Genomic DNA, 144,179 nt, shown 5'->3' on the forward strand with positions numbered 1-144,179 from the left:
GAATTAAACTGCAAACACTGAACTCCCAGATCCAGCAGGGATTCAAGAAGGAAACAACACAGGCCAACATGAGGTAATCACCTGGTGATGGCCGAGTCATTAACCCAGTGCTTTTTTCTAGGGGGACACATATAACCCCTAAACATTTTGTGAATCTTTGTACTTTTGTCCATTTTCTGTATTTATATTTCCCGATTTGAACTATAAAATGGTGATTTTCTTGAGTGAAAATGAGAGTACCCCTAAACATTTTTTTAATAGAAAAAAGCACTGCATTAATTTAACAAAAGATGAGCCATCAGGACATTCAGTGCCAGACAACGGATGTGTGCGTGTGTTACCCCTCCTTCAGCTGTGTGTTAGTGGACAGAGAAAAAAAGGGCTTAGGGTTTCAGTTTGGATGATGTAGGGTGGAGGGCAATTGTTTCACTGGGTTAGTGGAGACAAGGAAGAAGGGCGGGGCCTGGGAGGGCCGAAGAGCCTGCTACACCTATGGGAAAAGGAAGAGACCCTCTTGAAGCATAATGCTTTGAACCCTTCCATCTAGACTCAGGTTGTAGACATGTGTAAATAAAACATATATCATAAAGACACCACAGTCTCTGCTGTGCCTCATGGTCCAAAAGGAAACACGGACCCTGGATAAAGCATGCCTGTAACCCCTGGAATCATGCATTGCTCATGGAGACTGGGGTGGCATGTATCTGTACAGTACTGTACAATGCTAATTCTCACTATAAAAAGCTTTACAAGGCACCAAGGATCACATGTTCCAGTGATAAATGCCTCTGAAAGTGCTCTGATCCTCAGAGATAATGCTGTTATGTGCTGTGGGAAGCCTGGCTCATAAATCATTTTCTTTATGATAACGAGAAAGGTATGAGTTTATTCTGAAAACATCTGCACAGTAAAATGAGTGCATTTCCTCTTGCAGCAGAATCTCTTCACATATTGAATGTAGAAAGATAAATCTGGTCCGTTTGTCACTGCTCAACATGTTTTCGGCAATAACTGTAGTTCTCTAAAGCTAGGAGCAGGGAACCTTTTCATTTTGAGGGCTGCATTCCTTGCTGGGCAACATTCTGTAGGCCACATGGCAGTGGTTTGCTAGGAGAAAGGGCAAGGGTGTGTGGCCTGCAGACAGTCCAGAGGGCCAGATAGAGAGGACAGAAGGGCCACATTTGAATCCCTCTGGCTTACATTAAAAAACAAACAAACTACAGAATGTGGATCACTTAAAATGGTAACATGTGCATGCATGCTTTCTCTATGTTTGAAATGAGGACCTTTTTTCAATAGCCCAGCTTGCTGGAAGTTGTGGGGGTTATGGTGACGAAGTGGGTCATTGCCCTCTGCTGCAGTGTAGAGCTTTGGTGTCAATGTTGAGAAAGCAGAAAGGGAACTGGAGACTAGCTTTGATTAAAATGTCCATGCTCCAAAAAGCCAAAAGTCACATTTTAAAGCTGAGTCATCGCAAATTGCTTCCCAAGGTGAGGGAGAGTAAAAGTCATTTGGTTTACATGAGAGAGAATTAAATTACGTGCTTAACTGTGGCTGGGTCATGCCCTCCACACTGTGCTGTTAGGACTCAGTCTACCTGAAATTACTTATAAATATTTATATCTAATTGCATCCTTCAAAACAAGAGAACTACCTGCTTTTCGATCCTACCTTATAAAGAGTTTTGTGCATCTATAACACTTGAATGAAGCTACTAACATGAGTTTGGCCAAACTGTGAGAGGCAGTGAAGGATAGGCGTGCCTGGCGTGCTCTGGTCCATGGGGTCACGAAGAGTCGGACACGACTGAACAACAACAACACTTGAATAAACGTCGTATATATTGTAAGCCTTAGATCAGTGTTTTTCAACCACTGTTCCGCGGCACACTAGATGTTGCCTGGTGTGCCGTGGGAAAAATTGAAAAATTCAAGAGAATTACTTTATATATAGTCAATATAGGCACAGAGTTAAATTTTTTAACATTTTCTAATGGTGGTGTGCCTCGTGATTTTTTTCATGAAACAAGTGTGCCTTTGCCCAAAAAAGGTTGAAAAACACTGCCTTAGATTACAATTCTAAGAGTGGAACCAGCAACTGGCAAGAAGGATTTGATATAGAACAATAACAGCAATTGATGGTGTTTCATTTACATCACCCTCTCTATGATAACAGCTCCAGTTTACTGGATTCATGCTGAACTCGTGGGAATCTGATGAATGACTTTTTGCTAGACTACATTAACCTTGAAGGTTATACTTGCAGTTAGCTACTGAACTCCCAGAAAAGAGCTAATTCATTCATCTCTTCTACTACTACCACCCCCCTTTCTAGTAAGTTATTTGCAAGTAGATAGGGCCACTGGCACCTTATCATGCTGTGACTTTAGTCTTGTCGGCACCATGTGTCAAGTGCAGTGTCAAGGCTTTTTCTTCCTCGTATGCTGCAGCATACCCAGTACTGTCCTGTAATTGATTTATTGTACTCACCGTGCTTTAAACATTAACCTGCAGTTTCTGATGGAGCAGGATTAACAGGCCACTGCACCCAGATGTGCATGAACTAAGCAAAGAGGTGTAGCCAACTCATTAGTCACGAGCTGCATTCTAACTCTCCATGCCCGGAGAGCCTGCTGCTGCACAGGGTGACTGAGTTCACCAAGTACCAACGGATCGCACCTCCAACCAAAATGACATGCAAACTGCATTTGCCTGCAAATATCCCTTGTTAGCTTTGTGCCCCCCCTTGCCTCTTCCCCCTTCTCCCATCTCTTACTCCCACTGCTTAAATTTAGACCATAAGCTCCTCTCTGCTTATATTTGTCATTTATATATAAATAGGAATAAAGACGCAGAAGGAATTATCCAATGCTAGGTGGTAACATCATTATATCCTATAGCCTGGGTGTTGGGATCTGGAATGACAAGAAGGATGGAGTCAATGCTGAGCTGTCAACCTTCCTTTTTTTGCATTGGGAAATGGCCATGGTTGTCAACGTTCCCTTTTTTTGCAATGGGAAACAGCGCTGGAATAAGGGAATTTCCCGCAAAAAAAGGGAAAGTTGACAGCTATGGTCAATGGCAGGGAGTGGGAAGAAATGACTGAAGTGGAGCACCCTCCCCCATCAAGGGAACAACTTGGGACCAGGTGCAGATCTCTAAGCATTTCATGTATCCTCAGACATATCCTAAGGTCTGTCTTGAAATGGCAGCTAAGTGATTTCTGGGTATACTGTCATCACAACCAGGGCCAGCCTGATTGCAGAAACACTTGAAGCAGTTGCTGGGGTGGGGGGGTGGGGGGTGGCTGGTACTATTATAAGTGCCAGTGAAATAACATATGATCTGAGATGTGGGCCATTTGCAACATCACAATTCTTGGATTGAGTGCAGCTGCGGTAGAACAAGAGAGCTATGCCCTTATGTATGTGACACTGAAAAGGATTCTGGGATGGCAAAATGGCTGCAGGGTGCTTAGCTGGATGCAAAGTGGCTAAGACTAACTCAGCTACCGTTTCTCTTTTCTTGATCTTCACTAGACAAGTGTCTATTTTATACACATTGAGTACAGATACTGTTTTCATCTCAGCTTTTCTCTGGTCTGTTCCTCATACCTCCCTCATGAAATCCCTTTCCCCCATCTCTTCAGTTGTCAGATAACTCCCTGTATGGCTGGAATCTGCAGCCAATCAGCCTCTGCTATCACACAGACCAATTAGAATGAATTTACCGGTACCTGACCCATGCCCCCCCATAAATATTCAAAGCAATCCTCCCTCTTTCTCCTCTCCAAACCTGCCGCCAAACAGCTACTGCTAAACAGGCTTGCTATATACAGTAATAGTAAGTTGACAGTCACAGAGCTTCAAAACACAGACATATATGCAGCATTTCCCCACAGCAGGTCTCCTCAGGCAGCACAGTTTACCCTCGGTTCTGTTCAATAAATCATGCCAGATTAAGGAGATACCTTGTAAATAATGTGCATTTAATTGCTTCCCCCTAAAGTGTGCCATAGGGCAGAGGCTGCACGAAGGACTTGACGATGCCTGTCTTCATATTGCTTAACGTCATAAAAGAGAGGGTTGCACAATTCTTGGCAAGACTTTGTAATCTCTTCAGGAAATTGTAGTGTTCACTATGACAACATCCTTAGCTGAAATATGCTAGCATTTTTGCCAAAATTATGACCACAAATTATACGGCTACAGGAAGCAATCCAAGAAGAAAGAAGAGGGTTCCTCCTTTCAGACAGTCCACCCACTTATGGGTCACTGGCTCCGTGACCTTACTGTCTTGGATCACAAAGCAATACATTAGTGTTGTTGAGTTTTGCTCTCTGTGTGTGTGTCAGGGTGGGGAGTTCGGCTGTATGCTTGATTCTCTCCTAATTCCTGGATATTTTTTATTATTTAGTATTTATTACAGTTATTTCCCACCTTTTCTCCAAGGACCTCAAGGCGGTGCACATGGTTCTCTGCCCATTTTATTGCAGCCACCCAGTGAGCTTCATAGCCGAGTGGAGTTTTGAACCCTGGTCTCCCATGTTCTAGTCTTAACCACTATGCCACCCATTTGTCTCCCTCAATAATACTGGCTTAACTTTGCATCTTGGCTCCTCAAAGCCCTCTGCTGACTGAGGTATCATTCGTTTCTTTGGCTTTTTCAGTGACAGAAAGCTCTGAGGGAGGCTGGAGCTCTCCTGGCAGAATGAAAAGATTGTATAATGTATTTTGTGTTTGTTCTCAAAGGAACCTAAGCTGTCTGGAAGGTGCCCTACTATATTATTCAGCAATCTCTTCATCTTTCACCTTGCTGCTGGCTGCCTTATGAAACTTTTACACTATGCATGTTTGACTGACACAGAGATAAGCAGCAACCCACTTTAAAATATAGGCATTTGAAATGCCGTTTGCATTTTGTTTACTCTTTAGGTTTGAAAAGGTTCCCTGTGTAGAGGCACACTCCCTTTTGCCTGGAACACAAAACAACACAGCAACAGAGGTGATTCTCTAGAATTATATACCATATTTGCGCATAGAGGTGTTGCTAGGTATTTAAAAGTTTTGGGGCATAGGCCCATGACACAAATTAAGATGGTGGATGTCTGGGGTCTCACTGGCACTGTGCTTTGCCCCCAGCCACCCTGTAAGGGGGAGGGAAGGTTTAAAAATGGGGAAATAGGGAGATTATTTGGGCTCCACCACTAGCAATGCCCCTTGCAATGACATTCAAAAACACCCCTCACCAAAGGCTGCTTATAAAATTTGGCAACCATGGGATAAGAGGACTCATCGTCTTAAGAACTGGTAACTGGTATAAAAACAGGAATCCGGGGTGGAATCTAGACACATATAAAAATGTTGTGAAAATGCTTTTAAAAAAAAGCTTTGAAAAATATACATCGAATTTGCCATAGCTCACTGCCGCCATCTAGTGTCACATTGGTATAATGCACTTTTGTTGTTCAGTCGTTCAGTCGTGTCCGACTCTTCGTGACCCCATGGACCAGAGCATGCCAGGCACGCCTATCCTTCATTGCCTCTCGCAGTTTGGCCAAACTCATGTTAGTAGCTTCGAGAACACTGTCCAACCATCTCATCCTCTGTCGTCCCCTTCTCCTTGTGCCCTCCATCTTTCCCAACATCAGGGTCTTTTCTAGGGAGTCTTCTCTTCTCATGAGGTGGCCAAAGTACTGGAGCCTCAACTTCAGGATCTGTCCTTCTAGTGAGCACTCAGGGCTGATTTCTTTAAGAATGGATAGGTTTGATCTTCTTGCAGTCCATGGGACTCTCAAGAGTCTCCTCCAGCACCATAATTCAAAAGCATCAATTCTTCGGCGATCAGCCTTCTTGATGGTCCAGCTCTCACTTCCGTACATTACTACTGGGAAAACTATAGCTTTAACTATACGGACATTTGTCGGCAAGGTGATGTCTTTGCTTTTTAAGATGCTGTCTAGGTTTGTCATTGCTTTTCTCCCAAGAAGCAGGCGTCTTCTAATTTCTTGAATGCTGTCACCATCTGCAGTGATCATGGAACCCAAGAAAGTGAAATCTCTCACTGCCTCCATTTCTTCCCCTTCTATTTGCCAGGAGGTGATGGGACCAGTGGCCATGATCTTAGTTTTTTTGATGTTGAGCTTCAGACCATATTTTGCGCTCTCCTCTTTCACCCTCATTAAAAGGTTCTTTAATTCCTCCTTTACCATGCACTTTACAACACATTTAAAACGTTTTATTTGCAGCTGTACAGCTGAGTCCTGGAAACATTTTTCACAATGGCATGAAGGTTAAAAAATCACCTTTGGGACTAGTGCTATTTAATTTGTCCATAAATAAACTGTACAGATTATGGGATGGGTGGCCCTGGGCTCCTTAATACATGGTCTGAAACTTCTGGTTTTACCATTGTTGGCTGGGATAAAGTGACACTGTAGCTGCTCCCATGCCACAAAGGTAATGTGGAACGGAGCCACCCACAGAAAGTCAAACACAAAAAATCTCTAGTAGCCACTTTAATATCAAGATGCTAACAGCATCTTAGACATAATTTCAGCTTGCTTCTGAGTCCAGAGGGCTGGAGCTGCAACACTAAAACATACCTGCTTCCTGCTTTGCAGCCTTTTCCCACCTGACCTAGGAGGGTGGGGCCTTGATTGATTCCAGCTACAAAAGCTGAGGCTGTTGAATAGACTCTTGGGTCGAAGTATTGTTTAGGGGCTTTTGTTTGGGCGGCGGTGGCAGCGTGGAGGGGTTGTTCTTGCTGTTTTTGATTTTTCCTTTTTTTGTATCTTTATTTTAGATCTTATGGTTTACGTGGACATTGTTTAATTTCTTTTTTACCTTTTGATGTTATGTTTATGTTCATTATTTATGTTCATTATTTTTTGTTATGCTTGCAGTTATGTATTTTTTTCATGTTGTAAACTGGTTTTAACTATGGAAAGCTGGCATACAAATAAAATCATGTATGTATTAGCATTCCCCGGCAAACCATACCTTCTTGCCTGATGCTGCCATTTAGCTTGTCTCTATGCCTTTGTCGGGTGATCTGGGTTTGTTGTACTGATGTGAATTTTTCCTGATTGCTGATGCTATGTATTTCTAGCACAACAAACAGCATGTGATAGGGCAAAAGGTTTAGAAAATTCTGGGGGCTATGGAGATTGTCATGGGGCTCGCTATATAATTCTGTTTACAACTTTAGGTGTCAAACTCTCCTAGCTCTTTTCACCTGTTGTGCATTTGCACCACACTGAGCCTGACTGTGAAAGTGCACCTACATTGACAAGGCTGTAAATATTACTGCAGGAAAGATTATTGAAAACCTGGATTTGCATATACAGAATGAGTAATAGCCCTCTGAGAATCAGATATGGAGGAAAATGTATACTGTTTGCCATGGCAAATATCTCTAGCAACATCATGGTGCCTCTGCTTGGTCCTATCAGATGAAGGCAAATAGCAGAATGTTGTCTTCAGCAGCTGAGCTTATTGCCCAACACATCTTTTCACACAGCATTGTGACCTGGGACCTGCTCAATTTTCATGTTTTATCATCACATAATTTCTTAATTAGTGCGTACAATGTGCTCATAATCTATTGATAAAAGAAAGATGCCTCTAATTACCATAAACTGGTGAGTCACACATAACCTTTTAAGATTATTAAAATGAAGGAAAAGGCAGATAAGTGTGCATCACTTTGAAAAGGGGAAAGGGAAAGGGAAAGTTGAGGGGCAAATGTGATCCTCTTTGATTATATTTTATCATCTGGAACTTAATGGGCATGAAGCATATATAAAGGTGAAAGGTAAAGGACCCCTGGACGGTTAAGTCCAGTCAAAGGTGACTATGGGGTGCGGCGCTCATTTCGCTTCAGGTTGAGGGAGCTGGCGTTTGTCCACAGAGAGCTTTCCGGGTCATGTGGCCAGCATGACTAAACTGCTTCGGGCGCAACGGAACACCATGACAAGTGCCAGAGCGCATGGAAACACTGTTTACCTTCCTGCAATAGCAGTACCTATTTACCAGTATCTACTTGCACTAGTGTAATTTTGAATTGCTAGGTTGGCAGAACTTGGGACAGAGCAATGGCAGCTCACACCGTTGCACGGATTTGAACCGCCAACCTTCCAATCGGCAAGCCCCAGAGGCTCAGTGGTTTAGACCACAGTGCCAGCCGCGTCCCTGAAGTATATTTATGGTAGAGACTACAGGAGTTTAGCATTATCCCTTTGCCAAGCCTTGCACTGCACCTCAGCTAATTTCTAAGTGAAGTGCTGTGAGGGGAAAAATAATTAAATAATTAAATATTCCTGGGCATAATAATTATTATGACACACTTTCAATGCATTTTCATACCCATTAGCAATTAGGATTAGTACATTTTCAGGGTAATATGCGGGAATTCAACCCCCAACCCAATTTAATGATTTTTTTTACTTCTTGAGACTACATAAATTTCTGTAATTTACTTGTCTAGACAGCTTCGCTACAGTCTGCTGTCTCCTCAACAATGTATGTTGCCCAGTTGTCTGTCATCTCCCCAGCCTGCAGCAAAAAGTGAATATTTCTCATGGTTTTATTTATTCCAAATTTTCAACAATATTTCCAAATAGGTTAATTTGTATTTCTGTCAGGGCTTTATTGCATGACTCACTATAATTCATCATATTTTCTTTTCTTTCTTTACAATTTATTCTTAGCTCTTGACATCTCACACCTTAAATTCAAAATGGAAGTTGCAGTAAATAGGTGAAGGATCTGCCAATGCAGAAAATATCTTGCTGAATTTGCTCTCAGCTCCTACTAGGTCTCTTGTGTTTCTCGGGCAGCACTCAGGATCCCACCAACCTGAATTCTACTTAACTCTGCTTGTAGATTAGAAGGATATTATTCTGCCATGAAAACATGTGACCTGAACATCCATTGCACATTGTTCTGAGCTGGGTGGGTTGTACCCCTTTACAAATAGGCCAGAGTTAGTTTGAAAATATATTAGTGGAATCATTTCCTCATCCCCTTTTGAGTTCAGAAATGTAAATTTATAATTGTGATCTCTGTTCTTATTTATTGAGAGAACTCAAGCTGAACATACTGTTTTTTAATAACTGCTTTTATTTTTGCAATCTATTTTCCCTTTCTTTTTGTGCTAGGATCAGTTTAGTTCAAACTAGAATGTCTCTGTAGTGTCTCTGGGGTTTGAAATCATATAGAAGAGATGTACATATTTTAAGGGCATTGCACTGTAACTCCACTTCAGTTTATAATTTTAAAGATTTCATGCACATGCTCCATTGCAACCAAAAGGCAGCTAGAGTGTGTATTGCCCTATGATTTTGATTTAGAATAGGTTACTTATTTATTAATTTTAGTACATCTATGTCCCAATGTTCAACTCAGAGTGATGTACATGGGTTCTCGAAGCTACCAACGTGAGTCTTACCCAAACTGTGGGAGGCAGCGGAAGACAGGAGTGCCTGGCGTGCTCTGGTCCATGGATTCACAAAGAGTCAGACACAACTAAACTACTAAACAACAACAACAACAACAACAACAACATCATGGGGTCTGTGGGTGGACCCTCATCTAGGCACAGATCAGGCCTGTGTAGTGTCATCAAAATGGCTCCATCATATGTCTCCGTGTGGATGACCTTCCTGAATGGGCACACTACCCCACGGCTTAAGTAAATTGTCTGGGAGCAGAGATGACAAACTTAATTTCAGACTGTGCTTTATGGAAACACACACCCTCTTCTGGCTAGGAATACATGCTGGTCTTTTTTGGCGTTCAACTTTGGGGGTTTCTTAAAACAGCTCTAGCCGTGGAAACTACTTTGGGACTGTGTGCACCCTCTTGTGGCTGAGGAGAGATCATCTACTTTTACCTTCCTACAGCTCCAGTTTAAGGCAGCCAATCATTTCAACATCAGCTACTGACAGCAGATACCTGGTCAGGTTTCATTTGTTTGTAACTGTACAAATGAGGACTTCAGGGGAATATTTCACAGCCATCATTGTCATTTCTGTGCATCTTTCCTTCCTGTGTTTTGCTATGGCCTCTGTGAAAGCTGTTTTGAATATTTTTGCACATAAGATAGCTGAAACTAGCATCCAGAGATTTGACCACTCATATTTTTGGTGTGACTATCATACACATTTATTTATTCAAACAGTTTTGGCATGGTTTTAAGTTTTAAAAATACATATACCCACTTTCCCCCTCATTTGGATGCCCCATTACCATCTCAAACTCAACCTGTCCAAAACTGATCCACTTCTCTCTCCTCAAAAGCTTTCCCCTCCTTGATTCCTCTTCCTATCCACCAACAACATCCCCTGTTGGTCAGGCATGTAGCCTTGGCTTCATCTTCAATTATTTTATTGACTTTCCTCTCCATACTCTGTGTGTTATCAAGGCAGGTCACTTCTCCCTGTATAAAATTTGTGCCCCATAGTCCCTCCCTCTTTCCACTGTGTACTTCAGATTTCAGATCTGTTGCCAGTGTTATTCTGCAAGGCAGAATGTACACTGAGGACTATTATTATTATTATTATTATTATTATTATTATTATTATTATCATGAGATAATCACTTATTTATCTTTTAAAAAGAAAAGCACAGGGTGACCTACTCTTTCACAGCACAGGCCTACCATTTCAAAAAATATTGCTTTAATATTTTCTTTGAACAGTGTGTGCTCTCCATCTGCATAATCTTAATGCTACAATAGGAGTTCTGTGACATACTGAAGGCCGCACTCTCTCCCAAGGCTGTGGAAGACTCTCCAACCACCTCCATAGTCTCCCCCAAGGCCGTTGAACCTGTGCCTCTGAACGCTCTCCCAAGGTGAGTGCATTGGCAGGTGGGATTTCTGATGCCCCCCAGCTCCTTCTGACACTTCCCCCCACTTCCCCTCCCCTCCCCCCTTTTCCCAGCCAAGCACATAAATATATAAGTTATGCTTACACTACACTGTAGTCTTTTAAGCCAAGCCCCACTGGTTGCAGGGGTGGGAGGGGGAAAACTCAGTCCCAAACCTAGTCAGCTCCACTCCCATGGCCAGAAAAGGGGTGGTGGGGTGGGGGCTTCCTTCCCCTGGAAGCCGCCAGACTGCCTGCACCTCACATCCTCATAAGGAGCAATATCTGCGAAACACAATAAAGCGAACCACAATAAAACAAGGTATACCTGTATTCAAATTTTTAAAAAACCCTTCTCATGGAAGCTGATCTGAAACTGCATGTCAAACAACTGCTATTTCATTTATTTTACTTTTAAAAAATGTCTAGGGCTCTAATCTTAGGTATATATAGAATCACAGCATTGTACAGTTGGAAGGGACCCTGGGGGATCATCTAGTCCAACTCCCATTTCTTATATATGATTTCTTATATATTGTATTGTATTAGAATTTGAATTCCATAGAATACAAAAATAATATTATAAGAAATAAAAGAAGCAATTAAAAAACCATTAAAAACAAATATGAATATTTAACATGATTGATGTGCCATGGAACACCTTGCGGACAACAGTTTGAGAACCCCGATATTACAATGTGGCGCTAAGCAAACATGTAAAGGCTATGAATTCACAAAAAAGGCATCATAGAATCATAGAGTTGGAAGAGACCACAAGGTCCATCCAGTCCAACCCCCTGCCAAGCAGTAAACAACACCAAAGCCTTCCTGACAGATGGCTGTCAAGCCTCTGCTTAAAGACCTCCAAAGAAGGAAACTCCACCACACTAGCAAATTCCACTGCCGAACAGCTCTCACTGTCAGGAAGTTCTTCCTAATGTTTAGGTGGAATCTTCTTTCTTGTAGTTTGAATCCATTGCTCCGTGTCCGCTTCTCTGGAGCAGCAGAAAACAACCTTTCACCCTCCTCTATATGACATCCTTTTATATATTTGAACATGGCTATCATATCACCCTTAACCTTCTCTTCTCCAGGCTAAACATACCCAGCTCCCTAAGCCGTTCCTCATAAGGCATTGTTTCCAGGCCTTTAACCATTTTGGTTTCCCTCTTCTGAACACGTTCCAGCTTGTCAGTATCCTTATTGAACTGTGGTGCCCAGAACTGGACACAGTATTCCAGGTGAGGTCTGACCAGAGTAGAATATAGTGGTACTATTACTTCCCTTGATCTAGACGCTATACTCCTATTAATGCAGCCCAGAATTGCATTGGCTTTTTAGCTGCTGCATCACACTGTTGACTCATGTCAAGTTTGTGGTCTACCAAGACTCCTAGATCCTTTTCACATGTACTGCTCTCAAGCCAGGTGTCACCCATCCTGTATTTGTGCCTTTCATTTTTTTTGCCCAAGTGTAGTACTTTACATTTCTCCTTGTTAAAATTCATCTTGTTTGCTGTGGCCCAGTTGTCTAATCTGTTAAGGTCATATTGAAGTGTGATCCTGTCCTCTGGGGTATTAGCCACCCCTCTCAATTTGGTGTCATCTGCAAACTTGATCATCATTTGTCTTAACCACAGTCATAAAACTGAGAGACTCCCAACTGCAGATAGGATGAGGCATAGAACCTGAATTCCACTTCAAGGAGAAATGGAGATGGACAGGTGGTGGAATTGTTTTCAGAAAACCTCCCAATAGAAAGAAAAAATAGGGAAGAGGTGAAGGATAGAGAGTGACAGGGATTAACACACATTAAATAACAGAAACACAGGGAAAGATGAGATCATGGAATAGATGATTTAGTGGGGGAGACAAATGCACCTCCAAAGTAGATTTTTTTCAAAGCACATGGGGACTTGGCTGATGCAGGTGTCAGAGGATGGAGTGGTTTGTGGACAAGGGCAATGTGTCTATAATTATATACTGTACTGGATGTCTTCACAATGCAGCCAGAAACCTGCCATGTGTGTCAATCACAGGCACTGCTGCCAAAACTTGAGCACAGCATGTCCAAGGGATTATGATATGACACTGGAGCAAAAAGACGGGGGCAGAACCTATTACTAATACTTACAAAGGGGGAAAAAAGAACATTGGAATAGACCTGCTGGATCAGGCCAAAGACCCATCTAGTCCAGCTTCTTGTTCTCAGAGTGGCCAACCAGATGCCCAATGGAAACCCACAAGCTGAACCTGAACACAACACTTGCTGACACCCAGCAACTGCCATTCAGAGGCAGACTGCTTCAGCTATGGGGACTAATAGCCATTGATAGCCTTATGCTCTATGAATATGTCTCATTCAGTTTTAAAGCCATCTAAGTTGGCCATCACAACCTCTTGCTGGAGTGAATTCCACAGGTTAACTATATGTTGTGTGAAGAAGTACTTTCTTTTGTCTGCCTGAAGCTTCCAATATTCCATTTCATTGAATGTCCATGACTTCTGGTGTTCTGGAGGGAAGGGGAAACAAAACATTTTCTCTGTCCATTTTCTTCACACCATACATAATGTTACACACTTCGATCATGTCTCCTCTTACTTGCCTTTTCTCTAAACTAAAAAGTTCTCTAAACTAAAAAGTTCTCTAAACTAAAAACTAAAATGTTGTAACCTTTCCTAACAGTAGAGTTGCTCCTTCACCTTGATCCTTTGGATTGCTGTTTTCTGAATCTTTCCCAATTCTACAATATCCTTTTTGAGGTGGGTTGACCAGAATGGTACAAATTATTCCAACTGTGGTCACACCATAGATCTGTATAATAGCAGTTCTTACTGCAGTTTCATTTTCAATTCCTTTCCTACTGATCCCTAGCATGGAGTTTGCTTTACAGTATTTCACAGCTGTCACATACTGGGTTGACATCTTCACTGAGCTATCTACTATGACCCCAAGGTCTTGCTCCAGGTCAGTCACTGCCAGTTCAGACCCCAGAAGCATATATATGAAATTAAGATGTTTTGTGCTGACTTGCATCACTTTACACCTGTTTACATTGCATTGCACCTGCCATTTTACTGCCTATTCACTCAGTTTGGAGAGATCCTTTTGGACCTTTGCAATTCCTTTTAGTTTTAATCACCCTGAACGATTGGTTATCCTCAGCAAACTACCTCACTGCTCACTCCTAACTCGAGATCATTTGTAAACAAGTTAAAAAGCACATGTCCTCCACTGAACTCCACTTTCTACATCCCACATTAGGAGAATTGTCCATTTATTCCTATACTCTGCTTCCTGTTCCTCAAACAGTTACTGAAAAGCAAGAGGATTTATCATCTTATTCCATTACTTCTAAAGCTACTGTACTCAGAAATCTTTGGTGAGGTACTTTGTTGCAAGTTTTTTTTAAAATCTAAGTACACTGTGTCAACTGGATCACCTCTCTTGTTGACCGTCAAAGAACTCTAAATAGTGAATGAGACAGGATTTACCCTTGCAGAAGTCATGTTGGTCAGGGCTGGCGCAGCCATAAGGTGGGTTTTTCTTCTTCAAGACTTGCTCTTTTATATGCTTGGAAATTCTATCTTTTTTCCACCAAGAACAGATGTAAGGCTAACTTGCCTGCAATTTTCAGGATTCCCCCTTGGATTGCTGATGTTTCCAGTCCTCAGATATGAAGACTAATCTTAGGGACAAAATACATATTTTCGTTAGAAGATCAGCAATTTCACATTTGAGTTATTTAAGAATTATCAAGGGGATGCCAGCCAGATCCAGTGATTTGACAGTCTGAAGACTGACATCACACCCACACCATACATTTAATACACCTATACTCACAACTTTCCCACAAAGGATCATGGAACTGTGGCATGTTAAGTGAGCTGAAAGTTGTTAGGTGACCCACCACAGAGCTGCAGTTCCCAGTTTTGCTCTTTCTAGATAGCATATCTGCAACATTCCTAAAAAAAAAAGCAGCTTCCTTGAAGGTGCAGGAGTCTCTTGTGTCAGTACCCCACACACTGATAGTAGATACACATGGAATGACCAAATGTGCAATGACCAAAATTCTAGCTTTCCAGTTATAATATAAACAATATTTTCAAAGGTGGGCCCATGCATAATGTTTCATGGAACTGAGGTTCAGGTCTGGTGTTTGCAGACAGTTCTTACTTCATAGTAATAGTAATAATAATAATAATAATAATAATAATAATAAATAACATTATTTTTCAGTTTCATGGAAGATTTAAATTAGTTCTTCTGTTCTAAGAGAATACTTAATTCAATGTAGTATGATGTGAGTTAATTGTGAAGCACTGGGTCCTAAAATGTTATTTTTTTCTACGTGAACAATGGCAGGATATAATTCTTCTGAGTCATCCACTAAAATATTCCAATATTTTGACCTTAATTAAAACTGCATGGTGTCTAATTATTGTTTCTGTAAATTTTAATACCAACTACTTAATAAGAACCAAAACAACTAATTAATACCTCTTTTATGTTTTTTCTCTGTTTTCATATGAAACTTTTAAAACAATCTACAAGCAGGCTTCAAATAAATATTTCACATTATCTGTGAAAGCAATGTTAAACCATGGTTTAAAATAAATGTGCAGCATGGGGAAGGACATAAACCAAACTCTGGCCTGTTGTGATGTGCAAACCTGGGACCATGGTTTGTTTCCATGGTTTGTTTGGTGGTGAACCAAAGTTTGTTCTTCATGGCTTTGTTTGGAGGAAATTCAAAATATAAACTTTTAGGAAAGAGCGGCTTCATCCTTATAATGCAACTTTCCCCCTTAATGAAGCTTGGTGGCTCTGTTTGAATAAAGCTCAAGAAAACTAAAGAATTGGTTGAAAGGATGCGTTTCCCCCTTTCCCGTTATTTTCCACCTTAATCCTTTGTTATACTGGCCTTGATCCAGATAAAGAGATGCAAGTGGTGTGTACAACACATTGGATCAGAAATCATACATTAACTGGATGCACATCTCAAGGAAGATGCTGCCTTTCTATGCTGTACATTGGAATGTGCAACTCCCATTCACATCCTTTGGTCTTAGTGGGAAGAACCATCCCCATGGACACAATAGGGTTTACTTTTGAGTAAACAGTCATGCATCTGTCAATAAGACTCAAAAGTAACAGACTTTCTCTGGAAGGAAGAGCAAAGCAAGTGCCGCAAGAGTAATTAGGAAATCCATTTCCTGTTCACTACAATTTTGTGACTTGACAGTTAAGAGGTTTGTTGTTATTATAAGTGGATTTCCCCAGGTTTTCCAAGCAGCTTGCCCTAGAGAATTCAAACTACAACTCCCATAAGTGTTGCCCATTGCATTGCAATTACTGCCCATTGCCCCTGCTCTCTCTGGCCAATGGGAGCTATAATCCCAACAACATATTTGGGTGGTTCCCTTTGAGGAAGGCTGATTGGGCCCACATCATCTTCACAGCCACAGAGAGCCTCTTTGGCATAAAATGCCATCTCTACATTCCAGATAACAAATATCACTGCGATTTGCAGCTGCTGGCCCTTCCTTCCACCACCATTTGCCACCTTTTAAATGTTTCTGCCCTTTTAATTTTGCCACTCCAGGCAGCCACCTAGTAGTCTGCCCCCACATGCAGCCTAGCTACAGCCTCTGGGTGAACCTCAAGGGTAACTAATACCAATACTCCAAACAAAATAGAAAATTCTTTCCAGTAGCACCTTAGAGCAGTGTTTTTCAACCACTGTTCCGTGGCACACTAGTGTGCCGCGAGATGTTGCCTGGTGTGCCGTGGGAAAAATTGAAAAATTCAAGAGAATTACTTTATATATAGTCAATATAGCAGAGTTAAATTTTTTAACATTTTCTAATGGTGGTGTGCCTCGTGATTTTTTTCATGAAACAAGTGTGCCTTTGCCCAAAAAAGGTTGAAAAACACTGCCTTAGAGACCAACTGAGTTTGTTCTTGGTATGAGCTTTCGTGTGCATGCACACTTCTTCAGATACACTGAAACAGAAGTCACCAGATCCTTAAATATAGTGAGGGAGTGGGGAGGGGTATTACTCAGAAGGGTGGTGGGAATGGGTGATACTCCAGTTACAGGTAGGTAGCCCTGTTGGTCTGCCATAGTCAAAACAAAATATAAAATTAAAAAAAAAATCCTTCCAGTAGCACCTTAGAGACCAACTAAGTTTGTTCTTGGTATGAGCTTTCGTGTGCACGCACACTTCTCTAAAACACTTCATTTACACTGAAACACCCAGAGGGTGGCACCTCCTTCTGCCGCGGCGCCGCCTCCTGCTCCCGCCCCAGTCCTGGCAGCGCTTCCTCCGCCTCTGTCAGGGAGCGACGGGAGCGAGTTGGGCCGAGCCGAGCGAGCAGGGCTGAGTGGCCCCATGATTAGGGGATGACTCCCGGGAGCTCGCCGCGGTGAGCTCGGACTTGTCGCCGCCGCCGCCGCCCTGGAGGGGACGTGACCTCCGCCACAATGTTTAGGAGGATTTTGCAGAGGGTAAGAAGAGAGCGGCGGCGGCGGCGGCGGCGGCGAGAGGGCGTTTCTTCCGCCGCTGCAGCAGCCCTTGCCTGCCCGGGCTTAGAGCAGGAGCAGGAGCATGGGGAGGGACAGAGGGAGCCGCACTTCCTGGAGTCTGCCTGAGGAACAGACAGCAGGCGCCTGACCGGGGTCTTTCCTTCCTCACGCACACGCATATAGACACGAGCCCATCCCAGCAGCAGGGAGCCTGGCTGCCCGCTTCCTGGCCCTTGGGGCCGGCTCGCCAGCCGCCGCCGCCGCCGCCGCCACTGGTGCGGCGGCATCTTCCCTTACTTCCCTCTTCTCCAGGCCGTAGCTGCTGGTGCGATTAGGCCCTCCTTCTTCTCTTGCTCATTCATGGCTGGGGAAAGTGGCCCAGACAACTGGCTGAGCCGGGCTTGGAGCAACAGGGGCGTCGGGCGATTCTGCCGCTTGGAGGGGTGGGGGGGGGAGGGGAAGGAGGGGGGCACAAGGCCCACGCCTGTTCCCGTGGGGGGGGATTTGGGGAGGTGGGGGTGCGCTGTTAGGTTTTAGGTCCGTTCCAGAGGGTTGGGGGGCGAGACGAGGGTGGGATAGGGGGCGAGGAAGTTCAGGGCTACTGGGGGGGGGAGGGAAGGAGGGGTGAACTACAGAAGGGGAGCAATGGGGAGTGCGAAGGAAATGGAGTCTCATTTGTCTCCCCCGGCCCCCGCCCCCAATATGTGGGGCCCAGGCAGCTTCTGAAGGGGCTTCGGCCTTCCTACTGCCCATCTGCTTCCAGTTGCCTTAGCAGAGTAGCCTGGTGCTGAAGGCCTCCTGGCACTTGACGGGGTTAATCACGGCTGGTTTCTCCCTCTGACAGGGAGGTGTCTCTGTTGAGGGTGGAAGGCATTACTCACCGACTCTTCCAAGACTCGTGCTATTAAATATTGCAGCAGATTAAATCTCTGTTTGAAGTTGCACATGTTTGCATGCATGTCTTCGGATCTTGCACACTTCCCTGGGGTGGTGGTGGTGGTTGACAGTGTTCTCAGGTACATAAAGTGAGTGGGAAAATAGTGGCAGTGTGTATTCAGTGGCTGACAACTGGTTGGGGCAGCACATGCCATTTGCCACTGACATGGACTGTGAGAGAAGAGAGGAATGAAAAGGGGGAGAATCTAGCAAATCAAACACTGCTGAGTCCTGTGCTTGTAAGTACCGTAGTTAGTAGCAGTTAATGCACAGAGTGCATAGAACATTAGCCTGCTATGGCGGTCAAATAATTCCCAGGGCTAGGGGAACTATTAAAAGCTCCTGACTAAAATATGCATTCAGAAGCCATGGCATCTTCCATGCTCTCTGTCCTGGTCTTTGAAATTATATTCATCTGAAAGCATGGAGACTTCTTACCCCAGAATAAAAAAACACTGACCTAACATTCCTCTCTGTGCTTACCACCCCCCTCTTCCATTATAGGGAGAGTTTTAAAACCAGTGGCAGAATGACTGTGTTGTGCAAACTGAATGGTGCTTAAAGTACTTTTGGGAGGCAGAGGCTCCTACCATTGTGTGATTTATGTATTTGCTTATTTGAGTAGATGGAAGTGTCTCACATTCACATATGGGCCCATGATAAATGAACTTAGCCTTACATAACATGGAACTACTACTGTGACCATTACTTCAGAGTAAGTGCACCATCACCCTTCCTAGTAAAGTCATACCTTGGAAGTTGAATGGAATCAGTTCCGGAAGTCTGTTGACTTCCAAAATGTTCGAAAACCAAAGCGCGGCTTCATATTGGCTGCAGGAAGCCATTCAGAAGCTGTGGAAGCCCCGTCAGACATTCAGCTTCCAAAAATAGTTTGCAAACCGGAACAGTCACTTCCGGGTTTGCGACCTTTGGGAGCCAAAATGTTCGAGAACTAAGCTGTTTGAAAACCAAGATACGACTGTACTCTTGCTGATCACCTTCTTTATCACCACCTTTGATATACGCTTGAATACTGAGATGTGTCAAATATAAGGTACATAATAGTTAGAGGCGATTTCTCACCTGGCAGAGAAGGTCCTATGGCTTCTTAGCAATGTAGACACTCCAGTGACTCATAAATTAGCTCTTTTTGCTTTGGCAGCCAAAAATATCAGAAAGAAGACCTTGGGCAGTAAACTGTAAGGGAGTCGCAGAGATCTAAATGGAGACCATTATTTGTGGCGCAACATCCCTTTTGCTTGTATTTTTTTATTCAGATTTGCCATGGCCAATACAATAAACTTATTTGGATTGGATTGGAGGCACAGAATAGTGGCATTTCTGCGCTTCACATTTATGTGGTGAGAGTTTTCAGGCTCATATCCACAGTAATCTTGGGTAGTGCACAGTTATTTGACTTTCCTGTTCTTCTGTTGACTTGTAAACCCAAGTTAAGGCATACCGTATGTTGAATACCTTGCTAGTCCGTGAACACTGTGTGGCTGTCTTCTATAGCTCTGCCCTTAATCTTGGTCATTTGCTTATATTCAAAACTATCTTGCTGTCATGGGCATAGCAGCTGTCCCCCTAAATCAATCAAAATCAATCCAAATCTGAGGTTCTACCCCTCGAACAAAAGCCTGTCCCCCACCCCCAACAAAAATCCTGGCTACGGCAATGCTTGCTGTCTTGCTAATTATTTCCTTTATCACATAGCTCATGCTATGCTTATGCCAGTTTCGGTCTCTGACTTCACCAGTTAAAGGATCTGTGATGGCAGGGCTTGCAAAAATATCTATGGATAGTACTGAGCTAGATTCATTAATGGTCTGACCTGGATGCTTCCATACTTTCATATACACGGGGGGGGGGGGAGCATTGGTTCAAGGGGCCAAATGCAGCCCCTCAGGACTTTCCCCAGGCTACATCCTTCCCTCACTTTGCTCCACACCCTTCTCCACGCATGCTGGAAAATGTCTTTGAACTGTAACAATACCTCTTGCTTGGCTGGAGAGTTGTACGTATGGAAACCCCTGGCTTTTGCTTGGCTGGACTATACCCTTCTATGAAAAGATAAGAGTAACATCTGTTGTCCCAAGCACTAATAGCATGCACCCAACATATAAAGAAGATTGAACATGAGAGACTTTGGACTGAAATATGAGAGACTTCGGACTGATCATGAGAGACTTTGGACTGCAAATATCTTTGGACTGAAAAAGGTTACTGACCCTGATATGAAATATTTCAGTGCACTAATCAGTAAGAAAGAGAAGGGCTGATGTCTGTTCTGATGTTATGGAAGCAGGAGAAGGGACAAGGAAGGATCTTCTGTAGGTAGAAACTTAGATATTGAAAGTGAACATAATAGAAACAAAGAGTACGGTACTATAATATAGAGGGGGGTTTTCAGTTGTGGATTGACTCATTGAAGACCAAAGGTGATTCTTGCCTCTTCTGTGGATTTACCTGTAAGCTGTTCAGAATGGAGTTGAGTCACTTAGCTCATTGAAAGAGAGTGCTCCAGTCTCTGAATATCTGTCTTATAATGCCAGTGCCATGAAACACTAAAATCATGTGGTGAAAACTGCATCCTAGATGTTCAGTACCCACTTTGAATGCTTAGAAGATTTTTGCATAGTTTGCTGGTAATTAGCCTAGTTGTTTTTGATGAAGGAAGACTTATGTTTCTAGTGTGGATTTGGCGAGATCTTCAAGATGTGTTAAGAGTATCTTTTATCACTAAGAGCCTGTTCTTCTAATGTGTGTACTTTATTGCTCTGGTGCAATTTCTACAAGATTGTTACAGTTTGCAGCTAGCTGTTTCCTTATCTACTTACGATTTCCCAGGTAATGACCAACTTTATATATAACAAGTGAAATAAGAACAAAAAAGGTACCCTCTGATGTGCTGAGCTAAAGGTAGTGAATGCATGGGAGGGCTGGATGAAGCCTGCCAAGCTGCTGCCAGTAGTCTTCCACCTGCTTGCTGAATTGGGTGTGCCTTCTCTTATCTGCAAATGCACCTCTTCTCCCTTTGGCACAGTGCCATTGGTAGGTGCTCAGGAAACAGGAATGAGTACTCCTTCCTCTTTCAGACCAGTAAGATCTTCTTCATAATGGTGCCGAGTCAGAGGAAGAAGAGGTGCCTTTGAAGGTAAACAGATGGGGAGATATCTAATGGGAGGGAGTTCCAAAGGGTAGGTAGAAGGCCCCATGCACATCTGCATAGGTACAACCACTTTGCCTGTGGCCACTGTTGTGCACATGCTGAATGTTGAATGTGGTCCTTGGGCCAAAAAGGTTAATTGCCCCAACTCTGAGATGGCCCAGTCGCCCTCTTGTTGATGGTGACGAAGATTACTGTACTTTTCCTTCTATATGTGATTTCTTTAAAAAGATCAAATAAGTACTGTGTACATTATTGTTGATCAGATTTTCTTTAAAATACGACACTACTGTGTCTGTTACAATGTAGAATGGCTACCATATTTGAAAAATAAAATAAAACCTGCCATGGTAGCTCCATCCAGAGAAGGACAGGTGGAGGATCCATGCATTCACTAGGCCTTAAAAATGTTCAGCTGTTCTGCAAACATTTTTTTTTAAATGCCACTGAACATATTCAGTGTATAGCATATGCACAAATTGCCTGTGTTAAAAAATAAATAAGTTAAGGCAAGATCTATGCTTTAAACACACAGCTGGTGCCACAGTATTTCACTGTGTTGCTTATGGGAAATGCATGAAGCCAAGGCAACATACATGTATCTTTAAACATCCATGGAACTTAGAGAATTATTGGACGATAGATAGTTTTTATTACACACTATCTGACCCGGCCACGCGTTGCTGTGGCTCATTTTGTGAAATGGAAAAGGAAGATGTAAAAGAGAAAGCGCATGCCTCCCCACAGCTTCTCCCGTTGAACTCCCGCCTGCCTCCTTTCCGTATTCCCCCCGTTTTTGCCTGCCTCCCCACAGCTTCTCCCATTGAACTCTCGCCTGGCACCTCTCCATCTCCCCCCCGCTTTCGCCTGCCTCACCACAGCTTCTCCTGTTGAACTCCTGTGGTGTGATTTGTTCACCACCCCTGCACTCTTACTGTTGCTTACTGTTGTATAATTGCAAATGGCGCAGCCTGAGGCAAGGAGTTGTCTTTGTGGCGGCAGTTGAAGCGTGTTCCGGTCACTCCCCTGCCAGCAGCCTATTGGCTGAGCTGACCTCAAGTTCCACTCCCCCTCCCTGTCTGTCTGTTGTTCTATAGTGTGCTGCGTTTTACGTCCACTGGAGGGTGCTTTTTTTGGTACAAAATCACATTTTTATGTTTGATAGGTGTGGTTTTTATTCAATGTAAGTACATAAGATCCTTCCCATATGCCCAAGGAATGTTGTGTCCAAATTTGAACGGAATTGGTCAAGCGGTTACGGAGAAAGGTGGAGGCAAGTGAACACCCAGCTTCACCATTTTTATATACTGTATATAGATTCTACTAATAAGATGAAGGTTCTTATTTTGTGATAGTGCCAGCATGTATGCTTGTTGCTATAGCTCTAGCACTCCTGCTCAGTTTTTACATTTGAATATAGTTGGAGGCACTAGTGTAATTTCCTGTTACTCTAGAACAGAGAATTTAAACAATTCACATGTGCATCTGTCACGAAAGATTTTATAAAGTATGACTGATTTAATATCTATTTATTTCTTGCTATGCAATAAGGAAATATAATATATTACATCTGCCTTTTTGTTTTCAGACTCCGGGCAGAGTTGGATCTCAGAGTTCTGACTCCGATTCATCTGCAGTCCCAGGAAATGCGGTGGATGTCAACAATGAGAGCTCTTCAGAGGTACTGTATTACATTAATACATTACCTTAGATTGAATCTAATACTTAGATTGAACTTAGAATTGTTCTAAACCTTGGATCTGACCTCTTTGGAAAAATTGCCTAGGAATGCTTAGTCCTATTTATTTCAATGTTCAGTGTTTAGTTGCATTGAATATCTTGCAATATTGCATGAAATGTTGTTTTGCGTTGTGTTTGGTTCTCCATTTGGTGAATCCCATATTTTGTATATATTTGCTGTCACAGAAAATCTGAGCACTGCTACCTTTTTGGCATTCAGTTTGCTTACCATGTTTTAAAATATATACAAGCCTAAAAGCAACTGTTTTACAGGGCTTCATCTGTCCAGTGTGCATGAAAATGTGTGTTACTGCCACTGATCTGTCTGAACATTACCATGAGCACGTTGGGATAGCAACAAGAAGATTGGAGCTTCGTGAACTGCCTACTGCCACTGTGGGTCTTGTTTATTTGGTTTCAGTGGCTTGGTTCTGGGATGCTTGGAAAAATAAGTGCTTTTCCTTTCCGGTTGCTCTGATGTGGGCCTCTTCAGCTTTTCTGTATACTTCCTACTCTAGGAGTATACAAGGTGTATCGGTGGTTGTTGGTTTTTTTAGTGGTGGTGGTGTTATACCCATAACAGAAGGCCAGTGCTAGATATTGTATGTCCTGAGGGTGTCTTGTGGTTCCTTCTTTCTGATTTGCAGCTACCTTTTGTGGAATGGTATCAAAGATTGGCATTTACATATTGAAAATAGTTTTGCATGTTTTTATTCCTCATGTAGTTATTTGAACAACTTGATACATTACTTGAATTTTCTCCTGCATATTTCATTGTGAACTTACAGAACAGTATATAAAATCATTTTCCCATTTAAGTATTTGAGGCTTGACAGACTTGTTAACTAGAAATTCTGCTTCTAGGTTTCTGGATATAGAGCTATATTGGGCAGCTTGGTCTGTGCTATGGACCAAGATGGAGATTTTTGCCAGAGCATTTCAAACTTGTAGAAGGCTGGAGTGGTGAAGAATCCACCACCTTCAACGTAGCTCATACATAGGCAGCTGTAGTTTTGCTTGGAGTTTTCTATTGAGAGTTTGTAGGCATCCTAGGAAGGTATGACTACTTGAAGAAAAGTCAGGATTTTTTTTAAATTTTTTTTGGTAGTGTATGTAGTGAAACTTCTCTTAGAAAATGTTACCTCTTATGGTAAAGGGCTGTGATTCCCCCCCCCATCTTTTTAATAAAACACCAATCAATAGTAAAACAATTGCGCCCAGGCACTGTCAGGAGAATCTGGGAATGTGCTCAAGTAGCTTTTGCACTGTGCATTTTAAAAAGGTATTGCTTTCATGTACATTCAACAATTAAAATGTTGCAGAGTAACTCTGCGTACTAGCATTGGCAGATATGGAGGAAGTTTAACTTCTCTCCTGTAGCTTCATTCATACTAGTATGCAGATTTTTTTTTAAAGATGCACAGTAAATGGAGTAGTTAGTCCACCTTTGGTCCTCACCTGTGGCTCCTAGAAGCTGTCAGCATGTGATAGCAGCCACACTTTGGGGAAAGGCTTTGACTGGCCAGCTAAACCAAGTGAGGGTAGCTGATGGGTCTTAAACTCTCATTGAGTTAGGGACTTCCCCTGCATGAAAAGACAGGCTTTGGCGGATTGAGCAGACAAGACTAATAGTGGGGCCAATGGTCAAGAAGGCGGTCTTCAGGTGTTGTAGAGGGAAGTGAGGAGCAGATGGGACTTGTTAACCTGGGAAGATAGTCCATCGAGGGGAAGGAGATCCTAAACCTCTGCTGCCTTGCAGAATATCTTCAGGAGAAGAAAAGGCTAAGGAGTAAACCCAACACAAATCCTAAGAGTACTTGTACACCAAGCTGGTGCCAAATGTATTGCTCTGCTTTCCTTTGGAACACATCAGTGAAGCTGGGTGGGCAGGTCTTGTTGTCTGGGCAGCCCAGGACCCCCATACATACTGCCCAGACTTGCGCTCCAGGGAGGTCACTTTGGTGCTGCTAACATAGCAGTTTGACTTCACCCCTGGAGGTTCACTCCATTTTCTCTTGAGACAGACGGATGCCAACAACAGTAAATGTGAGTGGCTTGATACAAGTGCTAAATCTTATATGTAAGTCCATTTTAGCTTCCCCTTTATTTAGGCATGCCTTTGTTTAAATGTTTGGAAGAAAGCATTAAAAATACATGCTTTTGCTCTGTTTGGGGCTGATGGGTTAATTCTATCAATGCCTAATTCTATCAATCCCACTTATTGGGAGTGCCATATTTACCCCCAAGTGAGATTTATTTTTGTTGCCGTCTCCTTTTGACCAAATGTTGCCATGTAAATCCTAACTAAATACAGTATAGTGTTTTCAAATATTAAGTACTGTTTGCAAAAAATATTTAATATACAGTAAAAGTTTAGTTAACTCTGTCCTAGATAACTACATAATCATTGCCTATCATTTGTGGGATCACCATAGCAACTATGATGTGATCTCTTGAATTTTAGCACATGAATAAAATTGCTAGTTGACAGCATTAAAATGTGTACAAACTTTTAAATTTATAGTCTTCCTATAGTTTAAGTAGATTATGATGCATTGTTTTTATGTTAAATGTGTTTACTATTATTTTAAATCTTGGTCTTTTGCGTGAGAGAGCTGGAGCATTTGTCCAGCCCTAAGTGTATAAAACACGGCAGCCTTAGTTGTGCATTTTAGTTGCTAATGGTTGCCTGGTTGAAAGTTGAGTGATCGGTTTGCAAATAAAATGGAGGATGCTTCCATTTGAATGCTATATCTGCATTTTAGGTACCCATACTTCCTGATTCTGCTTGCATATAAGGGAAATGTACTGTTAGAAGCAGCTCTTAGTGATGAAGAATGCCATGTATACAAGTGTCTTTAACAGCTTTTTGATCACTATTTAAATTTTTTCTCATAGGGTTGGTAAATACTTTTTAAAACATGTTTTTCAACATGTCTGTCTTCAACAATGTTATAATAGTTTGCACCCAACAGCTATTATTTATTTCCTTTGTGAATTGTTTTCTCTGAGGCATATTGAAGTTATGATACATTTACAATATATTACATAAACATTGCATATATAAAAACAATTTTTAAAACTATATATAAAACAATTATATAGAGTAAGTTAAGCTCTACAGCGAATATACAATTTGTTTTAAAGTGGAAGTCATAGGAAGGATACTACCTACCTATTCTTAATGTCCAGTATAAAGAGGTTGGCAGATGGAGGTGGTGCAGGTAGTAATAAGAATTTAATAGCTCAAGGGGAATTGCTGAGCTCATTCCTCATTATTAGTCTAATGATGTTTTATACCAAATGTGTATTTACAGTAGACTTACCTTGTTGGTTTGTGCTGATATGATCTATTCAATCTAGCAGTTATGGTGTGCTTGCAGAATTCATTGTAGGTGCTTCTTGCTCTCTTCTGTAGCATTGTAATGCTCTACATGTGAATTAGAAACTCCAGTATGCAGAGGGAACATTTCATCAAGGAGAATGGGAAATCCACTCATTGGCATGTTTCAAAGATTGAGTCAGCAGTCTGTGCTCATTGGCCTATTTCATAAGTTTCCAACATTGTGTTTCCTGTTTAGAAGTGTTTTCTCTTCACGTGGGGGAAAAAGCATGAAGCTTGCAAAGATAGTCATGTGTGGCAGTTGCCAATAGGGAGCTGCCTTATACTTTGGACAATGGTCCATCTTCCCTCTCTTCCATCCATGCTGCCAGGAAAAGAAGTTTTGCAGCATTTAGTTTCTGCAGATTGCTGGCGTAGCATTATGTATGAACCATAATGGTGATTTAAAATAGACATGTTCATCTTCCTCATGTATGCATTAGCGGTCATGGTTTAAAACAGTCGTTTGTGGATCTTTGGGTCTCATACTTTAGCAGTGTCCCAGGCAACTCCAAAATATGGGACCCCCCACGTCTCGCCTTCCATTCTGCATAATAGTTGCTACACCCCATATGGCGACCCCAAGGCCTCACTCCCATTGTGACCGAACCCATTGTGCTTCCCTAAATCTGCCTCTGCTTCAATCCAGCAGTTATGAAGCTGGCTTATTTAGCTAAGCAGTTTAAATCACTGTCTCTGCTTAATATATAAGGCTAAGCCAAGCGTCTATAAAATGGAAACTAAATGTTCCAGAGGTGTTCCTTCTGGCAATGTGGAAGGGAAGGTGAAGGCAGAGTCTGTGAGCTTGAGTTTTTGTTTGGACTCATTTAACTTCACTCACATAGTTCAGCATTACATACAAATGTGGCCTAGAGGTAAGTTTCCTTAGCTGTGTTTTGGCACAGTGTCTGAATTGGAGTCTGGATCTGAATTCTGCAGAAAGATCCTATGCAGGGGCGTCGCTAGGGGGGGGCGCTGGGGGCGGTACGCCCCCGGGCGACAGGGGCCACAAGCGGTGGGTGGGGGCGACAAGCGGCGGGTGGGGGCGACAAGCGGCGCCCCTCCCGCCACTCCCCAGGCAACGCCGGTCACCCCGGGAGCAGCAGCGCTGCACGGATGGGGTGCTCCCTCGGCCGTGCGCTGTTGCTCCCGGGGCGACAGGAGCGAGCGGCGGCGCATGGGGGTGACAAGCGGCAGCCCCTCCCGCCATTCCCAAGCGCTGCCGCTCCCTCCGTCACCCCAGGAGCAACAGCGCACGGCCGAGGGAGCACCCCGTCCGTGCAGCGCTGCTGCTCCCGGGGTGACCGGCAGCGTGGGGAGTGGCAGGAGGGGCCGGCGCTTGTCAGCCCCACGCGCTGCCGCTGGCTCCGTCCCCCCGGGAGCAGCAGCGCTGCACGGACGGGGTGCTCCCTCGGCCGTGCGCTGTTGCTCCTGGGGCAACGGAGCGAACGGCGGCACGTGGGGGGGACAAGAGGCAGCCCCTCCCACCATTCCCACGCGCTGCCGCTCCATCCGTCACCCTGGGAGCGGCAGCGCACAGCCCGACGACGGAGTGCGCCTGCGCGCGCAGGCGCACTCTGTCATCGGATCGCCGCTTCCACAGCCTCCTTTTGAGCTGGAGAGCTTAAAAGCGAGCTCTTCGGCTTAAAAGAGGGCTGCAGAAGCGGCGCCGGCACCCCCGGAAACGCCCTGGGGGCGGAGCGTCATGACGTCACAATGTGATGTTACGACGCCCCGCCCCCGGGGCGTTTCCTTTGCCGCCCCGGGTACCGCGGAGCCTTACTCCGCCACTGATCCTATGGATCAGTATCATACATGTGTTAAGACAAAGTGTAGACAAACTCAACGACAGAAGTGATATAGGTTTAAAATGTAAGTTAAAAGTGATCCAAAAGTCAAAATGGATAAGTATGGCATGTCTGGCATTGAATTAGCAATTATTTGCTTATCATATTCAAAATTAAAATTTTTGTTTACTACTGCAACTATTGGAGGCTCCTCCATCTCAATTTATAGTTTTCGTTTGACACATATTTATGAGTGGTTTGAAAACTGTATTGTTGAAATGTAGTTTTCTTGTTTCTTTACAGAATATTCTATATTTAGATATGATGATGAATTAGAAGTAGTATGAAAAGCCAGGGAATACTATTAAATATTTGTTTTTTTCTTTATGTTACAGGGATTTATTTGTCCTCTTTGTATGAAGTCTCATGGATCAGCTGAAGAACTTTTTAAGCACTATGAAGCAGTTCATGAATCTGGTATCGATACAAGCCAAGGAAGAGAAACTAACATGTCTCCAAACAGGTATTGAGCAATACTAAGCAGTAATAACTTATCATAATGGCATATTAAGCATTTAGTAATCTGAGCATAGAATAATACATTGAAGCTTGTTAATCTGCAGTAGATAAATGGTTCAGTTAAATGAAAGGATGAAGGCTACCAGTGTTAGAATCTTCAACAGCTTGCATGCTATTCATTGTAGCAGACAAGGTACAATGGGATTTTCTTGTGTCTCGTTTGTAAAAATTTGCTAGGCCTTTGAATTGTTCACCACTTCCTACGATTTTTTCTGTGAATGAACTTTTAGTGTACAATTTTTAATATTGATTTATTTTTATTATGTTTATTGTTGGTTGCTTCAAGACTTTTCTGAAAAGGAACACATAAATAAAATAAGTTGCTGCAGTCGCAAAGATGCTTTTCTCTCTCTATGATATTATATCAAGTGTGCATGCACACGAAAGCTCATACGAAGAACAAACTTAGTTGGTCTCTAAGGTGCTACTGGAAGGAATTTTTTATTTTATTTTGTTTTATCATTGTTGTAGTAATTAATGACTGTTCTGGTTCCCCTTTTTAAATACATTTTTTTTCTTAAAAGATGTTTTCCTAATACTTCATGTAGATAAATGACTGCATGTGCATTTCAAAACTGGATTGCAGTACCAAGTTTATTTAACTAGGAAGTAAGCCCAGCTAAAGCCAGTGTTTTAAGTTTGGGCTGCATGTTAAGGTACTTGTGTCAATAAGTGTAGCATTTCTAAATATGATGGTTAATATGAGGGGGAGCTAATGGAAATATGCTTAACTTGTATCTGGAATTCAGAAGACTAATTGAAAGTAGTTTGTTTGAATATTTCTCAGAGAAATAAATGTTATTTAATTTAACTGCAAAAAATGTTTTTAACACAAGTTCAAACATTATTTGTCTCCTCTTTAACATGGGATGTTTTCAGAGATGATGTAACACTACTACGGCAAGAAGTTCAAGACTTGCAAGCTTCACTTAAGGTTGGAAGTGTGCATTACTTGTGAATGCAGTTCTTTGTTTAAAATTAAAAAGTGCATTAGAAGATTGCCAAACCTGTAAGCTCATAAAATGCTTTTAACTTCCCTTTGCTCAGGAGGAGCGATGGTACTCTGAAGAGCTGAAGAAAGAATTAGAGAAAGTTCAAGGGCAGAGGCAGCAAGTAATTGCTTTAAAAATACTTGAAGCAGGTTTACCACAAGCAGTTTGTTATCATCCTTGAAATGGAAGATTAAAACCTTTTTTGTAAGGCACGTGGCCTGATTCAGTTAGTTCCATAACTCATTTACTGAAGTAGTTTAAGAATATTGCATGTGTATGTGTGTATCATTTAATAGATTTATTTAACCTATACCAAGAATGGGGAACCTGTGGCGCTCCAGACATTGTTGAACTTCAGTGCCCCTGATGGGGAGTTAAAAGTCTAGCAGCATCTGTAAGTTCACCAGTTCCCCAGACCTGAACTATACAGTAGTAGTGTCAACAGTATGACCAGCTACAAAGCTTTCATATTCCTATTCTGGACCTATTTCCCCCCCTTAAGTCTTCTGTCCCTTTCCCTCTCATCTTGTTTTCTTTCCTCCCCATGGCTTCCTTTTCCTCCTACTACCCTTTTCTTCTCTATTTTCTTTCCTCTGTTGATCTTTGCCTTATACCCCTCTTTAATGCAGTTAAAGTCAAAGAAGAATTGCTTAAAGTGTGCTTTTTTAAATGCACTCTTAAAACCTGTGAAACATGTGAAAACCAGATATGCATGTACTGATCAACATCCTATTAGAGAAAAAAAACAGCCCCCTCTATTTTTACTGGGTGATATCCAGCTATGTCATACTTGGCATTAGGACCATTGAAATTAGTGGACTTAGTTACTTAGGTTTATTGATTTCAATCAGCCTACTCTTGAGTATGATGTATTTGATATCACCTACAGATCCTATCTGCATCTGTCTTCATTTCTCTGGTCGCTTTGCCTCTCTCTGGCAGTTTGAGTGCCAGGTGGGATGAGACCATGGAGACTTCATCCTGCAGCTCCGTCCTTTGATCCTAGCAGAAATAATGCATAGTAACCCAACAAATGCAACTATTTTACAATCTTTATTCATTTTAGTTGAGTCCTGTCAAAGTGAATGGAGATAGCATAAAATCATAGCATTATTTATTGTGCTCTTAGTGTAGTGTGTGGACTCATAGAAGCACTTGTATGTACTAAATAATTTGTCTTGGTAACTTACTCAAGTGCAGGATTATTCTTAGTCACAACAACTTGGCATTCTTTTCTCTAGAGGCAGGGGTGTAGCAAGGGGGCGTAGGGGGCGGTCTGCCCCATGTTCCATAATGGAGGGGGCGACAAATTATCAAGGAACAATTACTGCCCTACTAGGGCGGTTCATAAAAACATTAAAAAACTGCTCCATATATAGCTATATAATACTTGGGATTATATAGCTATATATGAAGTTTCATGCATATCGGTTAATATCTTGACCCTCCTCCACCAAAATAGCTGTTTACTTTACCAATGTTATGTATCTGATGTTAGCCACCCTGAGCCCGACTTCGGCCGAGGAGGGCGGGATATAAATAAAAGTTTATTATTATTATTACTTGTTATTATTCCTTTGTAAGAAAATATGAAATAACGTAAAACCATTTTTGCAGGGGGGAATCAATTGGGGGGGGGTGGTGACAAAAAATTTCCCGCACTGGGTACCACCTGACCTTCCTACGCCTCTGGGGGGGGGGACAATTTTTTTTTGCCCCCGGGTACCTGTTTACCTTGCTACGCCCGTCTAGAGATAACTGTTGCATTTGATCAATAAAATGTGCTGAATTTAATCAGTTCATAACTTTTGCAACTTAAGTGTGTGTGGAACTAAATGGCAATATTTTTAAATACCTCTGAAAATTTTCTTTTTTCTTTTTAAGGAGTCTAAACCTGATGGACTGGAAACTGCTGCATCTACAGGTATCATACTTTTTAAAACACAGTTTTGTGGTGGTTAAAGAAATGTAATTGTCAAGAAAATGTTATTGCATAATTCACATATCTCTTGAAGCATCCCACCCCCATAATGTCTGCTTCAAGAAAGTGACTCAACCAGCTGTAGTGCAAATATTCTAAAATTTTGTTCTCTGCTTTTGTCTAGAGCCATTTTTGTACCTCTAGAAAGTCATGCTGGTTCTATGTTTTAATTAGAGGAAAGGAGATTAATTTTCTTGTAAAAGTGTACATGTTCCTGTAGCTTGTTCCCTTTTAGAACAATTTCTTTTTGCTGCAGCTTGTTATAGTTAATGATTTAATAAACCACAATTGCTACCAGGTTAAACCACAATTAACACACAGTTAATTTGATTAATTTGATGATCTATTTGCTCTGGAAATTACTTGTAGTCCTCCACTTTAGTACTTTTAGCCTTTTAGCCTGGGGGTTTCATATGATTTATCAGTATATTTATATATTTGTGTACTTGACTGGTCTTTCTCCAGTATTTTTATCTGTTTTATCTGTATTCTTAGTCACAATGGCCTGTTGGCTACGTGAATAAAGTTTGATTTGATTTGATCTATTTGCTCTGGAAATTACTTGTAGTCCTCCACTTTAGTACTTATGTTAAAATAAGCAGGAAATCCTTATAATCTAAGTGAGTAATGTGGGAAAATAAATTTAAATAACAGTGCTCAAGATTGCTGTGAGTAAATGTGAAACATGCCTGTACTTTGTATGAATATGCAGCATGTCTGCATAGTTGTTTTGCAATATAACTGGAGTTCCTAGAAAATGTACTGATTTCTATAGGATTTGATTATGCTAAGCATCATTTTTATTCACATGTCAAGATTCTATTTAATGTGAAAAAATGTTATTTTTATCAGTATAGGTGTCTGTAAAACATTCCACTTCTGAGATATTCAATAAACATGCTTTCTTTTTAGAATTAGAATCATTAGAACAGCAGCTAGAAGAGAGTCATGTAGAAAACTTTAATATTAAGCAGATGAAAGACTTATTTGAACAGAAAGCAGCACAGTTGGCCACTGAAATTGTGGGTAAGTGTCCATAATTGTTATGCAACACGATGCTTGTTTCAGTTTAAATTAAATGAATGACCTTTTGTGTGACCTTTCTCTTAACGAGATCTTAAAGCCAAATATGATGAAGAAACAAGCCTTCGACAAGCTGCTGAACAGAAAGTGGCCAGTTTGACACAAGAGCTACAAAAAGAGAGAGGTGTATGCGAAGATTTGAAAACAGAGCTGGTAACTTATTATCATGTGATCCTGTTTTACTTGTGCTTAGTCCAGATTGGAAGGGGAGGGCTCCAGCTATTGATAATTTTAACTGCATTTTTAACAAGCTGTTATTGTTCATCTTCGACAGTGATTTTTTAATGTTACAAAACAAGGCCCTGATGTAAGAATCTGTTGTCTTGCTCTAAACTAAAAAGAAAAAACTAATGAAAGAGGGAAAGAGAAATAGTTGTTAGGAAATATGAATTTTGTACTTATCCCCCCCCCCCCCCCCCCGTTTACTAAATTTATCATGGCTTTTTTTTTCAGTCTGTTGCCACATTCAAATTTATGTACGTATGCACAATTAATCAACTACTGTACACAGTGCATTTTCTACCCAGGAAACTATTCCTGAGTACAAAAAGTAACTAGATACAAGTTATTACCCACAGCTGTTGCAAGTTTTAACCTTCATATGACTTTGAATTTCTCTGAGCAGCTCCAGTAGATGTAGTTACACAGTACTGTAGCAACAGGAGTTGAGTGTAAAGACATCCCATGAAGTTAAAACCAACTGTTTGGACCTAAGAATTGAAAGCTGGATTTGCTGTTCTAGAACTGTTCAAATACAGAAATATTGCACATGATGCAGCGACCATGTTGGTTTTAAGCAGATCTAAATCTGGCCAGTGCAGTATAGAATATTTTTTTGTGTGCTGTTAATATCCCCGATCGCAGGTGTCAAGTCAGAAAATTTCTGGCAAACCATATTGAAAATATGCTGCCAGTCTGATTTCCATGAGATGTATCTGCCATTCTTTCATTTTTCTAAAGCTTGAGAGGCCTGGGGTGGAAGACGTTGCTGTTTTAAAGAAGGAATTAGTTCAAGTTCAAATGCTGATGGACAATATGACTTTGGAGCGTGAGAAAGAATCTGAGAAACTGAAAGATGAGTGTAATAATTTGCGAGCAGAATGTTCAACCTCAGAGGTAGAGTATCTAGCAAAAAATATTTCTCATGTAAAAACAAATATTAATCTAGGACTCTTTCTTGAGTTCTTTCTTTACTGTAATATTTTTTTTTTTAAAAAAACCTTTACTAGAATCTGTTATCATTATGAATTCATATCATCTTTGGAAGCCTGCGTGCATTGCTACTTCCAAGTGCATTGCTACTTCCCATTTCACAATACCATTTTTATTCTCATTATTATATGGTGATATCTCTAGGCAGGGCTTTTTTGTGACAGTACCCACTGGTACAGAGTACCGGCATCTCTTTCTCTGCCCTTGGAGCCATTTTCTGCTGGCACCCATGACACTTTAGTCAACATATGAGTACTGGCACCTCATTTTTTTAACCAAAAAAAAATGCACTTAAGATTGTGGTGTTCAGCTATATGAAAATATATAAACAAGTTGCCTGTCTAGATGGTTAGTTTTGCATTTATCATATTGTTTACTCAGTGTTTGTGACATGTTCTTTGTAGTCATCTGTGCTCATCTTCCTCTTGGATTCTAGATACTAAAAATGCTTTATAACTCGATTATATAGAGCAATGGTTCCCAGCAAGTATTGCGCCCCCCTGTTTTTCAGAAGCTAAGCCACGCACCCCCTACTTTTGAAAATTTTAATATCTCTTATGGTAGTTTTAGTTATGTGAATGGTGCCACGGACCCCCTGGGTGGGTTATGTAGACCCCCTGGGGTCTGCAGGCCACCAGTTGGGAACCACTGTTAGAGAGTACGGGTGGGAAGCCTGTGGCTTGTCAGATGTTGTTGGACTCAAACTCTCATTGTCTCTTAGCATTGGCCATGCTGCCAACAATATCTGGAGGGTAACAGGTTCCTTACCCAAAGAGGACTGCTGTTGCTAGATAATGGGCATAAACCAGTATGAAAAAGCAAAACAAATACTCTTTACTCGAAAAATGTAAACTGTAGTGGGACTGGGTCCCTGAATTAAAAAGGTGCTGCCCACGCAGAGTTATCTAAATACTTGCAACTTAATCTTATATATGTTTACTTGGAAGTATGTCCTAATACATCCAGTAGTAAGTGTGCATAGACGTTGCGGCCTGATAGCGCAGCTCTCTATGTTTCCGCTCAGAAGTAAGCCCCATTGAATTCAGTGGTATTTGAATCCAGGAAAGTGTGTACAGAATTGCAGCCTAGCCCTGCTAAAAGTACATCCATGAAATTTATGAAATCTGTGTTTATCGTGGTACTAGCATTTATCATTGCTTTCTTTCACCATTCACCCATCTGTTTTATTTTATTTTTTGCTGCTTTCTCATGGAGATCTTGGAACTTGAGGTAATACTTTTTTTAAAAAAAACAAAAACAAAAACCCCAACCTATCACATTGAGTTCAGTTCTAAAGATCATTTCAATATCTTGTTACATCAGGTGGGAACTTAACTGTGTATCTGTGTACAAATCAAAGACATTTCAATAAACCTTTTGCAAATATTTTTACAATTCAGCAGAACGTTTGGGTAAGTATGCGAACAATGCCACAGAGTGTGATTACAGAGGAAGAAAAACTAAAGGCTGTGGTTATTATGTTATGTCTGTGGAAGCATTGGGGGATGTGGCATGGTTTTCCCCCTTCAGTACCTCAGAGCCCCCCTGCTTAACTCACCTTTTTTACTTAAATAAAATAAACTTGTCCTCCTAAGTTTTAAAAAGTGACTTGGAAATTTGACATGGATCTTCATTTGATATAACATCAGTGGAACAGGAGTCCTATACTCCTAATTATGTCTGAAGGGGGAGAGCGGAACAGCAGTACAGCTGCTGTATCCTGCTGAGTTCAGCCTACGAGTGGAGCTTAAAACACACAGCTAGAAAATACAAAAATGGCATAATAAATCACATTATAGCAGCTAATCCTATACATTATGACAGCTTGGATTAGCATGGCAAGGTCCCTCATGGCCAAGAAATGTAGCTTTATATGAATTTATTGGGAACCTCATTGAGGTGTTAAGTTATAGAAATAAAAGGGCTAGAGCTTATACAAAAAGCATAGTAGCTAGGAAGCTCTACAATCGCTACTGCTTGTCCAAAGACAAGGTGGGGTACCTGACCACTCGCAAAGCTTGTGTTAAAATGTAGACAAACCAATTCCATCTATCACAAGCAGTCTAAACACCTTCAGTTTGTAGATGTACTTTCTTTATAAAACGACAAAAAATGACCATGGAAAGGGACCAGTTGTCCAAAAGTAACCCTGTCTGTAGTGACTGCTTATACTGTTATGTTATGGAAAGCCAGTAATTTCATTGTGAGCTACATCCTGGTAGCTGTTTCGTAGCCATAGTACATGTGAGTGCACACACATGCAAAATAGGTTCATACATGCATACACACCTTTCAACGATACAAGCTGTGTCACCAAATTCTCTCTCGTGTTGATAGCAAACAGGCTTAGTACCTTGGGTTAAGAACTTTGCTTCAGGATGAGAACAGAAATCGCATGGTGGCGGCAGCAGGAGGCCCCATTAGCTAAAGTGGTACCTCAGGTTAAGAACAGTTTCAGGTTAAGAACAGACCTCCAGAACGAATTAAGTTCTTAACCCGAGGTAATAACGTCATGTGGTAAAAGAGTAAGGGACCTGCATTTCATACATAAAAGTTAAACACTGATTTAGTAATCAGTTAGTAAAACCTTTTGAGCTTTATACCATCACATTGCCCCGTATCCATCTATATCAGATAACTGTGAAAAAAAATATGCACACTGCCATCTCCTTTCTGAAAATTTGTTTCTGGTTACCACAATAAAATGGGCAACAAATATGCTCAGTTTCTTGGTGGTATTCTAAACTAATAAAAACTCAGTTTCATTAGAATACCCTCATGGAACACACACACACACACACACACACACAACCAAATATGTGAGTTGTTGTTCTACCTTTTTCTTTTTCAGACTACCATAAATCAGTTAAGAGCTGAACTTGCCAAAGGACCACAGGAGGTTGCAGTATATGTACGGGACCTTCAGAAGCTTCAGACTTCAGTTAATGAATTAACACAGAAAAACCAGGTAAGAATCATAGAGCTATTAACTAGCTATTTGAGAATGTCAATTGATACCATACCTAGCATTTTCAAGTGGTTAGCTAAAATTCTCAATGTTGCATCCTTGGAATTTCAGAGGTGTAGAACTCAGTTGATGAAGCTGGCAGAAGTAAAATAATTCAGTGGTACAGGTGCCCTTTGACTTTCTTTCTGTTATTAAACAGAACACAAGAAAACAGAGACCATGATACTGTCCCTTGCATTTGGTTTTGGGGAGAGGTAAAAGATAGAAATTATGAGTGCATACCCATGTCAGCTTTCCCATACTCCCAAGGTTTGGAAATACATGGCATTGCTGTGATGTTTACAGACAGGAGTAGAGATAGTGAAAAACAGTATGCTCATGTGGGAGCTGTGTGTGCAGATGCTGTAATTTGTGCCTTGGTGGCAGACCTTTCTTGGGCCACCACAACCGTGTAAAATGTTCTTCTATGATGTGGATGTGGCCCTTTTTGCAGCAGCAGCTTCACTTGAGTATTACTCTGCTGTGAGACTTCCAAGGCACTTGTGTGGAAACAAGCACAAACAGGACTTGTAGCATAGATATCAATCACTGAGCAGAGCATACGATGCATGTGTTTTAGACCGAATCATTTGGCCTTGTTGCATACATTGTTTTTATCTCCTCGTAAAAGAATGGTACCGTGATATCAGTCAACGCTTCATAAGAATTTTAGTTGAGAATAACTTCACAGCATAATGGAGTAACCTATACTTTAATTTTGAATTAATCTAATACTGTAGAGTCTGGCAGAAAAGTTGAAAAAGAGAGAGTTGGGTTATACCCAGTTAGAAGAAAGTCTAAATGAAGAATTACTCGGCAAAAAAAATCTGCAAGCAACCCTTAATCAAAAGGACTTGGACTGTCAACAACTTCAGGCAAGGCTGTCTGCATCTGAGGACTCATTACAGAGGTTACAGAAAGAATTGGGTGAAAGGAGAGAAGCAAGTCAGAAGCTTAAGGAAGAATTGTCAGAAGCTGAGACCAAGTACCAACACCTCAAGGCCGAGTTCAAACAGCTACAACAACAAAGGGAGGAAAAAGAACAGCATGGCCTACAACTTCAAAATGAACTAAATCAGGTAAGATGAATGTTTTTCACACAGAAGAAATTTATATATATATATAAATGTATTCATTTTCATTTGTGGAATACAAAATAAAGCATAAATTCACATCTGAGGTAACCCAAATTGGAGGTAAGTGGGGCTTATAGTGGTGGCGGTGGTGGAAGCAAGTTGTGCTTGTTCTGTCGTGTAAGAGCAGGGCAAGCCTGCTTGTGAGCCATACTGAGACTTTTGCCTCAGACAGTGCTATGGGAAGAGGGGAGGGAGCAGACTTGAATGCTGTCACCTGGCCACTCACCTACCCACCCGTTTCCGTTTAGGACTCCAGGAGCACCACTTCAGCTTTGCCATTGCAGCAGAACGGTCAGCAACCCTCCTGCACGGCTCTTTGCCCATGTCAGAATGTCCGGGCAAGGTAGCCTCGAAGATGGCCTGTACTGCTGCTGCTTTGCCAAGGCAAATACTGTTCAAAGTTTAACAGCAGTTAATTTTTAAGTGTAGTGAATGCTTTGGGTCACCTCAGCCAAAATGCCTCACTCTGTAAGGACCCTACATTTCATTGGTAGACTCCGATCCAGCATATCCACTGCCATATTTGCAGATGTGAGAAGAAATAGAGATGTGTGTCATCAGTATATTGATGACAATACTCTCATAATGTCCGGATGATTCAAATTGGTAGTTTCATATAGATGTTGAACAGCATGGGAGATAAAACAAACCCTTGTGGAAGCCCACATTGAAGGCTCTATGGGGCCAATCCCCAGTCACTGCTCTCTGGCTCTCAGATAGGACTGGAAATAGCACAAAGCAGTGCCACTCCAGGATGATACCATGGTCACGGATATCAAAAGTTGCTGAGAGATCAAGGAGAATTAACAGAATCAGACACTCCCTGCAACCAAGGCAGTTTCCATGCCTAAACCAGGTTTATTGCATTTCTGTGTAGAGTAGCTGGTTCCAAATTTGCATCTATAAATATAAAGTAGCATATAGACATTTTATACAAATCTGTACCTTTTTAGTGGTGTGCGAATTCTTCTTAGGGAGGAAAAAACAACCTCTAACCCACCAGGGAGAAAAGCGTGTTTGCCATTTTCGATAAGAACCTGTTTTGGTTTTCTAACCAATTGCCTGTAGTAGACTTGTGCTCATGCTGTGCTTGTTTTTACTGCAACATACCTCTTGTGGCATGATTGAAGTCTATTGGTTGATAATGTTCTTTGGTGATGTGCCAGAAATGAAGATTCTGACATGCTGTTTGGAATTTAGATTGGAGAACTTGCAATTGTCTCTGTAGCAACCAAGAGTAAAAGCAACAGCATCTTTAACTGATGAGTTCAGCTGGAAATTCATTTCATCATCATAGAGTGTGCTTTAAATTAATAGGATTTGAATAAGATGATTTTCTGTAGGAGAAATACTGGACTGAATAATAAATTTCAGGAAAAAGAAGTGCAGCTCACTGAAATTCTTCTGTGATAACATCACAAAGAGATTCATTCCATCCAGACTTGAGGTTTCATAATGGAGAATCTTAATATTATCCCTGTAGACCACAAAACATTCCAACATACTTAAAAAATAACATCATACCAGTCTGGAATCCCCAGTACCTTTTGTAATTCTGATTTCTAAAGGCGGAGCTAAATATAAAGGTTTCGCATTGTTTCAGGAAGGTTCCAAAGAGAATGTCCTCTGAGAAGACCTATTTCTAGTTGTTTATCAAACTGTTGATAATATAGTCAAGGTGATACTGCAGGTCTATTTCAGAAGTGTGATCCAGTGTGATGGGAGAGGCTGTTCTTGGGACAAATCTGTAAGGCTGTAAATATACTTCTCACGTTTAACCCTTCTTTGTAAAGTGCTTTATAATTCTTAGCTCATTTATTGCTCCTAGAAAATTCATCCATAAACCCAGCATGTTAAAAGACAACCCTGTAAATAATCCCACAAAAACTAGCTTGCTGGGGAAAGACAGAAGAGGGACAGAGGACTGTATTGCTGTGTTGGGCCTGGAGGAGGAGACATCCCTCCTTGGACATCCCTTTTGGTTTCTATGCTGGGCTCAGTGGATGGATAGAACACTCTATCCCATATCTGCCAGCCAACTCAATTGCCTGTAGGCATATCTTTATTGTTCACTGCTGCAGTCTAGTGCTTAAATACAAGGCTGTTGAAAGATGTAGGATAGCCATTATAGGTTCTAAAGCACAGGTGTAATGTGTGGCCCCTGTTCATAGGAACATAGTCCTGATAAAATGGCATATAATATAAAGAATCAGACAATCTCAAATAAGGTTAGATTTTTGCAAGTCTTGATTCTTTAATCTGAGAATGCTTAACACATGATAGATTGTGTGTTACTGTGTGGTTGGCAAGGCCTAATCACTGACAACATTTGAAGGGCACTATGTTGGCTTCCCTTGTCTTATGGTATGTGCTTCTTTATTGTAGACATCCCTTTTGTAGAATCACAGAATTGTACGGTTGCAAGGGACGCCAGGGGTCATCTAGTCCAACCTCCTGTAATGTACTTATGCAGTTCATATGTGCACATACAAACTGTATGTCTGAATCAAAACATAGCCTTCGTAGGTGTGTCTTTAAAATATTTGCCGTTTATTATCATTACAAATATTTATTACAGAAAAAGAAAATGCATGAAAAAGGTGAATTCACAAAACCAAAGCAAATAACGAATATCGCCTTATATGATCCCCTACTTTTTCATTTCAAAATAGGAAGGTTATCCATATTTCAATTAACTTATTTTCGTATAAATTGTTTTCTCTTGCTTTGACACAATAAGTGAAGTTGGAGCTTGTAAGTAAGTCACAAATTCCAAAAAAAAATCCACTCTGACAAAGGAGGGTATCCTTAAGTTGAAATTGACATTCCAGCTGCTGCTAACAGAATAGTGACCATTTCAGTGTCCACCTTAACAACACAGTCCTCTAACTAATGTAAGTTTATATTCCATGGGTTCTTTAGAATCTCATATACAGTTAATTATTTGATGTTATCCAATACATGATTCCAGAAATCCTTAGTTTTTCAACACTCCCCAAAGATATGTGGGCAATATGCCTATTGTTCACTACAAATATATATATATATATATATATATATATATATATATATATATATATATATTGCAAGGTGTAAAATAACATCGATACAAGAAGAAGAAGAAGAAGAGTTTGGATTTGATATCCCGCTTTTCACTACCCGAAAGAGTCTCAAAGCGGCTAACATTCTCCTTTCCCTTCCTCCCCCACAACAAACACTCTGTGAGGTGAGTGGGGCTGAGAGACTTCAGAGAAGTGTGACTAGCCCAAGGTCACCCAGCAGCTGCATGTGGAGGAGTGGAGACACGAACCCGGTTCCCCAGATAACGAGTCTACCGCTCTTAACCACTACACCACACTGGCTCTCAAAGTCTTATAGTGATTTTATTTTAAATTAATTGCTATTATACTTTGTTCATTGTGTGCCCAATCCATTTCCAAGCTCTGTCTGGTATGTTGGTTCCCATTTTTTCTTATTCCCTTTCTCCTTTTTAGATAAAGTTTGAGAAGTAGTCTATAGGTGTTACCCACCTTTCCTTTGTGTACTTTAACACAGCACAGATAAAACAGTTATCAAAATCTAATCAATTGCTGCTTATATATGCAGAATATACAAAATGAACAAGTAAATAAAAACATGCCATGAAATTGACCCCATTCTTTAGGTGAGGTATCCTTGAAAGGAAATGATTTCAGTCCCTCCCACCTAAGTAATATTTCCAAAGCAGTGCCTTTTTACGTGCAGTTCCCAGTCCATTGATGTGAACCATATACACGGTACCCAGTGCATGATGTGTTGATAGAGTGTGCATGCGAGTATAGCAGATTAAAAGATAAAGTGCTAAGTGTCTGCAAAACATTTTCTTTGAGAATAATGAGACCAGTTTCTCCTTCCAGTTGCACAATAAACTTCTGGAGACAGAGCATCAGCTTGGGGAAGCACATGGCCGGCTAAAAGAGCAGAGACAACTGTCAAGTGAAAAGCTGATGGACAAGGAGCAGCAGGTGGCTGACCTTCAGCTAAAACTTTCACGGGCTGAGGAGCAGGTAGGAATTATATGCAACAACATGCAACTCTTGCTTAGATTTTAAATTATGTTCCATAGTAGGTATCTGGAATATCCTTTATCATATTGTTGGAGCTTTAATAAAGTATATAAGCCAGTACCCTATAAATGTGCAAGTTGCTTTGACAAATTAATCCAGAGAAGACTTTGAAGTCTCTTGACCACTTACAGTTTGTAAAAAAAAATTGTAAGGACACAAATTATTAATCAGTACTAAAATAAAGGAGGATGGGAGGTCAGAATTGAACTGGCCACTGCAATGAGAGGGTGAACAGGCACTGACGGTCTTCACAGGGCACTGTGAGATGATCTCTCTCTGGAATTTGTGGGACGGGCCGTGGCTCATCTCTTTCTTGAACTGAGATCAGTTGCCCATCCCACATGCTGCCTACAGTCTCTTCCCTCTGCTCCCCTTACAGGACTTCTTTGGGATATCCTGTGTGCTTCAGTTGTAGAGCTACACTTGGGGGGGGGGGAATTCGAATGGTTTCAGTCTTAGCTAAAGAACTGTGCCTTCTAAAATCCCTTATTCTGTTCCCTCTCCTCTCTCCACTCTGAAGACATACAAAGTAGGTAAGGTGAAATATTTTTAATGGATCAGAGTATTGGTCCTCATTGATTAAATAATAGGTCTTTATTATTTACTTCCCCCTCAAGATTTATCCTAGGGTTAAGGCAGTGGTTGCTATCTGACTATAAAGAAACCTATGAAGATTATTGGTATTGTTATCTAAGGCACAGCATGCAAAAATCTAATTATGTCAAAATTCTTATTAATGAAACATCAGCCATTCTCTTTTTTCACATGCAGATTTTACAGATGTAAAGCACCATGCCAAGTTACACACTTTTATTGTACTTTGGCACCTGTTGGTATAGAAAAAATATTCCCTGGTGAAATATTGATACTTCATTTTCCAAAACCCCACTTCATTTTGTCTAGTACAAACCTAATACATGTCTTCTAAACTACTGTAATTTAAAAGGTATCTATTGTAAATTGCTTCAGTATTAGACAAAATGATAAACGCTATTAAACTACTGAATTGTGCTTATCAGTTTTCAGTCAACAGTCTGTGACTATTTTTCTAAGCTAAAGGAGAAAGCAGCAAATGCAACTGAATTGCAGCATCAGTTAGATAAAATGAAACAGCAGCACCAGGAGCAACAGAATCTTCAGCAAAGCACGACGGCAAAGCTGCGAGAAGCCCAGGTAAGAGAACTCATGCTACTAGGAAAAAAAAGATCATGTTGGCAGTAGGTAAAAGAGGTGGCAATATCAATTTCCTCTGATGCACCAGGCCAGCCCACTAGTAAAAGACAAGGATTTGACTGCTGTCATTTATTCATGCTTCAGTGATTTTTACATTGGATTAATGACACCCCAGTTTAAAAAGCATTACAGTTGATGGACTGTAAACCTCAACTGGTTCAGAGTTTTGATGTTCATCTGCTGATGGTATAATGGTACGTCAACCATATAAAATTTGTGCTGAAGTTATCTTCATTGGTTGCTAGATTTCTGAGACCCAATCCAAGCTATGGGTGGGTCTTAACTTTTAAACCCATAAATGATCTGGGTCCTGTGTATCTCAGGGAGTAGTATTAAGATCTTCCAATAAGGCCCTGTTCGAGGTATCATCAGTTGTGGACATCTGGTTGTCCTTAGCTAGCAGTTGTTTTCAAGAAAGGGCTGCTTTTTGGAATTCCACCTCTTTGAAGGTTTGACAGTTTTTGAGTGCAGGGACCGAAAACATGTCCCTTTTTGGGGGGGGGGGGGTGTCAAGTATTAGATTCAGTAAATTCTGTTTTGTGTTTTGCTCATTTTGAAACATTGTTTTGATTGTCCTTCTGTTGTGGCTCTCTGGTTAGGCTTATTGCCTGTTACATTTGTTTTTTTTTAGACTTTAATCATTTTAATACATTCTTACTGTAAACTGTGCCAGGAGCCATTAGGGTTAAATGGTGATATCAACATTCAGAAAATAAATAGATAGATAAGATAGATGATAGATAGATGATAGATAGATGATAGATTAGATAGATAGATAGATAGATAGATAGATATAAATGTGTTATAATTAATTGAACTCTTTTGTTCTCCTGCGACCCGCAAGAATGATTTGGAGCAAGTGCTACGTCAGATTGGGGATAAGGATCAAAAAATCCAAAATCTTGAAGCCCTGCTGCAAAAGAGTAAGGAGAATATCACCCTGTTGGAAAAGGAAAGGGAGGATTTGTATGCCAAAATTCAAGCCGGTGAAGGAGAAACTGCTGTTCTTAACCAGCTACAAGAAAAGAACCACACTTTGCAAGAACAGGTAAGATTTCTAAGGTAGAATTCTGGTTTCGTTTTAAAAGAGCTGTTGCTTTTCTGTTTGATTCACAAAGTGTGTCATGACTGAAATAGTAAAAATAAATAGAAAGAATACTGTTTAGGCATTTAAAAGTTTTTTTCCTTGTAAGTTTGTTATTTTAATACTCTTGAATATGTGAAAAATTGTTCAGTACATACAATGATATGTTATTAGCCCTACTATAGAGTGCCGACACCCATCTTGCTGATATTTTGTAGTTTAAACATAATATTTTCACATTGGATGTGATAATCTGATTCAATGTTAGATGATGCTTTCCCCCTCTAGTGTATATTTATTTCTCCTCTAGTGTATACGTAAGATAAATACTTGAGTATGTTGTTTGTGGATACACTGATACAATCTGTTCCCATACTGCTACACCAGTATACCCTAGCCAAATTAGCATAACATTGTCAGAGTTCTGTGCTCCCGGAGCAGCAAAATAGAAAGCAAAATAATGTCAGTAGAAATAAGAGAGAACATAGAAACACTGAAGGCCACTCCTTATAGCATCCATACAATAACACTGCCCTGATGAGCTTGCTGAAGATGCCCCCAGATTAGTTATTCATGGAAGGCATCAGTCAAAGCCTGGTGAAGGCTAAATGACTCCATTTAACAATACCATTATATCACCCACCTTGGTTCACATCCTTTCTTAGGCATAGTGCAAAACAGGAAGAGATGCCAACACCTTCTTTAGTACAGATCTCCATGGTACATGAAGAAAGGTGGCAAGTGATACATGCCATCAGGAACTTCAGGTGTCTCTGTAGGCAAAGGCTTGAAACCCTCAGCAGCCCAAACAGTGGATGGTAGTCCATAATCCACAAACGTTTTGCCAGGGAGCACTGCGAGGGAGAAGGAAGATTATTCTTGCTGCAGCAGTCGACCAGTTTCATATTCTTATTAATGCAAGAACTCCATGGAGAGCCGAAGTGTGGCAGACCTCTTGGGAGAAGAGCCAATGTATGTTGTGTATATAAAATGGCTTTCTTTATTATAGGAAGGAACCAAAAGTTGAGCTTCCACCAAGAACACAAAAAGAGCTTAGTAGGAGGGCTATAATCAGATAGACCCTTCTGAGTCAACTTCCTTACCTCTTACCCTTTTGACGCTTAAATTTTATAAATTGGTTTTGCAGCACAACTTTTAATTTGCATTTGATTCTAGTGATAGAAGGGTAAATATGTGAAGTCTATAATAGTGTTTATCCTACTAAAATTATAAAAGAAAGGCCAACAGTCAGTGTTGGTCTTCATATTATATTGACAATATATTTTGTAAGTTTCCCTGTTCTGATTATCATTTTGTTTTCTTTATAGGTTACTCAGCTGACGGAAAAACTGAAAAACCAGTCAGAAAGTCATAAACAGGCCCTAGAGAATTTGCATGAACAAGTGCAGGAGCAGAAGGCGCACCTAAGAGCCTCTCAAGACCGCGTTCTCTCCTTAGAGGCAACTATAAGTGAACTAAATAATCAGCTAAGTGAAAGCAAAGAAAAAGTAATACAACTTGATTTGCAGGTAATTTAATTTTATGCTGTGTGAGAATCAAAATATATGAGGGGCAGGGATACTAGTTTAATTTCAGTAATTTCAGTAAGCCTGATGACGGATGTCAGGGAACCAACCTCATCACAGAGCAGTGTGGAGTCAGCACGCTCTGAATATAGGGAACCCCGTTCGGTCATCCTGAGCAATTCCTCTCCAGTGGGGCAGCAGTGATCCCTCTAGTGGGGAAGAGGGACTGCGGGGAGGCAGGGAGTGTTGAGGCTTTAGCAGGGTAGCAGAGCCCTCACGCCAAGCAGGATCAAGGGAAGGCGCATCTCTTCCGGCGCCCCAACTGCACAGAGGGGTTCGGCGCAGGGGAGATAGGAGGGGATTCCATTTCCTGTGGCTTTTATGTTGGTCCAGAAACTGGAAAGACTCATTCCCGGACGCTGAACCAGGATGAGTCAGACGTGATCTTTGATGCTCAGCGCTGTATATATCTGCACAATAAATGCTTTATAGCAAAGAGCCATGGACTTTGGCTGGTTGCTCATGAGCAACACCTGAGAACCTTACAGCAGCAATCTATCTTGATCAGCTTCAGAAATTTGCTTCTATAATTTCCTTAAATTAAACCAGTATCCATGCAAACATCACTATTTTCCCCCCCAAAAGTTTGTAACTGTGTAACTTGCATGCTGCAGTTGTTTGCTCTTCCTCAGTTAAACTACAGTTGGCACGATTCTTTGAGAGAAGCTACGTGCTTTAAATATATGGCATGGATGTGACCTTAGTGCTAATCAGAATTTAATTCAAATAGCTTTTGAGCTCTGATTTGCTCATCCAGTTGTTCCTTCCTTTTCCTCTTCCCTCACCTGTGCATTGCCACTGCCCGCCTTTTGGTTTGCACCTTGCTGCAACTTTTTGTCGGTTTGTTTTGGAAGCTCTTTTCTTTTAAAAGATCTCTCAAAGCAAATATTTTTGTGTTTATGGATGACAGGAGCTAGCTTGGGGCTATCAGTTCTGCTATAGTTAACGAAGCAAAGATTTGCATGAACAGCAAGTGTAGTTGACTTGAATCTGACAATATTGCTGAACCATGTAATTACCTGCAAACTACATTTGCATTGAACATCAAGACAGGTTGGAGGAAGTATTATTATTGTCTCTTTATTGTCTTGCTATACACTAAAGAGGGTTACAAAACATACAGCCAGAATAATAAAAGACTTTGCTTTATGTTATTGGCTCTGTGGGTTAGAAGCTCTCCAGAGTTTGGTTAGTTCTATGGTCTTCTTTTTTCTCATAGCTGAAGATGGACATTTCACTAGCCCCTGGAACTGTAAAAATGCTATACTGGAGGAATGTTGGTTTAGCTCTGTTTTGAATTGAAAATAGGCTTAAAAAAGAATATATGAAATTTTAAACCATTTCTATATTAAAAGTCAGTTTAAGACTCAGAAAAACTAAGATACGTTTGGAAAGTTCTTCAAAAATACTCACAACTGGCAACCCATTTTTGGAATTGAACTGATGAATTGTGGCTTTTCCCTGAATTGATGAACAGTTGAATTGCTGCGATGAATTCTGTTTCAGTGGCATCTTTTGGAAGAGTAATTGATTTAATTGGTATCAGAATACTTAGTAAACTGTATCAGAATACTTAGTAAACTTAGTAAACCTCAGGAAAATAAAAGTAGTTTAAAGAAACTGCAGTTGTTGTAATATTAGTGATTGACACTGAAGCACTTGCTTAATTCTCTGTCAGGTAAAAGCAAAGACTGAATTGCTTCTATCAGCAGAAGCAGCAAAAGCTGCTCAAAGAGCAGATCTCCAGAATCACTTGGACACTGCCCAGAATGCATTACAAGATAAACAGCAGGTGAGAGAAACAACAAGGTCATGTAAAATGCCTTCACGATTATCAATGATAATCTGATATGCTTAAAACCGAAGTATTGTATATAATAATATAACTCTGTGATGACCTCTTTAGTTGAAATTGTTAAAACAATATTGTTAAGCTGTTTTTTTTAATGAAGTATGAAGGGACGTACATGACATACAATTGTGGTGGAAGAAAATGGGTCAGATTTGACTCAATTCACACAACTTTTAAGGATTGTCTGAAGCCACTGTGGGAATGTCAATCAGCTAATGAATGGGTGGGTGGGTGTAAAATTTAAAAATTAATAATTTTTTTTATTTGTTGGTTGTATTTATATGTCTGTCCCATAATGGAGTTCTCTGGGTGGCTCATGAAGAAAATTAAGCAGTTCTTTGGGTCCTATCCCATATTTTTCATATGGGAATGAATTTTCCTTGATGCATATTGGCTAATGAAACAATTTATGGCCTCTTAAACTTGAGGGAGGGGTATGCTTTTCATTTATTACTATGGTATGCTTTTTTGTGTGTATTGTAGACTGCTCTGTGATTTTCGGAAGAAGGGGAGTATGGAAATTTTAATAATAATAATAACTTTAAAATGAATTAGTTAAGGGCTTTTAGCTACAAAGTAATATTTTTTTCTGTTAAACATGTATGACAGTTACAGGGATTCTCTAAAAATTACCCTTTTCAATGTTTATTAAAAGGAGCTAAATAAGGTCAGTACACAGTTGGATCAGGTTACTGCTAAGCTGCATGACAAACAAGAATTCTGTACTCAGCTGGAAGCTAATCTTAAAGAGTACAAAGAAAAGCATCTTCATTTAGAGCAGAAAAATGAAGAACTGCAAGGTCAGCATAAGGTAAGCATCCAGGAACCTTTTTTTAAAAAATTATTTGTTCATATTGTATTGCATATATGATACGTGCATTATCAACATTGCCAAAGTGGGGATGTTATGGGTGTAGAATTGCTCTGAATGTAGGATCAGCTTTTTATTCCGCTGATTCAATGGCCACCAAATGTAGAGCAAATAAAAGGAAAAGGAAGGAGAAAACAAAATGAAAAGGTATTGGGGGGGGGGGAAATGAAGGTTTCCTAAAAATGCTACGGCACAGAAGCCAGTGAATAGCACTGCTTCAGTAATGTACTTGCCTTTACAACAGTAAAGAAATAGTCTTAAGTGATTATGAGAACATGATTGAGTTTGGAGGTTATTTGACGTTTGACTGTCTCTTTAAGAGTGAAATTTTAAAAACAGTACTTTTAATAACAATTGCCTGTTCACATTTAATCACAATATTTGTGTAAGCTTCCCTGAAATATGGGTGTGTGGAACAATAAATACATGATCTCTTTTCAGAACAAATGAACAGAAGAGAGGGGGGGTATATTTTTCAGAAGTAGCATTTTGGGTGTAACTTCATTATTATTATTCATTGAGTGCCACAGCTGGACTGTCAGTGTGGATGAGGCATATTTGATTCCTAAACATCACGTAGCAGAGAGGATATCCTGCTCTGCAGTGTGTTTTAGTGAGTGAGGCTGAGGTGTTGATCAAAGTCAAGTTCAGGTTTAAGCAGGATATGTTGCTTAAGGATAAATATTTGGATTGTATGTAAGGATCTTACCCAAGTAATCTCGAAAATGGCAATTTCTTTGAATATTTGTGGTCTTCTCCTTCTTAAATGTGAGGAAAGGTTTTGAATTTGTTTCTATCTTCTTACTGGGGGAATTAAAGAATGGAAACCACACTGTTAAAATATCATGTGTATATGCTATACCAGATACAGGTCTTGCCCTCTGCTTACTTAGAAGAATGGGAATTTATTTTTTTTTATTTTTTTTAAAAACTTATTAAAATTGTGGCAGTTTATTTCGTGAAAATTGTTAACTTTCTGAAATCTTCCATTTCAGAAACTTGAATCTGACATTCTTGAAATCATGGGAAGCAAGGAAAAGGCACTTCAGGAGCTACAGGAGCAAAGGCAACAATGCACAGACTTAAGTCTGAAGGCTGCAGAACTGACCAAACAACTAGACAGAGAAAGAGAAATGTATGCTAAATATCTTAAAACATACTACAGCGGTACCTCGGTTTAAGAACAGTCCTGTTTACGAATGATTCGGTTTACGAATTCCACAAAACTGGAAATAGTGTCCCAGTTTGAGAACTTTACCTTGGTCTAAGAGCGGAATCCGAATGGTGGAAGGGCGCCGGTGGTGGTAGGCCTCATTAGGGAAAGTGTGCCTCTGTTTAAGAATGGTTTCTGTTTAAGAACAGACTTCCGGAATGGATTAAGTTCGTAAACCGAGGTACCTCTGTATGTTCCAACTCTGGATGCTTCTCTTCCCTCACCCCATCCCAGGGATTATAGCAGGGTTGGGGATTTAACTGTAGAAAGCTAGAAATGTCACATATTTTTGCTCCCATAAATCACTTGGCCTGCATCGTAGCAGGAAACATTTCTCCGTCCTTCTGGTGCCTGCTGCCAGTACACCTAATTGTATGCTTTGCTCATCTGATCAAGATGCATTATGGTGTCTCTGATTTTCCTACTTGAATCACTGTTCTCCTTATGCCACAGTTACTTAGACACATCACAGTAGCACATGTCCTTCCAGGGATGGTCAGTGATGGTCCAGTGAATTGTACTATTGGCATACCGAACTTCGTTTTGCCTATTCTGATTGGCAGAGGCTCTCCGAGGCCTCACACATGTCTTTTGTCAGTGCTTCTACCAAAAATCATTTTCTACAATGCCGTGATTTGATCCTAGGCATTTATATGTGTGAAACACATCCTCTGCTTCTGAGCTGCACTCTCCACAAGTGCAGGGATTTGTCATTGGTCTGTCCTCTTCAGATAATTGAGATCTATTGATATGTCAATGATAAACTGCTTTCACTATTAGTACCAAGTTTTATGAATAAATTGTTATGGATAAGCAACAAGAATACAAATAAGATTAGTTGAAATTCACGCAACTGACCAAGCAGACCTGCATTTTATTACTTATCTATTTATGAATTGCCTTTTACATGTTTGTCAATGCACCACAAAACAGCTAAAAATAGTTTTAAAAGCAGTACAAAAAGCAACTTCACCTTAAAGACAATGAAAAAATGGGCCCACAAGGGAGATTATTATTATTTATCCAGCTAGAAAAGCTTGTTGAAACAAAAATGTCTTGAATTGTTTCTGAGAAGTTCAGATAGTGAGCCCCAATAATATCTCATCAGGACGGCTGTTCCACAAAATGGGGGCAGAGTTACAGAAGAGTTTGCGTATTTCTAAATGGAAAAGAGTTGAATCTAAATGGCTCTTGATTCTAGAATTTGCATTTCAACTCACAATATATAGCTTATTGGGGCTGCCAGCGTATCATTTAGCTAGCAGGAGATAAAAATACAGCTTAAAACATTAGTTATTTAAGGGGATAACACATGTGACCCACTTGTAATATTTTAAGTGTGAAAGCTGGCTTATGCTGCAGTTTAGTATTGAACTATTTTTGAGTTTTATTTCCCTCCCCCCTCTGTACAGAATATCTAGTACCAAATTAGATCTACAAAAGAAATGCGATAGCTTGGAAGAAGCAAACAACCAGATATTGAAGCAAGAAGAAGAAAATGGAAGACTGAAATTGGATATTGAGAAATTACATCAAGATTCAGACAGACGTCACAAGGAACTGGATGGAAGGCTGCAAGCGGTGACAGAGGATTTGCAGAAGATGAAGTTCGAAAAAGATACTCTATTAAAGGAACTTGAAGTCATCAAAGGCAAACTGTCAAAAAGCACTGAATCTTTGAAAGAAGCAAAAGATGAATTGGAAAAAGAGAAACAGAAAGGAAAGGCAGCAGTGGCAGAAATAGTGAGTCATGAATTTTTAAACAAATAGGGATTTCCTGTACGAATGATTTGTGCATCTATGAATACTAGCTGTGCTTTGCTACTTGCTGTGAGATTTTCGGGCAGTATGCCAGGAGTGATGAAGCTGACAATGGGAAATTAATACTCTCAAGTATACCAAAAACAAACAAACAAGCAAACAAAAAATTCCTTCCAGTAGCACCTTAGAGACCAACTAAGTTTGTTTTTGGTATGAGCTTTCGTGTGCATGCACACTTCTTCATATGCACTAAATTCTTCAGTATACTAAATTGAGCTTTTCAATAATTAAGTGTATTATCTTGGCCTGTACATGTGTGATTATTTTGGGCACTGGCTGAATTAGATGTCCGTCTGCTGTGATCAGTTTTTGAATAGAATTGGAAAGAATTGGGAGAGGTAATGAAACAGGTTTGTTTGATGTGGTTTGTGGGAGAAATACAAGTAAAAGTACATGAAATATCTGTGTGTGTGTGTGTGTGTGTGTGTGTGTGTGTGTGTGTGTTTGGCAGTGGGGAGAACACAGTTAATTAAGGAACACTATCATAACTTTAAAAAGATGCCCACATGTTTTCCTGAACATGATATAGAATCCCTTATGTTGTATTATATAAAAACAGATACTACAGTATGTCGCTCTCTTGTGGGCGTTTTGAGGCCTTTTAGAAAGGCAAGTGACCCTAGTACCCTGTTGGAGAAGAGTGGCAGGAAAATTGAGTAAGCACCTGTTGTTATGAATATGACGACTGAAATTGCTGGCTTTGAGGGGGAAAGTAATATCAGCTAGAAGGAATTATAAACAATATGACGATATCAGCTGGTGTAGGGCACTATGACCCATGCCTTGAAAGATGAAACCAAATCTGTTTTGAAAGATTATATAATCCACATACAGTATTTCCTCTCTTCCCTGAATTCTATGTAGGCCAACATTAGAGTACAGTAGTAATATACATTTGATGAATTTTCTGTTTTTGAAAGCCTGCAGAAGCTTTTCCCTCAGAATTTCATTTTCTTTTCTTATGATGACAATATATTCTCTTAGTGTGATGCGTTCTAAAACATTTAATATGTGTAAATTAAACATTCCCCCCTTATTTTATACCAGTTATACACAAAACTCTTATTTAATGCTGCAAAGATTTCAAATCTATGCAGAGGTGCTGTATTAGGAGATTTTTTTTACCCTAAAAATGGTATGATTCAGTGCTTTGGTTTTAACAATAAAAGAATCTTTGAAATTAGTTGAATTCTTATTTTGAAAAAGGTTTCCCTTCCTTCCCCTGATTACTGTTGTTAAAGATTGTTTTGAAAAATTTAATTTTCACTCATCAATTAAATGTAAAAGTATAAAAATGCTTACAGTGGAAGTAAGTACATTTCTACTCACAAGTAAGTTCCATTGAGTTAAATGGGGCATACAGATGAGTAGATATAAGATGGCAGCCTTGGCCTTTAACATAGCTGGTTTTGTTAATGACCTTTATGATGAACAGTGTTTAATGAAAATGGTCCATTGTGAAAAGAGAAAAGTTCTCATTGTTTATTAGTGCTGTAGATTATTACCTTTGTTTCTTTCATAACCAACCTTGTGGTGCCAGGTTCTGATCTAAACAGTATATCTATCCATCTTTCTATCTATCTACCTACCCATATTCACTATTTATTTATTTATTATGCTCAGTTTCTTTGAAACTGTCCATTGTTTTCTACTGAATGGGATTTTAAAAGCTGTTAGAATTCATTGCTGAAACTTCCCAATATTTTTTTCAATAAAGGGGAAAAAAGAGGTCTATATTTTGGAAATTTTATGAGCTCACCAGTCATTCCTTTTCACACAGGAGAAATCTTGTCAAGAAGCTAGACATCAACTCCAGCTTCAGTCGGAATCTATAGCTAAAGAGCAGAATGAACTGAAAAACTCACTGGAAAAGCAAGAAGGGGTAATGCTGACTTTTTGACCGCAAGCATGTGAAATCAGCAATTGCTTTATCAAATAGTTTTTGCTGGAATTGAACCCAGAAGGAGAGAGGGAGAGTGCTAACTTTCCACAAGACTATACCCAAAACAGATTTCACTTAATAAAACTGTAGACGATCGCTCCAAGATTAAATAGCTGCTGTGTTCATGTGTTAACTCAGAAAAGTATGAGCATGGACCTAGGAATGTTGCAATATTCTATTTCTACAGCCCAATTCATAAAGTGGGTTTTTGAAAAATGCTCAGTTTAGCTCAGATGATGTATAATGGCATAGCTGTGTCCCCTCCAAGGCACAATGTTAAAAGCAGCAGCACGAAAATAATACTACTGTACATATGGTAAAGATAATACACAGTACTGTTCTGCTTTTCTTCTCTGTGTAGATCTCCAAGCAGCTGGCAACAGAGCTTGATTCAGCGCGTGCGCAAGTCCTGCAGATTCAAAGTGTCCTGAAAGAAAAAGAAAAGAACGAACAGCTGTTGCAGTTGAAGGTGAAAGAACTGAAGGAATCTTTTGACCAGAAGAAAAAGCAAAATGAAACACAGCAAGCTGAATTAAAGTCAGCTCTCTTAGAAAAGGTAATAGCCCACAGCATACAAAGAGGGTTTGCTACCAGTTTGGATTGATCTGAACATTGCTGTCCTCTGAATAAATTAACAAAATTAAATAAACCATAGGTCTTTATTTCATAGGGACAAGTAAACTGAACAGCGAAAGTATTCTATGCAAGTAGAAAATGTTCATACTTGTACGTTTCCATGTTACTCTTTATTATGTATAAAGAAAAATCTCTTCTCATGTGTGTGTTAGGCAGAACTGGAGAATAAACTGCAGCAGCAGATAACATTGTCAGCACAAGAGCTTACGGCAGAGAGAGAAAAGATAGCAGAGCTACAGAAGACCCATAAAAAGACCCAAGAGAACATGGAAAAACTTCAGTTGGATTTTTATGGCAAAGAATCTGAGCTCTTGGCTACACGACAAGATCTTCAGGTACATTACATCACTTTTAAGGCTATAGGGCATCTTTTCTCATTGTGTGCTGTGTATTGTTCCTGTGCCTTTGGAATTAGAGGATACAAGTGGAATCTGCAGCAAAATACTGCTTCTGTTCTCTCTTCCAATTGCTCTTTTTGGGGGGGAAATGTTAGTGTCTAAGGTGTATACACTGCAAAACATTTGTAAGGAAGCAAGAAAGACCTTGATAAAGTGCCTGTTACATGAAGTGCTAACTTTGAGGGTAAAAAAACCTATAAATACAGAGTGATAATGGCACCCTCTGCTGGAATATTTGGGAGAAATACTTCTGATTTGTGTTTTTTTTTCATTTTCCTTATAACTAAAGCTATAGCAGGATTTAAGACATTTAAAAATTGAACTAGCTTTATACTTAAGTGCTCAAGGCACTGTATATGTAATCCTTTTTCAAAAATTCAGTCCACAGAGGAGAAGCTTGCTTTGGCCCAAGAAGAATTGGTTTCAAACAGAAATCAAATTAATAATCACAATCAGTTGATCAAAGAACTTAAGACTGTAAGATCTACATTAGAGCAGGATGTGTCTAATAAAGAACAACAACTGAAAGAGCAGAATAAACTGTTACAGGAAATACAGAAAGACAAGGTAATTTATTTTTTATTTAATGGTGATATGCCATGTGGCTATGGTTCTATATGCAATTGTTAAGGTTCATTGAACATTGAAGCTTATTTATGAGGAAACGTGCATGTTTTCACTGCTGGACTAATTTGTCATCATTTGATTAGAAGGTGATGTTTTTCTGCCATGTCAAAATCGATACTGTTAGGATATGTATGCAGAGTAGAAATACATTAGAACAGGATTTTAAAGAGGCAGTTCTTTACTGCCAGAAAATGATCATTGCTTTGTAAATCAGTTAAAAATACCTGTCCATTTCCTCTGCTTCAAGGCTGGAAAAGAAACAGATCTGGCTAACGAAAGATCTAAAACAACTGAGCTTCAGAACATAAGCACCAAACTGGAAAAAGAAAATTCCAAACTAAGAGAAGAAGCCAGAACCTGCAAACAGGAATTGGAAAAAGTATGTTGAGATGCTACTCCATTTATGTTGGGCCACTTCTTCTGTTCAGCGTATTACCATTTCACTCAAAAGTTCCCTGCCTGCTTACTCTGGTGAACTTTCTCACCTTTCCTGCCAACTGCATTTATCCTTCCGTATCTGTTGACCTTGTGTTGGTTTTTAATTAGTGTTCCTTTCTTAAAGCTGTGAGTATTTGGCTGTGCTGCTTTTTACTTTGCCTCCCAAGTTTAATCCTACCTACAGGTGCCTTTTTTCAGGTCCTCATTATAGATTAAACTGGCAACATATATGCCTTGGAGAAAAAAGCAGCTATATCTTCTTTGGGATCAAATAGCAGTTGGCTGAGGTGGTGGGTTGGGAGAATGGATTTCCAGCATAAAATTATGATGGGGCCTAATCAGAAGCATGTCCTTGCTCTGGGCCCCTGGCTGCTTTTTCTTCAAATAAAAACAGCCAGTTTAAGCATGTTTTATTGAAAGCGTTTGTAACATAAGATGTATTACCCCCCCCCCCGGTCAATTGCTGACTGTGTCCATTTATGTTTGTATGCTCTCTGCTGCTGCATATGTTGCACTCTGGTCAGTGACTGAAATAAATAAATTCATTCATTCATTCAGCTTCTCCTGCCTGGCTGGCTGCAGAACTTCTCCTACCCTGCCCTTGAAATGTGAAATTGAGCTCCCCAAAAATATTGTAAGCAGTTCGACTAATGCTCTGAGGCAAAAAGACACATTCATCTGGTTTTTAAATTTAACCTGTTAAAATATAGAAAACAACTCACTTGAATTTTTGTCTTGTTCTGTGCTGAGAATTATACTATTTCGTGGGAAATAGTATAATTTCAAATTAGCTCTCACCCAAGTTCTATTTTTGTCATTGTAAATACTGTATGCTTTTAACAGGAGATAACAAATTTAAAGGATGCCAAACAACTATTGATCAAGCAGAAACTGGAATTACAGGGAAAAGTTGATAATATTAATTCAGCTCTTGAGCAGGAGAAAAAGAACCAAGAAGTTATCAAAGATCAGTTGAAAAAGAGAGAAGAAGAAATGAAGAAGAAATGTGCTGAGATTGAGGCAAAACTGGTTGGTATATCTATTACGACAGTACTTCATATGTATCCATGCTTAAATACGTTTAAGCATCCGTTCAGCAGTTTCAACTTTTGTAGCTGGAGTCATTCCGGGCACCGGCCTCCCAGGCCAGCAAGGCAGAGAGAGGTCTTTCAGGACTCACAGCCAAGATGGTCTCTTATCTATTAACAGAGTCTTTTTAATCCAAGATATTTAACCTGCTCAATTTAACTTACTATGTATCGGGGAGATTTCCATATTAAGTAAGACAAAACACAGAGGCTTCTATCCTAATTTCCCATGAGCAGAACTCCACTCATGAGATACTGTTGCTGGTGGAATGAAGAGAAAGTTATTTTCACTGATTTCTCCTTTCTCACTGGCTTCCCCTGTTTATTTGAAAAATCTGCTCTGGTGGTTGGAGGGACAATGTTGTGGAAGGCTGAGGTGGAAATTACTAACTCCCATCTTCTGCCATTGGATTGGAGTCACTTTTCTGAAGGGAAGCAATTTGGGATCCTAGCCAGGATTTCATTATTATTTTTCCTTAGCAAGAAGAGTTAGATGTGCAGAATGGGTTGGTGTCAGATGTTCCCTCTTTGGCTACAATCCCAGGGGTGAAATATCATCTGAACAGACCTTTGGTGATTGTTGTTGTTGTTGTTGTTGTTGTTGTTGTTGTTGTTTTGTTGGAATAAGGAGAATACTTACATTTTAAAAATGTTTTTATTGACTTAGCAAGCTGAGAAAAAGGAAAAAGATGAGCAATATAAAAGTCACGAGGAGGCTGAGGGTAAACTCAACATGCAGATCACAGCTTTAAATGAAAATCTGGGTACAGTGAAGAAAGAGTGGCAAAGCAGCCAAAGAAGAGTTAGTGAATTAGAAAAACAAACAGATGATTTACGTGGAGAGATCGCAGTACTGGAAGCCACAGTGCAAAATAACCAAGATGAGAGGAGAGTGCTGCTGGAAAGGTAAGTCAGTGAATCAGAGGCAGAATCAGAGGCAGAATAGTGTGTGTATGTGGTGACTTCTTTTTTAATATAATAGAATGGGGAAGACTTCCTATTGTGTAATTTGTGTAAAAACAAATCTATAATGGAAATAAGCTTATGCAGTCAGAATAAATCACCCTCATTGACAGAGAAGCTAAAATTCAAAATTATGACACTGACCCCAGTTTTATGTGAAATTTAGACTGCCCGGTGCATGTCCTGCATATGGTGACTTACTCCTGGAATGGAACTACCCACTTAACACAGGAAGCCAACTCAGTTCTTATTCAGTGTAGACTTCTTAATGGTCTTATTTGTTTCTACAAGATGAGCGTGGCAACCCCAGAGTCGTCCGCGACTGGACCTTATGGTCAGAGGTCCTTTTACCTTTTTTTTTTTTTTACCTTACTAGTATGGTTGAAACCATGTTGGAATATGGATTGACACAGTTTGAAATGTAGCTTCAACTCAGAAAGTGTTGGAATGGAATATTTCTCTTACTAATATAAAGGAAACCAAAAGGATCGATTCCCTGCTCACCCTTGGTTCTTGACAATAACTTGAGGGCAGGTTAGCAGTATGAATTCGCATGCGAATGATGGTTTTATTTTTCCTCAGTTTACGGCATTGTAATAGCATTATGATTTCTTCTTTAGGTGCCTTAAAAGTGAAGGAGAAATTGAAAAACTTCAGAGCAAATTGATGGATGCACGAAGAAAACTGGATGACACTACTGCAGCCATGCAAGAACTAGGCAGAGAGAACCAGTCGCTGCAGGTATTTCATTTTGGTGCCTAAAGACAGACTCTGCACTACCTTTAAATTTATTAAAGTAAACAGTGCTCTTTGCTCAGTGCTCATTCTTACCACATTTGGTTCTGTGTAAAATTATATGCAACAATTCTGGGTTTTTGATTTAATGATCATAAAAATCTCTACTCTTACATTTTATAGATCAAACACTCACAAGCCCTGAATCGGAAATGGGCTGAAGACAATGAGGTTCAGAATTGCATGGCCTGTGGGAAAGGTTTTTCCGTAACAGTAAGAAAGGTATGTATGGGAATATCTTCTTAAGAAGTGTGTTTGTGTGTGCTGAGAATTATTTTTGTGAAAGCAGTGAAGCTGTGGCTGTATTTGCTTAAAAAAAAAAAAGGTTTAGCATACTGTGAATGAGCTAGAGCAAACCACAGGCTCACATACCCAACTCCATTTTCCATGCAGCCAGGAAGAGAAGTTGGGAAGTTGCTGCTTTCTTTTAACTACAGTATTTGTATTGTTTGGTGCTACAAAGTGATTTAATATTAACTGGTTAATTTCAAAGAAACAAATACCAGTCTCTGGCCTTTGAAGCTGACTTGTTGAAGTTGGCTGTGGATCACATTAATCATTCTGAAAACACAGAAAGCTACAATTAACAAAAAAGTGGAATCAAAATTTTAAAACTTCCCCCTGTGGAGGAGAGGGGAAGGTGGGAACACATTGGGTTCAAGGATCACTATGGTTCACAAACGTGATATACTGTATTTTTACATCTATAAGATGCCCCCATGTATAAGACCCCCCCTATTTTTGGGAACTCAGATTTAAGAAAATGGGGGGGGGGGAGGAGAGACACTATCCATGTATAAGACGCCCCCTAATTTTTGACATTTTTTAAAGGGGAAAACCTAGTCATACACAAAAAATATGGTACCATAGTTTAGCATGATGTGTCATCACAGCCAATGTGCGTTAAGGAAGCATTTTTAAAAGGTGATTGTTTAAAATGAGCTTTTTGGTGATGTCTGGGAGATTTATATAAGGGAGATATTTGTATAAGCCTCCTGCTTTCTTTTGTAAGCAATGCAGCGAGAGACTTGTTAGTACAAGCCGTGTTCAGGCCTTGTATGTTTTTGTACAACTTGATGCAGTCTGCTCAGCCTGGCAATGGGCACCTTCCTCCCTTGTCATTTGAACGGATGCTTGCAGATGGGAACAATTACAGGATTATGAGGAGAGCAGTGGGAAAGCGAGGTTCACAATAACAAGTTGGTTTGGAGCACATAGGAGTGGAGAGCGTGTTCATGAAGCACCAAGCCATGGCTTGGCATTATCTCTCTCTCCCTGTATATAATTGTCTTGCTTTGTTTTTCCTGTTTCACAGCATCACTGCAGACAGTGTGGAAATATATTCTGTGCCGAGTGCTCAGCTAAGAATGCCTTAACTCCTTCTTCTAAGAAACCCGTTCGTGTCTGTGATACTTGTTTCAACGACTTGCAAGGATAATTGCTCACAGCTCTTAAATGTTATGCTAGAATAAAGTTTCTGTTATGCACTTCGTACAACACTCAGACTACTCTTTGGTTTGGGTGATGATTGTAACAATGGGCAAAATTATAGTATTGTTGAAAATATACATATAAAAAAGTCAAACAATTGTTCTTCTTGTGAGGCTGAAATTATCTATGGCTTATTTGGTTTTGATCCTACGAGAGCTTCTGTGTCTAGTTTATAAGTCCCCAGTAACTTGTAAATAAAGTTTAAACAGAGGAGTAACAATGTATTTTTTTAATCCTAATTTCCTTGTTTAAAAGTAACACATTTTAAAGTGAACATATTTGCAGGGATTTTGTGTATCAAATGCTGCTTCTCTTATGGGATGGTTACAATTTAATAGCTGCATTGAAGTGTGAAAGATACGTAGCAGGCCCAAACAAGCAGCTTTTTTGCTTATTTCTTTTATTTTCTCACTCTCTGGGGATTCCACTTACAGTGAATGCTTAGACAGTGGGAAACTGTCTTGAGGTTTTAAACTTTTCAGGATGTTTCACTACAGTGTCACAATATACTTCACTGAAAATGAAAAGCAAGTGTTGAGTGTATAGCGTACGCTTGACATCTCTAAGAATACTGTTCATCATATCAAAGGTACTTAAGTGGACTACATCATCCTTAATATGCAAGGTCTTACTCTGAAACTTTTTGAGGTTGGGCTATGTTTTTGCTGCACACCCTTTCAGAGGTCTTCTGCTCAGTTGTTGTTGTTGTTATTATTATTTATTATTATTATTAAATATTTGTTGTTGTTCAGTTCCCTTCAAAGGAAACACTGCATGGAAGTTCCCAGGAAAAAATACTGTGAAGTGTGGGAATTAAAAAATACAACATTAGGAAAGAAAGTAGTCACCTTGGAATTCCACCTTTCTCAGTGTAAATTTTTGTCTCCAGTTTCTTAGTTCTTGCTAGAGATTTGCCATACCTCCCTGCCAAACGGAAGTGAAATTCCAGGTTCTGCTAATGGGATAGCTTTAAAGTAACTTGAGATTCCACCACCAAGAGCCTTTCTCTTGCTTTAATGAGGTACATCTCAGTCGTAGGTTTTATAGTATGATGGTGTCATGTTTTGTCCAAATGAAAAGGTACTGAAATTGCTCTTTTAAAATTAAAAGATTGGATTTAGGCAGGAAATATCATCTTTCAGCCCCAACACATTAATTCCCCCCCATCTCTTTTGATTTGAGGGGCAAGGATAATATACACACTTCTATGCACATTGTAATTACACAAAATAATGTACTTTTGTAAAATTTAGAGTGACTAAAATACAGCATGACATTTAAAATTAACACCTTTTGGATATGTGGTCTATTTAGAATGCTATGAAGGAAGTGATGCCAGCAAGGAAGAATGTTGTAGACTGAGAAATGGAAGTCTAGCGCTAGGAAGAAATGGAGAAGCAAACAGCTTAACACATATTTGTAGAGGGGTCATGGCTAGCATGACCTTTGCACTCAGAAGGTCCCAAGTTCAATCCCTCATTCTTCAAGATAAAAAATGTTTCATACATTCCCAGTCCAGCAAATACCATTTTTTGCCTGGAACTTTTGAGAGGCTGCCGACAATGGAAGCAGACTGCATTTGATCCAATGACCTGATTTTGTATAAAGCTGCTTTATCTGTTCAAAAATGTCCAGATGAACAAGTACAAATAGGATGTATGAAACCTTAAAACTTCTTGAGTTGGATATGCATGCTCCATATGCCAAGTTTACATCTAATCATTCAGCGGCTACATGTGTAGACATTTCCCTTTACTTGGTGTTTTCTTTTTAGGACTAAATAGTAAAGTAATATCCAGAGCATCTACTGAGGTAATTGGGAATTATTAGGGCTTTTACTTGATTAAATAAATCTTAGTTGATTAATCACACCAGTTTTATTCAATTAAACATGCTTTTGAATAAATTCAAGTTTTGAAGGAAAAGAGTATTTTGGTTTTAGGTGATGCTCGCATGTGTTGCAGCAGGCACCATCTTAGAAAAGCCGTCCTTTGTTGTAAGTACTTGCATTCAAAAGAATATCTGAAAACCATCTGCTCCCTCATTCAGAGAGATGAAAATATATTGAAGTGGTTTGATTTGTTAATTGACAACACATTGCAGCCCTAGAAGTTGCACACGTATATATGGAGGCAATGGAAAATCCATTTTGTTCAGAGAAAGAGCATAAGGTTGGATCCGTAGTTCAGAAATTTGAGCTACTTCAGCGGAAACTCCCCCTAAGAACCTCAGGAAGGGGAAGATAATAGCATTGTCACTTGCACTATGCACTTTCTTTCTCGTGTAACCAACATAATATGCAAGAAATGAAACAGCTATTTTGCAAGAATTGATGTAGTAATTGGTCCACAAGGCTATGTATTCTTAGACGAGTGTTCATTGAAATTCCTAGTAACTTCATTTTTGTTATGAATATTGCATCCTTAATTATTAAGTGCTCCAGAGGACACGTGTATATATAGCAAAGGAATTTACATGGTTTTAACAAACATTGTTTGACTTAAGAATCGGAAAATGTGGACATAGCAATTTTGCACATTTGTGTTATTAGCTGACTGGTTTCCATAGTTCATGTATGAGCTTTTGTTTTCTTAGTATTGAGTTTCTCTAGAATTTACATGGATGGTCTGTTTCCCAGGCCATAGCAATAAGTACATACAAAAATCCCTATACCTAAGAGCAGACATGTTTGTGTTCACATTCTGTTTTGAACTGCTAAAAATCTTAAAAACCAGTATGCTACTTAAGAGTAGTATGCATTTATAAAATAGTTACAATTTTACAATGCTGCAGTTTGTCAGCATTGACTGTTCTGTCTTGGTTAATGGAGTGATGCAATATTCTATGCAGTCATTGTACAGCAGGCAAATGGAAAGGTTTTCACCCAATTCAGTAGAACAATATCTGATGGTAGGAAACTAATCTGTTTTCTCTTGTGTGCCAATTAAAGAGCCACTAAGTTCAGTGAAGACTTCTTTCTTAGTCATCTTTCCCTCCTTACACCCCAATATGGAAAAGTTTTACTACTGGCTTTGAGTTTTAAAGTATCTAAACACATTGTTCATTGTTGATATATAAACAGACTGGTGTGGCAGATCCAGATTTCCTAGTGTTGGTGCTCATACAATGTACATTCTACCATGTGGTTAAATCCCAACTCTTGTCACCAAAGGGATAAAAAAGAATGTCACATTGGGTCAGCAGACACTGAAACCTTTTATAATAGAAATCTGTCCAAAATGCTGCTTGTATAGGATTTGTCACTTTTGTAATAAAATTATTATTAAAAAAACCTTTAAAATAAACATACAACCCCCCCTTTCATTCTGACACTTGATGCCACTATGTAAGATTTCATTTAAACTACCTCTTGATATGAAATTCAACTTTAGTGCATTTTGATAGGATTCCTTCACTATAATGTTAGGTATGATTTGTGGTAACTGCCAAATTTTCCAAGTGTTTTGTCTCACCAAAAATGTAATATTTGGGTATGTATGCTAATGTAGTTTCCAATTATTCTAGGCTCACTTGTGCTCTTTTGACCTATGTAGTTTAGTTCTACAAACTTTTAGCTGTTGGACAGGAATGAAACCATCAATTCAAGCTGTCCTGGTCATAAGTCTGTCGGACTTTATCACCTGTATGTAATATTGGCAAACTGGATACTGGTTTGAATATGAACATGCCATTAAATTAGCCTCTTGTTTGCAGCAGTCTAGACAAGAAGTTGACAAATGCTATTAAGCTTATAATAGATGTGTGCCACAAAATGTACTGTCCTGTTGGCCTCTTTTTAATGATTGGTTTATTATGGTCGCAGATGTGAATATTGTGCATAATATTTACTGATTTTTTATGTATAATTATATAAATTAGAATTGGAACATTTCTGTGCTTACCTTATATTTACAGATGTTTTAAGGTAGCCTTACCTACACAACACTGCACTTCTTTTTCAACTGGACCCTTAAACTCACATTATCTGTAGATAGTCTTGCATGACCATTTTTATCAGTTGGATTCTTGCAAGTCCTCCTCTCAGTGGTGTGTTTATGACTTGTGGTCATGTAGTTGTGCCTTACATTGTGAAAGAGTTTAGTTCAGTACGCACTGTAATCCCTAAACTCTGCATTTGGAAAGTAATGAAAGCCGAGGAGTGACACCCTACATCAGCTAATTCTGTATGAAATAACATGAGTGGATACTTGTGGAAATGTTACTTTTGTATTCTAATCTGTTATTGGGCTGAAATAAAATTAGACATTTCTAATAGACCATTTGCAGTGACTTAATTTGCTGTGCTTTTGATGTCGCTGTATCCACTTTTATTCATTTGCAAATTCAGATAGTGGTCAGGCAAAGTTGAGAAGTATCCTTCTAGTGTTAATCATGAACATAATTGTGGTAAATGTGATCAAAATGGCTCTTCTAATTGGTGCCATTCTGCTTCATTCTACGGTGCTTTGAACTAATAATTACTGAAGCCGTGTGGTTCTTGCCCAGAATTTTACTAAAAAGTGTATACCTCAAAAGTATGTGCAACCCTGTTTGGTGTTGTATAGTCAGTATGAACTGATTTTACCCTGCAGTTTTAATTGGGGGTTGGAGTAATTTTTTTCTGGAACACTACAGCCAGAAATTACAATTTCTCAGTTCTTAGTCTACCCCATTCAAAGTGAAGGTATCTCTCTTTGTATCATAATGTTGATGAAATTTCTTCAAAGCGCTGATGAGGTGAGGAAGGTACTCTCAAGGTGACCACACTGCTTAAAAGTAGGTTGTGTGATTCTGTAATCTAATGTGAGAGGTGTTTTTGTAAAGATCAGTGTTAGACTGTTACTTTGTTTGACATTTTGGTGGTTGGACAAATGGTTTCTGAGGTAGGAAAAAATTGAGTGGCTTTTCTTTCCTTCATAACCCGGTAGTATTTGATTAAAAAAACAAAATAGCAGGTCTCATGATTACTGGTACCCCAGTTTGACTGCAGAAGAACTTGTAAAGGCAGTTTTAAACATGTTGGTTTAATGGCACTAGTTTCCTTTCCCTTTTCCATATCATACCACATATATTTTCTAGTTTTTATCATGGAATGCTAAACCAAAACAAGCCACCCTGACAGGAACCAAAGGCCATAAGCATAGCACAGTTTGAATAATGACCATCCAAGTTGCTCTTTTCTGAGTTCTGTTCTAGCAAGATTGTTTCCAGAGTTTCACCTTTCCAGGCTCCCAAAAATGTTCACAGACATTTTGCATGCCTTATTGTTTTTAAAGTAAATTTGTTACATTGTCTAGTGGTTCCCAATGAACCACAACTAAATTTCAGATGATTCAGCAGGTAAACTAAAAAATGAAGTTTTGGGTTTATTTTCTCTCTGTGTGCAATTTGATATTGCTGTTTCCATCTGTGACATCCATGTTTTCTGTAAGGTGAAAAAGAAGTTTTAATTTAATAACAAAAGTAACTTAGGGATACATACTTTCTATGTAGCTAATTAGGCAATAGCATCTATTCATATTTTTGAAAGGGGTATCTCTCTCTAGTGGGGTAGGGACAGTACCCAAGACCGACAAATAAAGTAGCTCAAATCTTTTGGGGAAAGGTGTTAGCATTATCTTAGATGAATTGCTTGTGTTTATTTTTTTTTTAATGTTCGTAAAATAAAATACTTACTTTGAGAGTCTCAGTCTGTGCTTGTAGTAAAAAGGCTGCTATGCACTGCTGAAACCGATTTCTATGCTGTATTAGAAAAGCGTTTCGTAGTCCAAAAACTAAGAAAACAATAGACACATGGTTAGACATCTTGCACAGCTTTTACTCCAGACCTCTATAAGGAGTAAATATCTGTCACCTTTGAAACAGGCCACATGAACTACCGTACTTCAGTGGAACTTGTATGCATCCATTGATTGGCTTTTAGACTGGATATACAAGTACTGGTAACCATTGATAAGGGACAGAGTGAGCTGCAATCTTGAGAGTAATCTTCTGGCTTTAGGGAAAATAAAACTAGAAGCTATGTGGTGTAACTATTTTTTAAAAAACAACAATTACATAATGAGCTGTCACCTGCAAAGCTGGCACTTCTGTCTTTTTTTTAAAACAATTTCACATAGTTGCATATCAAACTAGACTCAGAAGTGAGGACATGATTTAGAAAGATATCAAACCAATGATCACAAGGTGCTCCTCATCAAATCACATTGATGGGAAATGCAAAAGCTAGGTCTTCACTTGGATTCTAATTTTATACAGAAACAGGAGCAAGTCTGAATCCATGCAGAGGAAAAGGGGTGAAGATAGTTCAGCTGATCAATTTAGAATAGTGGGCAAAATGAGAAGTGTTCCAAAAAAATTAATTTCTTTTGAACATTGGTTGGTTTAATAATAATAATAATAATTTATTATTTATACCCCGCCCATCTGGCCGGGTCTCCCCAGCCACTCTTTAGCACAGAGAGTGGTGTTACATCTTTAATCCTGAAGCGAGGCAGGTCTGTCTGATCAAAATTTATTTCCTTCAGGACACTTCCTCTGATTTACCATGTAAATTCTCTTCACTACCATTGTAAGCTGTTGGACCTATGTACATCCCAGAGATTGAAGAAAAATTGAGGTGGGATGACTGAAATGAATGTATCTTGCTTGAGGGGTAGCAATTGGCTTATTTGTATTTATTGTGTTCCAAATATTTTAAGAGAGAGCTATTTAAGATGGGCACAGAAAATATCTGTCCCTACATATATGCCATGCATCTAATCAATATTTGAAGAATGTAACCAAGCCATATGTAAAACGTATTTAACATACCTGTTATGTGGAAGGACTCAATATTTTTTACTACCATTCTGTCTAATGGGATAGGCTGGTCAAGCACAGTGCAATAGCCACCACCTTCAAGCAAAGATTGCAATTCAGGAGTGAAAAAGGGGCCAACGGGTGTTAAACTCAGGTCAGAAACGACAGATTTCTGAAACAGAAAGGAAAACCAATACATTGCCTAAGCATTCTATATTCTGGATTGTAGTAGTTGCATTTCTGACATGTAGTACTTGACTTAAATTTGTGAATGGCAGCTCTTGGAACTTAAGTCAAAATGGCCACAAGATTAAAATGCTTATTTTTCTGTTCCACGGCACTAGCTTTGTATCATAAACACATTTCAAGCTCTAATAATTTTTGTTAAATGTAACAAGTAGGCATTCGGTTGGACTGCTATGCTGCAGTTCTTTAACACGTCAACACCGTACATTTAAAGCATGTCTACTTTCAGATGTCTGCTTTTTACATCTAAGTCAACAAGGTAATAAGGGGTGGTGGGTTAAAAGGAGCCAGGCTTGGGCCACCGGGGACTGAATCTTCTTTAAAAAATAAGTGCATATTGCAAAGTGACTACTTGCATGAAATCAAAATATGGACCTGTACACCTAAGGGGTTACCAAAATGTGCCCACTATGAGGCACTGCCCCTATCGTATAATTGCCGGGGTCTGTTCTTCATTTCTTTGATAGGTCAGCAATTCACAACTCTTCCCTCAACATTTTTACTTTAAAATAATGATTTTAAAATATTGCGTAAATGTTTACTGCACCTACAGATCAAAATGTGCATGAACACAACAGCTGTAACTGATCGTTCTTTTCCTTTCTTCTTACCTTTTTGTGCCGGTTAGGCTTTGTAATCAACAGCAAATCATCAAACAGAAATAAGTAGACATCAACAAGTCTCATATGTTCTGAGGAATAAATGCAAAAGTAAACACTGGTTCTTATTTTTTTATTTTTTAAACAAAACTTCACATTTTCTGCCTTAAATTCATCACTACATTTTGCTTTTGGATTTATCTTGACTGAAAGAATTTGGAAAAATTACTTGCTAAGAGATTCAAGCATAGTTTTTCTAGTTCCAGAATTCTAGGAAGCTTGTTTTAAGGAATAGAACTGAACCAGAGATTAGATTTGTCCAGAGATCAATTTTAAAGGAAATAGGAAGCCAACAGCTGCCCCATATCACCTGCTCCTTAGTATTAAAAACTCTGGATGTGAGAAATATTCAGCTTTGTAGTTTGGGTTGTTTAACATTTGCAATACATGAGCAGCCAAAGTAGTATGGAAGAATGGTGGATCACTATTGCTTGCATAACTCACATAATATTTTAATAGTATTTAGCAGAGCTAGGGACATGACTGAATCTCCCACGAGTAAAAGATTATCAAACAGATTATAGAGCAAAAATAACCAGGGATATATTTTGTCAAATTATTTGTAAGATTCCATAGCCTATCAGCTGTTACATTTTTATCAGTCTTAAGTATATCACCACCTGCCAGTTCATTTCAAAAGCAGACAGTAGATTCAAAAAAAATCTGTTTTATGCTTCACTCTCAGCAATCTAGTTCAAATTTGGCTGCTAATTATGAACAGAAAACTCTGAAGTTTAACATATTTCTCTTTTGGAAAAGCATATTTATTTAAAAGACCTACTTTTACACATCTTGTTTCCCCCCTTCAAGAAGAGTGGTACTGAGACATCACACTGATTTTATCCTTTCTGAATATATTTTTATTCTTTGACCTTGTAGGACTGCAGCCTAACTTTGGTGTCATGAGCACTCACGTTAAACAACATGGAAGCAAGGAGTGGTGTTGAATTGAGTAACCCCACACACCAATTCTGTGATGTTTGTACATAGAGCACAAACCTCTGTAGCAAGGGGCCTTTGCTCATATAGTTGTACTGTATATGCAAAGCCTTCATCAGAATCTGGAACACTGAATGATTTAGGTTCCATATTCTGGGCATGCCTTTGCATGTATAACTCTATGCAGGAAAGCCCTCTCTCTACAGATTTTCATGTTGTATGAGCAAATGTCAGGTGTGAACATGACACCAGGGGAGGGTTAGGTGGTGCACCCCACTCTATGCTCCCATGTTGAACATGGAGGTTCATAACATCTTAATACAACATTTGTCCAGCTTTTATTCATAGCCTTTCTTTAGGTTTGCAGATTAGTTTGAGTTAGGTATACATTTCTGTTCACTGTGCAACGTAACTATGATACAGAAAGCACTCTTTACCTGCTAGGGTTAATCTCCCCTCATGAACAAGAAATCTCTTTGTTGGTGACAAGATGTTTTCATTTGGGTTTTCTCTTAATAAGTTCTTGAGACACTGGTGATGGAGACACAACATTTGAATAAAAAGTGGTAACTGAGTACCGGTATATTTAAAATTTTGAGTAAGAGAAATAATATAATGGACTATTTAATTGGATGACTTTTACATGTGGTTACATGTGTTAGAGACATAGACCACCTTGACAGCCAATCCTATACAGCAGCAGTAACTAACCTTTCTCAGTCTGAGGGGCACCTTGACTCATGCCTAACCCTTTAAGGGCTGCATGTCAAAATGGGCATGACCAAAGTCAAATTAATTCCTTGCCTTCTGACTGAATCAATTTATAAATGTTGTGTCATTACAAAGAACTACCTCTTTTCTTTTGCCCTTCCATTTTTGCTTCATCCCCATTGATTTCCTCAGGAATCATTTCCAAATACTGTAAATATATTTACATTCCCACCTTCAGCCCCCATATTATTTTATTGTTCTCCAGAATTATTCACTCCATTTTCTCATCATGAAGAGCTCTCCCTCTTCTCCCTCCCTCTATATTTGCTTATTACTTTTTCAGTGCTCACTTGTATGGGAGCTGGTCTAACATCTGCGTAGTCTGTGTGCAGGCACCTCTACAGAGCGTATTTAGAACATTCTAGAGCTAGTTACCTATTCTGCAGTTAAGCCATAAATATTTGTCCATGTTATTTTAAGAGTTTTATGCAGATTTAAGAAGACCCTGCTAAGGACATATTTTTAAGACGGATGAATAAAAATTGCTTACCTCAGGAACAAAAAATCTTTTTTCTTGATCCCAAAGTGAAGGCCAAACTATAATTTCTTGTAGCTGTTTAAATTTCTGGAAGTTATCCAGCCATTTCACTTTCCCTTCTAAATCTCCTGAAAAGATACACCATGGAGCAGCAAGGTTGGCTTACTGAAAATGAAATCTCTGTCCTTCATTAATATGGGCCTTAGCATTCTCTATATGGAGAGCTGAGTGCCTTCTGTATTGATATATTCTAGTCAATGTTGTCATCCCTGTGGATGTTAAGAGTATGAGCATCAATGTTCATGTTTCATACCAAACATGAGTTATCAGGCTTATGGTATTCTTTGGAATGAGCTGGTTTACATAATATTACTTTTGTTTGTAGCCAGTGAAGGTATTTTCATGCTTCAGTTCCTAGGGGAATAGTTTTTGCCATACAGTCTTCATGCATGCCTAAATGCTGAGCAATAAAGGTTGGCCCAAGGTATTTTTGTTGGATGAGGCTGAGGAGCAAATGGTACTCAGGCCCTCCCCACCCAAACCGAAGTCAAGTGCAAAGCACACAACATCAGCCAAGTTGTTTTGGCACCTGAGGCATGAAATCCCACAAGCAATTCTCCCCATCTCTGGTATAAAAATGCAAGCACAACAAATTAAAGAACTAGCTGCCTTTTCATGCCACATAAAACCTGCTGCCCAAGGCAGCCATACCACTCTGCCTATTGGTAGGACTGTCTGTGAAAAAAAAACTCGGAACAACTGAACCAAGAATGCAGTTTCGGACCTTCTCCAACTCACTTATAGATTTTTCCACCTTTCCTTTAATTGTGCCAATGACAGATTTCTCGGTTGCCTCTGTATTTTTCCATATATTCTTCAGGAGAAGGGGGTAGCGGGTCAGTTTGTGCAAAGGGGCAACCAGCAGTTCTGCGAGATGGAGACGTTTGCACCGCTCGTTCTGTTCACACCACTATCAAATACAGATAAATTTTGTATTAGGATTAACAAGTGTACTCTTGACAGTAAGCAGAATGCTTCATACTGCCAACCAGTAGTGTGATACACATTTCTTAGGTAAAATAAATTTCATGAGAACCCTGCATATTGCTTTCAGAATGGCAACCCAGTTCCCACAGCAGAGGAATAAATGCACCCCCTTCTCTCATACCTCACACTTAATGTGGTAATAATTGGGATGAATCATCCACCTAAATAAAAAAAGGAAGGGAAATATCATGCAGATAAGTCTTTTGTGTGTACAGGCCTCAAGGTGGTGGTGGAAAAGGTTTCAGAGCACATCCACTTTACCACAGGAACTAGATTTCCACATATTTCTAGGCCCAATTCAAAGTGCTCGCATTAGTGCTTAAAACCGTAAACAACATAGGGGGATGATAGTAGAGATAGTGATTTCTGATTAACAAGGATGGGTATTGATGTTTATTATTAGTTCATTAAATGTATGCTTTAGTTCACCCTTAATCATATCGGTGAACTATGATAGCAATTGGCTTAGAAAAAACTGCTGCTGTAATATCACAACTGTAAATGTTGAACAAGGACAACAGCAGAACAATTGATTTACTTTCAAATAGATCCCAAAATCTTCTCTTTTCTTCAGTTTTTCCAAGTAAAAGATAGCAGAGGTATAATTCAGGCAGTACATCTGGTGACTCTGACACAGGTTCCCTTGGACATACTGCAAGACAAAAATGTGAGTCATTGAGGGCAATATCAAAAACTAAGTTAAACTCAGAATAGACTCAAGCCCATTGCAAGCCCTTGGGATCCCTTACAACTCTACAATTCTATGCTTCTATGATTTTAATGAGTCCACTTGCAGGATGACTAATGTTGCATATCCCTCTTGGCATTGTGAGGACCAAATATTCATTTATTAGATTTATACATTGCCTTTCCTCCAGAAGGAGCCTATACATTTATTGCACATAATTTTTTTTTGGTACTTGTCCACAACCCTCTGTGATCAGAGATATCTGAGATGGCAAATAATTCCTTGTTACTTCACAGTAAGGATGGATCACCACTCCCAATGCATGATCCATCCACAGTTAAGCCTTTTTTCCAGTGTGTGCTTAAGATAGTAGCCCAATCCACACTTACCTTCATAATAAGTCCCACTGATGTCAATGGGATTCACTTTTGCCTCAATATACATAGCACTGTGCTACAGAAAATTCCCACTGAAATAAATGAATTTTAAAATACCTTTTGCTGGACTGTATTTTTTGTTTACAAAAAGACATGGACTTTTGGAGAATTTTAAGTCCACATTCTTGCTGACTGTTTCAGGTCATTCTTGGGTCTTTGCTTAGCGGTGCTGTATCTTAAAACTTATCAACCCCTCCGCATAATCAAGAATAAGATGAATTCCAAGGGGTAGTCACGCAGCCAACAAATTCATGTTAGCATCTTAAATGTTAAAGCTGTAACATTATACCCATTTACCTAGCTGTAAAGCTGCATTCCTGTGCCCACTTACCTGAGAATAAGCCTCACTGAAGTCAATGGGACTTACTCTGAGTAGACACGAGCAAGATTGCACCATGAGCACAACTAAACTTGCATAGGGCCGCACTTCAAGAAATGTACTGTGCTTTATGCTTTCATGGGCCGGAACCTACTTCATTGGAGGTAGGAAGTGGTTATCTAAGTGCGTGTTTATATACCCTATGTACAGAGAGAAGAGGAAAATACTTTAAAAACAAAGTCAGGCCAAGAAATAATGCTTCCCTTCCCCCTTGCCCTTGTTTCCCTCTGTCAGTCAAACTCAATTGCAGTTGGAATTGTAGTTTCATGGGGGCTACAACTTTAAGCCAGTGTGGTGTAGTGGTTAAGAGCGGTAGATTAGTAATCTGGGGAACCGGGTTCGCGTCTCCGCTCCTCCACATGCAGCTGCTGGGTGACCTTGGGCTAGTCACACTTCTTTGAAGTCTCTCAGCCCCACTCACCTCACAGAGATCCACTCCACCTGCTCGTGGGGAGGAGTTGCGGTGGACTGCAGAGCCGCTCTCCCCACTTCCTGTGGGAGGGGGACTTTGTCCCTCGCTGCTCGGAGGAGTCCCCGGCCGCGTCAGCAGGCAACCGGCCAATCAGCCGGCTGGGGGCGCGTCAGCAGGCAACCGGCCAATCAGCCGGCTGGGGGCGTGGCCGGGGGCTCCCTTTCAAAAGGTGAGGCGCGAGCCGAGAGACCTCCTTTCGGCTCGCTTCCTCGGATCTCCCACCCTCCCTCCCTTCCCTGTAGGCAGGTTTCACCCTATGGCCTTGCTTTGGACTTCGGTTGGTCGCCTGCCCTTGTCGGGGGCCTGGTAGGAATTTTTCCACTTGGCAGATTGGCTGGGCCATTTGGTTTTCGCCTACCACTTAGCAATCGTCACAACTTTGTAAGGTGGCGGTTAGGCATTGAGTGACCTAATGTTGGGGGAGGGGAGGCCTGGCCATCGCCTGACCCTCCAAGCTTAAGGGTAGTCCGTTAAAGGAATCCGGGGGTGTGGGATCTTGTCCGAAGCCCGGGGCGGGGCTAGGGCCATGCCACGACCCCATTGGAACCCAAGGGGAACTCGAGTTGGTCTGAATCGACGGGGCTCCCCTTATCAGTGGTTTACCCTTACTGGACTTCCTGCTCTGCGGGCAGGAGTCAGATATAGTCAGGTCCACTCAATGCCTAAGCCAATACCGCTCACATGCTGTAACCAATAAAGTTGTGGCCAAATTTTTCCCCAATCACATTAACCTTATATTCTGTGTCCTGGTGTTTTTATTTCATTCCCGGGAGGGCGGCTTTGGGGTCTCGACACGCAATGTTTGTTGTGGGGGAGGAAGGGAAAGGAGAATGTTAGCTGCTTTGAGACTCCTTCGGGTAGTGATAAAGTGGGATATCAAATCCAAACTCTTCTTCTCTTACACACACACACACACACACACACACACACTACTTAACTGTGGATGGATCATGCCATGGCCAGGGTGTAAACTCTAGGTCATTTCTGAACAAGTTAAAAAGCAGCAGTTCCAATACAGATCCCTGTTTCATTTCTTGACAGTGAAAACTGTCCATTTACACCTATTCTCTTCTTTTTGCTCTTTAACCATTTACTGATGCATCAGCTAAGCTTAACATGTTGTTACTCTTACCTTTGTGAGCACAGGGATGAAATCTATGGAAGACATAGGCTGGACAAGGTGATCCTTTATAGCATTGAAGAAACTGGTCACAAAACTGAGGCTCACCTAAGTAAGAGAATCTTGTTTAAGATGTCCTTTGGATGAAAGATTCGACTGCAAGGCACTAAATGAGCTCTGTGCTTTTATAATCCAGTGGAAGAAAAATGTAAAGCATAGCGAGCACATTCAGCTTCACTACTCCAAACAAATACCCAGGGATGACTTGTTTGTGTATTGGAATGCAACATTTGCTACATAGACTATAAGTGAGCCACCGTTGCTATAAGACAAATGCACTAAAAGATGCAATTCCACAGGTCTTATATGTCTAATTTTCCCAAAGGGAGTATTTAAATAGTAGAACCCACACTGCTTTGAGCTTGTTAATATAGTTTTGATTTAACTATTGTATTAAAGCCGTAGAATGAAAAGCCACAGTGCTGATACATGTTGTTTACTGCCAATCTACAAATTAAAGTGTTTTCTCACCTGATTTAACTCCTCTAGGTTGGCAAACAGTAGCCCAGAGTCCACATCCGAGAGAAACTCCTTGCATTGCAGGTACCTTAATGTATCCATAAATACCTTCAGAAAACACACCAATGCCTAGTTAGTTATTTCTTCTCCAAATTCCTGAACCCCAGGGTTAATACAGATTTCCTTTTTTGAAAAACATTCCTTACCCAAGTTCATTATAGCTCTAGTAAACATAGCAAATGGGCTTCATTTGTCGTCTTGCTGCTATAAACCTGCCTCTAGCACTCAACAAACATTCCTTCCCCCTTGTCCTGAAACTTGAAATCTTTCCCCACAGACCCTCCATGCATGCGCTAAACACATAAGCAGTCACGTTCTAGGAAACATTGCAGATTCTGTATTGCTGACAAGCTGAAAAGAGCAATTTCCTTGTCTCAGTAAAAGAGCCACTCAATTAATTTGAATCAAGCTATCCTGATGGCTTAGATTCTAAAGAATTTAGGCTGCAACCCTTATACATTAGCCAAGGAGTAAGTCTCACTGAACTAAGTGAGCCTTACATCTAGTAAGCAGGTATAGCCAAGTTATTCAAGTGACATATAATATTCTTGAGGATGAGGCAGCTTCATCATAACAGGACTTTCCATGGAATACTTTACTGGTCTCTGAAAACATTCTCTCTGAAAGCCCCAACTGCTGATATGGTGAAAATAACCTTGTTCTAATTATCATTCAAAACAAGTGATGATACATAGCTCAGGAATTTAAATGCTGTTACGAATTTTGGGGTAGATAGTTCAGAGGCTGTATGCCTGAGCCTCCTTCTAACTCCTGGATCCAGCACAGATTCAGTTCCTGGAATAGCCAGGTTAGCTCCCTGGTGAGGTAATGACCTTCTGAGTATGGGCCATTAAGGTAACAAAGGAAGTGGCTCTGTGTCAGACGAAAAAGGGGTGGGGTCCCCTCCTGCAACATACTGGTAGTTAGAAAGACAAATTCCAGAGTTGTGTGTGCAAGCCAAAAGTGAGAAGCTGCAGACTGGGCAGCGGAAAAACAGATCCATGCCTGATTTCTGCTGGATCCAAAGGCTAGAAGCCAAATCAATGGGTTTTGATTTACAAGAAAAAGGGATTTTAACTAATCATTAGAAAGAACTTCCTGAAGGTACCAGGTATTCAGCAGTAGAACAGGCAGCCTCAGACAATAGTGGGCTCTCCTTTATTAGATTTTTTTAAAGCAGAAGTTGGATGGTCACTTATTGGGCATGTTGGAGCAGTGAATTTCCTGCATCAGTTGGAGCTTAGATGCCCTTCCAAGTCTGTGACCCAATTTCTAACAAGTGATGGCTCTGTAGCTGAATGGCTCAATGCACTTTCTAATCTGTAGCCTGTTTTTAACACTTGTCAGAATATGCTCCAGTGAGCTGCAAGGCAGAGATCCGTGTTTAAGTACTGTACTGCTATGAGCTAATTGCAAATGGTTGCCTCCTGCAGGAACAAAAAGTTGTGCGAAGGTACTTCCCATTTAGATTGATAGCTAGTGACATGGCGAATACCCCACAATGCGAAGGAAACGGTTGCAAAATCCAAACCTACCGTTTTGAGAACCTGGAGATGATCAAGAAGGTAGGTGCATTCAGTTGTGAAAAGCTCCCACAAGGCTTCTTCCTTCTTAGTATCTAACTGATCACCACCGTATTTTGGCTCAAGCTGATGCATATTCATGATTTCCTGCCAGGTTTTACCCTATCGGTTGAGAGCACAAACACAAATATTTATGCACATTTCTATACAAACAGCTCCTCCGTTCAATCACTGAAGCTGTTGTTGGTGCTAAATACCCTTGTTTGGGTTGTCATTGGTTTCTGCTTCTGCTTCAGTGTTACACTGTAAAAGACTCTTAAAGTATAGTTAAAAGTAAAAGGACCCCTGACCATTAGGTCCAGTCGCAGATGACTCTGGTGTTGTGGCGCTCATCTCGCTTTACTGGCCGAGGGAGCCGGCATACAGCTTCCGGTTCATCTGGCCAGCATGACTAAGCAGTTTCTGGCAAACCAGAGCAGTGCACGGAAATGCCGTTTACCTTCCCACCAGAGTGGTACCTATTTATCTACTTGCACTTTGACGTGCTTTCGAACTACTAGGTTGGCAGGAGCAGGGACCAAGCAACGGGAGCTCACCCTGTTGCTGGGATTCGAACCGCCGACCTTCTGATCGGCAAGCCCTAGGCTCTGTGGTTTAGACCACAGTGCCACCCACGTCCCTAAAGTATAGTTAGAAGTACTCTATAATTTACACCGAAAAGAAGTATAATCCATGTCTACTTAGAAGTTCATACATACATGCATACATGAATATATGACCAGTTTATTGAGCATGCATCCTGATTTGTTTGTAGAGTGTTTACACACATTCCCATTCATCCACCACACATTTTTCAGTATGTCACTTTCCTAACCATAAGAAGGGAGAGTTTTTATTAAAGTGGATTTGTGGTGCTGTCACAAATGTGACAGAGGGATTATCTGTGTTTCCACTTCTGCTGCTTTCCCCTGGGGAAAACAGTTCTTTAGTGCCTATTGATAGCAAATGTCAAATTGGGTTCCCCCCGGATTGCCATTTCTTCCAATCAAACACTGAGGAGTGGATTTTCCCTTGGAAAGGAGCGGGTCAAGCAGAAAACTGCTCAGACCTGTGCTTCCTAGGCACAGCACATGTGGAAGTGTGAATGAGCCCAGAGTGCCTTTATCTACTTCAGTTACACAAACCTAAAGTTTTGGTATGCACTTGAAACCTTCCTTTAAAATAGTGACAGTCTGGAAGCAGTGCAATGTGTGTGTGTGTGTGTGTGTGTCTGTCTGTGTGTGTGTGTGTGTGTGTGTGTGTGTGTGTGTCTGTCAATGCTCATATATAAATAAGTAGGTATAGGAATTGCAGAGTTAAGGAAAACCGAACAGAAGAACAGAAGAATAAAAATGAGGACCAACACACAAATTGTATCATTGTAGTATATGAAGCATTTTCGTACCTTAACACTTTGAAATTCATAATCACTACCATCTGGTATGTTGAGGGTTACTGTGGACAGACAGTTTTCCAGATCTGATATTTGTTTGTGTTTGTCTTTACTCTGTTTAAAGACAGAACAAAAAACAAAAAAACGCAGCAGTAAATCTGTGAAATCCATAGTCATGGGGAGGATGTTGGAGATAGAGGATGTTGCATTCTTCCTCAAATTGTGATTTGTGCAAGCAGACAGCATTCCCCAAACTGAATTTTGAAAATGCACTAAATTTTTAATTTATTTTCACGTGATTACTAACTACTACAGAATATAGATCCATAATGTTTAGTCTATTTTAAATAATGGATTAGTCAGTATTAACACAAAGCATATGTATGCCACTGTAGTGAAAGATGGTCATACCAATATTTGTTAGGTAGATATATTCCCCTAATATATCTATTGTTAGGTAGATATAGTTCCCTAATTTCTTATATTCTCAGAGGCAGAATTACAGAACTGGAACCTTAATTACACTGGGCATGTCCTATCCATCCTCCTCAAACATAGCAGTGAACCAATCTCTTCTATCAAAAGTCCCAGAGTGGAAAAGTTAGAAGCAAGGCTTCTGTGTCCATATAGCCATATAGCCAAAATTTGCTGAAAAAACAGGTGGCTGCTGAGGTGCTGGCTCATCTGTAATGTTGCACAGAACTCAAGGCCTCTGAATCTGATTCCAGGAGCTGCTGCATTCCCAAAGGTTGAAAAGGTAAGCAGTTACCTTTCTCTCTCACTCTCTTTCACAATCACTTAGAGATGTTTCCTTGTTCCTTTAAAAAATATATATATATCTGCATGTCCAAGCGACACCTGAAGTGTGTTTGGGTGCAACTTTTAAAAATCTGCTCTTTTACATTTTATTCAAAACACATTCCAACACCTGCCCTGCAATAAAGATGTGCTCTGGGACTGCTGGTGGAGACAAACCCATATATATAGAAATGCTGGGCCAGGGAGAGAAAGCGGGATTTGCAAAATACTCACAGCTCCTTTTTTAGCAAATGGCCACCAGGGCTTTTGGATTCTAATGAACAGAAACAAGGACATTGTTAGCTATAGAACGATAAAGTATTTCATGGTAAATTTGACTTCATGGGGAGAGGGTGGTGGAAATCAAAAACAGGGCCATGTCTTCCATTGGCATCTGTATTCACCTGAGCTGTGCAGTGATGCTGAATGGTAGAGAAATTCTGCTGCACTGTCTGATATCAGCAAGTCTCCTGGGAACATCTCGAATCCAGGCAAACTCACCACCACTGAGCTGTGCCTGCGTTCAGCTGAGTTGCATAGACTGCAAGGCAAACACAAACATTGTGTGCTGCTGCTACTACTACTACTACTACTACTACTACTACTACTGAGAGGCATACCTAGGGTTCCTTGTGCCCTTGGCAAGGAGCCGTATCAGTGCTCCCCTCCAAAAACCCCCACTTTACTGTGGTGCAAGAAGGACAGGAAGCGTCTCCCGTGTTCATCTCACCGCAACAGTGGTGTCATGTCATGCCACCCTTCACACATACGTCATACATCCCATAGTCTGATAGGTGTTTTTTGCGCTCCCCCTGGGCCTGCACCTCTGCTGGTTTTGCCAACCCTTATGTACGCCTTTGGTCCTCCTAAGAATGATACTCAGGTTTGAGGAGGGTCAGTCATGGGGGGAAAAAAACCCTGAAACTCACAAAGCTTTATTTAGCTTCCATTTAAAGACCCCAGTATTGGTAAACAACTGAATATTAAAACCACCCAGTGGTGAAGCTTCATGCTTCGGCACCAGGGGGCAGAGAGCAGGCGGGGGCGGGCTGGTGTGCGTCCTGGGGCATGGCACGTGTCCTGGGGGCGTGGTGCGCATCCTGGGGCATGGCACGCCACTCATAGGGGCATGACACCCAGCACGGGTGGGGCAGGGGCAGCCACGATGGCACCCTACTGGGATTGGCTGCTGGGAGTGGTGCGCTCCCCCCCTTCATCCGCCAGTGAAACCACCATTTATATTATAGAGAATTAAACTCATGGAGCTGCTGAAGCAAACTGGAGAATTGCGTCACCTGAATGTGCCATCTCAACGTGTGTGTGTGTGTGTGTGTGTGTGTGAAGAAGCTGGTTGTTTGAAAATGCCTCCATGTGAAATAGTGCATGATCTTTAATGTTACGATCTCCAAAAAATGGCTTTGGCAGTTTCTCACCATCACAGACTTAAAAAGTAAAATACTATGGGATGAAGAGAACAGCCTGATTGGCATGGTAGGCAATGGATGCTATAGTGCTAATTTAAGAATGGTTTCCACACAGCCATTTCATGTGCACCACCCCACAAGAGCTGTGAGATGACTGAATGAATATTCATTATACCCTTTTAATAGAAATGACATTCAAATACACGACCATTAGGGAAGGGAGAGGATTTTGTTTGGTTCACATTTTTAAGTAGTGACCAAAGTTGCACATCAGAACACAATTATCCTTCAGATTTTACACTTCTACGAGTTTTATGATACAGCTTAAAAATGTACCCATATGCACATTTATTTATTTATTACATTTACTTACTGCTTACTACAAAATGTCTAAGATTTAAGTAATATCTAAATATTAATTTTCATATTGATTTTTTTTAAAGATAAAGACATTCACATAAGGTAGTCAAGAATTTACACATGTGAACCTGCGGTCCATCTCTAAGCCTTGTAGTGTTGGCATGGCAGGTAGCTAGAAGCTACAGTGCAGATATCACAGCTGAAGTCCAATTGTAAATGACATTTGTGACCTAAACACGTCTGGAAGAACTCAGCAATTGTCAGTGGATTTTGTGATTTGGCTTTGCTAAGCACACCAAGTCAAGTCAGGTCCAGAATTGACCTGAATCATGTCAGGCCACAGTGGGGCTATATGGTAGCCTTGTGGCCTTGATAGTCCTGCTGCCAGTTTTTGCAAACTAAGTTGTTCCCAAAATCTAATATGACAGGATTATTCTGCTGACTTTCTTGCGAGTTGTGTACCTTAGATTTACAGATGGATGAATGTTCAAAAATTTGTAATGAAACTGAAATAAGCATAAGACCCCAAAAATAATATTGAACAAGAAGATGCAGTTTGGTTGACTTTCCATGGACAGATATGATTTTCCTGAATTATTTTGTTGTAATGGTGTATTATTGTTGTAGGTTTGTGGACGGTCAATAATGTTTTGGGTTTGGAAAAAAGCAAATATGTGCTGTCGTCAGTCAACCTTAACAGCAAGTGAAATCTCACACCCTCTGTTCTATGGTGTGTTCAGGTCACATAGAGGTTAAATTCTAAAACTGTGTAACCCAAGTGCCAGAGAATCATAGAATGGTAGAGTTGGAAAGGATCCTGAGGATCATCTAGTCCAACCCCAATGCAAGAATATGAAGCTGTCCCATACAGGGATTGAACCCAAACCTTGGCATTATCAGCACCACATTCTAACCAACTGAGCTATCCCCTCCGAGATTCCTAGAAACAATGCATTCTGTTGATTGCTGGATGGATCAGATTTGATTTGTGGCCCACAAGTAGTATTAATGTGGTCTTGATGTCAATCAGGCACATGCCTATTGATTTCAGTGTTCTGGGCTGTGACCTTTATGTATTTAGAAAAGCTAAAAATAATAATAACAAATAACACAACAATAACACAACAATAAAAGAGATGTTTATGAGACTTCTCAATAAACAATAGCTGGGGCATGCCTGAGAGTCAATTTTTGGCCTATAAAGCAACTCTCATTAAGGTGTGCAAGTGGCAGAAAGTTACAATGCTACTCCCCTAAATTTATATAGAACAGATCTTGCGAGCTACAGTAAATATGTCACTCTTGACTCTTAATGGCTCATTAAGAGTCAACAAAAGTATAAAAACAAACGAGGGAGTGTTTCTTTTTGCCATTTCTTTTAAAAGAAAACGTACCTGCTAGGTTTATGCAAATGTAATTCCTGAAAAAGAATAAAGCATTCTATGTTAGTCTTTATAAAAGGCACAAGAAAGGCACTTTTAACCTTGAATGTTCTTGCTGAAGAAAGGAACTGCAAAGTGAAATTTAAATCTTAATCATTTTAGTGAAACAATTGTTTCAGAACAGAATCAAAACTCACCTGTTCCCAACCCCTGAGCAAAAACTGAACCTGCATAACAGTGGTGATAAGTCCATCTCATTTTAGTTAGGCTTGGAACTTTGGGGAAGGCGAGTTTAATCCTGCCCCTTCCCCTGGGATCCCAAATAAAGTTTCCTCCTTTCCCTCCTCCTTAAGCTCCTATTTATTTCTGAAGGGAAACTCTCATTGCGTCTGCTACTGCATTTCAAAAAGAAAAAGAAAAAAGATTCAATTATACAAATAAGGAATGGGCAACTAGATGTGTGCTGGTTTGGCTATAAAGTGAGGTGGGGGAGCTTTGTTTTCAGACCAGACAGTGGTAGATTTTGGGCTCTCAAATTTCAGTGGCATCCTGTATGATGCTAAAATTCGGCACACACAACCCTCCTCTCACTCTCCATTCCACATCATTGCTGCAGCACCCCTGTGGTGTCATCGCCTGATGCAGCCAAACCGGTCACGCTACCCTAAAACCACCTCTTACATGAGCATCACCTCCCCCCTCCACCTCCTTACTTGCACACAGTCTGCTCTTTGGAATAATTCCCCTGCTAACTTCAAGTATTGGAGGCAGTCTGGGGAGAAAAGGCTTCAGTGGAAAGCAGAGAAGAAAGGAAATAGGGCAGGGGACAGGTTCCATTACCATGCCCCCTACTGAATTTAGTTTAAAAAATAAAGCAAACAAAATATTCCCCACTTTATATCCCACTAATGTGCAAATGTTTAGCTATTATGTGCATGTTTAATCCTGCTCTCAAAGAGAGGCATCACATGTAATTTGGCCTAGCTAAATATTCTCCTTAAATCTAATAATGGCTGTAGTCAACCAAGTTTTACTCAAGGTTGGTGCATTGGAATTAATGGACCTAATTTAGTCATGGCCATGAAATTTCTATGAGCTTACTCTGAGTAAACATTAGTTGATTACAACCTCCAGGTTACGTACTTTTCGGGTTACGAACTCCAGTAACCCAGAAGTGCAACCCGGAGCGTGCGCAACACGCAGATGTGCAGAAGCGTTCTGCGCAGTTCACGCATGCGCATGTGCAGACGCATTCGCGCATGCACAAACCACTACTTCCAGGTTTTTCGCTTGCTTGTTCGGGTCGCGTACTTTTCGGGTTGCGAACTGTAACCCAGAACCAATTACATACACAACCCGGGGTACCACTGTACCAGTCTGAGCAATCAGCAAAATTACAAAACCAAGGAAAGAGGAAATGCGTTACTTACCTGAACACATTCCTGAGAATTCTGTTTCCCCTTAGTTAGGGAAGAAGGGCTGATCTCCCTCATGTTCTGCAATGTGTTATCAACAAAATCATCTTTAGGATGTGGTGGAGCTGATAGTGTGTCAGCCAATGAGGAGTTTTCTTTCAGTGTCAGTGAATCAGTGTGCGTGCCAGAGTTGGAGGTCGAAGAGCAATGCTGAGAATGCAGAGCACACCTCTGATAAGCAAGGAGAGTTGATTCAGTTTGTGGCATCTGGTTGTGCCCCCTTGCACCCTCAGTGCTGTTTTGTAGTGAGAAGACCTGAGAGAGTGATGAGGTACTGTTTCTTAGCCTCCTAAGAGTTGGAGAAGTAGAAATCCTTCCTGGAGCATGCCTGTTAAATTGGTAAGGTGTGAAGTCACCATCGTCATGCTCCACAGATGGAACTTGGAGTAGATTTGGGCTGTCACTAAAGGCCCTCCTCTTGGTGATATTATTAGGGTACAATTTGATCTCAGGGCTGGATGGGGCTGGGGTTTCACAGGATGAAAAGACAATATTTCCCAAGTCACTCTTTCCTGCCAAATCCAAATTGTCTTTTTGTGGTTCGGTCACCTCAAGAATATGACATTGATCTTCCAAGTAGACTGCTTCATCCACTTCAAAAGATTTGCACTCCATTTTTATGAATCCTTTAATCACAGCAGAAAGATCTACAGCCATTAGAACAGAGATGAAAGGAAGGATTTCATTCTCAAAACCAACATTTTATTTAAAAACGCCCCTGTGCTGCTACAATCCAAGGAACCCCCCCTGACAATGAAAGAATTGCATACCAACACCCTTTCCGATTGTGATTCACTGGAGGGAGGGTGTTTTTTATGCTAGGTTTTAGGGGGCAGCGTAAGAGATTGGAATGGGTTCTGCTGTCAGAAGGAGAGGCTCTAAAAGCTTTCCACAAAGTAGCAGAAATCAACCAAGGCACTTTGTTCTGTGGCCGTGGATTCAATTATAAATTCATACTGGCCAATCCCTGACTTTGATGCTTAATCAGCACAGACCTGTTGGTGAAATGTTAGCTGCAATCTGATGCACCACTGGACAGCATGGGGCTTATTCCCCAGTAAATCAGGCTAAAGTTATGCTGCCCATCATTTTAAAGTAGCTTGATTTCGCAGGATTTGAATGGTTATAACACAAAACTGAAAAGCACCCAAGGGGAGTTAATTAGCAGTATTTTATAAACAGAAGCATGATACCATAACACATGAATCTGATAACGCTGTAGCTCAGTACTTACTGTTTCTACAGCAGGTGCGCAGGGATCACTGATACAGCCAGCTTCCTTGGGTGTAAACATGATCCTGCACGAGAAAATGTGTAACAGGGAAGTTGTTTAACACAATGGCTAAAGCCACGGGTAGTTTTTCTGCCTTTTTAGACTGAAGGGTGGAAATTCCTCTTTTCACTTTCCCAGCCTCCTTTCTGAATGCAGGAATAGGGAACTTGTTTTTCCTCTTTGTATGTTTCCAAGGGATTTCTTTATCTCAACAGTGCAAAGGGAAGTGGTAGCAAGCTAGTTTACAGAAGGTAACATGATCTGCCGCAACGCATAACTGATTTTATTTGCTCTTTGGGCATGTTTGTTGAATTCTCCTTTTCTTCCCAATTCTTATCCCCACCCCCACCCCGTGCAGCTTTCGAGTTCAACATTTTGACACATTCGCTTCACTCAGGGGAACAAATGGATGAAAGAGGATCAAGAAACATGCCAACAGGGGAGATTTGTCAGCCACTGTGCCTGTCCTTTGTGAATAAGCGTACAATTAGAACAGCTCGACCTTTCCTTTGTGATGTTCCCTTTGCTGTCCCTCCACACAAAGAACCTTCCTGTGTCCTTAATAATGAAGCCCCTTTTAAAAATCCCCCTTAAACTTCTTATCAAAATCTCCCTTCAATATCATGTGAATGCACAAAATATTCCCGCCCCTGCTGATAATAGCATAGATGACTCATGTTGACATAATACTGGTAGAATGTTTTGTGGTTGTGATAATACTATATTTTTTAGCTAGATCACCTAGCCCAGGGTCAGCAAACTTTTTCAGCAGGGGGCCGGTCCACTGTCCCTCAGACCTTGTGGGGGGGGGGAGGACTATATTTTGAAGGGGGGGAAATGAACAAATTCCTATGCCCCACAAATAACCCAGAGATGCATTTTAAATAAAAGCACACATTGTACTCATGTAAAAACACCAGGCAGGCCCACAAATAACCCAGAGATGCATTTTAAATAAAAGGACACCTTCTACTCATGTAAAAACACACTGATTCCTGGACCGTCCGTGGGCCGCATCCAGCCCCTCGGCCTTAGTTTGGGGACCCCTGACCTAGCCCATTATGGTAGTGTTATATATGCACTACTAGATATGACATAGTGTAGCAAAGTAGTCTTCAGTTTTTTAACCTTCCACCCACAAATGTTTTTGGGGATCCCCCCCTCCCAATCTATCTCTCTTTCTAACATACCACTATGGTGGTAGTGCTGCTGTTTTGACCTACCAGAGATCAGTTCATGAGCCCATAGAGGTTCCTGACTCACCAGTTGAAGACCAATTCTGTTGGTGGCAATGAGCATTACCAGGGAGCTGGGACATCCCCGTGTTTTCAAATCTTACCTCAGCTTCGATTTATGTTGCCCAGTAAATCTTGAACAACTGCAGAATGTAACATGGCAAAACAACACCAAACAAAATATGGACAAAATAGGACTGGTGTTTTACCAGAGATAGGTATCAAAAAATGGGGGTTGTCCCCAATAAACTGGTCAGCATGCTACCACTCCTTATGCCAACCAAAAAAGTGGGAATACAACTGCAACAAGGAGCAAAAAGCACAGGGTAGGAAAAACAGAACACGGTTTTTTTTGTCCAATGCACTTCCAACTACTCTGGTACTTCATCAGCGAAATCTGCAATTAATAAAAATATTTATAGTTAGCAAACTGAATATTACATAGAAAAAACTTTTCATGAACAACATGTCAAAATCATGACAGGAAGAACCATTCACAAAACAATCTAACAACCTGTCAAATGAAAGTGTAAACATTTAAAAATGACAGTCCCTAATATATTAAAGGTATCGTGAAAAAGGATACATACATACATGTAATTCTGGACCTTCTACCTCTACTATTAAGATGCAGCCACTTGAAATCAGGAATTTGACTTTGGTGTAGTATGGTACATCGTGTAACTCCTCAGCCTAGAGTTAAATTTATGAAGGTAGGCTGCCTGCCCACTGCAGAGCCACCTGGCTTGTTTGCTTAGTGACTGTCTTCTATAAATACTGTATAAATGTTATACCTACTTCAGATGTGTCTGGACTGGCCCTGAGCATTAAAACATCCTTGGCAGGTACCTGGAGCAGAAAGGTTTGATTGTTGTTGACATTTCCAGTAAAACAACAAGTATAAATTGTGGGGTATTAATTTTTTTTTTAAAAAAAATAGATGATGGGGTCCCTCTGAACTTTTACTAAAATGAGTTGTATATAATTCTGTATTAGAATATAAAATATAGAAACAAAATATATACAAATTACTAACTCTCAGTGAGGGACGCGAGTGGCGCTGTAGTCTAAACCAGAGAGCCTAGGGCTTGCCGATTGGAAGGTCAGCGGTTTGAATTCCTGCGACGGGGTGAGCTCCCATTGTTCGGTCCCAGCTCTTGCCTTCCTAGCAGTTTGAAAGCATGTCAAAGTGCAACTGGACAAATAGGTACTGCTCCGGCAGGCAGGTAAACGGTGTTTCGTGTGCTGCTCTGGTTCGCCAGAAGCGGCGTAGTCATGCTGGCCACATGACCTGGAAGCTGTCTGTGGACAAACGCGGCTCCCTCGGCCTACAGAGCGAGATGAGCGCCACAACCCCAGAGTCGTCTGTGACAGGACCTAATGGTCAGGGGTCCCTTTACCTTTACCTTTACCTAACTCTCAGTAAACTCAGAGAACTTGTGAAGGAACTGATCTGGTGCTGCTGTCAGGGGGCACAACATCCCGTTTCACCCCCTGAGGTGAACAGGAACTTGCCATTCTGCCACCACAATGCCCCACCACTGAAACCCTCCTTTACATGGGTTGTATGGCAGTGCCAGCAAAGCAGTGATGATGGTGGGTTCCGGTGAGATCTTGCTGAAATCCCATGAGATCTTGTGTGCTCTGTGAGATCTTGGCGAGATCTTGTGAGATTTTAGTGAGATCTCACGAGACCTTGGTAGAAGCTGGTGCTGATGCCGGTAGTGCCTCTCTGCTGGCAGTGGCAGGTGGTGGCGGAGTGGGGCACCCACAGGGGCGCTGTCTCTTGGGCTTCCGCCACCTGAGGCAGCTTGCTCACCCTGCCTCATGGGTTTGTTCGCCCTGCACTGCTGGTACACTTGCACTGCACCAACCACCCTGCCACCTCACCCTGTCTTTCAGAGCAAGCAACACTGACCCACCTGCTGGGAAGCTAGTGTAGCAGCTACGCCCTGAATACAGGGTTTATTCTTTACCATCTTAAAATACATACATCTTACACTTGTGGAGGTTGGCAGGAAGCTATTTTTCTTTATAATGTGACCAGTAATTCAGCTCTCCCCCACAATAATAATAATAAAACAACTAAATGTTGAGAAGCGGTGTCATCCGTTTTCTGCTACCAAGCATAACATTAAAAAGCTGGTGGGTTGTCAAAACAGAGTCTTCCAGCCTGTCGTATTCCACAAAGATGAGTTCAGTTAGATGCTAAGTAATTACCACAACATTGTTTAAAAATCCACAGTATCTTTGGAAGGCAGGAGGATGAGGGAAGAAAACCAGAACAAATTGGTCCTGTCTCTGGTGATCCCCTTTGCTGCCCCCCATCCCATACCGGTGGGGTGTGTGTGTGTCACAAGCCTCCAGTGAAGATTCTCTGCCCACCCTTCTTTGTTAGTAATACTCTGTTGCATTTTGAAAATTAGTGTAAGGAAGGTTGCCTCTAAACTAATCTGTGGTGTATTTTGTCAACTGGAGATGGCTATTGTTCTGTGTGTAATCTTATTACGATACTTAATTGTTTGTTACTCTTCACCACTCTTTCATGGTGGTAGAAAGAAAAAAGACAGCTGTTGCTTTCATCCTAGGATTTAACTTCATCAAATGTTTTTTTTTTTAAAAAAACAAATTGTGTGTATTTCTGCGATTAGAAGATTCCCAATCCATTTAGAAAATGAGTCATAGTTTGCATTAGGTGTTATAATTGTTCTGTGTCTAACCACCATGGGGAATGATAGTTCTCTTGCAACTGTGGAGATTACCGTACACCCTACCATTTTCCCAAGAGCTGGATATGGAGTCTTGGCTTTCCTGATGTTTCTTAATGCTTTATTTTCAATATTTAATAATTTTGGTTATTGCTGTAACGCTGAAGAATCCTCAGCTCCGTAACCCCATCAACATATTCATTCTTAACGTCTCCTTTTCAGATCTTATGATGTCCCTCTGTGGAACCACCATTGTCATAGCTACAAACTACCGTGGATATTCTTCTTGGGAAAGAGGTTCTGCACTTTCCAGGGATTTGCTGTCAATTATTTTGGTAAGCAAAATAGCTAGCTATTGTTGTTGTTGCTGTATTGCTATTATAATTAAAATACATTTATATCCTGCCTTTCATGGCAAGCCTCCTTAAGGTGATTTGCAAAGACAAATAACAGTACAATTTGCAGTTAAAATACCTTTAAACAGACAAGTTGGCAACAATATCAAAACTACAAAACCAGAATAAACAGCCAAACATTTATTTCGCTCTTGAATGACAACTGATGTGAGATCTTTGGGTAAAATGAAAGAAGGTTATGAAGGTGCTTTGTAGTTAAAAATAAATAAAATAAAGGTAAGTTTTAACAAAATTTCTGTAATCCTGGCCCAATCCTAGCTTGCAATTCAAATGACTAATTTTGTTGTTATTTCTAAACCACTGCTCAAAGTGTGTATAAGCACACAGACCTTTTTCAGAATAAGTCCTACTGAAATAAGTATGACAGACATTTGAGTAAACATAGATAGGATTGGGTAGCACAGCCGAAATGTTAAGCTCACTTATTGTTCTATCCTATACTTTTCTACTCGGAATTATGTCTCATTGACTCCTGTGGGATTTACCGGTACTCCCAGATATGTGTGCATAGGGTTGCAAAAGGTCATCTCTTTGATTTCGAAAATTTTCAGAATTTCCTATGAAATATGAGTAACAGTATTGAAATGTGGAATATTGGGGTTTGAGGATTCCTAGCCTTTTTTTTTTTGCCTTTCTTATTATCTTCCAGGAATTGTTTCTCTTTGGTCCCTGACCATTTTAGCTTACGAAAGATACAACGTGGTCTGCCAGCCTCTGGGAACTTCAGATGAGCACAAAGAGAGGTTACCAGCTCCTTGGTTTTATCTGGGTTTTGTTCTTCTTGGGCTGTGGTCCCACTCTTTGGCTGGAGTTCTTATGGACCGAAGGAGTCCAGACATCATGCTCCATTGGCTGGGAAGATAGATCTTGGAACAACTATAGCTTTCTCATTGTATACTTCTTGTCCTGCTTCTTTATCCCTGTCCTGATCATTGGGTTTTCATATGGCAATGTCATTAGGTCACTGCATGGGGTAAGTAGTCAGCTGTTTCCTCCACCCCATTCCACCTCTATCCCCGTTTGCTGACCAATGCCACCTCCATACTTTTCTGTCACCAAGCCAATTTGTTCTTGGTGTTAATGCATGCACAAGTTTGCAGCCTAAATGAAAGCCCAAAGGATTCCTGGCTCTTTTCGTATTTGTATCCGGTCAATGTCACCGTCATCATGTAAAACAGTGCAGACTTTTAGAGCTTTAAAAAGAACTTGCATACAGCTACCGATATATAAGCAATGGCCAGATTTTTTAAATACCAGAAAATTCCTTTTCTGTTTGAGTTCTAATCTGAAGCCACTATAGAGTGACTTGACCAAAGCAGTTTATTCAATTATGGCCACATTATTTTTGCACTTGATGTTAAAAATCAAAATCATGTGCATGTGCATATACAACTCAAGAGCATAACTCTTTTTTTTTTAAAAAAAAAAGATACAAAAGTCTGGGGCTGCAAAATGGTGCCCCGTCTAGAAATCGTCACTCAAAGCAAGTGTTAAATGATGTGAAGATCACATCCCTTTATGCTAAAGCCAATTCTGAAGCCTAGTGGCTTAGTATGTGCTGCTGGTGGTTATTTCAAACTTTTCTGCTTTCTAGAGTTCCTCCAAGTAATTTACAGCACAGAATCAAAATAACAGCAGCATTTAAAAGCTCAATGATGAAATTGTAATAAGAACAAAACACACAAAATTCAAGGACAAACATGTAGGTTAACAGAAGAGACGCCCAGACTGCAATAAGAGCAATGGTGATTTGGAAGATATTAGCTTTCATTCATGCACCTTGTAGATGTACAGCATGTGGGCTTTAATGTAGACATAGGATTTGCATTAGTCCAAACATAGCTGAATAAATGCCTCTATTGAATGGCTAATGCTGTTGATTTGATTTAACAGCTAAATAAGAAAGTTGAAGAAATGGGAGGAAAAGGTAATCCGGAAGAAGAGTTTCGAGCCGTAGTTATGGTGCTTGTGATGGTGGTGGCTTTTTTGATCTGCTGGCTACCATACACAGTCTTTGCTCTTACTGTTGTTATTGATCCAGCCCTGAATATTTCCCCTCTGGCTGCAACCATCCCAACATATCTCTCCAAAACAAGCCCAGTATACAACCCAATCATCTACATTTTCTTGAACAAACAGGTATTGCGCTGTCTTTTGTACCGATATATTTTGTGGGCTAGTTACTTTTATAGTGAATTTCATTTTGTAGATTCAATTGCAGGCTTCCAACTTCAAATCTGCTAGTCGCTGTAGAACCTTTGTTTGGGCAACCCTATTCTCCCCTACCTGTCCCTCAACAGGATTTTTGAAATTATTTATCTAGGCGAGACCTTATACACATTTACACAAGCATACTGACTAGGCAAAGGCATTTTGTACACTTTCACATGCAGAATCCTCTTTTGGGTCTGCTCATGCATCAGGATTTCTGGATGCAGTAGCAAGGTTGTGTGTGTGTTGTTTCCCCCACTGCTGGACCATTTCCCCAGATGGTTGGCATTGCCACTGCTGGGTTGACTCTGGGATGACTCCAGTGAAGTCATTGCATGAGTAGAGAGAACTTCTCCTTCTCCTCCCTCCTGCATTCCCTGCTCTGGGGTTGGGGAACCCCCAAGGTAGATTTGGGAAGGTTATGGGGGGTACACGAGGTGAGCAGAAAGAGAAGTTCCATTGCATGAGGGGAAGTTATTTGAACCCCACCCAGAGTCAAACAATTAAGCCTGGTCAGCCCAAATAGAAAGGGCCTTGCAATGATTCTGAAAGAAGCGCATATGCATTGTACTCTGGTGAACAAAAAATGGATAAAACAAAATAAAAAATTCTTTCCAGTAGCACCTTAGAGACCAACTAAGTTTGTTCTTGGTATGAGCTGGTCTCTAAGGTGCTACTGGAAAGAATTTTTTATTTTGTTTTGACTATGGCAGACCAACACGGCTACCCACCTGTAACTGAAAAAATGGATAGGAAGACCTTGCTTAAAGACCACAGGATGACATGTACACTGTTCCCAGTTAGCAGAATATAATCTAATTTAGGGTTATACCCAAAAGGAATGCTATTTCACTGTGACAGCACAAAGCACAAGCATATTGATTTTCCTCTTTTTCAGTTTCGTGAGTGCGCGGTTGAATTTATAACCTGTGGCCAAGTTGTTCTGGCAAAACCAGATGAAGAGATTTCGACATCCGCAGCTCCAGCTGAATCCAAAACACCTTGTAAGATCAACCAAGTGACTCCAGTCTGATGTAGTTCTATTGGCTGCATTTCACAACATTTTGTGCACTTTCTCTCCAAGAAAGATAATGAAGCACCTCTTAGTAAATGATCCATGCCAGAAGATAATAAATGTCCATAGGGCTGTTTATGATGAATGGCTTCACACAGTTTTCACTTGCTAATGTCAGAAAAGTCTTGCTTACACCAAAAAATTTCTGAATATATATATATATTATATAATATAATATATATATATATATATATATATATATATATATATAACAATGAGTTTACTTGATACACATGAAAAAGGACTGGGTATCTAAATTGTGAACAATGGACTTTTCCTCCATTGTTGATTAAATGATTATGCAAAGGAACTACCCTGGCCTACAAACCTTTCAGCCAAAGTTTTCTGCCACTCAGTTTTGTTCTCGTGTTCCAAGTGTGCTCCCCCGCCCTCCATCCAGCCACCTTTACTGTCAGGTTCAGGTTCAGGGAAGCAGAAAGCATGTTATAGTAGCTAGGTAATGTGAAGGTATGCAGGGCAACCAACCGCTATTGTCTAGCACCCAGAAGGCAGCTGGAAACCAACAGCTGACAACTCCTAAGTGAGCTGGCAACTGGAGCAAATGTCCCATTCATCTTGTGCACTTGTGGCAGGCATATTGTAGACAACTGGAGAAAGGAAATCTGAATAAATGCCCCAGTGATTGTGGTTTGCTTTCTGTCATTGCCTCTTTGTCCTGCTTTTTAAAAATATGGTCATGTTTTTTCCTGTAGTATTCCATGATGTTTGAAGGAAAGCAACAGATACCCTCACAATGGGAGGAGAGCCAAACCTATGAAAGTGATGGTCTTCACAGCATTATCTCATGCAGACTAGCCTTGTGCCAAGTTTGATACAGGAAGGTTGGTCTTGATACAGATTATTACTAAATTATGAAACCATCAGCTATGAATCATGCAATAGTTTGGCACCAAATGGCAACCTACAACAAAATGTTGCAGCATGGTGTGTCCTGCTCAGAATTCTACCCACTTCATGACTTTTAGAAGACACCTGAAGGCAGCCCTGTTTAGGAAGCTTTAATGTTTAATAGATGTTGCATTTTAATGTTCTGTTGGAAGCCGCCCAGAGTGGCTGGGGAAACCCAGCCAGATGAGCGGGGTATAAATAATAAATATTATAATATTATTATATATGGACACCCCCCCCCCCCGTTTCATGTTCCTGCCCTGAAGCAGTTGGTTAGCACTCCAGAGCAACTGCGCATGCCAAGACCAACCCCTGGGCAATTGTTTTGCATCACTCCCATTAAGGATTCTCGCCCCCAAAGAAAGTTGTGATGCTTCTGCAACACTGTTTAAACCATGCATGGATGTGTAGTTAAATCAAGAGCTTTCACCTGGAAATTTAATTCGGGTCTGATTCCTGCCCCAAAGTCAGAGCAACTTGAAGGTTTGGTCAGCTTTCAGAAAAATGCAACCCCTTGCACATACTACCTGTATCAGTCCTTCTTTGGAGCAGAAGAGGTGAATGACTGTGTGCTGTTAAAAGCTGTAACCAGAGCTTCCTTTTCTACATTTACATTTATGAAAAATATACTACCGTTCTTTACTCTTCTGCAATTTCTGCAACTTGGAACAGGACACTGGAAGGTAAATTGAACTTGGCTGATCTGGCATAAAGATATATCCAGGGAAAGAGCTTAAATTTAGAGAGTGTTCCCAATAACTCTAATCTGTTGCTTTCACATTATTTTGTATCCGTCCACAGGGGATACTTGATAGGAAAGCTTCTCTGCCCAATGAGCTTGTATAATTGGTTTGCTTATGCAAGTAGGACATGATCCCTGATTAACTAAGTTAAACATCAGCTGTGGACTCTGATAATCTTGTTCTTTAATGCAGCTGACAAATATGTTATAAAAAATGTTCCTGCAACCGGTTGAAGCTCAGCATATGAACAGAACCAGGCAGCAATGTTTTTATAAAAATAATTAACCACAGAGAATTGGATCCAAAACCTATTGTGCAAGGGGAAGGAACACACAGAATACATGTTGACAGTCCCCTTCTCTCTGCTTGCCCAAATGGGGTCCAGGTGATGAGGATATCCTCCAGAGCAACTTTTCATGTGGCACCAGGGACAAGAGACTGGAGCAGAGCTGATATCGACCCACCCCCTACAGGTACAGAAGAGCCTTCCATTCATGTAGCAGGAGCTTTGCATTCACAAATGCGATTTTTATTTTATGCTAAACAGCTTTGGTCCCTAGCCATCATATTCCATGCATACATCTGACATTAAATTCACCTGACATTAAATTGGCACAAGTCTGAGCCCAGCATTATATTATATTCTTGGCTCCAATTACTGGGAAATGCAGGAAGCATGAAGCCGGGCCGGGGTGTGTGTGTGTGTGTGTGACGATTAGGCAACTGGATGATAGGTAAAAACAAAACAAAAATCCCAGGAAGGTCTGGAAAAGCAAAGGCCTAGCCAGCTCTCCAAAATCTTCAGTGAGAGTGCGCAGATGTCATAAATGTCAGTGACATTCAGGGAGACCTGCATTTTAAACAACGTCTTCCTTACTTATTGTAGCTGTTCTATTTCGTCTGTTAATAAAAATTCTAAGAGCACAGTTGACATAATTAGAAAATGGAAAAGAAAACAAACCGTAACAAACCTGAATGATGGTAAAAAAAAACGAGACCTAAATGGCGTGAAGATCTTGGATGCCAGATAAAATTGAAGAGGAAATTATGACTAAAGGACCAGAGGAAAACGGAAGGGCCTTTGACTGGTGCTTGTTTGGTCCCCATCCTCTTCCTCAGGCTCTCCGTTGCCGTGTAGAATTCAGCAGGGAAGAGGATGGGGACAAAACAAGATTAGTTGGCTCTACCTGTCATTGGTTCTGGCACCACCTGCTGTTGGTCTCTTGACTTTCTGACATACCTAATGAGCACCTGCAACCACAGCTGAATACAGATTGGATTTGGACTGTAGCAGACACGAACTGAGAAGCAAAGAAAATAGGTCAGCAGCCTTATCTGAGCTGAAGTAAAGAGTATCCGTATTGAGGCTTATGTCCTTGTTTGTTTGTTTGGTGGGTGGTGGTCTGGCTCACACAGATCCAGAAGCAGTCTTCCTGCACAGATAAGCATACCTGATTTATTTTTTTTTAGTGTCATCCAGTCTGGCATGCTAGCAAATAAAAAATATATGCCAAATTACCAAATTATTTAAGTGGCAATGGGAGAAAGCGGAAATTCAAAATACTGCAATTATTCAAAACATTGTTGCTCTTCAGCACCCCCCCCCTGCCCTTTACAGCTGAGAGTTTTCAACTTCAATTAAACAGAAATATGGGAGAAGATTTGTATTTCCTAATCTGGGAACAGTGTTGCTTTTTAAAGCAAAATGCCAAAGATCACATAGAACAAGGTTTCAAATATGAAGCTTCAAGAAGATTTCCAATCCTTCCCCCCTGACAAAAAAAAATGGTGAGTGCTATCAGACAGAACAGAACAAGTTTATCTAGAAAATAAATGGTAGGATTTTGGTTACTTGGGGTATTGAAGCGAAGATTGCAGACTGGTGGAAAAGGAAAGGCCAAGCTTCCTTTCCAACCCAGGTCCTCACCTGGGATAGATCTATTAACATGACAAAAGGGGTTGATGGCACACCTGAGAGCCTAGGCCTGGGCAGACAGAGGTTGCCATGGTAATGGGGTGTGGATTCCAAGGAAAAGAGAGTCTTTAGAGCAAGGTGTGCTGGGAGGAAGAAGGGGGAAAAGAAAGACTGGGATCCAACTTAGGCAGGCTGTCTGAAGGCTGTCTGGGAGAGATGCCTTTGAATCCAGGGGCTGCATTGCTGTGGGGGACAAGCTCCTCTTGAAATGACCATGCTGTAAGATCTGCACTCCCTCCATGCAGGCTGAGGTGCAAATAGGTAAATAAGCCATATTGCTTAAAGCTACAACAGCCTCCGCCGTGTCTCAGTTCCCCAAAGGAACTGAGTACCTGACACCCCCCCCCCCCCGGATCTTGCTACCACTCGGCAGAGTGGGGGTGGCACCCAACTTTTGTTACAATATTTATAAATCAATAAATAGGGTACAATTCAGCCAATTTTATGTCCCATCGAATTGAATCAAAAATCTTACACTGTGAACAGATGGACCTGAAGTCTCATTAATAAAGGCTGCAAAATTCCCATTTTTAATAATAACACCCTAAAGGATACAGGTAAACAAAGAATGATAAAGATATTCCTTCATTTCATCCCCCCACAGTGTGTGTGTGTGTGTGTGTGTGTATGTATAACACAATGCGCACACACAATACTGAAATGTATGCCTTCATCCATCCCAAGCAGCAGATGGCACATAGGACTGCAAAGGCTCCTTTCTGAGAGGTGATATTTAAAATTGGCAAGCATATGGACCGGCTTCATAGCAACAAAAGAGTGCTACAAGAACATTAGCAGTGTGCCTCCATGCATGAAACCTGACATTTCTTGTGTTTGCAATATGAGTGGGTTTTGCTTTTACACTGACTTTGTGTCATGTTATTGGGTTCATTCATTTCCTGAAACCCAGGAATGTTATGCAGGCAGAGATTTTCTTTTCTTTTGAAATAATGGTAGTTTCTGATTAAAATGATAGCTAACCATCTGTAAATAATTGCTTTTCTTCTGCAGAACATGTAAAGTGAGAATTAATTGTGTTGGTGCTTTATGAACCTGTAGTAATGTGCTTTTTTCAGCTCAACATTGATTTCATTCACACAGATGCGCTTTCAAACAAACTGTCATATTTCTTTTGTTAAGTGCCCTTTCTCATGCTTTGTGAGGTATTATTCAATTGTCCAAGGTCAAAAGATATGATTTCAATATACGCTTTCTTTAAAAGACTCTGAACAGGATCATTATACATCAAACCTAGACTTCTTCAGAAGCAAAATTTAAAATCATACCAAAAAGCTGAGCAGTTATTGGCTTCTTGAGCCTGTCTAATGGTGTGTTCATGTGTCATAGCAAGCCTAATAATAATAATAATTTATTTATACTCCGCCCATCTGGCTGGGCTTTCCCAGCCACTCTGGGTGGCTTCCAACAAAATATTAAAATACAACAATCCATCAAACATTAAAAGCTTCCCTAAACATATGCTATAGTTACTGTGCATGAGTGAAATTGTACCTGCTGTTCTCCTACTGGCTCATTCTGGGAGGAAACAAACCATGACCTCTGGTTTAGCGTTGTGTTTGAACCAGGCATTGCGGTGTGTTTCATCCACAACAAATCATGATCTGTAGCCCAGGTTTGTCTTTAGTTTCTGGACTGCACAGCTTGTAGTGGCTGCTGAATGTGTACAAGGGAGGAAAGTTGCAGCAGGAGAACTTACGCATTCATTAGACTGTGAGAACAATCCCTTTGTGCCTAAGGCCGGGCACACAGAAGCCGTTTATGTATGATAGGGAGCTCTGCAAAAGAGCAGGATCCCCACCTCTGCCTATGCGTATAGAGTTTGCAGGGATTGTTAGTGCAATCTTTTGGGAGAATGTTACTTGAGGTCAGGGCCCACTCCTGTGATTCTGTGCCCCTCTCCATGTGTTCTGGTGTCTTGAACTGTCTTGCCAGAGTGGTGCATGCTCTGGTTATCTCCCGCTTGGACCACTGCAACGCGCTCTATGTGGGGCTACCTTCAAAGGTGATGCAGAAACTACAACTAATCCTGAATGCGGCAGCTAGAATGGTGACTGGGAGTGGCCACTGAGACCATATTACAACGGTCCTTAAAGACCTACATTGGCTCCCAGTATGTTTCTAAGCACAATTCAAAGTGTTGGTGCTGACCTTTAAAGCCCTAAATGGCCTCAGCCCAGTATACCTGAAGGAGCGCCTCCACCCCCATTGTTCAGCCTGGACATTGAGGTCCAGCGCCAAAGGCCTTCTGGTGGTTCCCCTACTGCGAGAAGCAAAGTTACAGGGAACCAGGCAGAGGGCCTTCTCGGTAGTGGCACCCGCCCTGGGGAACGCCCTCCCATCAGATGTCAAGGAAATAAACAACTATCTGATTTTTAGAAGACATCTGAAGGCAGCCCTGTTTAGGGAGGTTTTTAATGTTTGATGTTTTATCGCTTTATTATTATTATTATTATTATTATTATTATTATTCTGTTGGGAGCTGCCCAGAGTGGCTGGGGAAACCCATCCAGATGGGCAGGGTATAAATGTTGTTTGTTTGTTTGTTTGTTTGTTTGTTTGTTTTTGTTGTTGTTGTTGTTGTTGTTGTTGTTGTTGTTGTTGTTGTTGTTGATCTGACTGAAAATGGACCACAAGTTTACTGTCTGCAATGTATAACTCTACCTGTATTATGTATGGAATCACAAGGGATCATATTTAGGTATTGGTATGAGTGTGTGCACATGTGTAATTTCACTCTATGTGTGTGTGTAGGCAAGGGTTTCTGAGGAAAGTGTGAAGACCCGCTCTTGATTATATTCAACATTATGTAGGAGAGAGGGAGCGTTTGTTACAGTATTATTTAGGGTTCCATAAGACTATCCAGAAGTGAGGCCAGAAATGGAGATGTCATCTTCCTCAATGGCACTTCAGTCTCTCACAAACAGACAATTCACTGGAAACATGTGCCAACATTTTTAAAAAATGCTTTCCAACCCTCAACTAGAGAGAGGAGATGGAGTAGAGCAAGAAAAGGCTGTCAAACCGGAGGTCACATGAGAAGAGGGAGAGTCAAGGGAAGGATATTCAATATATCTGTGGGTACTAAATAATGATGCATTGAATTATTGTGCTGCAGAAACAAACAAATGAAGGCCAAACTTGATGGAACATTAAACATGTCGCTCTCTTGTTGTTTTTAAAATTGGAGCTCTGGAGGTGTGTGTGCAAATCTGGATTAGAATCATGGTGTCACGGGAGGGACTGAAAATCAGGCCATTTGCTGCAGTTAATCTTTTTTTTTTTTTTTTTTGAGGGAGTGGGTTTTCCAAAGAAAAGTTATAGAGGGCCCACTCTCTCCATGATTGATCCTAGTGGGGGCAATTAAAAAAACAACAAAGAACTATCAAATAGCCTATGATGTGTTTATGATAATCTCAGCTGTGCTGTTACATTTCATCCAATATCTCTTTTCCTCTGTTATTACGAATTGTCTCAGTCTCCCTTAAGACGTGACACGACTAAACTCATTAATAACATATTTTGATGCTTCAGATTGTCGAGGCATTATTGTTATGAAATTATTTTAAGGTTTGGGTATTGCTACTGAATGTACATTGATAGAATCTGGCAGGTAACCTCAGCACCCTGCTCTTTTAATAAATTGCACGTTCTGGCTGAGTGCAGATGTTATTTTTTTTCTGAGGGTTGAAGGCATCATTAGTCATGGACATCCATGTTCATTTTACCTGTCTCAGAGTGGTCTCTGTTTGGAGAGACTCTTCAGGTTTTTGTCGTCTTGTAACTAAAACGAATAATCTTAAAATAATGATGGTTGTCATAAATGTAAATATTACATTAGGGCCACCATAGCTAAAGACCACCAGATGGCAGCACAGCATCTTTCAAAGCCTTGGTTGGTCCCTCTTCTATGCCTCTTTTCTGATAGGTGTGTTTTCAAAGACTGCAAAATGCATTTAATGCATTGATGCCTTGTGTGGTATCCTGCTTGCGCAGCAGTTTATTCCGTTTCCCTAACTGTTAATTGCTGTATTATATTTAAGTTTCCACATGGCAACAAAGCCACTTTTGGATAACTAATGTTCTATAGTACATCTGTAGAGTTCATTTCCATGTTATTTGATAACAGAAAAAAATAATACTGTAATTCGAATCTTCCTTAACCCAGAAAATCATGGGCGTAAAGTGATGAAATCTCAGGTGTCATACCAGTTGTGAGCCCAACAATATTTGGAGAGCCACAGGTTAGCCAAACCCTTTGCTTTAAATGATTTGTATATTTATAATTCAATAAATGGCCCTCATTGTTAGACATTCAGGTAATTATTTCTGATCTGAAGAGAAGTGAATTTAGTTCTGGAAGACCTTATGAACAGCAAGTGGTGGTCATTTAGAATGGGATAGGAATTAAATTCATTTCACATTTAAATACGAGCTTACCTAAATTGGACTTTATAAAACAACACACAAACCAAAACACAGCTAAACTTGAAATTCACACTTCTCTGCAGTTTGCGGTACAGTTCTCCAGCCACGTATTGTGTACGAAAAACAAACAAACATACACTGGAGTAAAATGTGCATGGGAATAATAATATAATAATAATAATAATTTATTATTTATACCCCGCCCATCTGGCCGGGTCTCCCCAGCCACTCTGGGCGGCCTCCAACAATCAAAATACAATACAGAGTCACAAATTAAAAACTTCCCTAAACAGGGCTGCCTTTAGGTGTTTTCTGAATGTCAGGTAGTTGTTTATTCCCTTGACTTCTGACGGGAGGGCGTTCCACAGGGCGGGCGCCACTACCGAGAAGGCCCTCTGCCTGGTTCCCTGTAGTTTTGCTTCTCGCAGTGAGGGAACCGACAGAAGGCCCTCGGCGCTGGATCTCAGTGTCCGGGCTGAATGATGGTGGTGGAGACGCTCCTTCAGGTATACAGGACCGAGGCCGTTTAGGGCTTTAAAGGTCAACACCAACACTTTGAATTGTGCTCGGAAACGTACTGGGAGCCAATGCAGATCTCTCAGGACCGGTGTTATGTGGTCCCGGCGGCCACTCCCAGTCACCAGTCTAGCTGCCGCATTCTGGATTAATTGCAGTTTCCGGGTCACCTTCAAAGGTAGCCCCACGTAGAGTGCATTGCAGTAGTCCAAGCGGGAGATAACCAGAGCATGCACCACTCTGACAAGACAGTCTGCGGGCAGGTAGGGTCTCAGCCTGCGTACCAGATGGAGCTGGTAGACAGCCGCCCTGGACACAGAATTAACCTGCGCTTCCATGGACAGCTGTGAGTCCAAAATGACTCCCAGGCTGCGCACCTGGTCCTTCAGGGGCACAGTTACCCCATTCAGGACCAGGGAGTCCCCCACACCCGCCCGCCTCCTGTCCCCCAAAAACAGTACTTCTGTCTTGTCAGGATTCAACCTCAATCTGTTAGCCGCCATCCATCCTCCAACAGCCTCCAGGCACTCACACAGGACCTTCACCGCCTTCACTGGTTCTGATTTAAAAGAGAGGTAGAGCTGGGTGTCATCTGCATATTGATGAACACCCAACCCAAACCCCCTGATGATCTCTCCCAGCGGCTTCATATAGATATTAAAAAGCATGGGGGAGAGGACAGAACCCTGAGGCACCCCACAAGTGAGAGCCCAGGGGTCTGAACACTCATCCCCCACCACCACTTTCTGAACACGGCCCAGGAGGAAAGAGCGGAACCACTGTATAACAGTGCCCCCAGCTCCCAACCCCTCTAGCCAGTCCAGAAGGATGTTATGGTCGATGGTGTCAAAGGCCGCTGAGAGATCCAGCAGAACCAGGAAACAGCTCTCACCTTTGTCCCTAGCCCGCCGGAGATCATCAACCAGCGCGACCAAGGCAGTTTCAGTCCCATGATGAGGCCTGAATCCTGATTGGAAGGGATCCAAATGGTCCGCATCTTCCAGGCGTGCTTGGAGTTGTTCAGCAACCACCCGCTCAATCACCTTGCCCAAGAATGGTAAATTTGAGACTGGGCGATAGTTGGCCATATTGGCCGGGTCTAGAGATGTTTTTTTAAGAATGCATGTATAAGTACAAATGACATATTAAAATGCACTATTGTAGAGGAAATTGCTTTGCAAATATGTATAGATTCAGCAAAATTGCAAACAAAAATGTGTAACAGGATAAATTCATTCTGAAATGCTTCTAAAGACTTTTAAGAACAAAATTGCAAACTGATGTGGAGAACTGAACTTAAGAGTGGAAAAAATGAGAAACAGAGAGGTCAAATTTGCTCATCCCTAGTGGTCACAGATCTGCCTCTGTGGGAGCTCTCCTTAGCTGTCTCCAAGACACATTTATTAACAATTATTTCCTATGACTGTGTTGTTCAGCGATGTCCATAGCAGATGCAGAAAAGTTCACCTGGAAATGGTGAAGGAAAGGAGGGGTCAGAAGAGAAAAATGTTTAGCCCCAGGCGATCATGGCTGGCGGCTTTTTAATGTTGGATGTTGGAGGGATCATGGCAGTTGAGCTGGAGTGAAGGAGGAGAGAAGTAAGAAGTTGGCAAAAGGAAAGGAGGAGTAAATGCCAAGCACTCCTGTCCTGGGATCCTTTAGAGTGATCTTCTTGCAGCCAACCATGGCAAGGCAGTTGTGGTCTGAAGCCTGTCCTCTGAAGTCAGAAGCTGGCAGCAGAGTTTGGCTGACAGACTGTGGGCAGAAAAGCCGAATTTGAAACAAGGGCAAAGATACTTCGCCACCTGAGGCTCCTTGTTTCCAGGACATGCCCAAACTGTGAGGGGCAGGTTGGCAGGGAGAAGCAGGGCCCCTGCCACACACAGCCATGCAGGAGCACCGGTGCACCATGGAAACCATGGCAGGGCTCTCCAAATAGAGAAAACTACAGTGTCAACAAGTTGAGCTGAGAGGGAACTGGGACTCTGGAGTTGCAGCATATATTGAAGGAAAGTACCATATTTTTCCGTGTATAAGATGCCCCCATGTATAAGTCAACCCCTATTTTTTTAACCCAAAATCAAGAAATTAAGTTGTTTAGCTTTTTTTTTGGGGGGGGGGAAGGTCACTTCCGCCAATCACTCACCCGCCTGCCTGCCACTGCCGATCGCACACCTCGCTGCAGCCGCCAATTGTCTGCCCGCTTGCTGCCACCAGCAGCCCACCCACCCACTTGCCGCAGTCACCAATCACGCGCCCAATTGCCACTGCCAATCTCCTGCTTGCTGCTGCCATTAATCACACGTCCCCCTTCTGCATTCACTATCCGTGTATAAGATGGCACCCAAATTTTGCCCTTTTTTTGAATAGCAGAAAGCATCATCTTATACATATAAAAATATGCTGGCTGGCTTTCATGAAGTGCTTTCAACCTAGAGTGTCTGGCTGTGTGCACATTATCGCCTTAAAGCACAGCTAGGTTGTCCCCACCCCTTATATTTGAACAGAAGCTGGCTTGAGGGGAAATGCATCAAAAAGCAGTACTGTATTCCATACGAAACAACAGGGCAGTTACAGGATAGATATGGGTTGTGGCTAATATTGTGTGCACACAGCTTCCGAAAACAGTGGTGGGAATGCACTAGATGCGGAGTAGAAGGGACTGTGTACACAGCCTTTGGGTTTGAAACTCACATCTCAGATCACTATATAACCAGACCACAGGAGCCACCCATGTTGTAAGGGACTGGCAGGACTCTGTGGTGCAAGTGGAAGAGGTAGCAGGGCCAGAGGCTGATCCAGAGGAAGAGGGTAGCAATTTATGGGGTTTTGTGTATCCTATGAGGCAGGAGCCAAAGCTGGAGAATGCAGAGAGGCCTAAGAAGTTGGAGGTGGGGAAAGAAAGACAAGACACACTAGGAGCTGAGAGAGACGTGGTGACTGAGGGGAGGGAGGTGGAATCCCCTCAGTCCCTTCCCTCACTGTCCCCCAGGATCAGGACGTGCTTGAAGAGGCAGGCACAGTAAAAATTTCCATGTCAAAGGAGTCACAGTTTGCTTGCGCTTGCACTGTCAGGGTACTTAGGTTTGGGCTGGGGGCATGGCCACCCATTGCTCTAACAGTCCAGCTCAGAGCATAAGCCTGGGGAGGGGTGTCAGCTGACTCTAGAAGTATGTGTGTGTGTGTGTGTGTGTGTGTGTGTGTGTGTTTAATGTCCCTCTGGAGTTTCTGTAAATTTGTGTTTTGTCAATAAAGTATTAAACTACCGGCTGTTTGTAGGTTGGGTGTGCTCAAGACACATGCATTGCTTGGGTATGTTCTTGCTAAACCAACCATGTAAAAGGGGCACGGGCAACTTGGCAGATATTGATTTAGGCCACATTCACAGCATACATTTAAAGCATATAGCTTTGAAGAGTGATACCTTCCCCAAAGAATTATGGGAACTGAGGTTTATTAAGGGTGTTAGGGGACCCCTATTTCCCTCACAATTCCCAGACTTCCCTATGAAGAATTATAGCTCTGTGTGGGGAACCCCCACTGATAATTATAGCATTGTTATTTCTAGGGTGCAGGTTGGCAGAAGGACTTAGAATGACTAAATGCTGGAAGATGGCTTTTGATCCTCCAAGGTGACCCATGCGGTGTTGGGGAGACTAGGGATGGTCTCCAGTGTTAAAAATAGCTTTCTTTCCTTTGCTTGCCTTATTCCCACATGGGGGGTCCTGGTGATTATAGGTATATAAAATGATTGCATATCCTATCCTTGTTCCTTCACAATAAACACACAATTACTGTAGGACCAGAGAAATAAGGTAGTTATAAACACTTAACTGCTCATTGTCTGGTAATTACCAAGAATACAAGAGTTCTGATTACAAATCTTCAAAGGTTTCAAAGCCTTGTTTACTTTTGCTCTTGCAACCACATGCTAGTTTTGGTAGATTAGTAGCAGAGTTAGATGCCATGAGTGCAGTTTGACTGACTTAAGATGCTTAGCTCCTCAGAACAGAACCGTAATAACTCATGGCCTCTTGCAGATAATGTAAACAACGTCAACAACTTTATCATGTGTGCTAACCATAACCTTTTGTAAGTAAAGGGCTTGTCAAACTTTTGAAGTAACAGAAAGCAGGGTTTAAAGTCAATGGCTCTTTTATATACTGCTGTATGCCTCCAAGAGGGTAATAAAGTTTTCTGTGGTGTGTGTGTTGGGGGTTTGATTGAAACAACCTAAGCTCTGTGGATTGCCTGAATGCACTGTGATACAAGCAGTAACTTGCCGACCAACTGCAGTCTTAATTACACGTCTTGGTGAGCGGAGAAGAGCATGCCAGTTCTTGGATCCAAAGCAGATAAGCTCATCAACTGGCATAGTGTTTGGCTGGGGACTTGTAACTTTAAATGCATACCAGCACACTCACGCCTTCTTCCACAAGAGCAAGGAAGATTGCCATAGAGTGAGAATCTGTTGGCACAAAGTGTTGCTCTTTGTGTGAGAGGCAGAGGGGGCGTAAATGAACTCCCCCAAATAAATAGTTGCACTAGTGGGAGACAGCACTTTTGCTCTCTTTTCTCCTGTTGAGCACTCTGCCCCCGAAATTAGCTCAGGGGAAGGTCAGAAGAAACCCCAGAATGACACATAAGGGAAGAAGAGGGGATACCAGGCAAGAAGTATTGCTCTCACTTGCGTGTTTAGACCTGTAACCTCCCCCTTAAATAAATTCAGACAAGACTCATAATTTTGCTTTGGTTTTTGGCAGAATTTAGGCCACAACTTTATTGATTACAGCAAGTGAGTGGTTGCATAGGCTCTGGTTCAACTAGCTCCCTGCACTGTTGCAGGTAGCGCTGACCCGGGGCAGCAGCATAGGTCAGCCTAGGGTGAACACCTGGAACAGCGGAAAGCCAGGGTCAGGCTAGTCCACCACCCAGATGTCCCCCTGGACTCAGGCATGGGCACAACCCCTCTCAGGGTTGGCCAAACCATTGAGTCCCTGGATTCCTTTAACGGAATACCCATTGCTTAGGGATGGCGAAAACGTTCCCCCATCCCTATCACCTGAATCAGAGCCTATCCACAACCTTACAAGTTGTGACGATTTGCTACATGGCAGCCATTCAGCCAAGTGGGGGAAATTCCTGCCGTGCCTCTGTCCCAATGACAGACGACACACAATGGCATAGCAAGATCAAGCGCAAGTCCTAAATATAGGGAGAAGTGGGTGGGTGTTCCGGTGCACTGGCCCAAAGAGGAAGCTCAGGGACATGTGCATGGGCTTATGTAGGTCCCTTGAACCATTTGGCTAGCGTCCCATTGGTCTGATTACACCCAGCATCAAGGGACCTACTAATAGGGTGTTGTGGCTATCCAATCGGACCCACCAACAACACAGGGTTTGGTTGCCAGGTCATACCACAACACATGCCCTCTTTGAGGGAGGACACGGTTAATGGAAACTTAGAATTCCACTCCATGTGCTTTAAATGTGTGGGGTGGTATTCAATTAAGTTTTACTTACAGCAGACCCACTCGAATTAATGAAGTTAGGTCCATTAAGTTCAACAGGCCTACTCTGAGTAAAGTTTTGCTGACTACAACACATGGGGTAGATGGGAAGGTTAAAAGTGTGGCATCTACTTGCTACACTGCAACTCTCTTCATTAGGTTTCAGTCTCCCTCCCAATCCATGAATAATTGCCACTTTATTTTAAATGTCTATTCTTGATTGAAACGTCTCAGAATGTTCTGAAAAACCCATAGTCCATCACTTCTTTGCATACTATGGAAAAGCTTCCGAGTGTACATTCATTTAAAAGTTTAAACAGTCATGTATTTTTCAGTGGTGCCCCCCTATTTTTTCTTAGTATAATGCTCAAAGCATACGGAAACCAATATTTAAGGAACTCAGATGCTTTTGTCATTATGCACAACGTTTTGTCCAGAAATGAAATTTATCCATAGTTTTGCATGTGTGTGTGTGTGTGAGTGAGTGAGTGAGTGAGTGAAAACGCAGAATAGTAAAACGAAACAAAACAAAAACACACACACACACAGCACACACAAGTAAATTGCAGTTTAAAATAAATCTCATATTAAGTGCTCTTTTCCAGTCTCTGTTCTAAAGTGACTCCAAAGCCAAATTGTGCCCAACTTGAGGTGGGTGTTGGGGATGCATACCTGATTGAAATCCTTCTCATGTTAATGCCTCAACAAACTCAGTATAATTGCATGGGGGGGGGGGAGGAGATGACACTTCCTGTATTAATGGGATGCTGTTAGCTTTGCTGCCTTACAGGGTACTGGAGTTTTTGTTCCAGTGTGACATATGGAATAAGGAAGAAAGTTTTCCCTGGCATATTTTAATGAAAAGCTCCATATGAGATTATAAACCACACGAGGAGTGGAGGTCTGGTCAGATTCTAGTGCCAAACAATTCTTTTGTTTGACAGTGGATGTCATCCAAAAGCTGCCTGAGGCAGGAAGGCAATCTACTTATCAACCAGTGGGTGGGAAGAAGCTTTCTAGGCCACAGAACTCTTTTCATGTCTCATTGTAACACATCCATATTACTACTAACCATTATCATTTATTTATTAGCTACTTGGTTTTTCTTATGTTTAGTTCCACGTTTCTTACTCCATGGAACCAAAGGCAGGAGACGTGTAGTTCCCAGAATTTGGAAAGTCCATATTATAAAGGAACTACCGGTAATTCCAGGCCAAGTTTGTCCCTTTACAAGACCAAACCAGTTTGTTTCACATTTGGTCCTCGGTTCAATTCAAGTTCATTGGCACATTTCCCCCCAGCACTGAAAATGTTACAAGCTGCTGTGCTGCAGCATAAAATACACTTAAGAAGACTAAGTAAACACGCATGCAGTGGAATGTGAGTCATTTAATTTATTTATTCCTACAATCATAATCTTTAAGCTTAAAGAGTGAAATACCGGTAGTCTTTCTTAAGAGTAAGAAACACATGTATGAGAAAGACCTTGAGGATGAACTAGAAATTGTTCAAGGTTCTAGCCCCAAATGAATTTAATTCACATTCAGTTCACTCAGCAATTATGGGAATCATTTTCACGTGTAGTTCGGAGATTTTAAAAAATCTCATTCAGTGAACGTAGCTAAACTGAACTAGTTCCTTCCAAGCTCTGGTGGTTTCTAAGCAGTCACTCTTCCAGGCAATGACCAGACCTCGTCCTGCTTATATCTTCAGCGAGCTGGTGGCCTCATGCACTTCCAGATCATTTCCTTAATAAATATTTTAAAACTGCCAAGAATGTTTCAAGGGCTGTACACATATTAAAATATAAGACTTGCTTTGTGGGTGATCTTGGTGGCACTTGAGATTTGCAGTTCTTTCTAGCTGCTTATTATGGGCTCACAACACAATCTAACTTGAGGAAACTTGGCCATTGCAAAGCTATAAAAAGCCTCCCTCTTTCCCTCTAGATATGAATGTGAATAATTAAGGTGAAGCTTATGTAGTATAAGCAAAGCATGAGAGAATAATTGGATATGTGTAACTCTTTGTGTTTCCACATGCAACCACCCAAAACAAGCAAAATAATCATAAACAGAAAGAAGCTAAATTCTAGAATTAAGCTTCAACTGTGACTTAGAATGTATCGTGCTAGCTAAAGAAATGGTGCGGAATATTCAGCCAATCTATTTCTTTATCTCACTCTTCAGACGAATATTGTCTCTCAAAGTGGCTCACATCAGTGAAAAAAACGGAACTAGACTGCCTCTTCCCTCGGGCTTACAAAGGAAAAGCAACACAACAAGGCAGGCAAGGGAAGAGGAGCGAAAGCAAAAGGTGGATCAAGGAGATCTGTTTGACAAGGAGGTGGTGAGTCACACAGTTGCATTTAATGCTGGCCTGATGTCTGTGGCTCCTGTTTTTTTGTGGGGGGAGGGGCAATTTCACAGGGGTGAAGGACAAAAACAGCCCTTGAAGTTCAGAATGCTCTTTGGGGTCCTGTAGAAATTCTAAGGCTTTGGCTGCGGTTGAAGGTTACTGTGCAGATGAGGTGGCAGATGATAAGTTTCTTCTCTCCTTTTTGACCCCACCCTGCCCCCATTTGTCATTTCTTTACCAGGCACCTTGGCGGTATCCTGTCTTCATTTTCCCAAGACCTGCCAAGACTGATCTTCCTTTGCTGGTTATGATTTCTTTTGTGGTGGTGGTAGTGGGGACCTTCAAGCCCGGGAACCAAAAGCCACCCTTCATCTCTCTTCAGCTGGCCCACCATGGAGCTCTCCACAGGCCACGCCCCTCACGGACTCTTGCCTCACACCTCAACTGGGTTTTTTGGGCGGGGCTATAAATGCATCTTTGAATGCTGATCATGTCTCTTGCTTGTCTAGATGGAGGAGAGAGAGGGAGAGAGAGGGAGAGGAAACTAGCCTTGTGAACAAAGGTAAATTGTGCACTAGTTGCTCTGCGCTCTTTTGTCTCTGCCCCTGCCCACCATTGGCACAGTGGCATAGCATGGGTGTGTGTGTGCACAGGGACCAGCTGCCACGGATGCAAAAATTCAACACCCAGTGCTGCCTCAATACAGCCGTACACTTCTGTCACTGGGCTCCGTTGAAAACAGCTTCTCCATGTGAACCAAGAAGTGACCTGTATCCTTAGAGGCAAGACCCTCTCTAAGGAGTTGCTAGGCCTCCCTGCTTGAAAGTTTACGATTACTAACAGTGTTTTTCAAATGACAAGAAAACTGTGAAATTCTGCAAATGTATCTGTGGTTATAGAACTCCACAAGGCATATGGAAATATCTGTAATCTGAAATGGATGTGTTTATACCAGAGGGTATAACCATAAGGAAAACTAAACAGAATTGCCACACAGCCAATCTGGTGTAGTGCATTTATGTTAACAAACAAGGCCTGCATAAAGGCAGAACTCGCTGGATTGTATATGAGTTTCTAAGTTTCTGTTTGTATATCTCAGGGCAGAGTCTGTGGACCAAGCCTTTGCTCAGGGTTTGCTGTTCTCCACCATCATAGGCAGAACTCCATCTGTGCGACTTCCTCGCCATTATGTTCAAACAACATTGGCCAAGAGACAAGACAGGTAACGTATGACAAGCATACGTGAAAAGACTCAGAATTGTTCTTCATTTCCCCTTATTTTACACTTCAACAGCTATTGGAATATCCTGCTTTCCTTAGGGATAAACTAGACGTAACAATGGTCACTGCATCGCTTACCATTTGTCCCTTTGAGTTGCAGAATGGACAGATTGTTTTCACATGAAAAGTGGTAAACAGGTGAAGGTAGCTGGGTCCTCTCCTGGCATGACTTCCAACAATTCACCATTCAAAGCACTTGTCCTGCATCCCAGTTCACAATACTCGAGATGAGTGGGGAGGAGAAGAGATCAGATAATTGCCCATGGGGGGGGGATGGGATAAGACAGGGAAGGCTCTCCACATCTGGGAAATATTATTGATGCTAAAATCAGGTCCCACCCACTGCTAAGGAAGTTGCCTTATATTGTGTGAGAGCCACTGCTGCATCTAGCTTAGTATTGCCAATGCCCCCTGCCTGAAACTCTGGAGAGCTAACCAGCATTGGCAATACTGAACTAGATGGAACAGTTAATGGGAAGGTCAAATCCAAATTAATCTCTCACCCACATCCAGCTTTCAAATCAATTCCTGTACAATTACCTCTCAAACCACTCATTTCGGCTAATCAACTCACCCCAAAATCTCCCCCTCTCTCTCCCCCTCCCTCCCCGCCCTCCCTCCCTCTCCCACACCCATTTGCTCTCCCAGGACCCCCAGTTCCAAACTTTCTCTCTCAAGTTCAACCCAAACCCTCTATCTTCTCGAGCTTTCCTCCAGAAGCATCTATCCCGTTTGTCCATCACACACTCACACACACACACACACTCCCCCTTCTTATCTTGTATTTTTATCTTGTGAACCACACTTGAGATCTTTTAATGAAGGGCGGTATATTAAAAAACCAATAAATAAATCACACACACACACAGAGAGAGAGAGAGAGAGAGAGAGAGAGAGAAGGCAGAAGTGCCTCATGGGCACCAGAGAAGGTCTCTATGGACCTGATTTAGATTTGTTATTTTTACCATCCATTTTTACCAACCGTGTGAATTTGATTGTGCCAGCCACAGAATTTGGAACTGCAGTCAACTTGTATTCCTGCCCAAAGGCAACAAACCTATAACTGTAATTTGAGCTCATGTTTTCCATAACCATACCCAACACTTAATTCACTGGATTGTACTGTTTCCAGTAAGCTCCAGTAACCATGTGGATCCCAAATACTTATTCATTACAAGAAATGTGTGTGCGTGTACACACACGTGTACACACACACACACACACACACACACACACACACACACACACACTGCCATTTAGGAAGAAATGATTCCTGCATTATGACTCATAACAAACACATTTTCATCTTTTCTGGGGAGAAAATTGTAATCCGGAATGAAAGCTGAGAAAATTCCAAGGGTGGAGGATGGGACTTCCTTTCTTTACCTAACCTCTTGACTGCATTGAAATATTTAAGATTACTTTTATGTGCACTGTATCAATAAAACATGAATTGCCACAGAAAGCAATTTCTAGTACTGGATTGGCTTTGCAAAGGCAGACGCATTAAAACGCATGGAACAAAATACTCTGTGCTTTTGTGAAAAGCAGCACAGGGCACGGCACAGAAGGGACATTTTATACATCTAAAATCAGTTATAACTATAATGGCAACAAATCATTTACTGACTCCTACTGACATTGCCTGTTTCTTTTTAGATACACGGCTCAGAGTATTATATACTAACACCAATCCTCAAGAAAAGGTATTAGATCACAAATCTAATGCCTTGAAATATGTACTATGACAAGCAGCTGAGAAGTGCCCCCAAGTAATATACCAGATGCCAAGAATAATTCATCTCTAGGGGAAATATTATATGTCTTAGTTTAAATAAAATACAGATAGCTAATGACCAAGAGAAGGGAGCCAGTATAGTTTTGTATAATTCTACTGAGAGATCAGAGTTCAAATCCCTACTCAGCCATGAAGCTCACTTCAGCTGGTGCAGAATTCAGTAGCCAGGTTGCTTATTTACTTTCTTCCTTGACTGTTTTTGTTGGGAGGATGGAATCCACATACAGTGCTATTTATATATTATCTTACTTTACTTTACTAATGAATTTGAATATTAGGGCAGTGCATCATGAATAGTCTATGGCTCGGAAACCAGAACAGTGTGAACAGGGTTGCCACCAGTCCCTAGAAAAATGGGATTGCCCTGTTCTTGGACAAAAGTGTCCCCTGTCCCATTTCTGACTTCAGTCCGGATGCCTTTTTTCTCGTATTTAAGCTCAGCCACCCCAAAATGGTGGTTGCACAGCTTTTGGTGTGGCTGATGAGGAGCCCAGCCCAGCAAAAGTCACAATAGAGAGGAGAAGAAAGGAGCGACCTCCTCCCCCTCCCTCCCTCCCCCTCCTTCCTTCCCTCTCGCTGGTGGTCCTCCTCAGCCACTGCCCTCTAATCTAGCATGGTGCAGGTCCGCCACCACTTGGTGCCCTCCCCCACCCCAACCTGACCTCTCCTGCATTTTCAAACCAGTTTCAGCCTGATTAGAAAACTGAGTGTAGAGTAAGTGGTAAGATGGACGTACCTTAACAGCATGGGCACAGATGACAGCTGAATGACTAGAAGTTCCAGGATGCAAATGCACTTAAAAATGAATAAATTGCTGTCAACGCTTTGAGATGGGTATATAGATAAGACACAGAGAGATATTTCATACAGCGCAGAAACGGAAAACCCTTGGCCCTTCAGATGTTGTTAGACTCCAGCGCCCATCATCAACGTCCATTGGCCATGCTGGCTGGGACTGCTGGGAATTGGAGCCCAGTAACACCTGGAGGGCCACAGATTCATCAACCTTGGTACAGATCAATTGATCAACGAAGCAGAACATTAGGTTCTTTGGTGAATAAATAAAAGCTTCTCCTTGGAAGACCTCTTTTACTGTATGAAACAGTGCGGATAATACAAACTGAAATATGCAGGCTGGTGCTGCGAAGCCCAGCTGCTTCTTCCTCAGCTACCATTGTGCTGCTTCCTTTTCTTTCAGCGTTGGCAAGCACTTTCTCAAATAGTTTTGTATGTCATTTCTGGGATGCTCTCCATTCTGGCGCTGCCTGCCAGCAAGACAATAGACGTGCCTTTCTACCACGGCCGCATGCATTTTCTTTGCGTACGCTTGGTGTTTGGTGAGGCAGGATGGTCCCTGCGGTTTTCAAAATGTCATGGCCTTCTTGCCAACAAACACATCTCCTGTCAACCCGGTTACTTTGTTCCAGCAGCAATAATAAAAACAACAACACAAAACGATGCTCATTTGATGCTTTCCTGCCCTGCTGTGCAGACAGGCTTTGCAGTATAATTCAGGCAAGAGTCATGTATTCAGATAATAAATTTACAGCAGTTGTAAGGCCAGCCAGGTTGTTTTGTGAAGGGCTGCTCCTTTCAGCTGAGGGAAAATGGCAGCATTTTATGCACTGGGAGAAGAGTCCCCTGGTGATGCTGGCTGCCTCTGTAGGATTTCAGGAACTGGTGGGGCTGAATAGCCAAACTGTGAAAGTGAGCTGTGTCAATATATGAGCATGTGCATGTTATATATCTCCTTAGATTTACCATCTGTGTGCCAAGTCAGGATTACAAACAGAGTGGCTGCCCACCATTTCAAATTATCCAAAATGTATAAAGACCCATAGACCTATGAAATGGCGTGGTGATGTGTGTATCGGAGCAGGAGGCTGCAGACCCACCTGCGAATGAACCCCTTGAAGCCTAGTGCCTAAGATACTACTCCAAGCAATGGTTCCTCATCCTTGCTATGAAAACCTTCAAGGAAAGAAACTCCCATGACAATCATAGGGACCTTGCATTTAACATTTAACCCGAACCTACCAATCTTATAATTTAAACACATTGCTTCTCACCCTATCCTCACCTAACACAACGAACATGATCATCAGTTGGATTTCTCTTGATGTTAATTCTCAGCTCCACACTGTATTTTGGTTAAGAAGCAGTTGCTTAAAGCTGTTCAAGGAACTAGTCAGCAGAGGGTGCAATAAGAACAATGAATTTGGTCTCAAGATTCATGCATGTGCGGTGCAATGATTGCATGTAGGTTACTAGGATGAGAGCATCCTTCTCTGATCATTTTTAGTGATATTTTGCAAGCACTGCATGCAGTTCCCACCTTGAAGTCAGCACTGTTGTGGCATAATACACTATGAAAACTATAGGCTGGAGGCTGTTGAAGCCTCATTTATTTTTTCTTTCTTCCCTTCACCCAGTACTGGACTATATATTTTTGCATACCTGCACATTTCCCATGCATTTTTATGTTGTGAATTCTGACTGGTTTCTTTTTAACCTGTGTTCAAAAATTAGGCACAAACTATGTGCCATAAATCGAGAGAGATTGTAGACGATAATTTTCAGTGAGCAAACATATCTCGCTTGAGCTGACCAGTCAGTTAAAATGGCAGTTGAATGGACACCATGCTAGTTTCAGAAATACACCCAGAGAGAGCAGAAGTTGGTCTCTGCAGATAAAAATGTAAGAAGAGCCTTTCTGGATCATACCAAAGCAAATTTAGTTCACTATTCAGTTCCCACAGGGGCCAACCAGATACCCATGGGAGGTTTGCTAGCAGGAAAGAACATGCACTATAGCTCTCTCCTGCTGTTGCTCTCCAGTGACATTTGTCAATTTTGGTTTTTCATTTTTCCAAACTTAAGTTTAGTTCATCACAGTATTATTTTTGTTTAAAGTCCTCACAAAAACGTGCCAGCATTTTAGTGTACATTTCTTCTATTATACACCTTTCGTATAGTTTTGCCTCTCACACACATATCTTACAAGCACAGTCCCCCCAATACAGTCATTTGATACTGGTTGCTGGTTTTCTGCTTGACCAGGTTCAAGGTTCTTATTTTAATTCACAAAGCCCTAAACAACTTGGCCCAAAGACATTTGTCTATAAGTATTTTTTAAAAAACAAGCAAGCCCACAAGTAAATCACTGCTGAGGTGCACCCACAATTGTGAGGCCTGAGGAGATGATGGTACATCCACAGCTGTTGCCGTTGGTTAAGGATTATTTGTGACATGACAAAAGTACATGGCAGCTGAGTGGATATAAAGGTGGGCCTTTTCCTCTTTCCCAACAGAACACAACAGATGTGAGATTCAGCATTTCCCAGTCCTCCACCTGGAAATGGCACATTGGCAAATGGACAGAGGTGATCAACTCACTGTTGGCGGCTACGGAGTGACAGTAAGGTAAATTCACTTTCTGAGAGGGATTGTGGCTTGAATGTGGTTGATATCTATTGTCAGAAGTTGGCTTATATCTATATCTAGTGATGGGCCTAGCGGAAACTGACAAATGTTGGTGGGTGGAAGCTGGTGGACTTCACGTTTGGAAGCCAGTGGGTGTTTGTAAGGCTGAAGCAGGCTGATGTTTGTGGATGGAAGCTGGTTGCAATTCACCTTCAGAAGCCAGTGATTATTTGTGGGTTGAATCCGGGATACAAATGTGAATGAATGAAAAGGGGAGAATGAGTGAATGTGGCCATTGGTGTGGTTCATAGATGTTGACTGGCTAATGCTTATGAGTGTGATTGGGAGGTTCCAAATGTGGTCAAGGCCAATGCCTCCTGTGAAGGCAAGAAAGCAGGTGGCCAGCATCAGCAAATCTCCATAATTTCTCAAGACCACCAGCAAGCAAGCCTAACCCAGAAGCATTTATGAGAATGACAGAGCACCAGATTGGCCATGGAACTCCTGGCACTTGCCTGGCAACCATGTGGCCTCAACCTTGCCACTAGCCTGCCCCATACAGGTAAGTGTGACAGAAAATTTTGTTTTGCTGGAAAGGTTGGGTCCCCAAGTGTTTTCTTTTTCTTTTTCCCTGCCAGCAAATGGTTAACGAATGGCAACTTCTGATTGGCCGGGGTTCCAGGAGGGGGAGTTGAAAAGCAGAGGATTTTGAGAGTTGGGATAGAGGTTGGGAGATAGGGAGGGAGAGTTGGTTGTGGTTGGAAACATCCACTCACAAGCTAGAGAAAGGAGCCTCTGAGCTTAGTGTGAAAGACAGTGTGTGGTGTCCTGTAAGAGTAATAGGCCAGGAATTAACTGGGAGGCTGAGGTTGAGCCAGGAGAAGCAGAAGCTGGAAAGATACAGTCTACTTAGGTCTCATTCCAGTCAGCAGGGGAGAGATTCTTCTACAAAAAGAGAAGACTCCCAAACCAATTAAGAGGGGTGTGGTGATCCCCTGGGTCTGTTACTTGGAGTACCTCAGGAGTAGGGTTGTCAAAGGGGTGTGTAACTGACAGGAAGTAGCACCTTATTTAAGAACTAAAGAATTAAGCTACTGGGACTTCCCCTGCAGACCTTAATGCACAGACAGGATAGTTTAGGCTGATTTTCTGCATGCCACACAGCTGTAAGTAGCACAGAGACCTTCCTAGAAGCAATGTGACAAAGCTGGTTAGGGAAAACATCCACACCAAACCCTAAAAAGATAAGAGATCACATGATATTGCAACAATGCGACATTTGAACAGCTCTGTTTTTCACCCTTTTCCTGCTCAGGCCAGATCTTTTAAAAAAAAGAAATGGGTGGCTTCAGTTTCTGCTCTCCAGTGTTAGTCCATATTAGATTTTCACAAGAGCCCTTCTAACGCGTTGAAACTAGAATGATAAAAATAAATCCTGCTAATCTTCGATAAAGCAAGGGCATAAAAAGTGGGGGAGGGTGAGTAGCACCTGAAAAAAGAATTACTTTATGATGGAATTATTAGTGTCTATGGGGCCATGCAGCTACTGGCCATCCATTGCTGCTTCTGCCTTTTGGGTGTAAGCTATCCCTAGCAAAAACAATTCAAAAATTTGAGCTTTGGCAGAATTATATTAGCACCTACAAATCTTCACTAGAGCACAGGGATAACCATACTTGTGATGGCACAAAGGAACAAATATAGGTGCTTCTAAGATTCTGGGAATCAGCAAATAAATGGCTCCAGCTGACAGCAGCTACAGGGAACAGCTGCAGGGCATCAAGAAAACTACTGGGATGTGATCCAGGGCATACTTTTCTCCTGTTGTCTTCCTGTGTGTTTCCATTTTTTATAATAATTAATTAATTAATTAATTAATAATAATAATAATAAATATTTATATTATGCCAACTCATCAAAAATATCAAGGCAATGTATGATGTGAAGCATAAAGCACATCGAAAACTGTAGTGATTGTAGTAATTTAGGGGCATTTCCTTACAAGGAAGATTGTGATGGGTGTTTAGAGATGGTCCCTGGGGAATGGAATGAGGGGTGGGCTCTGACTGGCATTCTCTGTGGCAGCCCCACAGTTTCGAACTTTCGAAAGTGTGAGTTTCGAACTTTCGAAAGAGCTTTTGAGAAGCTTGAAAGATGGGGTAAAATTAATGGACGTTTACTAGGCAGGTTCTACCCTTCTTATTCCCAAATGTTACAGTCTCTCCTGTTAAGGCAAAAGAAAGAAGAAGGAATTATTTTGTCTTGTTATTATGTCAGATGCTTCCCTCCTGTCCTTTAAAACATCATGTCTATGGGCTCTATGTATTTTTAACCATGGTGTCGTATATGCACTAGGAATTTAGATCTATGTATTAGAGACTGATAGGGGCAGGATGTCGAACAGGCTGTATAAATTGTTTTGGCTATGTGAGTAATGCCCCCACCTATGAACCATTGTTGTGGTATGTTGAATTTTTCCAGGCTTGGTATTGACATGCTGCATTCTCAGACAGCTGTCTGGGTCCATTAAGGCCCATTTTTGAAGTTAAAGCTGCCCCGGGTCTCCAGTGTAGAGTGGCTTGGAGTTGCCATTTGAATTTCCCCACAATGCTCTGTGGTGACACTCTTAGGGAGGGACCGGGAGAAATTGAAACACTGGATCCCAGTTATCCGCTGCTGATCACAGCTCTGCTGCCATCACCACATAAACATGCAGTGCTCAACTGATGTAGGAAAGGGTCCACGTCTTTGCTGTGGATCCCTCAGACCTGGAGCCAGCCCTGAGTTCTCCAGCAACAGGGTGCTGGCCCTCTACCCATTCTCAAAACTTGTGCCATAATTTTGTCGCTCTAAATAACAACCTGAAATGTGACCCTACACCCATTTTGGTGGTGAATTCTATTAAGTTTACTTTGCAAGTCCATTTGTAAAGTAACCTGAGGTACAGCTACTCTTAAAATTAGCAGCGTTGGTGGGAAAAGCATGTTTGTGTGTATGTGAATGGGTTGGGACAGGGTGATTTTTTTCTACATTCATTTACTGCTTTCTGAATGGCTTTATTGATGTTAGAAGCTTTTTATGTGCCATATTGACTTCAAAGATTGCTCTTTGCTTATATGAATCCAGATAAGATTTCAAGGGATCTGAGAGAACATAGTAAAGGCCAGATGTCTAGCTGTTTGAAGAAATGCTTCTATGTTTAGCCAAAAAGAAAGAAAAGAACAAAAATTAATACTTGTACAGGAACACTTTTTAGCCATCTCTTCTTTAAAAGCTCCATTATGACAAATTATTATTATTGAAACATAGAGGTTACATTATTCACTTTCATACTCTTTCTCTTCTCATTCATTCATAAATTATATTTTTTCAAAGATTATCCCTCCCTGCAGATCAAAGCCAAGGAGGAAAATTCACTATTCAAATACCTCCAGGTTATTTCGGGGTAGAAGGAGTTTAATGCTTATGTCTAACACCAGCATAGTTCCATCCACAGGAACAGAGTGATCTATAGCTAATCAGGTTCATGGAAGGTGCAGTGTTTTATCACAAGTAGCAGATCAGCGTTTTGCGCACTCCACAAAAGCACTGTTAAAAATGGTCATGAAATGAATTTGTAACCATCACTGTCCCTTCCAGATGTGAGATTACAACTTCCATCAACCCCAGCCAGCATGGCTAACGGCCAAGGATGATGGGCAATGTAGTCCAACAACACATGGAGGGCCGTGTGTTTTTTATCCTTGCCTCAAAGTGTGCTTTTTGATTGGAAGTATTTAGATTTGGCTTATATCCTGAGAGGAGCTTCACCTGCCTAAGATTCAATCCTGGCAGAGAAAACTAGTGAAACAAGTTTGGCAGATCGATTTAGTAAATAGATTTCAAGCTGTGTGGCAGATACTTCACTGTGATAGTATTTATTAGGCTTCCCCAAAGACACCTCCCCCTGACCTCAAAGCAAGGCCACCAGCAGACCAAAAACTCTTGAACAATGAAGCCTTCTGTCCTGGGACCATTTACCTGGGAGTAAGCACATTGCACTCAATGAGACTTACTTCTGAATAGGCATGTACTGGATTGTACTGTTAAATCTCATTGCTAAGGACTTGCATGAACCTGCTACACCTGGGAGGGACTGTGTGCTGCTGAGTGTGGGAAGGCAGGCTGAGTTTTTATTATTTTAAAATAAGCAGTCACATGTTGGGCTCATATTAAAACAGGATTTACATCGATCTGCGTCTTTTAAAAAATCTTTTGAAAACTACTAGTTTTAATCCATAGTAAGCAGTGGTGCTAAATTTTCCTTGTTTTCTTTTTTGTTTTCTTTTTTAAAATGGGACTTTGGATGGGAGACAAAGCTTATAATGGGCCCTCAATGGAAAACTTCTAGTTAGGCTGGAGTGGTTTGGCACTTTGTGCCACAAGCAAGAGCTAAATGAATAATTCACAATGAATAATTCATCCGATGCATTTAGCATCTCTTTTACTCGGCAGAATATCTATGAACAGATGCCAGTTCCTTAAAACATCTTCATTATTTTCAATTTTACAAACCTTTCTGTTGTCTTCTCTTTTTGGGGGGGGGGGGTTGGTTGGTGGTGGTGGTTGTTGCACAGAATAAAGGCTGGTACCAGAAAGAATGACTCAGATTTACAGAGCTGTCAAGGGCTTTGAGACAAATGCCAGCTGTCTTGTGGCCTCTTAACATTTCGCAAATGGAAATAGGGACAGACTTGTGGACTTGTTAGCACCCCTCTTCTCACACAGGGATCAGTTGTGGGCCCCTGACCTCCCGCTCTAGTGCTTGTTGCTCAAGGCTCTTTTCTTCCTGCCGTTCATTTACTCAGATTCAGCAGCATTGATTCTGTGGACTGGTGTGTGTGTGTGTGTGTGTGTGTGTGAGAGAGAGAGAGAGAGAGAGAGAGAGAAGCACTGCACTGGAATTTTGCATCCACAATATTCACCTTCCAAGGGGAATGCTGTGTTTTTTACTACTACACTAGTCTACCTTCCATGTGTTTTTATGTAGCATGGTTGTAATTCATTTCACATGAGCTTTTATGCCTTGCTACATATTGTACTTCTCTTTCCATAATAACAGCCACTATTTCTTATGTTGTTCATGGGACCCATTCACTTTGTCTGTGATTTTCATGTGCATCCATTTACTGCAGCCTTAAAAATAAACCCAGAAAATTTACTAGTCTGAAATATTTTAGATAACTAGCAGCTTGTGTTTCCATGCTGGTTGCAGAGGATAGTCCCTCCTTAACAGCCAGTTTAGAATCACAGACTACTACAGTGGTACCTCGGGTTACAAACACTTCAGGTTACAGACTCCGCTAACCTGGAAGTAGTACCTCAGGTTAAGAACTTTACCTCAGGATGAGAACAGAAATCATGTGCCAGTGGCGGGCGGCAGCGGGAGGCCCCATTAGCTAAAGTGGTACCTCAGGTTAAGAACGGACCTCCGGAGCGAATTAAGTTCATAACCAGAGGTACCACTGTAATCTTTTAGGTGAATAAAACTCTGTTGTTGATTTTTTTACTAGGAAGACTAGTTGAGGAAGTGTAGATCACTCCTTCCACCCAACCCTCCTCCACTAGTCAGCTATGCTTCTGTGCTGATTCTGGGGGAAGAGAATATTGTTATGAGTTTGTGGATGTGAGGCCCCTATAATCCTAGAAAGAGTTAAAAGCTAATCAAGCTAGGCTAGCTTCCTGATGAGGTAACTGCCTAGGTGATGAGCCATTAAGAGAACAAAGAAAAGGTGGTTCTGTGTGTTATGTATTGAAGTTCTCACCCTAGGCCACTAGGGGTGTGTGTATATAGTTCATTCTGCTGCAGTTTTCACTCAGGTCCGCACATTCAAATGAAGGATTGAAAAGTGACATTCAGGGATTGGGTAACTACAGAAAGTTGTTACTGTTGCATTGTAGCTGAGTTCTATATAAGCTGGCTGCTGAGCCCTTCAGCTCACTTCTGTTCCAGCCTGAGAATAAACAAGAGCTGCTTGGAAAGTGGTCCACCCACCACTTAACACTGTGCCTGATACCAAATGAGTGGGGCCCTTCCTCCAGCTCTCAAATAGTTGGAAGAACAATGCCTGAGTTGGAGGGCAGAGTTTGCTGTTATATGAGCTAGAAACTGGAGAAAAAGGAGCAAGCAAAGGGTCAGAGGGCAATGTTTGACTGGTAGGGAAGGAAGAGCCTTTATCCCAGTGCTGCCAGCAGCCCACATGTGCATGTCAACCATCCCCAAATGTGGGCTCCCTGGTTGTTGAACTACAACCCCCATCATCCCCGGGCAGCATGCCCCTGGGCAGGGATGAAGGGAGTTGTAGTCCAGCAACATCTGGGGACCTAAGGCTGGAACAGATGGGAAGTCCACAGATAGAGAAACCGCAGCCCATTAAACCAAGAAAAGGGACTTGGAAGACATAGATGGCATCTGTGAGCAAGGGATCAAACCAACTGTGCTTCCGTTGAAATGCAATGCAATAAATAAATCACTTATTTTGTTTACTAATTTATATTTATTTCATAAAATGTATACATCGCTTGACTGTAAAATAAATAGAATAATGCAATTATCATTAAAAACAATTCTATAAAACATTCAACAAAATTTAAATCCACAGTAAGTAGATTACAACACACATCAACATTCTACATATCTGGGTATTGTTTCTGTGAAGAAGCACAGCTTATCTTTTCAGTCAAATATCTGGCAATCTTGACAAGAGCTAGTACTGACAGAAAATAAAGATATATGCATTCTAATTCTGTAATCAAAAGATTTCATTTATTTGCATAATCAAGCTATCAAAAATTAACAAGCAGCTATGGAAGGTAAAGAAAGGTCTTGTTGTTCAGATTTAGTATGGCATTGTTGTTGTTTTCACTAGAAAATGGCAAGAAAGGGAATCCTATGCCTTTCAGAGACCCAATATCCAGCTTTATGCCATTCCTTGTTTGCTGCCTCATGATCGCTTTCCCTCCAGTTTCTTAGCTACCCAACATGGCTTGAAGCTTGAGTGAAGCAAGACTGCAGCCTCTTGCTTTACCTGCTCTTCCCATCCACCACTCTCTGCATAACACTCTGAGGATAGCAGCCAAAAAATCCTGTTCAGAAAAACATCTGGTGACTCCAGGCCTTGATCTTCTGAAGTGCAAAAGTGAGCAAAACAATTATACAGCATTCCAAAATGAATTATCTCTCAGCCCTGTTATTTGGGCAAAAACAGTTACAAGCCTGAACATTTGAAGTAACTCCACCCCTGAAATGATCATCAAGCCAAGTCCTATACAATAACAGCAGGGGGAACTAAGCCACCACTGAAACCGTTTCGATTTCAGAAATGGACAAAACCTGAAGGCCAATTTCAACATGAAGGCCCCCACATGAGTCTGCTGAAAAGTCCTTCCTGTGGCAGCACCCAATTGACTGGCCATGATATTTAAGAACATCAAAACATAAGATCCCTCCAGGATCAGCCCAGGGGCCCATCTAGTCCAGCATCAGCCTGGAGCTGTGTTGGGTGGTGATAATGTACCTGATCCTATGCCCATTTTCACAGTAGCAAACCCCACTGAACACATCAATTTCCAAGTAAATATGCATGGAACTGTGCTGTTAAATTCAGGATTCCAGGCTGCTTCCAGGCTGTCTTGATTTTTACAGGTGGGATTCAACTGCATGCTGGCAGTTTTGTTGTTGCATCACCTCCTTGCAAACAAATCAGAATGAATGCTCAATAAAGAGGTCATCTAGAAGCTACCTTAGATGATATTAAATGGGCAGATGGAGAGAAATGCAATGTAAGTTGTCACAGCAGAAAACCTTACCTTTGCCATGTTGATGTGAAACAGTAGAGTCAGCATAACCTTCACAAACAACTACGTCCTACCTCACATTTTGTTTAGGTGACCAGATGCAAAGGAGAGAACCTTTGTGTCTTTAATAGTTGCATGCCAACCTGCACTTGCCACAAATCCCTCTTCTGCACACCTGTTAAAGGTGCAGCAACCGTCTTTTGAACTGTAGTGTAAGTAGCCTTTTTTGACAGATGATCTTAGTTTCTTTCACACTGAGGTCATTTAACAACCAGTTGGCACAAAGATTTTGGTGAACATGCCTGAAAAGAGTACTCATCATGGACTCGAAGTATTGCTTCATTTACGGCCTGCAGTTATTTTCAAACCAAACCATGTATTTTGCACTCCTTTGATTGATTCCTTTAACCCAGAGATGCATCATGGAAAATCACATCTGTTCCTTGCTGCAAAGTCAGAAACCTGATCTTTGACTGTTTCTCGCAAGCAGCCTGATAGGAATCGCTATGTGCTTGAGCAGATCATAACAAAGCCTGAGCCCTCTCACGTAATCCTGATGAAACAAGTTGTGGCTCTAGGCTGCTAAAAGGGCTGGAACTTTCTCCAGGAAATGTAATCATTGTATCTCTGTGAAGTTGGGGCAGAACATTAATCAGCAAGCTTTTCTTTTAGGGATAGGTCTTGGGGAAGGGCGAGTGGTGGAGACAAACAGGACCGTACAAATCTATGCATTTATTTTACCTATTGCATCTTTAGGCTTCAAAAGAGTAACGACCCTTTAACGTAAAAGCCACACGCTGTGTGGATAAGGCCACATGCCAATCGGAGGTAAGAATTTCTGTAGACTAGGGATGTGTGAATCTCTACTTTGCCATCCTCATGTGTGGCCCCAAGTCCTGTCCCCCTTTGTCTCATCCAACAAACAGTAGGATTTCCCCCCCCCCCCCGCTGTCATTCATTTATGCAATGAAACATAAACAGTTTTTTAGGGATGTTAATCACACATTCAGTTAGGCCCTTTCATTACGCTTTCATTTCATAAGTAATCACATTCAACCCCCGGTTTCTTTTGTTAAGTAGATGGTCTGTCACATTCCCTTTTTTGGACCAGATACTGTCAACCACCCCTGTGATCCTTGGATGACGGGCGATGTAGAAATTAAATAAATAAATACGGTAAAATAATTAAACCAGATTTAATTTTGTGGTACTCAGAGTGCGCACAGTGTTTCTGGAGTAAAGATGTGTTGACTGAAATTACACGAAAAGTGCCTGGAGCTGAAGTTGAAGGTATCATTAAGAAAATCAAAATAAACAGAATCTGATGTGAAATGTTCCTAGGATCTATAGACAGTGATGAAATTGAAACTGAGATGATCCGACACTTGTTCAATGCCCTCTGTGGACTGGAATGATGCTTTCTACCTCAGTGGAAAGATAATTATATAACGTTTCCAAACTGGCTAAAATACAATAACTTGTCACCAGTAAGAAAATGGAACAAGTGGCTCAGAAAGTTTTTTTTTTTAAAGTCATTCAAGAGAAACAGAACTGATGCTCAAATGTGATTTAAAAAAAGAAAAGCAAAGCAAACTCTACCAGGAGTGATTTTCAGTGTGGGTCAATTTGGTTGATCAATTTGGTACAGAATAAATGCCTATACTGTATAGATATGAATTATTCTTAGCTGGAGAAATTGGGTTTTCTTTTTACAGGTTTGGAGCAGTTCTGCTCTAGGGTGAGGTCCCTGGGGTTTGATTACATAATAAGCCTAGAGGAGGTGGACATAGAGCATAAATCTCTGATGTGCCTTAGACATGGTGACCTATGGTATTTATTACTGTATGTGCTCCATAGCCTTGTGACTTTCAGATCATACCTACCAGTTCAAAAGGCATGTGTCCCCCCCCCCCCTTTTCCTGTTTTATTATTTATTTCAAGCAACTCTGATGTGAGCTTGGAAACTTTACGGGATACAAGTCAGAATTTGTGAGCTTAAATGTCAATTTTTCTTCCCAGGTCTCTAGGCAGCCGTGCCACTTTCATCGAATCAACTTGTTATTTCATGGCTGTGATGCAGTTAAGAGCTTTGCTATGTTAGGCTTTTTGCAGTGAAGCGGGGGATGGGGTGGGGGAGAACAGACATGCATGCTTCTAAATCTCTATAGGGGGAAAATGGAAAACAGTGAGGTCTTTAAAATGAATTTATTTTATCATTCAGGCATTGTTTTCTAACAGAAACCGATATATTCTGAGGCTTTAAAATCAAATTGCAAATTACATTTGCAGCATGGCACATACGAGGTCCAAACCCGAAGAGGAAGCAAGGGGATTCTTTTATTTCCAAGAAATACGTTTTGTGCTTATAACGTTTGGAGGAAGGCTACAACTCTGAGATCCCCTTCACCTGGCAGTAAGCCTGTAATATGCAAACATCCCTCTTGTTTATGACTACTTCCTGCATATGATGAACCGATAGCATCATAGAGAGAACCATTATGTTACGATAGGCAAAATTGCAGTCATCAGGGTAGGTTGTACAAATCTGTCCATCGGCAAAGTGGATAAATGGCAGTAAATTACAAGTTTGGTCTCGTACTTCCTACATGCAAAGCTCCATCTACTTCTTTATCTTAAGTGACTACAAGAGCACTCTGAGTAATCAGGCTATGATTTTGTGTAAAAACAATAGACAGACTTAAGACACTTTCACGTGTTGAAAGTGACAATGGACAAAATCCCTTTGGCAACTTCAGTGACTATTAACTGAAAGTCAAAGGGAAAATATTTGTTCCAGGGGCGTTCCTAGCCCCTTGGCTGCCCGGGGCGGGAAGCCAAGAGGCACCCCTGGGGGCGGGGCATCGCGGCGCGTGCGTGCGTCATGACGTCATGACGCACGCACGCGCTGTGATGCCCCGCCCTTGGGGGATGCCGGGCGGGGGCTTTCGGAGCCTCGGCGGGCTGCAAAGAGCCCCGAAGCCGCAGCCTGGCACCCCTTTGTGCTACAGCAGCGGCTTCGGGACTCTTTGCTGCCCGCAGAAGCTCCAAAGCCCCCGCCCGGGCCCCCTCGGGGGAGCGCAAATGGGGCAGGGAGAGGGGCAGGTCAGCGAAGAGGGGTCTCACCCCTCTTCGCTGGCCCGCCCCTCTCCTTGCCCCGGCTCCGCAAGCCAGCCAGCGGCGCGAAAAGCCGCTGGAGGGCGGGGGCTATTTTCGGCCCTGCCGGGGCAGAACTACAGGGGCGGCCAGCGAGGGGGGTGACACCCCGACTCGCTGGCGGCCCCTGCGGCTCCACCCCGGCAGTGCCGAAAATAGCCTAAAAAGATTTTTTTAAAAAAAGTTTTTAAAAGCCCAATGGGCAGGGCCGACACCCGATGTGTCATCCCCAGCAGGGGCGCTGCCCGGGCCCCCCTGCCCCCTCCACCCCTCCTGCGACGCCCCTGATTTGTTCACCATGACTATATGGATAGAAACAGTGTTAAACAGTTGTCCTTTAGTAATCTTCAAAAGCAGAGAATGGTAATTATTGCCCAGGAAGCTATGGAAATAGAACTGATATGTGTGTTGAAATGGTGAGAGTGATAATAATTCTGAGATATGAAAGTGATCTCTTGCATATCCCAAGATTCTATAGACTTTAAAAAAAGAAAGTACATGGAATAACACACACAACAGGTTGTATTGGCATTGTTATATGGCTCTCCTGAATGAAGCAAATGGGAGCAGTTTACTATGCTGCTTACAAACCCATAAATTGTTTCCATTTTAGTATAGCTATGCATCAACATGCCCAGTTCTTGTGGTTGCTAAAAGGCTTTAATGGACAGACAGATTCCCATCCTGTCCTGTTCCTACCGGTACTCTTAACTTCCACCTTCTCCATTCATTTCAGTGCAACATAATACTTGTGAATGTTACTGTTATGCATCATCTGACAGTGTTGCTAGCATGGTGGTGACAACTTATGCTGTCGTGCCAGACAAACATCCTGCACCATCTTGCTCATGCAAGCACCAAACCACAAGTTGTGACAATGAACAGCAATCCTTGGACTAATCGCTTGCATGGTAGATTAGTGAAGCTTTCAGGTTTTCTTGTTACAGAGCAGGACATTTGTGGCCATTTCATTTATACATTGTTCATCAGCCTTGCAGAGCTGTGTGCAGGTTAGTGAGCAGACTGGTAGAAGTGTACTCAGTCGCTCCTCAGCTTCCAACACCAGAGGACAGAAGCAGCCTCTTCCACTCCTAGCACAGAAATGCTGCTCTCCATTCTTCTTCTGACAGCACCCACCAGGTTACTTTATTTTGCAGGTAAATAACCTTTTTTGCATGCTGTAAGAGTGATTTGCACACGGTTATATGAGAAAGTTGACCACTGCATGTGCTATTGTGTGTGGACTATCAAAAACCTAAACACGGATTCTGGTCCCTTTGTGGCTTTATCTTGAAAACAAAGAGGAAGTTTCCCCCAGATGATTTTTCTCACTGTGTGGCCATTGGTTGCCAATCTGTGGCAGAGGTGCCACAAGTGGTAGAGGCAGCAAGCCCTTGGGGGGCATGGACAGGAATGTCCAGGTGCAGGGCCTGTATGTAGCTCAGAGTCAAGAGATCACAACAGCTGCCTCCCTCTCTCCTAGGATGCTAATGTCTGCTCTCCAGCTCAAACCATGGTGTTGTGCAGAGGTAGCCAACATGGTGCCCTCCAAATGGGGGACACCAGCTCCCACCCATCCCACCCAGCATGGCCAATGAGTGTGGGTCCTTATATAGCTAATCATATCATCTACACAAAGCAAGGAGGTTTCAACAGGGTTAAGGGAACCCCAGGATCGCACCACTACATTTTCACAACAAATATCCAGTGCTTGAAGTGTGCTTATGTCAGCCTGTCAATTGAGTCTATGGCTGAGAACAGTTGAGTTTGAGAATATTACAGCATCAGTTGACAACAGAACTAAAACAAAAAGGGAAATGGAATAAGCCGCCTGTTTCTCGGCACTTTGAACATGAATATATTCCAGAAGGTTCCCTGCTCAGAGCTTTGGGGAAATATGACTCTCTTCCCATACTCTGTATCCTCTGGCTTCGTATCAAAAGCTGGCCAATGACACAGCTGCTGCTGGTTATCATATCTTCAATGCTATGAGTAATTAAGTATCAGTCATATGGAATCAGTAGTTTATGCTAACGCAGGATGGGAATGTGGTACAGGAAAGGGCTGAGGCAGCAGTTCTAGCAGAAAGCCACCAATATCTTGTTCATGGGTGCACTTATGTGGTTTGATGGCTTTTAATAGGAAGATTATCATTGAGTAGGGAGCTGACAAGCCAAACCAGACACTTCTGATCTGCATCCGTCTTTCTCGTGAATGCTTCTGAATTTTAGGAGCTGCCAACCAGGTTGCAGCCGTCAAGTCTTTTTCCAAGTAGGCCGGTGGGATAGTACTGACTGGCCTTGAAATGAGCTAACATCAAGGACATAAATGTGCAGGGCTCCAACTCTACAATATTGGGCGAAATGTCCTGTGCTCTGCTCAGAAGGTGAAAGACACACCTTATTACTGTGCTCATGCCCTGATTTTGGGTTTCCCATGGGCATCTTCTTGGACACAGAATGCTGGTTCTAAATACCAATCAGTTCACAGGGCAGAGGTGGGGAACCCCAGGCTAAGGGGCCAAATGAGGTCCTCCAGACCTCTCCCAAGCCTGTCCTGCTTCTGCTTCCATTTATTTATTTGCTACATTTATATATTATATTTTTCCCCAAAGAGCTCAAGGCATGGTTTCTCCACTCCTCTCCACATTATCCTCACAACAACCCTGTGGAGCAAGTTAGGCTGAGAGACAGTGACTGGTCAAGGTGACTCTGTGAACTTCATAGTTGAATGAACCTGGGTCTTTGTGCAACATTCTAACCCAACAGTGAATCCCGTTATCAAGGTCCCTTCATGTAGGCTACTTATGCCTGGACCAGGAGTAACCTCCATGGGCAAAGACTTGGGTAGTTTGATCTGTTATGGGTAGGAAAGGAGAGCTGCTGTTTGACTACCACTGTTCATCGATGAACAAAGATAGTAGCTGGGTATTGTAGAAGTATAGAGTTGGAAGGGATCATCTAGTTCAACCCCTGGCAATGCAGGAATATGCAGCTGTCCCGTATGGGGATCAAACCTGCGACCTTGGGGTTGTCAGCACTATGCTCTAACCAAGTGAGCTATCCATTGGTAGTGGAGGTGAATGAATCAATCTGTCAATCTCAATTCCTTGTTTTCCTACTATTGACTTCTTCACATTTCTGCAGCAATTACAATCTTTTAAATAAATAAATCCTAAAGAATAATCACCAGCATGTTAGCATGAATGCCTCTTAATAACTACAGTTTTGTATAGAATTTTAATGCCTCTTAATAACTACAGTTTTGTATAGAATTTTGACTAATATGCACATTTTTGCTAGCAGTACTCCTCAATACAATGCTAGTTACACCAAAAAAATCAGTTTAATGCACACTTTCACCTAAATAGATGCATTTTTGTACACATTGTTTGTTTGGAGACCCACATCACAAAATTTTGAGTAGTGCGAATTTCAAAGAATAACCATGTTTTGATTCAAATGAGAACTACAAAATCAAAGGAATTTCTCATTAAAAGGCAAACAAAATCAATTTTCTCCCACACCCCTACCAGGTAGCAGGAAAGCATACAATGACCTGCCCATCTTAGGCTTCTGTTTCTATAGTGCAACCCTGCCCCGCCCCCCATTCCACTTAGTGCTTGAAGATTGCCTGATCCCTGTTCTCTGCACCTGAAGGGCAGGACTGTGGCTTCTGTTCTGTGGGTAGCCTCTATTTAAACAGCCCCTCACTTTTTGCTTTTTTTTTTTTTAAGTTTCCGAACTCAACAGTCTCATTTTAGTAAAAATAGAATAAAAAATTCCTAGCTTTTCTGAAAAAGTTTACAAATAGAATATTTTGCAAGCTACCGACGAGAGATTTCTTTCTCATAGTGACAGGAGGGAAAGCAAACAGCATTTTAAAAAAAAACAAGCACAAGGTCTGCATTTAAGTTTAATATTTTTAAAAGATGAATTTTAGTGCTGCTGACTTAGCTCAAGGCATTTAAGAACCTTTGGTAACTGTAGTTAAGGTGCTTGTGCAATTTCCTTATATGTGAAACCTGCGTTTTAACACTTAGGCCCCCTGTTCAATAAACTTGGTGTGCCAGATAATGAAAGGTAGTTTGTTTACCCTGGAGAAAGGGGAAGTATTGCTGAAGTGGGACGGATTCCAAACACTGGCTGACTTTCTCCTCTCTCCATCGCTGCCTTGACCTTTCCTAACAAAAACAAAATGAGCTTGGCTACACTGAGAGAGTTTTGTAGTGTTTTTCCTGCAGCAGACATGCTGACTCAAACAGGACTAGACTTGTGCTGTCCCAACCAGCCACATAATAGCTCCTTTGAGAACCAGGGTAGAAGTAGTGCAAAAGGTCATTGACTCTTAATTGCCATATGCAGTAAGAGGATGTAGTCAAACAGTGAAGTGAATTTATGAAAACGAATAAATAAGTATATGTTTATATAGCTATATAAGGTGCATAAATATACATAAGGAAGTTCAGGCACACGGTGTCCAAATGGGCAGCGGGAGTGAAGCTGTTAGATTTCTCTCTCTCTCTCCTGGCTGGAATATATTTGCATCTGCATCCCTTTTGAAGCTGTGCAACATTTCAGTATCTCTCTTATAAGTGTTTTTATATATAGGAAAAGGAAGTCTGCTTTGGCGCAAGTGTGATCTTCCTGCATGGCCTTCAGACTTCCATACCCATTTTCATTCATTTGCTCAAAAATATAGCAGGCAGGTTCAGAAGAACCCATGCAGGTTCAAAAGCCCACATCTGCAATATAAAGCACTAGGATTCCTTGTTAGTAGTCATGACTTCCCCCCAAATAATTCTGGGAACTGTAGTTAGTTAAGGCTGCTGAGAGTTCTTAGGAGACCCCCTGCCAGACCCATCACATAAGTACAATTTCCAGAGCTTCCTGGGGAAGAGGGATTTGACCAGTAAGCTACTCTTGAAATTGGAGCTCGGTGAGGGAACTAGGGAATGCCTAATGAATCTCTGCACCCTTAACAAACTACAGTTCCCAGGATTCTTTTTTGGGGGGGAGAGGGGAAACCATGATTACGCTTGCCATATGTCAGGAAAATGCCTGACGTCCTGGTTTCAGGTGTAAAAATGGCATCTGGGGGAATTTTTTGCCAAAACGGCAAAAGGTAAGCGAAAACTCGGATGTGTGGCAATGCGATGGAAAAAGCAGCAGAAACATTTGGGTTTGTTCCCCCCCCCCAAAAGCTCAGCATTTTGAAATATGGTAACCCTAACCATGATTGATGGTTAAAATGATACCATAGTGCTTTAAATGTATCATGCAGATGTAGCCACAGATGTTCCATAGTCTATTTATCTGCCACAGACATTAGATTAGGAGCAGAAAATTGGTGGAAGTTCTGCATAAAGGGCAACCCCAGTGGACTGAATGGGGAATGTAATCTAGAAGGAAATAGTGATGTGTGATTTGCAGCTTGAGTGCTTGAGGTGTCTGGACCAGCCAGGCCTAATAAAGATAACAGGAGCTGCTTAGTCATCTGCTCGTGACTATCAACAAAGCAGTATCTCTTGGTTTGAGAAAACCTGATGAAGGTTTAATGCCCTGGCCTCAAGGATTCGAAGCTAGGCAGCACGTAGCTTATTGCCCAGCTTGTGCAAGACCACAAAACAGTTTCCTTGTTGCACAGCTTGTCTGTGGGAAAATGTTGCTGGTGGTACAATAGGGGAAATGTTGCTGGTGGTACAATAGGGTTTCTCTGTTACACCAGAGTCTGCAGATCTGTGTCCTTGGTCCCTGTGTATATTACAGCAACATAGGAGATTAAGGGGCCTGGACAAGGAAAAGTTGCCAGAGCTGACATGTATGTTTTGTGTACACAAATGCAGTGATCTATTCCTTCTTTTTGCTCCTTTTCGCATGCGTTGGAGCTCCAGCAGTCTTAAACATTGACATGAAGTGAGTAGTCAAAATTCTGTTCTACTTTTTTGGACCAGGGATTATTATTATTATTTTGTAAGGATGCAGAAGGATGGAGACTAAATACTGCAGATTCTGGGATGTGGGAGGATCTGCTGCAAGGCTTCATAATAAGGCTGGCTTTGTACCCCACCCCCCACATTGCCCCGGGTGTCTAGCACCATCTTTCAGATAAACTGAAGTAAAGCTCTTTGGGTAGGAGAGCCAAGCAACACAAATTGCAAGTGCTTTTAAGATTCTAAAGCAGTGGACTGTCACTTAATGTAATCAAAAAGTGCTGGAAACTAGGAGGAAATTAAGTCACGCAGAGATACCATCAGACCATCTCTGTGGAGTTTGCACAACACAAAGTGGACTGTGATGTGTTCCTCAAAAATGAGTTAGTCATCCAAGTATCATAAAGATCTCTTACGATGGCTCTTTATATTTCTAAATCCCCTTCATTCTCAGAAGGTGCCTCATGAAAAGGGAAAACATCGTATTTAGGCCCCTATTCAGTAAGAATTTGAAGAAAATCTGTTGGACATGCTGTCAAGTTAACAGGGATAATAAAAGATATAACATACATAAATATCCTTACCATTTTATAGCCATCAATTTACATTGGGTTGATTTCTTGCTTTTGTTTAACAGAGACAGCCTTAGCATTAGACAGTGAGATGGTTAGTTGCCTCAGGTGGCAATACCAAGAGGATGCGCAGTGGCATCAAGATGGTGGAAGAGCTGGGTGTGCTATGCGGCTTGCTTGAATCCCCTCAGTTAGCCTCTTGTCCTTAGGAGCAGTGGAGGACACGATCCTGTTGCCAGTGCTGAAGTGAAGTAAGAATCCTGTGGCACCTCTTCTGCAGATGGAACAGGGATGCCTTGATCTATCTTGTGCCTCAGGTAGCAAAACATATTTGGCCGTCCATGTTTGTTAATGCTCTGTGAAAATATAGCAAGAAGTACTTCCAGTTTTCAGCTGTTCAAAGTACTCATTGAAAGGCTGCTATCCTCCCTTTTCCCTCATGCCTGACTAGTCCTGGATGATCCTGTTTAGTCATAATAATACAATTTTCAGTCACAGTAATTTATGTGCCCTTATTGTCTTAGGTTAGTGTTTTCCTGTTGTACAATGAAGACCCACCACTGGGTTGCAAGATTTATGTGGGTGGCTTCCTAGGCTCTACTGGCTGCAGTTTTCCTCTTGTCATACTAGTAGTTGGGGTTCAAATCTGACTGGAAAGTGCAGTCTCTGACACAGATGACCTGCCTTCTAACTCTGGGAGTGGATGTCTCAAGTGTCAAAGGAGTGTCTCCTGTTGAAGGCAAAGCATGCGTTGAGGCATTTTCTTGTTTTTGCCTCACAGCTGAAAGCTAGCATTAGAAATCAATTCATCTGACATCTCAAAGACAGTGTGGCAGGTTTATTCATATGCTGTAATTGGTGTGCTCATGTAGGCTTCTGGACTTTTGTTGGAGTTAGGGCCAAACTAGGGAACTTTAGTTCACTATGGGTGCTGTTAATTGTACCTCTGTGAGGGGTAAATGACTGTTCCCAGGATACTTCAGGGGAAGCAATGTGCATTAAATGGATGGTGTGGATGTGACCGAGATGTTTGCTTAATTTGTAGCAGGCAACTATGTATCTTGTTTCCCTCCGGGCCGATCCTACCATTAGGCAGAGGGAGGCAATCACCTCAGGCTTGGGGGCAGTAACTTCCAGCTATTCCACTCAAGTACTCCAGCCATTTTGCTCTGTTGTCACATGGACTGTCCTGGGCTCTCTGATCTGGTCTGCTGCCTCAAGTGCAGCAGAGGATGTTATCCCACCACCAGTGTTAAAGTAAGTTTCAGCTGCCAGACCAGTTGGCTTTTGTGCATGGAACGGGGAGGGGATATAATCTTGTTCTTCTCAGGAAGCAATATGTTTTGGGCTGGCCCTGTTTTGCCTCTAAAAAACATTAAGGCTGGGAGTGGGCAAGCCTAATTCTTACAGGAAGGCAGTGTGCAGTGAGGGGAGATGTATCTTTTCACTGTCCCACTGCAGTTACATAATGATTTTTCCCTAAAGCTCCCAGCCATTGGGCAGAGGGAAGATCTCCATTCTGATCCCTGTGGGGGAAGTAATCGCCCCCTCCCCACACACTGCTATCCCAGTAAAAACCAGGCTCCATGCATTGCCATTATTTCAGATACATGGTTCCCTGTTAGATGTACCATCTAGTTTGGCCCTTGGTCATCTAGCATTAACCAATTTGACATCCATTTGCTTTACCCACAATTTCTGTCTGCCTTAACCCCACCTCATCTAGATAAACCCCGGGGGTGGGGGGGCTCTGCTCTCTTGACATCCTACCACAGTGCTTGTGGCCAAAACCACTTCCTGGAGGGAGTCTACTATCCCACTGCTATCCCAGCCCTTTCACATAAGCTTCTGCCCATTGCATTGCATTGCATTGTGTTGGTCTTGCAGTACTTTGAGGACTTCATCCGTTACCTTGGGTATATATACCAGAGGTATTGATTAGCTATTGAATGGTTTCATGTGACATCCCCTGTTCCAGCCATTTCCCCCCCTACTCCAAAATGAGTATGTAGGCTTTGGCATCCAGCCTCAGTCCTGCTATATCGAAAGAAGGGAAGAATTGCCTATCAAGATGCGCTCTCTCTCTGTTTCCTGGACATGCCAAACATGATAAGAGCTCAGGCCTTTTCCTGCCGCTGATGTAGGCAGAAACGCTATGCTTACATTTCTTGCACATGGAATACAGTAGTTTGTTGATACTTCCAGGGATGCAATTTGTAGCTTGAACCTGTTTTTTTTTCCTGGCTGGGACTGCTTCCTTTGAAACATTTATTGCTATATGGGAACTGTAATTTTGTTTATTATTTTTTAAATATACACTTTTAAACACCCCCCTTTTAATAATAATAAAAAAATCAGTTTCCAATAACACTTTGAAAAGCTGTTCCTTGATTAGCATTTATTATTTCGTTTTGCTCTGCGTATTCTGGGCTATTGTCTGTGTTGGCATTGATATAGCTATACAAGTATCAACTCCATTGTTTGGGGAAACCAAACACCCTGACCTGAAAGGGTGGTCTGAATTTTGTGAGCAATATCATGGCAAAGGTAGAGCATCTTTTGAATGTTATAACCTCCAATACCTTTTAAAAAATGTTCTGTCTCCCTCCTTTTAGTTTTCCAGGTTGCCAAAACAATATTGAGCTTTTGAAATATGCAATGCTCAGCTGTACTTTGTGTAAGCTCCACGCTGACTGGCACAAGTATTAAATATCAATTCTTACCTGACAGTGCCCGGGCACCATCCCCGTGAAACAGAATCCAAAGGTTTTCAATCATTTTCTATGCAAGTGATGAGCCTGAACTCCCCCTGAACTTGACATGCATTGAAGCAACAAGCAGTTCAGAAAAGGAGGGGGGGGGAGGCAGAGAGATAGAGATGAAGGAATTAAGAAAGAAGCAAAACTATCGCAACACATCCTGCTCTGTGCTTTCCCTTTCATCACTATGGCTGTGTGTCAGTAGGATCAAAGTTACAGAAGGACTTTGATATTTTAATGGTAAGAAAGCAGGAAACTCAAATATGTGTTGTTATTGCTCTTCCCAAGACACAGCAGGTAGAAGCTATCTGTCACTTCTTCTGTTAATACTCCAAGCTGCACATTTCATACCTATTTCGGAATTGTACGAGGTGCTAACAGTAGAGAAGTGTAGCAAAACTTATTCCTTGCTGGGCAAGAAGAGAAAAGTCTGATAGGTGTCTGGTTTTTTGCTTTTTTGTTTTTGTTTGCTCTTGACAACATTGACTAAAAAAGCATTCTGGTAGACCACTGGGAGGTGAGATTAATCTGCCCTATTTCCGTCACATAGCATGCCTCATGGATTAACAACCTAGCCGGTCTCTTGGAATGTGATCTTGTAAAATCTACTAGCACCAGTAGTGTCTAAAGACTCCAGGAACCCTCATAACTCCAGTCTATATGATCAAAATGATGAGCTATGTTGGTAGATAATACTACTAGTCAGTGCTTTTTTCTGGGGGTACGCAGGGGTACGAATACCCCTAAACATTTTGTGAATCTAAGTTTGGCCTAATTGAGGGGCAGTATTTCAATATGAGTCGGAAAATGAGAGTACCCCTAAACATTTTTTTTAAAGAAAAAGAAAAAAGCACTGCTACTAGTAGTTCTGCTGGAGAAAAGGAGCAATGGGAGAAGGATCTTTATCTTCAGAAGAAGCAAGGCTGTGCTTCCCTCATAACACACCCCCAAACAGTCCCCCAGGGTACAACACATTGCAGTGGCAAACAGGAGACATTTAGAATCAAGGGAATGCTCACAATATTTATTGAAAGGGAAATGGTAGATTCAGACCGACACCTCCTATTCTGCTTGCCAAAACCAGCACTTTGCTACCACATCAGAAATTGCACATCTAGTGTGTATGGAATGAAGCTATTGTATATTCAAATTGTATTTAGAAAGTATTCAGACATTCAGTGTATGTCTGCAGAATATTCGATACCAGAGTTTGCAAAGGGAAAGAGGAGAATTAGACCCTCCCTCTCTCTGTGTGTGATTAATTTAATATTTAAATGGAAACAACTCAGCAACTAATATAGAGAAACAGAAACCCAGTCCAGATAGGAAGCCCCAGATTTCAGTCCTGCCTTCCAGTGGAGCCAGCCCTTGGCCCACTTAACATTCCAGAATTCAACAAGCTTGAGCTGCATATTCATAATTTAATCAGGTAAATGGTAAATATAGCTGCTTGAATGACTGAAATCCTCTTGGTTGTTAAAAATTAACCACATAATTTTTACCTTATTAAATAAAAGATTTAGAGGGATGATTAATTCATGTTGCATTAAGGTTCATATTTGCTGGTGCCTTTGTTGCTTGCAGCAAGTCCTTTGTTCTGGAGACTATGACTTGGTGGAGAATTCTGAAATGGCCACACTTAACCCCCCTCCCCCAAAATGCACAGCGTTTCTTTGAAATCACGTGAAATGCCAGATCTCTCCTTTTGCACTACTGTCAGCGGAGGAAATGATTGCAGCAGCAGTGAGTGCATGCAATACGGCATCATTAATTTAGATTATCCAGATGGCCCGAGGAATACAAGAATTATGTGGAAAAACAAGACTGGATAAATGAGAGTGCTATTTACAGTGATTTTCAGTGTTCCGTTCCAGATTTGTGCATGTGCTCAGGATGCGCCATGAGTTTAGGGGAGGATTAGATCAGTGACCTGAATGGATAACGTTGACTTTGGACACTAAAAAGAAAAAGAAAAAGAAAAAAGAGTAGCTGCTTTTATTGTCTGGTATTCCTTTGGTGGCCATAAAATTGCAGGAGGAGTAGACATTCAGCAAGTGAAAGCTTTCTGTTTTGTCAGGTTCACACTGTAATGGGAGACAGTAAAGACCTTTTGTTCCCTTCCATCCACAACTGCCAGTCTGGGTAGGCCAGTCATGCCTGAGGCTCTCGGGTCACTGCCGCCACACCCCCTCAGGTGCTTTCAGGAGATGCAATGCAAATACTTATAAGGGAGATAACATCCAGCATTCCTGTCCCTTCCTGATAACCAAAGTAGCTTGTTTTTCTCTCTCGGACCCTGCTCATATACACACGTGGCCTGAAAGAAGGGCCTAGGCATGTGAGGGGTTGGAATAACCCTCTGAGTTTTAGAAGACGTTTATTAATCATAAAACTGACAGGCTGACATAGGTAAAAGCAGAATGGTACCATAAAAAGAAAGAGAATATTTCTGCTCAGGTGTATCTATCCTATTGTAGTTCCTTTACAAACAAGCTTCTGGTCTCCTCACGTGTAATGTAGCAGCATAGGTAGTCCAGTTGAGGCTCTCTGAGGAACAAAATGGCAACAGCCATCTTTTAAAGAGTTTCTGACCTAGGTGGGCCTTGGTTGACTGGTAGCTGTGGTCACTCACAAGTCAGTCATGTACATCGGGGAAAGTTTGACACCTCCTGGATGTTGAGAGATGGGCTATTGTGGCGAGATTGTGCATCTTGATGGGCTTTCTACACCAGTGTTATAAAAATCAAAATTCTGTTCTTCGAGAGCAATATCCGCACCCTCTGCTAGTACCTTTAGGCTGGATGGAGGCTAGCGCTTAGGCCTCAGGTTCATCTGACAGTGTGTGTGGTGGCTGACAGGTTGCATATCCACCACCATTTCACAAATGAAAGTTGGAGCACTCCTTTGCATTAATCTTTTGTTGCCGTTTCATTTGTTCTTGCTTACACTCATCGATTCCCCCCTTTCTTTTGCTCTAGAACTTGTTTTTGACAGGAAAAGAGGGGGTGAAATAGCAACTCTTAACGATTTCTTCCCTGGAATGCCTCAGAACAATGCAAAATACGAGCAATTTTGAGGAAAATAAAATGGCAGGCCAAAAGGAGTGGCTGCCGGAATCAGCTCTGCTGCTGCCACAACCATCGCAGAACAGGAAAGGCTCTGAATGGTATGAATGGGAGTAACGAAAATATGCTCGTTCACAGGGCTAGCTCCAGGTTTGTGTGGGTCCTTGGAACATCTCTCCCCACTGTCCCCATATACTGTCTAGTGCATTGGGCTCCAATTCCTCTCATCTTCCCACTCCTCCATCTCATAAGCATCCGCTATCAGCAGTAGGGTGGGAGATTAAGGAGAATATAACAGTGTGGAATGAAGAAATGCCTTTGTTGCTTGGAGGGGGGGGGAGGCGGAGATGGAGGACTAGTGCCAAGCACTTGTCCTGCTGCCACTGGACCTTCCCTTTCAATACCAATTCACTCCCTGAACTAATCCACATCCTTAGCATTTCTGTATATGGGCACTAGAATCTAGAGTCACCACCACCATCACCACAGGACTTTCAGATACAGGACTTTCAGGAAAATGGAGAGGGAACTGAGACTTGAAGAATCCTGCTTTGCTAAGATGGACATTAACAGCAGCAAAAATTAAAATGGTGAAACAGAAGCAATACTTTACTAGGCACAGGGCAGGGGCTAAGTAAAGAGGTCGTATCCTAAGTAAATCCGGATAGTTGGCTCAGGTAGGTTTCAAGCCTAGTAGGAGGCAGTCGCCTCTAGGGCATATGTGAATACACCTATCGGGTTCTTTACAACTCAAAACAAAAACATGAATATTTCAGGCCCACTCTGGGTGCCAGTAATTGACAGCCATACAACTTCAGTCCAAAAAAGCAAAATGGTTAAATATTTGATTAACTGAAAACAAGAGTGCTGCTCTAGTTTAATCTCCTGCTCTGAAATGTATTAAAATGAATGACATGGACAAATTAATGAGAGAGAGAGAGAGACAGCGAGGGAGGCTTTCTCCTACATCGGTTTGCATCTGTGATGATAATGAAAGCAACTAGGCCATTGTAGTCTAGAAACAGTAGCAAACAAAAAGGGGGCTGGGGCCCCCTGAGGTTTTCTAAAAACAACCCCTTTATTTGTGGCAATGTTATTTCTGCACGGTTATTTTGTTTGTTCCTACCTGGATGAAATGTAGCAGCTGGTTTTGCCTTGTATAATAATATTCGTGTGTGTGTGTGTGTGTGTGTGTATCTGAGAGTATTATTCCATTAACTTGTCTCTAAGCATCTTCTCCCCTCTTCTCCCAACACTGGTGGTAGAACCCAACAGCTGCTTTAGTAAATACTGTCACTCAAGATTTAAATAGTTTCGCATAATCTGCAATGAAGGACAGAGATGAATCCAAGCTTTTCGCTGGTCAAGTGGCAGGTGGGGAGTTTTAAGGGGCGGGGGGGGGGGAGGGGGTTGGTAGGAAAATACAATCTCTTACTCCCACAGGGATTTTCTTTTCTTTTCTACTGATTTATTATAAAGTCCTTTAAAAGGGAAGTAACAATCTGAAGGTTGGAAAAACAGAGACAGAAACTAAAAAAAGGCAGCTGAAGAAGTTGCACCAATTCAGACTGAAAGGCTGTTGTATATGCCCTGTTATAATGCCTGCACTGGGAGCAGAAGAAAACATTTATTGAGTCCTCCAGGCTAGATGAATGCAACAAAGGAACAATGCAGTCGATTATGTGAGTGTCCAGTGGAGTCCTTTCCTTTTCCTAGCACCCGGCTCCAGGTTGGTTGGAAATCTTCACAGTTTAGTAAGGTCTCCTCATGAACATGGGATGCAGTACTATTCTGTGCTATCCTCTTTGCCCAGCAACACCAGGAGAGGCGAGCGGCTTCGACTGGCGGCTCCTTGTACATTTCAACAAGTGCCTCAACAGGTCTTAAGTACAAGAGCTTAAGCTGAGCTGAGGCCCAGTTGCAGAATGTGTGATGAGGAACAGCATATTTATGTGCTGGTGTACAGAGCTCTTCCCGGACAAAGGTCGATTTCCCAGCTCCTGGTTGCATTTTCTCCGCAGGCATATACGGTATGAATATCAATTAAAATGGATAGGCAAATTGATCATTCCAAGCCAGGGAGGAATAACATGCTGAACATAGCTTGCCACTGCTACTGCATCAGGGATGGAAAACCCCAGGCTGAGGAGCAAAATGTGGCCTACATGGCCCTTGGGATTCTCTCAAGGCCACACCCCTCAGCAGCCTCACTTTATACTATCCTTGAGTGTTTTTGCCTGACTGTACCTTTCAACTCTATGGGTCTTGGTTGCCTAAATGGAGGGATGTATGTGTCTGTGTAGAAAATAGCCTACTGGACAAAGATTTTAAAAAATTGCATTCAATTATTTGTTCACTTTTGCCTCTGGCCTGACCAACCGCTGGCAGGAGACTCCTGAATGGTGGTTTTCTTAGTCTGAAAATGGCTCCCTGCTCCTGTTCTGTCACCTTGGCCAGCAACAAGTTTGAGGAAGGGCCAGTTTAAGGACCGGGTATCATGTGGTGAGTCCCAGTCGTCCCAAGAAGCCTGCCAATCCCTCCCATCAGCCCTGCCCCCAGTTCCTCCACATATACCCGTTGACACTGGCTGGGCAACTAAGGAATCAGCTGACATTCCTCAGGAGGCCAGATTTGGCCCGGTGTGTGTGTGTGTGTGCCTCCCGTTGCTAGTTTGTTGTCTTGAACAACAGAAGATGAAACTAGTGCTTCATTAGGTAGCATGGGACGTGGAACTATATTTCAGATGTTTTTAAAAGGTCCTGAAACCTTAATTTCTGCTTCCTCTGCCCTGGTGCAAAGCTTTCTTGAGCATTTGCAGAATGCTTTTCTCCAGCCAATGCCCATAGCTTTGGTGTGAGGAAGAAACTGCTGCACCATGGTCCTGTTTCTATCCATTTGGTATTGCTAATAGCTTTGTTGTGTGTGTATAAATGGAAAGAAAGGAAAGCAAAAGTCTTATTTGGCTTGCTTAACTAGCTAGCCTTTCTGTTTGCACTCACTGTTCCATCATTCTTCAGGTGAAGGTGTGTTTACATGTCAAAATGAAGGAAACTTGATTCCAGCAGAGCTGCCCTTCATTCCTGTTCTTTCAACAGTTCTGGCTGGTTCTAGCCAGAATTAAACTGGATAACGCCTGTCCTGCCAAGCAGTAAAGACTTTAAAAAACACACAAAACCAATTGTTACTCAAGAAGTATAACATGCCTTTTAAACTTGCAAGAGCAGATAGGAGTACCCCCTTAGAGCTCTATTTTTTTTAAAAGTACTTGTGTGTTCACAAAATATTTTCTCTTGAAAATCTACAATGAATGAAGCTGCAAGCTTGTTTTGGTTTAACTACTGGGAGAAAATTTTGATCACTGAGGGATAAGAATTGAGGTTGCACATTTTTTTTCTTGAAGCTGCTTTGATTCAGGCATGTTACCTTATTTGAGAATGAAAACATAGCCAAGGTAGTCTTTTCTTTAAACACTGAGCGGTAGCTTATTTTATTACATTGCGAAGTATCTTCCACCTCCTTCAGGATCTTACAGGATAACCCTATCCTCAATTTATGCTCACTGGGCAGTAATAGGGTCACTATTAAATCCCTTATGCCACAAAAACAAAATATTATGCTGGCACATAGGATTTATGCCATTGAAGCATTAGCAGTTCAACAATGTTATGCAGCAGTACACTATTGAAGACAGAGGCCCAGAGTTGGGGGAGCAACAGAGTTTAGATGAAATCATTCGGAGGGTGGTCCTGCCCCTGAAGACAGTGTGTTAAGACAGCGGAAGAGGTGGTGTAAATTGAAACAATGCCATGGAGTCAATGAAGACCACAAAATGGTGGCCTTCCCCTCCACCATGTCCTGCTACATCAAGAGATTAGGATTCCAGCTAACTTAGTAGCCAGTCACTGCACATCATGCAGTATATAAGTACCAGTTTGATAAAACTGTATTTTGCAGAATTTTGTATAACTTTTAAATAATAATAATAATAATAATAATAATAATAATAATAATATATTGAAAATACCTGTTTTCAAAATTGGGCATGCACAGTGGGAGGGGGCATTGAGTTTGTTTTATTTACAGTCCACTCTTCCTTGATTTTTTCCTCAATCCCAGAGTAGGGAGCAAAGTAATAAAAATAAACAAGGAATATCCCGTGTTTCTCCTAAAATAAGACAGCCATAAAATAAGCCAAAGCAGGATTTCTATGCATTTGCAAAATATAAGCCGTTCCCCGAAAATAAGCCATACCCTGAAAATAAGCCATAGTGACGCGGCACCTCCCATTAAAACAGCCTGGAGAGGCATGGCTATGCAGCGTACCGATGCGACGCGGTTAAAATAAGACATCCCCTGAAAATAAGCCATACTGTGTTTTGTTTAGGGGGGGGGGGAATATAAGACGGTGTCTTATTTTAGGAGAAACACGGTAACAATCAGCAGGCCCAATAAACAGCAAACTTAACAATTCTGCCATAAGGCAAGCATGCAAAACTACAACGACAAACACTAAAATTTCCAGCGTGACCAAATACCTAGGTAGAACCAAGCACAATACATTCAAACCAGACTAAACGATCAATAGCCTTTAGCTCGTTTTACACTTAGAGCAGCCCACTCATGCTCCTTCTGTCTTTCACACAAAGAGGGCTCTGCTTTGTGCCAATGGACTTTCACTCTGGCCTTTGAGTAACTTAATATCTTTTGCCCCACACTCCCCAACCCATCCAGGTGCTCACCCTGAGTGGTAAGAATTGTTGCCCACGAGCATCTGATAATATATTCACTGAAACAGATCAGTATTTGTCTGTTTTATAAGTTCAAGAAAATTAAAATGCCTAGCGCCATTTTGAGGTTTTCCTGCTTGTGTGTGTCTTTGATGCTTCCCTGCTTTATCTACAAGACAGCTGAGAACCTTTACTGTGATAAGACTTCAGAATTTGTTTTTGAGGCAAATTGAGAATCTAATATCTGTTAAGAGGAGGCATGCCCCATAAAGAGAGGCAGTTAATAGCACTGTATAAGGTACTACCAAAGACTCATCTGGAGGACCCATATTTGCACTTTATTCGCATGAGTGAAGTAAAGCCTGGCCCTTGCCTCGGAGGCACATGTAATGCCTATAACAGCTTGCTGCTCAAATCTGATTGCTCAATTGTGTGGCTTGATTGATTTTGCTGCCCACAATGTGGATGGAAACTGTTACTCACCGCATTAGGCGATAAAAATGGATCTGGCCCTGTGAAAGAGCAATCAGAGAATTATTATTTTTTTCGTCGTAGCAGCTCTAATATGCGTTGAACCATATTTCTCTGCGAGCTCCATTTTTTTGTTCATGTGACTCACCCTTAGTCACCTGTGTCCTAGAATGGCGCGACCAAACTGCAATATGTGGAGAGAAAGATCCCCTAGAGTGATAAGAGAAATGGT

The 144,179-nt window shown here is 41.4% G+C and overlaps 3 protein-coding genes and 1 long non-coding RNA gene across 6 annotated transcripts; 2 read left to right on the forward strand and 2 right to left on the reverse strand.

Moving 5' to 3' along the window:
* Positions 1-17,222: 17,222 nt before the first annotated feature.
* EEA1 (early endosome antigen 1) lies at positions 17,223-60,763 on the forward strand. 3 transcript variants are annotated; one of them, XM_033162899.1, is made up of 30 exons: positions 17,223-17,380; positions 23,092-23,184; positions 23,517-23,639; positions 28,808-28,935; positions 29,871-29,925; positions 30,039-30,104; positions 31,868-31,907; positions 32,877-32,990; positions 33,079-33,200; positions 34,008-34,163; positions 37,111-37,227; positions 38,007-38,345; positions 42,299-42,448; positions 43,562-43,681; positions 44,586-44,789; positions 46,154-46,354; positions 48,090-48,203; positions 48,919-49,074; positions 50,130-50,269; positions 51,760-52,090; positions 53,949-54,050; positions 54,472-54,666; positions 54,899-55,081; positions 55,526-55,711; positions 56,019-56,150; positions 57,053-57,238; positions 57,965-58,203; positions 58,881-59,001; positions 59,179-59,277; positions 60,371-60,763. In XM_033162899.1, exons 1-30 carry the CDS (start codon positions 17,357-17,359, stop codon positions 60,491-60,493), a joined length of 4,359 nt encoding a protein of 1,452 aa, XP_033018790.1. In that variant the 5' UTR covers positions 17,223-17,356; the 3' UTR covers positions 60,494-60,763. The 3 variants fall into 3 exon arrangements, with proteins under 3 accessions (XP_033018790.1, XP_033018791.1, XP_033018792.1); XM_033162900.1 differs by lacking the exon at positions 23,517-23,639 and having other exon boundaries at positions 17,224-17,380; XM_033162901.1 differs by lacking the exons at positions 17,223-17,380; positions 23,092-23,184; positions 23,517-23,639; ... (1 more) ...; positions 29,871-29,925; positions 30,039-30,104 and adding an exon at positions 30,174-30,192.
* Positions 39,513-45,587, reverse strand: LOC117054251. The gene is made up of 2 exons (XR_004427467.1): positions 45,469-45,587; positions 39,513-39,705 (listed from the first exon to the last, which is right to left on the reverse strand). It is a non-coding gene; the product is annotated as an uncharacterized LOC117054251 (long non-coding RNA).
* Positions 60,764-65,732: 4,969 nt separating the features above from the next.
* Positions 65,733-85,142, reverse strand: PLEKHG7 (pleckstrin homology and RhoGEF domain containing G7). Its single transcript, XM_033163192.1, is given in 18 exon segments — positions 65,733-65,971; positions 66,223-66,320; positions 67,360-67,519; positions 68,205-68,284; positions 69,629-69,722; positions 70,453-70,568; positions 71,239-71,410; positions 72,026-72,139; positions 74,596-74,691; positions 75,115-75,210; positions 76,698-76,847; positions 78,130-78,231; positions 79,150-79,175; positions 79,178-79,189; positions 79,320-79,456; positions 82,094-82,119; positions 83,512-84,203; positions 84,791-85,142. Coding segments are annotated over 17 exon segments (2,247 nt in total). The 5' UTR covers positions 84,172-84,203; positions 84,791-85,142; the 3' UTR covers positions 65,733-65,863.
* Positions 85,143-88,788: 3,646 nt separating this feature from the next.
* Positions 88,789-92,468, forward strand: LOC117054103 (opsin-VA-like). The gene is given in 9 exon segments (XM_033162565.1): positions 88,789-88,916; positions 88,918-89,051; positions 89,054-89,107; positions 89,838-89,910; positions 89,912-89,956; positions 89,958-90,010; positions 90,013-90,161; positions 91,082-91,327; positions 92,298-92,468. Coding segments are annotated over 9 exon segments (1,017 nt in total). The 3' UTR covers positions 92,433-92,468.
* Positions 92,469-144,179: the final 51,711 nt, after the last annotated feature.

The sequence above is a fragment of the Lacerta agilis genome, chromosome 10 (assembly GCF_009819535.1).
Source record: "Lacerta agilis isolate rLacAgi1 chromosome 10, rLacAgi1.pri, whole genome shotgun sequence".
NCBI classification, from domain to species: domain Eukaryota; kingdom Metazoa; phylum Chordata; class Lepidosauria; order Squamata; family Lacertidae; genus Lacerta; species Lacerta agilis.

Coding starts and splice junctions, on each gene's coding strand:
- EEA1 (XM_033162899.1), top strand. CDS start 17,357: ATGTTTAGGAGGATTTTGCAGAGG. Junction 31,908..32,876: donor GGAAACTGCTGCATCTACAG/GTATCATACTTT, acceptor CTTTCTTTTTAG/AATTAGAATCATTAGAACAG. Junction 57,239..57,964: donor CTGAGATTGAGGCAAAACTG/GTTGGTATATCT, acceptor TTATTGACTTAG/CAAGCTGAGAAAAAGGAAAA.